This window comes from Lissotriton helveticus, chromosome 5_1 (genome assembly GCF_964261635.1).
Source record: "Lissotriton helveticus chromosome 5_1, aLisHel1.1, whole genome shotgun sequence".
Lineage (NCBI taxonomy): Eukaryota > Metazoa > Chordata > Amphibia > Caudata > Salamandridae > Lissotriton > Lissotriton helveticus.
In genome coordinates, this window is record NC_136065.1 from 1665174863 (window position 1) to 1665319041 (window position 144179).

The window sequence follows — 144179 nt, forward strand, 5'->3', positions numbered from 1 at the left end:
AAAGAGAAAAGGATCCTGGGGCAGGAGCGAGTAACACCGAGTTCGAAAATGAAGACAACCCCATAGCAGGAGAACATCAGGAAGAGGTTGGAGAGACTCCGAGGAGAGAGAGTCCTCGTGTGGGTGAAGACAAGAAGGTTGAACCTGGCAGAGGGCAGCCCCAGGAATGCCTCCACCACTCCGGTAAGACGCACACGGACAGGCAGAGCTGTGGAGAAGCCTGCCAGATTCCTAGACTTTGAACTGGGAGATGGGAGATAGTGTGAGCTGTTAAGAGACTCTATATTTTATGTTGAAATGTAAAAGGAGGGAGATATGTAGCATCGCGCTATAGTTGCCGCGCTCTGCGTGATGACGCGGCGCGTCGTGGCCATCTTGCGGGCAGTAGCGAGAAAGACTCGGAGAGCACCGGACGCCTGGCGCTCTCCTGCTGGTTGCAATAAACACAGTTTAGATAAACCCCTCACCTGCCTGTGCGTATTCTTTGGAGGGGAAAACAGGAACATTACACTATAAACTGAGTAAAGCTGACACTCTACCTTGTGCACAGCCCGCACATGTTAAGTCCCTGTATATTTTTAATTTGTGCAGTGTGTCTCCTACTGATATGCAGTGCTTGCATACAGCACTCCAGACTGCAAGACTCTTGACCCAGAACCACCATACACTGAGTGGAACTGCTGCATACCACCTTGTACACAATCCGCACATCTGCAGACCGCCGACGTGTACATCCATTCACACCTACATTCATGCAGCACATGTAATAATCTCCTTGCTGCACTCTAAGCGCCAGCCTCTGCTGAACGAAATCAAGAACATTTTGATACAGTAGTCACGGCACTGCAGCGCCATACACCCTTGGAAGATCAGGATAACGCTCTGAGGTTTGACAACATGAATACACATACAGGTGTACTTCCACACATCCAAGGTCTGCAGGTCAAGAGCACGTTCAAATATTGCATAAATCATACAGCTTGTTACACGCTGCTTTCTACCTACCACAACCCCGTAGGAGCCCTGGCTGCATGGATGCTTCAAGTGCTTTGGCTTGGAGGGTGGTACGGGAGGGTTTGCTTCTGGGCTGGTGTATAAGCCTTGCATATTACATGGTATACATGGTGCTTATTTTGTGGGGTGGCAAGGCTGTCGGTGGATGAAAATAAAAGCCTTGGCTTTGAGTGTTGTGAAAAGCACTGTGGGTGGTATAAGAGGAGTGTAGTGCTCCTTCAACTCCGCTACCTTCCCAGAAGACTGGAAACACGCTGAACTCACCGCCCTTCTGAAAAAACCAACAGCAGACCCCACCGAACTCAAAAACTACCGCCCCATCTCGCTTCTTCCATTCCCGGCCAAAGTCATCGAGAAAGCTGTCAACAACCAGCTCGCCGCCTTCCTCGAAGCCAACAAATCACTCGACCCCTCACAATCTGGTTTCCGCGCCAAACACAGCACTGAGACCGCCCTCATCGCAGCTACAGACGACATTCGAACTCTACTGGACAATGGAGACACAGTCGCCCTCATCCTCCTCGACCTCTCTGCAGCCTTCGACACAGTCTGCCACATCACCCTTCTACAACGCCTCAAAAACATCGGAATCCAAGGAAAAGCACTGGAATGGATCACCTCGTTCCTCACCGGAAGAACCCAGAGAGTCCGCCTCCCACCATTCAAGTCCGAGGCCTCTGAAATCATCTGCGGAGTACCTCAAGGATCCTCACTCAGTCCCACCCTCTTCAACGTATACATGAGCCCCCTCGCGGCCATCGCCCGCCAACACAATCTCAACATCATCTCCTACGCGGATGATACTCAACTGATCCTTTCTCTCACCAAGGACCCCAGCACCGCTAAAACTAACCTACACGAAGGAATGAAAGAAGTCGCCGAATGGATGAAACAAAGCCGTCTGAAACTGAACTCAGACAAAACAGAAGTCCTCATCCTAGGTACTTCCCCCTCAGCATGGGACGACTCCTGGTGGCCGGAAGCCCTCGGAAAAGCACCCATCCCGACGGACCATGCACGAAACCTTGGCGTCATCCTGGATTCCTCACTCTCAATGAACAGACAAGTCAGCGCCGTATCCTCTTCCTGCTTTAACATCCTTCGCATGCTCAGAAAAACATTTCGCTGGATCCCATCCGAAACAAGGAAAACAGTCACCCACGCTCTAGTCACGAGCCGACGGGACTACGGAAACACCCTCTACGCAGGTACCACCGCTAAACTCCAGAAGAAACTACAACGAATCCAAAACGCCTCAGCCAGGCTCATATTAGACATCCCACGCAACGAACACATCTCTGGCCACCTTAAAGACCTCCACTGGCTACCCGTCAATAAGAGGATCACTTTCCGACTGCTTACCCACGCACACAAATCACTCTACAACATCGGACCAGATTGCCTCAACTCTCGACTGTCCTTCTACACCCCCTCCCGCCAACTTCGCTCTTCCAGCCAAGCCTTCGCCACTGTACCTCGCATCAACAAGACCACCATGGGAGGCAGATCCTTTTCATACCTGGCTGCCAAAACATGGAACTCACTCCCCGCTCACCTTCGCCTCACCCAGAATCACCTAGCGTTCAGAAAGCAGCTTAAAACGTGGATATTTGACAAATAATCCTCCTCCCCTTCCTAAGCGCCTTGAAACCCTCTGGGTATGTAGTGCGCTATACAAATTTTATGACTTGACTTGACTTGACTAGTGTCTCCGGGATGGTGTAGGTGGCGTGAGAGGGCCGGCTCTCGGAATGGTGTGAGTGCAAGTTCTTGGGGTGTCCCAAAGGCATGGGCGAGAAAAACCCGTCCATGCAGATTAAATGGTAGAACATACTTGCTCCGAGTCACTGCACCTCCCAACCCCTGAAGATCGAATATGAATGTTAAAATAGTGCATAAAGATCACCAGGGCAGCCACACACTACTATTTGAGGACACTACGCGCCTTGACCTGCTCGCTGTCATTGCCCCTGTTCTTGAAGTGACCACGTCATCTTTATACTCTCGCAGCAAAGAGTACACCTGCAACCAGAAGTTGCAGTCTGACTCGCCCCCATTATCTCAATCTCCCACCACCAAAACTCTTAGAGTAAGACTTTTTTTCTTGTTACCTTTTGCTTATATAAAAACTTCTTCTGATGTTGTTTATGAATTACTAGCTGCCACAGAACTAGGCTATCAACCAGTTTTAGAACCAGTCGAACCAGAGGGAGGGTGAAAAATAATGTTGAGTAGCGCTACAATGCTCGAAGGTTTTGGCATGTGACATACAGCCTGATTCATGTACATGCCGTTTTGCGTGTCCCTAATAGCGAATCATAGCGAATCGCTATTGAGGACACGCAAAACGGCATTCATGTAGGAATTGCTACTTAAATAGCGATTCCTACATGTTCTTTATTTGCGAGTAGCAATTTGCTACTCGCAAATACTCCCCATTCATTCCTATGGGCCAAGAGGCCCATAGGAATGAATGGGGATTTGCGAGTAGCAATTTGCTACTCGCAACTAAGATAGCGATTTTAAGGGTGCCAGGGGTGTCCAAAGGACGCCCTGTAGCACCCCTAAAATGCACTTTTGGACAGGTGTTGCGCACACACATGTCCAAAGGACATGTGTGTGTGCTACATGCAACTTTGAAAAATGCTTTTAAAAGCATTGTTCTGAGTTTTTGCTATTTACCGACAGGTCTGACCTGTCGGTAAATAGCGGCCCCAAAAGTCCAAAATCGCTATTTTGTTTTGTGTCATGAATAGCATTTGAGGAATCTCTATTAGAGATTCCTTAAATGCCATTCCACGCAAATATGCGAATTCTTACATAGCGATTTTTGCATTTGGTATCATGAATACCAAATGCAAAAATCGCACTCGCAAAGGGCCAGATTCTCAGAATCTGGCCCTTTGCGAGTGCAATTTACCTACATGAATCAGGCTGTTAGAGTCTGCCGTCTTCACAAGAGTGACTTACTGTCCAGCCGCGAAGCGCTACCTGCTAGTTTAGGGCCCCTCATGCTCTATCTTGATTTATTCCCCCTGCACAGTATAGTGCTTTGAGCCGACACGTGGGAACGTAATTGAACATTTATACATTGCTCTAGCTTACTACTAGTGACCAAGGCTACATTGTGGTTTAGATTGGCAGATCCGACAATCCCCTCAAGCAACAGTACCTGCTTCTTCTCCTTTGTGAGAAACTGTCACTGCCAATGGTATATTTTTGCTCACCGTACACTGGTATGTCTGATATTCCGTGGTATATGGTGAATTTATCACGCAATAGTTTGTAACCAGCTCGTGTGCAGCTTTCCTATTGTTCTGTTTGCTATTTTTTATATATAACAATATAGAGTTGACTTTATGCAGCAATACTCGACCTAAGTTTCGTGGCATTTCTGTAGTGAAGTACACATAAACAAACTAGTAGTGTTTTCTAAAACACCTATACGCTGCCTTTTTCTAGATTCCTAAGTGGCATGGCTACAGGGTACTTTCCTTGACCACTTAAGGGCTTCATTAAACGGCTATACATTGCTTTGCTGCATCCATGGGGCCAACTTTATCGGCTGGTGTCGTATTTAAAACTGCTACAATACGTTCTGTTTCTCCATGTTAAACTTTTTTGGGTTCTTTATATAATAATATATATATATATATTATATATTATAATATTATACATTTTGAGACCCATGTTATGAGTATTTGTATTTTTTTAATGGCGCTGTATAACCCTTTTCACCAGGATATTATATCACTAGATTGTTATTTCCAGCACAAAGGTAATAAAATACTAAGCAATAATACACATTTGTAGTTTTAATTCTCTCTTGAATGCTAATATTATAGCTTAATTCATTAAACGCCCAATGTAGAGGTGCCTATAATTTTAAGTTGCATGTTAGGATCTCAACAGTGCACCTCCAAGTTGGCTAATAACACCAGTTAATCAGACACCAAGAGATAGTTGTTTGTGTTGTGCTCTGTGTGGTCTGTTTTTATTATATTTCCAATTCTTATACATGTTGGAGTAAAAAATACATGTGCAGCATTTATTTTATTTTTTTAAATACTGGCACTTGATATTTCATGGCGTATTAACTTTTACTCTGTATACTGTATGTATGTATAGGCATTTATGTAGCGCACTACTTACCCGTAGGGTCCCAAGGCGCTTCGACCGCTGCGAAACCCTTCCTGGCTTCCCTGAGAGATGGTCCCTTAATGGGTATCTCCAGGGTGAGACCAGGCATCCCCGGCGGTCTGGTGGGGCCGTTAGTGAAGATGAGGCAAGCTAATGCCCAGAGTTGCCGAGTGTGAACGCTGATCAGAGTGGGCACCGAGGCGAGAGAATTATCGAGTCCGCTGACCCTGGTCCAGAAACCTGCCGCGCCGGGAATCGAACCCTGGTCCCGGGCCGTCCTCTGCTCTCAGGTCTGCCGCCTCTAACCAGTGAGCCACACTACTTCACTATACTCTACTATACTCTATATATGTGTGCTATGTTCATCACGCATAATGAGCCAAGGCTGAAATCAGAGAAGGATAATACAGCCATTAATGAGCCACTGGATACTAGCTCCCATGAGGGAGATGTCCTCCCCCACTGAGAAGAGCAGCCTTGCAATACGGCCCACGATCCCACCCCGGAGATGTTAAATATTTCCAAACTAACGCACACGCACTAGTGCCATGTGTGTTCATCAGATTGACCCACGCTGTCTTTTGAGGATGTGCATGATATGTCCCCCAGGGTAGCGCAATACTGTGCTGCATACATGCATGGAGTCAGCTGAAAAACAGATAGGGCTTCTGTAGGGATATGATAGCCTGGATTAGCATGAGAACCTTCATCTACTGACACTACAATTGCTGTTTATCCACACTTCGAGCATCATTGCCCCTCACTTCACCACACTAGCACCAACAGGGCAATTAGCATCTGTGGTTGTTGACAGTTTTAGACAGTTTTTTTTCATTCTGAAGACTGCTTAGATTTTAAGTTGACCCAAGCCTGTCGATGAGCTTCTTCCAGTTCTGTTATTTGTAACCAACAAGAATAGGTCTTATCTGTTCACTTTTCTTCTTAAAAGATTGGCCCTACTGGTCCCAGTGTGCTATGAGTTGTTGGACATGTGAGTGGGATACTGTGCTGCATGGATAAACACTTATAAGTCCCAAAGGCGAGACCTAATGGCTATGCCAATGCTTGATTTTTAATGCTGTTCGACCACTGCAGAAATCTCCCTTTTGAGGTAGTGGCAATCTCCTCCGGTAAAATTCTACAAAGTATTTTTAGCTGCAATTCATGTATAAACACCCAAACCCAAAATGGAGGAAAAATACATAAAGGGTATTGTGCACATATGGTGGACATCATCATGAGTAATAGTCACTTTTTTGTTTTACAATGAACAACTAATAAGCCAACCACTAGATGGCAGAATAATACATGGTATGGGGATCTAGAACAGGTTACCTCTACAAATTCTTTTTTTAAACATAAGCAAAACGGACAAAGCCCAATGTTTTGGTTTTCAATTGGTAAAATGTTTTCTCAATCTTCATTAAGACATCAACTGGTACCAGAGGGGTAGAAGAAGTCGAGATTCAGACACACAGGAGCAAAACACCATATTAAGGATGTCAGCAGGGCAACATTCTCTCCCTCTCACAAACACTACACTTACGTCACTGTCAGGAGCTAGTGCAAAAAGTCATAAGCACAGAACGGGAACAGCATGGGCATAAGTAGTGCAATATTGCCTCACAGACAGAACGTATAAAACACAGGTAGCAGCAGTGCCACGTTCCAGGGTGCTTCACGAAATTTGAATCACACGTAATCCAGCAGACATGTCTGACGAGACCACACAGACAACACGCCTTACAGGCCTGCACCATCTTCAAACCGAGATGCACCATTTAAAAAGGCACCACGACCAGACCCCCTGCTTACCCTGCAGACTTAGGGGCAGATTTACAATAACTGGCGCATCCCCAGGGATGCGCCAGTTATTGTGCGCCGCAGCTCCGCCACCCATGGTGCGCCACATTTACAATGCGGCGCACCATGGGGCTAAAACAGCACAGATGCGTGACGCATCTGTGCCGTAAAGGCGGCGCATTGCTGGAGTTGCGTCGCAAGCGCGACGCAGCTCCAGCAATGCCCTGGGGGGCCCTATCTGTCCAATGCTGCGTCAAGCCTTACGCCTGCTTCAAGCAGACGCAGGGTTTTGACGCAGCATTGGCCCAAAAGTGCCTGCGTGTAATCTTGTAGATTTCACGCAGGCACTTCTGCGAGGCGCACCTGCCCCGGAACGCCCACCCTGCGCCGGAACGCCCACATGTGGCGCAGGGCTTTACAACGTGACGCATCTGCCTAGATGCGTCACGTTGTAAATGAGTCGCAGGGATGCGCCACGTTTACGCCGCCGTTGCGTGACGCAACGGTGGCGTAAACGTGGCGCAAGTCCGACATAAATCTGCCCCAAACTCACCATCACGGGTGGTTCTTGCAACAGAACGCTATCACATCAAGAAGTGTAATCAAGACAAAACCAAGACAGGGAGCCGTTTCCATCTATGCACCCAGGATCTGGAACAGTATCCCCGTACCCATCAGGAGGGCCCCAGCTCTGCTAGGAACAAGTCAAAGACACACCTCTTTTAAGAAAACTACATCACAATGCACGTACACTTCTATTCCCAGAATCCAGCTACCTCTCCTTCGACTTTTTGACTCTGCGGCAGCCCACCATACAAATATCATGTACATATATTACGGAAAAGCATGAAGAGATCATGGTGCAAAGATACAAATGCTACAAAATGTATTGCCACTGTATAGTATACTTACTGGTAGTCTTACTTTTTGGAGAAAGAACTTATGTGTTGTCCCCAGTTCCAGAGCCTTCAGTGGAACTACTGTGTATAGTTTTAGAGGGCTCTGTTACCCTGCTGTGTCCTGTTCTGAAATTCACCTTTGGCCTCCACGTATTTTCTAGTTCTGAAGGCCACATATTAAGCATTATTTTTGATTCTGGATGCTTAATTACTATGTTTAGTTCTGTAGTCTTCATCCAATGTATTGCTACTAATGCTAATGTCAATTTCTGAATGGCCTATTTAGAGTGCTGTGTACACTTATGGCGGCCACATTGTATCTAGTCATGGTGACCTCAGTCAAATATTGTCCCCAGATCTGGAGGCCACATTTGAAGTATGGTACCAGGTTCTTGGGCCACTTCTGTTATACTGGGGCCACTTCTGTAGTGTACCATATTGTTGGTATGCGAATTAGGACCCTTGTGGTTCTGGGCGCACTCTGAACAGGAAATATGCAACATGCAGGGAGGTTTTAGGGTGTGGTTAATGGCAAGTATGATGTTATACGCAGTTTGTGAGTGTATAAAGACTAAAGGCATGCTTAACCGCATCTCCCCTTCACGTAATTAATCTGCATGCTCCAGGGCTCGGGAAGACGCTGAACATAGATCATAGGAGCAGGGCAGAGGGCAAGTGTTGATTTATTGATTAAGTGCACGTGATTGACTGGATGGGGAAGTCAGTGCATAACTGGTTGAGTCGCTGGAAATAGGACTATTGATGTCTGAGTGGTTGAAAAAAGCATTGGCTGGGTGCAAGTGGCTGGATGAGCAGGGATGGGTAACAAGATGGATGAATTAGTGGGCAGCTAAGTAAGCATGCCCATGCACGAATTGATCAATTTCGGTACCATCCATTCACATCCAAACACTAACTCATCCATTCACTCATTGACTAAATCCATCTTTGTATCCACCTACTAATTTATCCTTACCGGTACCAGTTCATAGTATGAATGGCTTTGTCAATATGTTTTATTATTTTTGAGTTTCAGAGTGGGGAGGAATTAATATCTGCTGAAAGATACATTTGTTTTTACTCAATGCTCTTTGTAAGAGTTCACATTTATAAGGTCCAAATGTCATCAGCTAAGCCAGTGATGAACTGGTGAAATGGACCACATAGGCTACATCCTCATACACGAACTATCCCAGATTATTATTCTATGCTGTGTTGTCCATGTATAGCAGCTCATTCATCATTCAACTGCATCTTTATCCACCTCGAAACACAGATCTTTGCTCTGTAGATAATACAATGGTGCTGTGCAAGTTGTTTCTGTTCAGAATGCTCATGTCTCTCTAGACCAAAGAAGAAGCAAGGTAGCCATGATGGCTTGGCTAGTTTTAGTAATCCTCAATGGAAGGAGACATCTTGCATTGGTAAATATAATCTTACCACAGTCACAAAACCCATTCAGAGTTAAAACACCGGCATGGCAGCAAACAGAAGTATGCATCCAGAAGCCCAAAGAAATGAAGAGAGGATTAGGTAAATTGTAATGAAAAGAGAATGCGCACTGCGCTTTTGTGGGCCATTTAAGTATTGACCTTTAGATTGGGGTGTTGTACATGTGCCTGACACCAGGAGCATCTGCTTTACTGCCCGAGAACAAAAGCTAGTGTCCTTCGACCCATACACCGGGCCGACACAAGTAGGAAAGCGGCCAGGCAATTCTGCCACATAAGGGAACAGAGGGGCATATTATCAAGGAACGGCGTTAAAATTATCGCCGCTTTAGCGGCAGGAAACTGCAGCTAAAACTGCAGTCGAGAATTCCAATAGAAGCCCATGTTAACACCAGAACATGGGCTTCTATGGGAATTCTCAAGGGCATATTATCAAGCCCATTATCGCTGCTTTAGCGGCAGTTTCCTGCCGCTAAAGCGGCTATAATTTTAACGCTGTTCCTTGATAATATGCCCCATTGAGCGCACACTACCTACAACAGACTCCACCTTAGATTATGTATTTTCCTGCTTTGGAACATGTGTCTCTGTACGTGTGCATGTGCATGTTCTGTGTTCAATGGAAGTAATTCTTCTACTATTTTCCTGTGCCTGTGGAGCCCTGAGGGCCACATGTGAATTTACAAAACTACACCCTGCCACCTCACTGCTACAGGAATGTAACATTTTTCGTTTGTGGTATGTGCTGTTATAGATCACATGCTGGTTATATATTTTAAATCAATACCCTTCTCTAATGCGGAGCTGGTGGAAGGTAATAGATGATGTAGTAAATACATTTGTTAAAACTGTATGGATAAACAAGTTACTTAATTTCGGTAACACCTTTTCTGGTGAATACTCTAACCGTAGATTCCTCACCTCGTGAATCAGGGACTCTATGGGCCAATGCCATGGTGACAGCCTTGAACCTGGTGCAATGAGCCTTCAAGCCCCTTGCAGGCTGTTTCTTAGCCAGTGCATAGCAAATCTTTATGCAGAGAACTATCCATTAGAGATGGTTCTTTTCTGCACTGCTTTACCCTTTGTTGCTCCTGCCAGCCCCACTAACAGCTGGTCATCCAGCTGGTGGTCTTTAGTGTGAGTAACATAAAAACTTAAGGCTCTTTTGGGATTCAAGCAATATAGTCTCTATTCCTTCTGGGATGGATGAGGTGGAGCAACGAACACCGGAAAGATGATGGGCTGTCTATTGTTAAACAGCATCTCAACTTTTGATACAGAAGTCCCGAGCTCCACACCATGTGGAAGGTATCTCCGAGGAAGAAGCGCTTTGGAAACTTCAACACGGAAGAGCTTCGACACTGCGTCTTCTAAGCTGTGGCAAAAAGATCCATTGCAGGAAGACACTTTGTGCCGGCTCTGAATGTAAATGCCATTCGAGCTCTGCTCGGCAATGTCCACTGAGTTCTTCTACCCTGGCACTTTAAGATTATTGTTGGTGGTGTACGGCCAGGGGAATGCCCTGATGTCTCAGCTGGTTCCAGAGGCACGGCCCAACCCTGTTGTGCTCCTTCGGAACCACATGGCGTAGTGTTGTCCATGAGGACATGCCCCATTGCCCCCATAATAGACAGAAGAAAGACTTTTAGTACCAATCAAGCCCATCTGATCCACACCTCTCCCGGGTGGCCTCCCCAACTTTGCACCGATGGATCAGTCACAACTGTCACCTCTGGGTGGGGTAGGGAGAGGGTTCTAACACTGGTCCAATTGTGGTCTAGCAACAAACACTGCAGCTCTTTTGCAGTCTTCTTTGACACGTGGGCGAAATCCAGCAGGTTCTTCTGGAGCTCAGCCGACTGAGACTTCACATCCCGCTGCAGAGCCTACATGGTCCACTAGGATGAGGGGAACAAAAGGCCAAGAAACTTCAGAGCCATTCTCAAAAAGACCCAGGGCAACGTTTGAAACACTGGAATCATAGCCGAATGCAGTGGACTCATTGAGGTGGAGGGAAGAATCGAAACTGCACTGTATCCAGAATGGCTCCAATAATTGGGAGACTATGTGAAGGAGTGAGGTGTGACTGCTGCACATTGTTCAAGAATGCCAAAGCTGTCAGGAGGTTTTCTGTTGCCTGGAGTTGGTCCACGAATGACTGATGCGAGCCCCCCTTTAACAGCCAATCTGGCACTGGTAAAGCCGAAGGAGGGCACTGAGAACTGAAACTGCTTGTGTCCCACTCAGAACAACAGGTAACGACTGTCGAACTGCATGATGGGGATATGAAAACACACATCCTGCGAATCCAACATCACCAGTCACCTGGAACAAGGGCAGACAGAATTTGGATCAGCAGAGCATCTTGAACATGTCCTTTTTGAGGAAAACCTTCAGAGGGCAGAGTAGCTTCCAGTCCCTATTTCTGGAGCAGACACCCTCTCTTGATGGCCAGCTTGTCCAAGAGAGTCTGGACCTTCTTCTGTAGAATAGATAAGTGGTACACTGGAAGTCGCTGTGGTGTAGTTGGCATCTGAGATGGATAGGAAAGGTAGGGTGCATCCATCCTGGGCAATTTGAAGCACCCATCTGTCTAATTTAATGCTTTGCCACCTGTGTAAGTAATAACTCATCCTGCCTTCGACCAGGCAACGATGTGCAGCTGAGGGCAAATTAAAGGGTTTCAAAGCAGTAGCGGAGGGGCGGGCCTGGGCAGTGTGTTACTCCAGAGGGCTTGAACGTTGTCGGCTGGATCCTTGACCTCTACTCTGAAAGGACTGCAAGGTCTGCTGTTGTGAAGGCGGGTGTTGGCCCTGCCTTGTCTGGATGCCCCTTCCAAATCATTGAAGTGGACAATACATTTGGGGATACTGCTGCATATGTGCTGAAAGGTCAATGGAGTGTGCTGTGGCTCTACTTTCTTTGAAATGATCCAGGGCCAAATCAGCTTTGTCCCTGATGAGATGGGTGCCATCAAATGGCAGGTCCATCAGTGACGTTTGGACATCACTCAAAAAGTCTGTTGATCTTATCTATGCATGGCGCGGAATCACCACACTGGAACCGACTGCCGTACACAGGCAATCTGTAGTGTCCAGCTCTGATCGTTCTGACCTTTCTGTATGATTTGTGTCAAACTGGCAAAACACTTACCCGGGAAAGCAGGCAAGATCTTGTTCATCATGTCCCATAATGTGTGAGTATGGTCCCAAGATGCAATTAAATTTGACTGACCCGAGGCCAGGCAGGCAGATAATTTATTTTCTCAAAAGTCTACATCTGTTTAGATTTTCCATCAGGAGGGTCAGGAAGAATTAGGGTTCGGCCTGCTATTGGAAGCTTACACCACAAGACTCCCCAAAATAGGGTGCTGTAAGAGAAAAGTTGCTTCACCCAGAGCTGGCCAGTGCACCTAGCAATTTGCCTGATCACAGGCAGGCAAGATCCATGTTTTGACCAAGTGCCCATTTAGGGATCTGTTAGGGCGTCATTGAATGGGACAAGCGGCTCTAAACAGGTTTGCCAGACTGGAGGACCTCTGTAAGGATATTTATTTTCATCTTCACAGATGACATTTGGAGGTTGAGGACTTCGGCAGCCCTCCCAATGACCATAGCAAAGGAAACTGATTCCTCTGTGGAAGAGCCAGGTTGCAAGCTTATGCCAATGTCGGGGACATGTCTAGCCACTGACATGATGTAGATCTAGAAAACAATTTTCAGCTTCATGGAGCTTTGAAACACTACCATGTCGCCGGGTCTCTGGATCAGAGTAATGTGATGGTAGTGGTAGTGTAGCATCAAGTCCAAATGAGGCCATGTTAGTTACACCTAAAGTTGAAATGGGCAAAAGTTAGATTAAGATCATAGTGGATTCTCTTCCAAAAGAACAACTGGGTTTTTCTCTGGCATCAGTACAGTCAACACCAGGTCAACACAGGAGGAACAGCGAGATCTCGGACCCATGTGAGAAGTCAGGACAGGGGCAATTGGGGTGGACCTCAGAAGAATGCCAAGAAACACAGTCAGTGTGCCAGAGGGAGCCGTTAGGGTGCAGAATATTTGCAAAATGGCCGCTTGGAAGGCTATGACATGTTGCAGTGTTGAGGGATGAGGACGAGGTTGCATTAGAATGAGCTGGGGCATTGGCTCCGTTATGGGAGACCAGACTGAGATTGGGAGACACCCAAAGACTACTCCTGGCAGGAAGCAGGAGAGTCGAGTTTCAACTTCTTTTCCTTTTTCTTAGACACTGACTTACCTGATGACTTGGAGTGAAAGAGGATCTCTCTCACTCGCTCGAGAGAGAGCATCCTTGACTTTGAGCAAGACTGGCACATGCTTTACGGTGAAGTTCAGTAATGTTGCAAACCTTTTGCCCTTCTTTTTTCCCCTCCACTATTCTTCTCAATCCAAATAACTGCCTAACATATCACCACCCAAATTACTTTCATATTTTCACTATACTAATTCCCCACTAATCCTTTATGGATTCCGAAGTAGCGTGCTACTCGATGACAAAGCGCCTCAAAACCTCATCAAGGGTAGCAAGCGATATATAAATGCAAACCTTTTCCCCTCTACCATCCCTCCACTATCCTTCTCAATCCAAATAACTGGCTAACATATCCACAGCTCAAATTACTTTCATATTTTCACTATAATAATTCACCATCACAGGGGTAGTAGGCACTATATAAATGCAATTACAATACAATTGAATATGGAGCTTGGCCTCTTGGTCCTGGATGGCCTTCAGGTTCATCCTGGTGTAGTCTCTGCAGGACTTTCAGTCATGTGTGGGCCTAGATACCCAAGACATACTTGGTGTGAGTCCATCATCAACATCCACTTATGGCTGTCTTTAGACGGTTTGAATCCTGCACACTGTGAAAGTTAAAAGTTTGGTAAAAATAGGTTCTGGCAAATAACAGAAAATGAGGGAGCACCCTCTGGATCCATATCGGAAACCATGCAAAGAATGGAACTGATGAGTTCACGGCTATTTGTAGCTCCGGCATCATTTCTGGAGCGGGATGGAGCCTACGCAGAGGAGCACAACACTACTTACCAGTGCACCAGGAAAATGCTGAGATCCTCTCTGGCACCTGGGGGTATCATATGCGAAGGTTTCCTATGGAGTGGGACTGATGCAAGGGATGAAGGATGCTTAAGATGCTCTAAGGATACTATGGATCCAACATGGTCGGCGCGGGTCTTCCTGCAGGGGTTCTTTGGTCCACAAAGATGGTTAGGGGGTCCTGGTTGAATTATCAACGTCCTACGAAGTCCTCTCCAGTCTGGCTGAAGTCCTTTTGTCACTGAATTACCCATCGCCCGATGGCGCGGTCCCAAACCAATCCTTCCTGAGTTGATAACTCGCCTTTTTAGGGTCTCAGCAACTCTCCGACAGCTCACCGAGCTCAGCAAACTTGGGTACAACTCTCTGCATCGGGTCTTGGTGCTGCAGGACTACGGGGGTGGCAGTGGCTTTAAGACTTTGGGATACCAACTTGCCCCAGCAGACTTCTTTAGCTGTTGTGTCCCTGTGATGCGAACTGGAGGCCAGCCAGCTGGCCCTTAGAGTTCTCGTGGCTTGTCTGGGTTCTGGAGCATGACATGGCAGGCACAGTCCATCTCTTCACTAGCCACCAGGTGCAGTCTTCGATGGTGCAGCCTCTCTTTGCTGTTCTCTGGTGCAGCAGGGCAGTCTTTCTTTGGACCTTCTTCCAAGTCGATTAAGATCTGAGGTCTGGGTCCCAATCATTCGCAGAAGATGCCCTCAGCGCAAGATGCGGTTAGTAGCCAATGGGCTACCAGGTTTCTTCCCACTGGGTGACCGCTTCCTGTGGAGTGTGGCAACTGGCTATCCCAGGATGCACCATTCTACCTACTCCAAGATGGCGAGACCCCTCTACAGGTGTTCAGACCTCTGTAGCCAACCCTGCAGGTGTGGCTATCTCAGGGCTCCCACCTAAGTGGCTTCCTGCAGGAGGGAGGTAACATTGTTCTTCTTCGTGGAACTCATTGGCAGAGCAGAACACTGTCTCGAGGAACAGGCTCCATGTGTGGCCAGGAAGGCACAGCAGTTTTAAAGGCAGTGAGTTTTTAACTTTGCCAAAGCTGCATACTGCAACAAGTTACATTAATTTCGACTTGAGATACAAGTCGAGCTTATTGTAACGAGTTTTATGATACCTTGGAGTGTAAACTTTCATCGCACTTTTCATGAGTTAGCACAGCTGTGGGTCAGCATGTAATCCCGTGCTTGCCGATTGGGCAATCAAGTCTTTTTACAGTAAAAATTGTAGTTTTGTGTGTTTACTCCCAGGACATGTCCTGTCTATGTCACATGTTGCACCCTGCCTTAGGACTTGGTAGGCCTGCCAGAGGGGTGACTTACACAGATTTACTGGGGAAGTGTTGTCTTTGCCATTGTTTCCAATGGCATAGTCGGGTTAACAGTGCACGGCTGCTCTACAAGTCTGCAGTGGCGGACTTGGGGACTAATTTCACTTGGGGAACCTTCAGGGTGGCACAACCAGTGCTGTAAGCCCTGGGATACCCCTCAAACTTACATGGCCTGGGTACCAAGCTACGATAAACTAGGGACTTACAGGTAAGTTAGCAATTTCCAATTGGGGTACAGCCAATTCGATATGCACTTTACATCAGGGCACTGGAAATTAGGTCTGATTAGCAGGCCTCACTGCACTCTCAGTCGAAAAACCAGCAGCATCCATCGAAAAACTTGGGGGTGACCGTACAAAAAGAGGCATTTGCTTACACTACTGCTCTGTAGAGCAAAGTAGTACTGTTGTGTGAAATTGTAGATAGATGACCGTGTAGCTGCCTTACATACGTGAGCTAACGTAATGTTCCTGAAGAATACCATTGTGGTACATTTCTTACAACTAGAACTTTCAATCGGCACTCCGTGAAGTGTTAATTTGCTCTTGTATATCCTATTTTTCTTAAAGGGCTTTACCCTGAGTTGGCTATGCAGATCCAGCAAATAGCTGTTAAGACTCTTTGATAGGTTTAGGTCAGTATAGTACACAGAACTCTCCTTTCATGACGTGCAGGCAAGGACCTTTCTATCACTCCTAGTTCATTTCTGAAAAAAGCTGGTAGGCCGATGGACTGATAGATATGAAACTTGATAGAAAACATGGGTATGTACGTAGAACTAGCCTGTCTTGCTGAACTTGAAAATAATATAGTTCTTCCACTAACAAAGCTTGTAAAGCAATAATTTTGCCACTAAGAATACCACTGTCCATGCCAAGTGGTATGTTGTACATGAATGTAGTGATTCAAAAGGTGCTACCACTAGATGATTAGGTATTAAAGTTATATCTAAAAAAATTAATGGAAGTGGTCTTTGAGGAATAACTCTTTTTAGAAGTCCCCCATCAATGCCTTTATGACTGCTATTTTAAACATAGACACATGTTGTTTGTTTTGTAAGATAACTGCAATTGTGGCCAAATGCACACATATGGATGTACACAGGTCGCTTTTGCTAATGCCAGTAGATGCTGAATGAAATCTTGGGCTGATGTTTGCAGCTTGTTTATATAGAATAGCAGTACTCTTTTGTAAAGCATTTCCAGTTAGCAGCATAACCTTCTCTGCTCATTTGATGTCTAGCTTTCTCAACTTCTGCAGGAAGTTGGAAATGAACAAATTCTAATATCCCAGGTGCCACATGTTAAGACTAGATGACTGTGGGTCAAATGTAAGATTTGTCTCCCTTCTCGTCTTATCAGGCCTGCCTAATGTGATAACTTTTATAAGGGTGTATTGGCATCTCCCCAAAAAAACTAGAACCATGGTGATCATTCTATTTCACAAAGCATTCCATACTAGCTGCAGATACCTCTCGTGTAAATGTTTTTTCACAACATATTTTATTGTTGACATCCAAAACAGCATCGGAGTCTCGAAGGGCACTCCGTATATACAGCAGTGATAACAAACATATGGAGCAACATTTTGAACAATAGTGGCAGATTGATTTAAAAAAGAATATATCGCATAAAAGGCAATTTCCCTTTTGGCTAGAGTAAGGCCCAAGAATAAGAGGTGACGCTTGTACCTATTCCCACCTATATCTTCCGTAATATGTAATAGAGCAAGTCTCGGTGAGGGGGCTATGGTCCAACCTAAGACCTCTAACATGCATGTACTCACTCCCCTCCAGAACTTAGATACTACAGGGCATGACCACACAGTATGAAGGAAGGTACCTTCTAGGGATTTGCAGCGCAGGTAAAGTGGGAATGCGATAAGTCCAGCACGCCATAGTCTATGTCTGGTATTGTAGGCTCTATGCAGGTATTTGAACTGAATGAGGCGCAAGCGAGCCGCAATGGCTGTGCTGCGGGGGGACCCCAGAGCCTCCACCCAATCATCTTCCTCTAGGGGACCCAGATCTGCCTGCCATGTCTCTCTAGGTTTAGACAGCGTGGCGGGGGTGTTTTATTAATAAGTGTGAAATATATTTTAGTAATCTTGTGATATCCTAGGTCACCCATAAAAACCTTTGCCTCAATGGGATTAAATTTGTGAACTGTATGGGGTAAAGGCATGTCTACATTGGAGATAACGATAAAATGGCGTATGGGGCATGTCGTAGTCCGTTTGTACATCAGAAAAGGATTAAGGGTGCATCCACGCACAACTGTCCCCACTGTGTCAATCCCAATATCTATCCTTCCCCGGAACCCGGACAAGTGTGTTAGCTGCAATAGTTGGCCATTATTACACAGTTCCACAGTGGAGTCTCCCTATTAAGTTTCCCCCACCAGCCCATCTGAAGGAACGCCGCCTTCCAAATCTTTAAAATCGTGGATGTGGCAGGTGGAAGTTCACGAAGTACTGTCGCTGAATAGAGAACCATGTGGAGGGGTTTGTCCCCCAACAGCCACCGCTCAACAGCATATGCCGGGTCTCGTTGGTCACGGTGCCACCAATCATTGAGAACGAGCAAATGGGAGGCCATATAATATGCCTGGACATCAGGGGTGGCCACGCCACCTGAAAACAGGTCCTTAGAGCATTCAGTTGGCGGAACCATGTAGATTTTATAGGATAGGGATGATTTTGTAGCTGGTATAGGAGACGAAGGAGAGAAATCATTTTAAAAATGGCGGACCTACCAAACAAGGACAGAGTTACCTCTTGTGTAATTTGATCTTTTTGTTGTGTCCTGCACCATAGAAATTACTTGTGGAGAACACTGGTGTTGATCTCCCACTCATGGATTTCCTGTGGATTTGTGCTCAAAAGGTGTGCAGCATTGTTGTCCACCACTGGTAGTTGTTCAGTCCGAAGGTATCTCTGATGACAGTGAGCTCTATGCCAAAATTGTTGCATCATCTTGGACAAGATGGTCCTTGCCTCCTTTCTTCTGAATATAGTATATGTAGGCCAGCCCGCTTGACATCATTAACTGGCCAAACATTCTTGTAGAAGAAATATTTGTAAAAGTGCACTTGGAACCAACTTCATGCATGATAAAATTGTCAACTCCACTGTCTGAGGATGGATGTCCGGTAACAACTCCATTCCCTTTATAAATCAAATCAATCTTTATTCGTGTGACAGAGATGCTCATAAGAGAACAAATAAAAGTTAGACATTTTTAATTAAACAAAAAGTAAATGCATCAGTGTAATGTAGTTGAGAGTCTAGTAGTTGGGGGGCGGAGCTAGCTGGGATGAGGGGAAGAGGAGGAGCGTAGACAGGATGGGGGCAGATAGTGTAGGGACAGGGACGTGATCAGAAGTAGATAATAAAGGCTCGTGAATAAGTAATCTAGTGTCTGTCGTTATTGGTCCCAAGAAACTACAACTGGCGAAGAGGATGGGATGGGCATAAACACAGCCCACCGAACCTCACGAGAGTGCCCTGTCCCGCGCAGCGCCGAAAAAAAAAGGAGAAAACGCTGCCGTGTGGAGCTGCCGCCTGAGGAGAGAGGCCAGCAGCAGGCGACCCTGTATCCCCAGTGAAGCCAAGGGAGTGAAGAGGGAGCCGCAGCAACGAGCGCTGAAACGCTCGAGGCGAGAAAGCTGTTCGCGCCAAAACGTGACTCAAGCTGGAAGCGTGCAAGTCTGGTGAGCGCCGAGAGAACAGAGGTCGGGAGCCCACTCCGACTCTGCCCAGCACCCCAGAACGAAGGAAAGGTGCCCCGGCGTGGAGGACGCTGTCCCACGAAGGTCCATTGGCGAGCGCTGCCAAGCGCGCTGAAATCGGAGCTCAAGTGGCCTCCGATGTCGGAAACCTCACGCCTGATGCGGGAGTTGTGGCATGCGGTCACCGGAGAAACGCGGGACCCAGCAAAGTAAGGCGGGAGCCCACCCCAACCTCACCTGACTGTGGAGGACGCTGAGGAGAGCTGAACCTGAGGTGTCCTGCCCCTGAGATCGCCTGCCGAGGAGTCCCGAGTGAGGGAACTGGGGTCGAGTGAACAGAGAGGAAGTAGTGCATGCAAATAACTACGGCGGCCATCTTTGAGTCAGGCAACTGGGAAAGACATCCCTGTATAATTTTGAAGCGGCCATTTTGAAGTCAGGCACACAGTAATATTAAGAAGCATTGCCACAGTCAAATAAACAAGCATTGGCGAGGAAGAATAAACAAGCATTGATAAACTCAAATCTACAAGCCGTGATAAATATAAGTGGACTGCAAGAACAGCCATTGACAAACGCAAGAATTAAGACAAGAAAACAAGCACAAGCCAGTGCAAGAGACTAATCGAGCAAACAAGCACCTGCAAAGGAAAAGGTGAGAAGCACGCAACGGCACAATGGTGACCCCCGACAACTCACCACAGCGTAATGAAGCCAAGCCCACCATCGCGGGAGGATCACATCTGCGAGCTCCCGAACCCCTGACCACTGGAGGGAGCATGGGCCCCAAGTGGCAAGAATGGCTAGAAGACTTCGAAGACTACATTGAGGGATCCAAAGTAACAGTAGACAAAGAAAAGTTGATAGCTCTACGCAACCTAGCCGGTCGAGAAATAAGCAAAATAATCAAAGACCTTCCACCTGCAGATACTGGAACTTATGACAAAGTACGTGAGGCATTAAACAAGAAATTCCTCCATAAAAGGAATGTGGACTATGAACGTCATGCATTCCACCAGGCGCGTCAAGGAAAAGATGAGGCAATGAGCGCGTTCATCACCCGACTACGGCGGCTGTCGAGACACTGCGAATTTGAAACCTTCTCGCCTGATGCCGCCATCAAGTCACAAATCATAACCGGCTGTCACTCAGAAGCTCTCAGGAGGCGGCTGCTGAGGAAACCCCATGGATTAGACGAAATCGTAGAAATGACTCGCGTCTATGACCAGGCTGAAGAGCATGCCGCCACCATTGAAACTGGACACAATGTTAGTCATGAACAAGCGCACCACGTCCAGGCAAAAAGCAGCGGACGAAAGTACTCGCAGGAGAAACAATGGAGACCGAGACCGTCATCTCGCCAACGTCGCCCGGACTACAGGAAGACAGAACCTAGACGAAGAGACCGACAGCCGGAAAGGACGAAAATTTTTTACCGGTCTGGATATGACTATCCTCATGTAGACACATGTCCTGCCATGGGTCAGCGATGCAGGAAATGTGGGCGCTCGAACCACTTTGAAGCAATGTGCGGAGACTATCACAAAGAAAGACGAGGTGAGACAGCGAGGGCGTCTCGCTCCGACACAAGAAAGCATCACATACGAGTTGTCCAAGGAAAGTCCACGCTGTCCTCAGGCTCATCACATTCCAGCCGAGAATCACGCAGATCTCGATGGGAGCGCAGATCTCCGTCCCGGGGCTCGAGATCATCATCATCCAGAGATTCGAATTACACAGTAGAATACCTGAACATGATCGCAGATCCTGATCAACTCAAAAGGTATCCACGCTTAGACAATAAAGTAGGAGACCATGATACCAAATTTGTAATGGACAGCGGGGCCTCGCTGAACTACATTCCAGTCACAGAATATGAGAAAATGACTCCAAAGCCCCCACTAACGTTTGCACCAGTCCGTGTTTTCACGTGGATGTCCAAAAAGCCACTCCCGTGTTTGGGCAAATTCCCCACAACGCTCACTCACGACAACATCACTATACCAGCAGTCATACACGTCATCAAAGGACCCGAAGCCGACTGCTTGCTCAGCCTCCCCACTGCGGAGCGTCTTCGTCTAGTTGAAATTTTATTTAAAGTCAACGACAACCAGGACTGCGTCAGCAAGTTTCCCAAACTGTTTCAAGGTCTGGGGAAGCTGAAAGGGTGTCAGATACATCTGCACATAAATGAACAGATCAAGCCTATAGCACAGCATCCTCGACGTGTTCCATTTCATCTTCAGAGTGCTGTCGAGGACGAACTTCAAGAACTCCTGTCTGCAGACATCATAGAGCGCACGGATGGTTCGACCCCATGGGTGTCGACAGTGGTCATCGTACCTAAGAAAGGGACTCCAAAACAAAGTGAGACTGTGCGTTGACATGCGCCTACCCAACACTGCGATTGAGAGGGAGCGCCACCCTGGACCACATCTGAGCGACATGATCGCTGCATTGAACGGAGCTAAGATATTCTCGAAGCTGGACTTAAACAAAGGCTACCACCAGCTAGAATTGGACGCCAAATCCCGCTCCATTCCAACGTTTGCAACTCACCTAGGACTCTTTAGGTTCAAAAGGCTGAGCTTTGGTGTCTCATCTGCCGCAGAGATTTTTCAGGAAGCAATCCGACAAATCATCCAACACATCCCCAACACGTTGAACTACAGAGATGACATCCTTGTGTATGGGTCTGATACTCGTGAGCACGACATCGCCCTTGATCGCGTCTGTCATGCCCTGCTAGATGCGAACCTGACATTAAACAGGGAAAAGTGTGAGTTCCACCAGGCCACTTTAAAATTCTTTGGCCACATCTTCTCAGACGCGGGTATGAAGCCTGATCCGGAGAAGATTGCGGCCCTGAACAACACCGAGAGCCCGCAGGATGTCAGTGACTTGAGATCAGTCTTGGGGATGGCCAGCTACTGTGCCCGCTACATCCGTGACTATGCGACTATCAGCCATCCTCTTCGGATCCTCACAAAACTTGGCCAACCGTTCGACTGGACCCCCCAGTGTGAACAGGCGTTCAGAGACATCAAGCGGGCAGTGGAATCAGCCGACAGCCTCTCATACTTCAACCCTCAACGGAAGACTGAGATCACCGTAGACGCCAGCCCCGTTGGGCTGGGGGCCATCTTAGCACAATATGAAAATGACTCTGACCAGAGACGTGTCATTGCCTATGCCAGTCGCAGTCTGTCTGACCCTGAGAAGAAGTATTCGCAGCCAGAAAAGGAAAGTCTTGCGGTGGTTTGGGCATGTGAACACTTTCATGTCTTTGTGTACGGCAAGCACTTTACTTTGATCACCGATCATCAGGCGCTGGTCACCATATATGGCAACCCAAGATCTAAAATGCCCCCACGGATTGAGAGATGGGGTCTCAGACTTCAGGAATACACTTTCACGATTGTTCACAAACCGGGGAAGGCGGAGAACCTGGCTGACTACATGTCCCGCCACCCTCAGCCATCATCAGAATCCAAACCATCGATTGCTGAGGAGTACATCCACTTTGTGGCTGATCAAGCACTGCCACCCGCCATTCCCATGAAAGTCATTCGGGAGGCCACCGCCCAAGATGCTGTCTTGCAGATAGTACTCCGCCGGATTCAGACTAATCGGTGGAGACATGACCCGCAAGAAGAAGACACAGACCCCACAGTCCGGCAAGAGATACAAGCATTCCGGCACGTCTGCGATGAATTGTCGGTTACCACCGATGGAGTCATTCTACGAGGTCAACGACTTGTGATCCCTAGTCAACTACGGCAGGGAGTTGTCAATTTGGCCCATGAAGGTCATAGGGGAGTAGTATCAACAAAGCGAGCTCTCCGGGAACGCGTCTGGTTTCCTTTTCTTGACCAGATGGTAGAGTCTACTCTGAAGGATTGCCATCTATGCCAGTTGACCAACAAAAGTAATCCACCGGCACCACTACAAATGACCACCCTGCCCAGCGGAGTGTGGCAAGAAATTGCCATGGACTTCTACGGACCGTTGCAGTCTGGAAAATATGTGGTAGCCATAATTGACGAATATTCAAGATTTCCCATCGCACAAATAATACCATCCACAAGTGCCTCTTGCACTCTCAAGGTGCTAGATGAAGTGTTTGCAACATGGGGTGTCCCCAAAGAGGTTAAAACGGACAATGGGCCCCCATTCAATGGACACGAATTCAGTGCATTTGCAAAACACATGGACTTCAAGCACAGGAAAATTACACCCCTCTGGCCACAAGCAAATGGCACCATTGAAAGATTTATGGCTACGATCAAAAAGACATTTCAGCAAGCCACGGCTGAGAAAAAGGAGCTGCAAGCCACCCTGAATGAAGTCCTCAGAGCTCATAGGACAACTCCACACTCAACCACCCGACAATGCCCAGCGACCCTCATGCTAGGGCGCCCAATGAGAAATCGCATCCCAACATGGGAAGGGGCCTTGCAGGCTGTGTCGCCAACCCACAGTCACCAAGAGATGGCTGTGACTGACAAACATAACAAGGACAGAATGAAATCATATGCCGATGCCAAAAGGAGAGCGAGATCTCCATCCTTGCATGAAGGAGACTACGTCCTTGTCAAACAGGATCAACAGAGAAAGACTGATTGCCGATTCCGAGATGAGCCACTGCTGGTTACCCAACAGAAGGGCACCATGGTAACTGCGGAATCTGACCAACGTCGAATCACCAGGAACATGTCTCATTTCAAGAAGTGTCCTCGAAACATGAAAGGACCTTTGATGAGTATGACTGACACTCTCGCACTTGAAGAACCTGACCATGGTGATACCGAAGGCAGAGGTCAGCCGAATGGACTCTTGCCTGGTGAGTTTACCGGGACCATGTCTTTGCGGCCATGTCGTGATATCCAGCCGCCAAAGAGACTCATTGAAGAGATGGATTGAAACACTGTTTGTTTTGTTTATTAAGAAAAGGGGAGATGTAATGTAGTTGACAGTCTAGTAGTTGGGGGGCGGAGCTAGCTGGGATGAGGGGAAGGGGAGGAGCGTAGACAGGATGGGGGCAGATAGTGTAGGGACAGGGACGTGATCAGAAGTAGATAATAAAGGCTCGTGAATAAGTAATCTAGTGTCTGTCGTTATTGGTCCCAAGACACTACAATCAGTATATAATAATACATTATAAACAGATCAGATATTAGCAATTACCTAAGGAATGTCTTTCTTGAGTGAACAACTGATTTTAAGAAAGCTCCTACCCTGAAACACACTTCCTCATCATTTAATAAGAAAACAAGTTACTTACCTGTAACTTTGGTTCCCCAGTATTGGTAACTTTCATAGATTCCCATGCTTTGTATCATTCCCCGTCGTCGGACTGGGAGTCTCGGTAATAAAAAATATCATAGTAGTAGGTACAAAAGAGAAAGGAAAGGCCTAGGCCTCATTCCCTTTTGTAACATATCAGCCTCTTTTTGTAAAAGAGACCAAACTCTAGGCGTCAGCCAATCAGAAGAGCCTCACCCTTAGAACCTTCCTGAAGGAACCTCAGAGCCTCAGATTTTCGTAGCCGTAGTGCGCTAGACACCATACTTGCTGAAGGCTGAGCTTTCCCCGGGGAGGTGGGCGGGCGCATGGGAATCTATGAAAGTTACCAATACTGGGGAACCAAAGTTACAGGTAAGTAACTTGTTTTCTTGCCCCAGTATTGGAACTTTCATAGATTCCCATGCTTTGTATCAGAATAGCAAGCAGTAAACACCATAAACACATTTTGTAAAGCAGTATATCATAACATTAGCCAGAAAATTACAAAATGTGTCACCCATGGAAGGTGGGATAGAAAGGAAAGCTCACCCATCACTTGAAGAGGTTTCTCAGGACAGCCTGGCCCACAGCCGCGTCATCCTGCTGCAATGACTCTAAGCAATAATGCTTAGTGAACGTGTGCACGCTGCTCCAGGTAGCAGCTCTGCAGATGTCCTTGATATGTACCCCCGCAAAGAGGGCCGTAGAAGAAGCCACTGATCTCGTCGAGTGAGCACGGATCTTGCCCACTAGAGGTTTTCCTGCTAACTTGTGGCAATGCAGAATGGCACTTGAAATCCATCTCGAGATCCCCTGTTTAGACAGAGGGAGACCTTTGTTTGGACCGCCGAAAGCAATGAACAATTGTGAAGATTTTCTAAAGTCTTTGGTGCGGTCCATGTAGAACTTCAGACAGTGTTGCAAATCCAGAGTGTGCAATGTCTTTTCTGCTGGAGTGACTGGGTTCGGAAAAAATGTCTTTAGTATGACCGGCTCATTTAGGTGAAAGTCAGTGGGGACCTTGGGAATGAACCTTGGGTTCGTCCTTAAGATGGTAGTGTTCTTTTTGAACTGCAAAAACGGTTCTTGGATAGTTAAGGCTTGCATCTCCCCCCACTCGCCTCGCTGATGTGAGGGCCAAGAGTAAAGCTAACTTCCATGATAAGAATTTTAGGTCTGAGCGGTGAATCGGCTCAAAAGGTCCATTCATTAGTTGAGCCAGGACTAAGTTTAGAAGCCATGCTGGAGGAGGAGATCGCACTGGCGGATAGACCCTGAACAGGCCTTTGAGGAATTGTTTGACAATTCTTGCAGACCACAACGAAGGACCAGAATCAGGTCTTCTGAATCTTGAAATCGCCGCTAAATGAACCTTGATAGTAGAATGGGACAGATTAGACTTAGCTAGCGAGAGTAGGTAAGGTAGGAGCTGATGAGGTTTTGACGTGAAAGGATCAATCTTTTCTTTCTTGCACCAGATACAGAACCTTTTCCACTTCAGTCTGTATGTTTTGTTTGTGGACGGAGCCCTTGCCTGAGAGAGGATGTCTTTGACCTCATTGGAAAGAAGAACATTCATGTATTCTCGCTGGTCAGGAGCCATGCAGTCAGGTGCAACGATCTCGGGTCTGGATGCCAAACTTGTCCTTCGGACATTGCCAGGAGATCCGGAACCTCTTCCAGCTTTATCGGAGGTACTAGCGATAGCAGATGGAGCTCGGTGTACCAGAATTGTCTTGGCCATGCCGGGGCTATAAGGATGAGCTTGCATGGTTCCGTCCTCATTTTCCTGAGGAGACGAGGAAGCAGGGGAATCGGTGGAAATGCATAGAGAAACCTCCCCGTCCAGGCTATCGACAGGGCATTGCCCAATGAGCCTTGGTGATGGAACCGGCTGGCGTAGGCTAGGCACTTTTTGTTGGTCGGCGTGGCAAAAAGGTCCACCTCTGGTGTGCCCCATTTTTGAAAGAGTAGATCTATCACTTGTTGTTTCAGCTCCCACTCGTGACTGACTGAGGCGAGCCTGCTCAGCCTGTCTGCGCCCTCGTTGAGCACTCCTGGTAAGTGCTCCGCCTTTAGAGAAATTCCGTGAAGAATTGTCCATTCCAGAATCTGTTAAGCCTCTCGCGACAAGGGGAGTGACCTCGTCCCTCCTTCCTTGTTCACATAATGCATAGCCGTGGTGTTGTCCGTCCTGACTAGCACCTGTGAACCCTGGAGACGCGGAAGAAAGGCTTGAAGGGCTAGCCTGATCGCTCTCAGCTCCAACAGGTTGATGTGTAGCTTTCGGTCGCTTGGAGACCAAAGGCCGCTGACCTGCAGGTCCTGCATCACTGCTCCCCATCCCTCCAATGACGCATCCGTCGTCAGTATGTGAGGTGATGGAACGCTTGCGAAGGATAGACCTTGGCATAAGTTCTGTGGATTCGACCACCAAAGCACTGCCTCCTTCATCTCTCGAGTGACCATTACTTTGTCGTCGAACGATCCGTGCACTTGCTGCCACTGGAGGTCCAGTTGCTCCTGCAGGGGGCGCATCCGTAGCCTGCAGTGCGGGATCAGGGGTATACAAGATGACATCACCCCCAACAGCGACTTGTAGCTGCGTACAGAAAGACACTTTTTTCTTTGAAGGCTTCCTGCTAATCTTTGCAGTTTCTGTACCCTTTCTCGAGTAGGAAATGCCTTTGAGAGCCGCGAATCCAACATCGCTCCCAGGAACCGCGCTGTCCGTGACGGCAGCAGCGTGGATTTCTCCATGTTCAAGGTGAGACCCAGATTTTGGAACAGAGTGGTGCAAGCCTGCACCGCGTCCTGCGCTAATGCTCTGGTCGGGGCCTTTAGTAACCAATCGTCCAGGTAAGGGAAGACCTGGAAGTGGTTTTTGCGCAGAAATGCTGCTACAGGTGCCAGCACCTTCGTAAAAATCCTTGGAGCAGAGCGAAGGCCGAACGGCAAGACTCTGAACTGAAAATGGCTCTTGGCTACTGTGAAGCGTAGGAACCTTCTGTGCGCTGGGTGAATCGGGATATGGAAGTACGCATCCTCCAGATCGAGTGTGGCCATATAATCCCCCGGGTTGACCATTTTCAAAACGTCCTGTAGGGATACCATCCTGAAGGATAAGGAGATGAGATAGGCATTTAGCTCCCTGAGGTCCAGGATGGGACGCCACTTCTCCTGCGTTTTCCTCACCAGGAAGAACCTGGAATAGAAACCGTGGCCCTGTTGATTGGAGGGGACCGGCTCTATCGCTCCTTTGCGGAGCATTTGTTGTACCTCTAGCCGCAGGAGATGCAGATGTCTTGAAGGGATGGCTGATGGGGGTCTGGGTGGAGGGACTTCCGTAAACTCCAAAGTATGTCCCCGTCTGATGATGTTGAGCACCCAACGGTCCGATGTAATTTGGGACCAGTTCAGAAGGAATTTTGACACCCTGCCTCCAACTGATGATCTCTCGGAGGAAGGAGCAGTAGGCAGAGCCAGCAGGCCGCTATTGGCGTTTGGACGAGTCTCGTCCACGGGCAGTTTGCTTGCCTTTGTTGTAAGGCCGTGAATAACCAGAGGACTGGCCCTGTCTTTGTTGGTATGACTGGCGATTCGGCTGGTACCCAGAGCTGTTGGAAGAATAGCGCTGTTGTTGGTATGCGCCTCTATAGGTGCCACCTCTGCCTCTTGTGCCCCTAAAAGGAGTTTTGCGGTACTGGAGTGTTCCCAGCGATCTAGCTGTCTCCGTGTCCTTCTTGATGTCTTGCAGCGTTTCGTCGATCAATTTGCCGAAGAGTGCCTCGCCATCAAAAGGTAGATCAAGGACCTTGTTTTGGATTTCTGGCCGAAACCAAGTCGCTTTTAGCCACCCTTGGCGTCTTAGTACTGCTGCTCCTGCCAAAGCCCTAAAGGACGTTGTGGCAATGTCCATGGCACAATCTATTATCTCCATGGAGACCGCTTCACCTTCTTGCAAGGTTTTCTTGGCTTCCAGCCCGCTTTCCGGTGTAAGCTGATCCAAGTAGGGAGCTATATCGCTTTAGGACAACAACGAGATCCCTGGCTTTATGTGATCACTGTCACCAATAACCGAGAGTTTTCCTAGTGGACCAGATGTATTTTCAGGCAAACAATAATATATATTTTTCAAATATTGGACTGTTTCTTTCTCTTCAGGCAAAATGTAAACAGTTAGACCCATAAAATTATTTCTACACAGACGAAAATATCAATCAAACAATTTTTTAGATAATGTAAAAAAGTTTTCAAATTTTATTATTCCACTCCCAAATTGGGTTACAATCTAACATATAAAAAACCATCATGTAATTTATGCATCAAAATTAGAATTAAAACAGTAGTCAAAGTTAAAACAGTAGTCGACGCAGCGTTTCGGTGCTTTTTTTCTTTTTGTCACCTTCTTCAGGACGTTTTAAAAAAACAATTGACTCCAATAGCTCTATAAATAAAATAAAAATATTTCAATTTCATTTCTGTGCAAAAAGAATTTCACCTATTTGCCTAGTCTCAAATGCCAATTGATTCTATAAGTATAATCTATTCGGCCACACTTATCAAACTTAAAACTCTCACTTTATCTTTAGGAGCACCCATTTACACATTTCTTGTGGATGCCCTATGTTCAGTAGTACTTATATGAAGATTCAATAACACACTCTTCTATTGTGCTTTATAGTACATATTTAAGGCCTAACTATATGGCCTGTTCACTCTACCTGTTTTTGTGTGAGCGATTGGTTGCAAAAGAATTACTTTCTGCGAAGTTTCAGCACATATTGTTAGTGGCTCAGGCACCTCAGGTTTCCTTGAGCTCGCACCATAACTGGCGATCATATCGCCCCAATATTGCCAAAGCATTGGCGGCGCGAACCAGAAGGCTAGCAATGGATGAAAATCTCTTGCCTGTGTTATCCATCCGTCGTCCATCCTTGTCAGGAGGGGCTGTCAAGGGAGCAGAAGGGTTCCGTGACTTCCTTTGCGCCGCTTGTGAGATTACAGAGTCCGGTTTGGGATGACCTGTCAGGGCAGCCGGTGCATCCTCCGGCGCTTTATACTTTTTATCAAGGCGCGGTAGCACAGGGACCACCGTGCTGGGTTTTTCATGGTCTTCAAACCCTCCTTCCATAGATGTTCCACAATCGGAATGGACCTCGTAGTCTTGCGGTGAGTGTCTTTAAAATCGTACAAGAAACAGTCTGTGGTTTCCGCAGGCAATACCAACTTAAATCGGCCGGCTGCACGTTCCATCAGTTGGTGAAAACTGCCAATGTCAGCAGGAGGAGAGTCACCTAGGTCCTGGTGGGGCGAAGCTGGATCCGGGATGATGTAGTCATTGTATTCATCCCCTTCCTGATCCGAGTCCTGATTATCACCGGATGACGCATCCGTATCATTATCATGATCCTCATCCGGATCATCCGCTGTTCCAGACGCAGTCTGGGGCACTGGCCGCTGTGGTTGAGGAGGAGTCTGCACTGGGTGTACCGGAGGGACACTTGAAGAGTGGTCCTTCACTGGTGTTGACGGAGTAGACCTCCTCGGCGCTGGTCGCTCGGCTTTGGACTTGTAGTCTTGCAAAATCTTGTGCAGGTCATGCAGGAAGGACGTCGGTACTGAAACCATGCCTTGTGATTCACAGTCCATTAAGTGGTCTGTTTGTGGGTAGTCACCTCCACCTTGTTCATATGCCTCCTCTGAGTCCGTCTCTTGACTTTTAATGAGAAGCTGAGATGGGCTATTTGCATACTCAAAGCTATCCTGACCGTCTCCCTCAGAGTAGTCCTGGTCTAGCAACGTCGTTGGGGGTAATGAGGTCACCCTCCTTGGGGATGTCATTTCAGGCGTGATCCTTGTGAGAGATATTGTTACCCTTCTCTCTGCAGCCAGTATCGTTGGTTGGGCCGTTGACGCTGGTGAAATCCTCTTCGACGAGATAGGAATAGTAGATGTCGTCGTCGACGCCACCGACGACGAGCCCGCCGTCGATGTAGAAATTGTTGTCGTCGTCGAAGCACTCGTCGACGACATGACCGTCGTCGACACCGTCGACGACGTCGTCGTCGGTACTGCCGTCGTCGACACCATCGTCGCCGACGATGGTTTCTTCGTCGACGATGTCTTCGCCGTCGTCGACGGCATACTCTCCGTCGACGCCGCCGTCGAAGTCTTCTTAACCGACGACGAAGCCTTCGTCGTCGACGTTCCCGTCGACGAGCCCGTCGACGGGACCAATTGGATCTTGGGCTTCATTTTCGTCGTCGACGGAGCCACCGTCGACGAAGTCTTCGTCGTAGAGGACTTGGAACTCCTCTCTGAAGAGTGTGTCTTCGTCGTAGAGGACTTGGAACTCCTCTCTGAAGAGTGTGAAGAGGGTCTCTTGAAGGCTGGGTCTGTCTTCTCACCCTTAGGAGGCGAAACCAGTTCTGCCTTGCCCGACCCACTGCGGTGGGGGGAACCTCCTGAACCCCGGCCATCAGACTCCCTGGGGGTCTTCTTTGAAGCCTTAGAGGGGCGCCCAATAGAGGAAGATGGGGAACCTCTACCCCTTTTCACTGACCTTTTAGAGGAAGCACAAGACGCCGATTCTTCCTCATAACTGGAAACTCCATGTTTCCTTTCCTTCTGCCTCTGCAACCATGTAAGAAGCCTTCCAGCACGATCTCTCAAGGTCTTGGTGGAGAGAGTGCGACAAATCTTACATTCCTCTGCCCTGTGATCTGGATACAGGCAGTAGATGCAATCCTTGTGTTTGTCTTCCACAAACAGCCTTTTCTTCCCACAGGTGGAACAGGGCTTGAAAAGGGCTTTTTTCTTCTCAACCTCAGACATTTTGAAGAAGAAGAGTGTCCTGAAGAAAACTGAAGAAAATCCTGAAGAAATATCTGTAGAAATGTGTTTAAAAGAGTAGAAATAGAGCAGAGCTCAATGGAGACTCCCTAGCACAACGTGCGGTAGAAAATCTGAGGCTCTGAGGTTCCTTCAGGAAGGTTCTAAGGGTGAGGCTCTTCTGATTGGCTGACGCCTAGAGTTTGGTCTCTTTTACAAAAAGAGGCTGATATGTTACAAAAGGGAATGAGGCCTAGGCCTTTCCTTTCTCTTTTGTACCTACTACTATGATATTTTTTATTACCGAGACTCCCAGTCCGACGACGGGGAATGATACAAAGCATGGGAATCTATGAAAGTTCCAATACTGGGGCAACTGTAGGAATCTAAGCGCTACTCCCCATTGTACAAAAAGATGTCTTTCAAAGTGGGATTAAAAGCACTTTTGTATATATAGCATAACATCTGCAGGAAACAATAACATCCAATAACGACAGCATGGACTCCTCATCACACAGACCTGTATGAGCAGATAATTCATTGTGATGGCCCAGGGGAAAACAAAGCAAATATCTGATGGTACCTGCCCTAAATGGAAACAGCAGTGGCCTTTCCCATTTGCCATGTGTCAAATGTAAATACTATTCATTGACAATGCAAGTTTTTAGATGGGCAAAGGCCTTTACAGTCAACCACCTAAATTCTGATTTCCTTGGAAGCGCACCGGTTCTCCACAAAAAGTAGCTCAATACTTTTTTTTGTCTTTCATACAGATTAAAGATGAATTATCAAACAAAGAGGACTGCCCTAACCTTGCTAATGTTTTATGAACATATGCAAGCCAGGGAACACTGAGATCTTTATTACAAGAAAGACAATCTTTGATTATAGAAGGATTCATTCTCGCTTCGGGATTAAGCCATACAGATAGCCACTGAAACACTGGACCCAACTTTATTCAATCTTTTAGATAAGGAATCCATAGTTCTTCATGGCATATATAATAAGACGTTGAAGGCTGTACTAAAAGGAGCCGTCTGCAAAGATGATTCTCCTCAGGCTGAATTGCAGAGCGCTTGTCATAGCGGCAAACCGTGGCTCAATATACAGCAATTGGGGCGCGGTAGGTTTTGTATATGCTAAGAAGATATATCATTGAGTTGTTGCCAGATGGCCTTGGTAGATTAAATAAAACACCCACGGTTGACAAAGCTTTAGACGCCAATTCAAAATATTAGTTCTGCAGGTGCCAAAAGAGTCAATGGAAACCCCCAAGATGGGAAAAATGATTAATCCTTACTATGTAGCTATCATCAAACGCACGAGTTGGCACGCTGAACGGTTTGAGACCAAAGGCCATAATATGTGATTTTGTATAATTGGTGACTAAATCAAAGTCTACAATAAACTGGGCAAAGGGACTAACCTTCGCAAAGTCCAAGCATACATGCCATCCAAACCGTATCATCAGCATACAATGCTGGAACGGAAATATTCTTAACAATTGGGACATCCACAGTGCATCTTTCTAAAAAGAGGCTCAAATGATTCATTCACAAGATAAAAAGGAGGAGAGCAAGACCTCACCCCTGCAGGACACCCCGTGAAAGACCAAAAGAGTCCGACAGTTTTCCACTGGCACCAACTCTGATCCTAGCAGACAGAATTTCAAGTACAACATGTAGAAAGTGCACCTAAGTCCTAACTTGAGAAGGATCACCCATAACTTGTTTTAATTTACACAGTCAAATGCTGATAGCAGATACAAAAAGGCTAGGTACACCAGGCAGAGTTTGGATATAGTATATTTGCCTATGAAGATATTAAGATTTACACACTGCTCCACCATACCTAACCACTCTGTAAAGCTGTATTAGCAAGAGTCGAGAATGTTATTAGCCCAATCCTGCATTACATTATAAAATCAGTCTACCAATAATTTTAACGGATGCATCAGTAAGCGAGATGGAACAATAATATCTCATCTCAGAGCGATTGCCTTCTTAAAAATTGGCACAATAATCGAAGTAGGCCATGAGCTTGTAGTTGCTTCATATCAAGATTTAAAAAAATATTGGTCAATAAAGGTGTCTACAAAACTAAGTTGCACTTCTCTAGATCAACTGGTATTCCATCAAGCCCTGGCCCCTTACTTGTGGGCTTTGGTAAATTGATACCCGTATCTAGTGAAAAGACTAGTTTGCTTCTTTGATTAAAATAAAACACCTAATCGTTCTGCAAAGTGCTGCTATAAAAGGAGCCATTAACAACTGAAAAATGATTAACCCATTGATTGCCATTAATGCTGCTACTCATTATTTTATTATTTATCGCTTGACCTAAGCAAATTTATGATGGACTAAATATCCTTAAAATTCATTTGCTTTGGGGCTGTTACTGGTTGCTCCCAATTATCTTTATTCGCCGTGTTTTTCCTTCTTTTGAATGCAGCTTTATATATAAAGTGAGACAAATTCACCTCATTAGGATCTGTGGGTGTAGTCCTCAAAGCTTGACCTAACTGTTTATTTGTGGAGGAGCAGTAAGCATGTAGAACATGGTTGTCAAGTTTTCTTGGCATACCATCACTACTTTGTTGTAAAGTACTTATTGTAACACTGAGTGGTAGTGCTACAGCTGCCAATTCCAACATATCGGTGTGCTGGAAGAATTCTGTGGCTGTCCATTTATCCTATGTGGTCATCCCTGGCAACTGGACAACACCCTGTAAGTGGGGCATTCATGGAAATGGTAAACTGAGGCTAATGGCATGGAAATGGTCTGTTCATCAATAAATTGATCTAGTTCCATTAAAGAATTCCGTGGAATACAATGGGCAACAACACCACTGTATCCTCTAATGACGTGACCACTTGAGACAAGTGACTTGTCAAACCTTCTTGTAGACGAAACATTTGTAAACGTTCTCTTGGAACCAACTGCATGCATGATCCCATTATGTTTTCCGCTGTCTCAGGATGAATGTCTGGTAACAACAACCTCATTACAGATATAATATTTCATACATATTTTTACAAATCCAACTCCCTCTTGGATTTTAATTTACACATTTAAATGCTGACTGAGTGATCTCACTGAGGCTTAAAAATGCACACTTTCTCTTACGGAAAACGTTTTTTATTTTAATAATGTTGCTCTAGCATATTATATAAGCAAAGTCCATTTCCAATCTTAGATGCCTCGTCATGAATAATGTTAATAACATCTGGAGTCATTTTAGGAAAATGTCCATCATTGGGACATACATTTGAAAACCCAACAACTCCAGCCAAAACACTTCTACCAAAATGAATGGTATACTCGATGGCACTCAGAAACTGTCTGTGTAACATGATCCCTTCATCTCACATTCTACAATATGTTAACCTCTATCGCTTTCTCTCCTCTCCCTGTAAGGAAGACTCAAGTTCTAAGTCTCAATGCAACCTTTTAATGCCACTTCTGTCCCTCAGCCTCACCTAACCCTGCCTCTTGACTCTGCATGACATTCAGAGACAAAGTCAGACCCCAGCTCTACCATCATAGATAATGAAGCAAAAAAGCAAATTAACTGTACTTCTTGTCCATAAATACTTTTTTGAACAGAGTAGTGAAAAGACGACCCCAACACCGCAGCCCGAACCCTTCACAGATGGATCTCTGACAGCGCCAACACCATAGCCTCCCTCAAGAAAAACAACAACACCCATGGCAAGAAAGCTAGATGGTTTACCACCAAACTTCGAGAGTCAAGACCCACTTGCCGCCCCCACGAAAAGGCCTGGAGGAACACCAAATCCACAGAAGTCCACAACAACTTCAGAGCCGCCACCATTGCCCACCACCAACTCATCAGAAAAACGAGGAAAAAGCGATTGAAGACAGAATCTCCAATCATGCACACAATGGCAAAGAACTCTTCAACATCACCAAGAAGTTTGCCCAACCCACCAGCGAGTCCACCGACATCTCTCCCTCCCAAGACCTCTGCGACAAACTCATCACCCATTTCCACCACAAAATAAAGAGCATCTACGACAACTTCGACGAAGACAACCAACACACTGAAACCTCACCAACCACCCCCGACACCCTGAAGCCAGCGATCTACAACTGAGCAGCCCTCACCACCGAACACACACTTATAACTATTAAGTCAATCCACTCCGGGACCCCCACGGACCCCTGCACCCACCACATTTTCAACAGAGCCGCTGACACCCTCACACTCATGCTCTGTCACACCATCAACCGCTCCCTGGCATCCGCCTCGTTCCCCGACGACTGGAAACACGCCAAAATCAACCCCCTTCTGAAGTAAACCTCGGCGGACCCCACCAACCTCAAAAACTACAGACCCATCTCCCTGCTACCGTTCCGAGTGAAAGTCATCGAGAAAGCCATCAACAGCCAACTCACCACTTTCATCGAAGAGCACAACATCCTAGACTCCTCTCGATCCGGCTTCAGAAAAAAACACAATACGGAAACCGCCCTCCAAGCCGCAACAGATGACATCCGCACCCTACTAGACAAAGGAGAAATAGCAGCCCTCATCCTCCTCGACCTCTCAGCGGCATTCTACACTGTCTCTCATCGCACCCTAATAAGCAGACTCCACAACGCAGGGATCCAAGACAAGGCCGCTCCTTCCTCTCCGGCAGAACGCAGCAGGTCAGACTCCCCCCTTTCCTCTTGGATCCCACACTTACCACCTGCGGAGTCCCCCAGGGGTCCTCCCTCAGCCCTACGCTCTTCAACGTCTACATGGCTCCGCTCGCCCCCATCATTAGAACCTACGGACTCCACATTGTGTCATACTCAGATGACACCCAACTCATCCTCTCCCTATCCAACAAACCCAACTCTGCCAGGCACAACTTTTGAGAAGGCATGGAAGCCGTCGCCAACTGGATGAAAAACAGCTGCCTACAACTAAACACCAACAAAACGGAAGTACTCATCATGGGCCCAAACCCCGACGCTTGGAACGATACCTGGTGGCCACCCACCCTCGGAAGCCCGACCTCGGAAGCCCGCCCACCCTCACGACCATGCACTCAACCTGGGAATCATCCTGGACTCAGAGCTCAAAATGGACCGCCAGATCAACTCAGTCTCGTCCTCCTACTTCCACACCCTCCGCCTCCTACGTACGTAGGACCTTCAAATGGATCGCCCTCGAACACAGAAAGACCATCACTCACGCCCTGGTCACCAGCAGACTCATTGATGGCAACGCACTATATGCCGGAATAAAAAAAAAAACCTCACCCGCAAGCTATAGAACATCCAAAACGCCACGCAAGACTGGTCCTCAACCAAGTAAAGACACTGCCACATCTACCAGCACCTGCGCACACTCCACTGGCTCCCCATTAAAGCTAGAGAGACCTTAAAGATGCTCACCCACGCTCACAAGAGCCTCCACGACACCGGACCAGCATAGCTGAACAGCCGACTCAAATTCCTCGCACCCCAAAGGACCCTACGATCAGCCCAGCTCTCCTATGCAGCAGTCCCCCGCACCAGAAAGACCAGATCGGGGGCCGCTCCTTCTCCTTCCTTGTGGCCAGAGCCTGGAACAACCTTCCACTCCACCTCAGACAGACATCGCTCCCCATCTTCACAAAAGACCTCAAAACCTGGCTCTTCGACAGATCCCCTCCTTGATGGACTGGAACCTGCAACAACCCCGAACCCCCAGTGCTTTGAGACCCTTAAGGGTGAGTAGTTGCGCTTAACAAACATCTTCATTGATTGATCAGTAAGCCTTGAGAGTGTCGCATCACAGATGCGGATCTGCTGGTGGTCAGTGATTACCTAGGTAAAAACACGAGACAGTCTCCTAGAGCATTTTAAAACATTTTAATAGCCAAGAGAAAAATACAAAAGAAACATTTTCTTTAAAAAACAACATTTTAAAAGTGCATTTTGTAATCCTCTCCTCACTATTTTTCAAGTGAAGGCAGTAATAGTTCGATCTAAATGGTTTGGAGGTTGGAAGGTAGTGGGTGCTGGGAAAAGGGTGAGGAGGTAAGATTCCATCTACACTGCCTCATAGGCCTCGTGTCACAAGAAAAGCCACTGAGTCTACAAGAGTAGTGTCTAGCGATCTCTTGGTGAGGACCAGTGAGGTTTCCTTTCGTGTGAAAGTTCTTGGGGATCAGCAAGGCTTTCTTTCTTTACTTGGTCCGGAGATAGCGATGGTCAGATGTCGGGCGCAGAGTGCCGCATGGACTCTAGTCATTGGAAGTGCTCTGTGCTTACCAGCCAGGGAGAAGGCAGCAAGGCTGGATATTAACACGTGAAAACACAGCTCAGATTGCTGGCAGCAGCAAGAGGGCAGACAAGCAGGTACTAAGGCCCGCAGTAGAACAGAGTTTCGGGCACCATTATAACAGAATTACTCTCCGTTTTCAAAACAGAGATCAGTCTTTGGGTCACGATGGACCGTCAGCCCAGCTTTACTGCAAATGTGGACTCGCTCTGTGGTCTCAGTAGGAAGGAGCTAAGCTTGAAACAAGAACTGAGCTCAGCGTGGCATCAGCAGGCTAGACCTGACCTGTGTCAATGATACGTTGCTTTGCCTGTTGCCCTCGAGAGAATCGAGCTGAGCCTGGAATCAGCAGGATAGGACCGAGCTTGGTGTCAGTAGAAAGAGCTCAGTTTGTCGCAAGAATGGAGCTGAACTTGGTATCAGCAAGATGCAGCTCTGCAAGTTGTCTTCAGTACAATGTAGCAGGACTAAGCAGGATAAGGCTGAGATTGGTGTCAGTAGCATGGAGCTCTGCAGGCGGCTCCCAGAAAAATAATGAGCTGAGCTTGGGATCAGAAGGATGCAGCCCAGCTTAATATCAGAAGCAGAAAATTATATTTTGTTACATGATACAACTGAACTCAGCTTCGTATCAGCAGGAATGAACTGAGTTTAGTCAGTGGGATAGAGCTCAGCTTGATTTCAATAGGATGGAGTAGAGATTTGGGTTAGGAAGATGGAGATCCATACGTCGTCCTTTGTGGAATTCAGCTCAGTGCCTTCTCAATAAGGTGGAACTCAGCTTGCTATCAGTAGGATGGAGCTCAGCTTAGGATCAGTAGGATGGAGCTCAGCTTAGCATCAGTAGGATGGAGCTCAGCTTAGGAACAGTAGTATGGAGCTCAGCTAGGGATCAGTAGAATGAAGCTCCACGTCACAATACCAGCATGAGCGAAAGCTCCTCTTGTGAAGGGAGAACACTCATCTGGTGCTCACTATTCAGCTTTGTGGCAGCTATAGTCAAAACCCGCATTTTGTGGTGTCACTGCAGTTCAGTCGACACGCAGCAGTAAGTGTCTACTGGAAAAAGTTATCTGCAGGCGAGGTGATGCAGTGTGCCAGGACAATAACCTTCCTCGCTCTGGTCTCTCAACCTCTCGCTTGATAGAGACGGTCCTTTCAGCACAATAGATTGGTGTGCTCTCTGCATGAGCAGCGGTGAGAGACACAGAGACACGAAGCCTGGTCAAACTCCACAGCTTCCTCAGGATTTCAGAAGAATACACCTCGTGGACTAACTCAGCACGCTTCTGGAAAACCATCTCAACGGTATGTCAATGGGGTCTTCAGAGTGCTTCCCAAGCGCTTGATGTGGCAAGAGTTGCAGAGAAGGTGACCATTCAGGGGGAAGCAGCTGCATCCCTCCTTGTCGCTCAGCTGTAGGCCGCAATCCTATCAAGAAAAAGAGAAACAAGGTGCGTTAATATAGGAGTACACAAGCACAAGGGCTCCTAATTGAGCAGGCCCATTTGGATCTCGATTGGGCTCCCAAAATAGGGGACCGACCCCTCTTGCTTCTGTTCCAACCTTTGCTAGGAAATGGTGAGGGACTTACATGTAACACAGCCCTGTGATTCACAGCACTAGCTCCTATAAAACTATACCATAAGAAACAAGATCTCAAGTCTACAGTGCACGCCCCTGGGACTCCTCTAATATTCACTATTCCACCTCATTTAGGAACCAGGACGTAGATCTGTATTCAGTAAAGGCTTAGGAATTACTTCACAGGTTCCAGCATCTCAAACCACCCACCAGCCCTTGTGTGGGCTCAAGGGTTCCCACAAGGCACTGACACGTACCTCGCATTGGTAGCACTCAAAGTGGTAATCTTGGTCCATGGAAATCACCCGGACAATCTCATCAGATCCCTGGAAAGCACAGCACGGTAGAGATTACATGAAAGGCCTGTCATGCAGTCCCTCCCATCCCCTTCTCACCATTCTCCCTCCTTTTTAGTTCTCCTTGATCCCCAGTGTGCCATTTTTGTTCTCCTGAACAATACTGTGATTATAGTTCCCAACATCGCTTTTTTCCCATGTCTCCTAAGGCCCAGCTATTCCATCCACTGCTAATATGAAGCTCAGCTACGCCCTGCGCTGAGGACACCAAGCAGAGCCCTACCTCCTCTCCTGATAGAAAACCAGTTACTTACGTTCAACAATGGTTTTACAGCTTTAGACTCTTCTAGATTCCCATACGATGCAATAGTCCACCAGATTCCCATACTGTACATTATTACACCATTTAGTGATTGGGTCCAGAAATGTTTAAAACTGTCCAAGCTCTTAGAGTGGGCGTTGATTAAGGCAGAGCCATATGACTCGGTCTAATATTGACTGTACACCCACAAAGCCTTAACAAATTGTCCTACATTTTAGTTTCTCTATGAAGGTGGGAGGGTTGCATATTAATCTAGATGAGACTCTCAGGGTTATAAAGAGCACTTCACCCACTTCCCCAACTTTGACAGCTACTTCTATCCACGGCATCTGTGAGAAAAGGCATTACTGATGGTCTACTAAAGAGTGGCTCTTTGCCACTGTTTTCATTCACTAAAAACACTGTTTTAAGCACAATGGTTGTCTCTAATCCCTCAGGGTATAATAAATTCCTCAGGGGTATAATAAACGCTCCTCTTGGCCACAGCATTCTCTCTCCCCTCCTTCCCCGAGATTCATTTAAGCACCCAGGGGGATCCATACTCCACTTTGAAGACCTCTCGTGTACATAATAGTGTTTAGTAAACATGTGTACTGAAGTCTGAGTGGCTGCTCTGCAAATTTCTTGTAGGGGGACATTACATATGGAAACATCTAAAGCCACTTTCTTGTGAAATGGGCCCTGGCCTCCATAAAAATGTTTCCCTTCCAACAAACATTTCATTATTGTTTTAGTTTGATGTGTGTAGTATATAATCACTCTTCTAAAATCTAGCAAGTGTAGAGCTCTCACAGCTTTGGTCTACAGTTGCTGGTACAAAGCGGGTAGGTGAATGGACTGACTAACACGGTTGGCTTTCTTTGTCCCCTTTAGGAATCTTCTATTAGTCGCAACCGTTATTTTGAACAGGTTTGTGTCCTTTTCTACTTGGTGAGGCATAAGAAAGTGTTGACTTTAATAAGGTCATCAGTTATTTGACAATGCCTACACCATTTGTATTTTATCTGTAAATTCTCTCTATTGCATAACATTATAAACGTTCCCACTTCACTGCACATGTTGTGCATGTTTCATTATCTCCTTGATAACCTCCATGTGTTCTGTTGGCAAAATCAATTGTAAAAACGTGACACTCATGACCTATGCTGCTAGTTTGTACCTGGAAGGATCTTGGTGGGATGTAGGGGGGGTGCCACACTCTTACCTGTTGCAATGTTAGTAAATCTGTATTATCTGGTTGTGCACTAGTGCTAGAATGTAGAAGTACTATGTTTGTCGTGTCCACAGAGGCACTGTAGGCAACATTGTCATATTTGTCTGGCTATATGTTGATCACACGTGGAATGAGTAGCATTGGAGGAAAAGCTAGAGCAAATGTCCTGTATCATTTAATCGATAAAGCATTGTCCTTGTACTGCTGGTGTGGATACCTGAATGCTAAGTTTTGGCATTTCCCTTGTTGCAAATAGATCTATGGTGTGACCCATGGTTTTTAAAATCATGTTTAAAATGTCTAAGTTTGTGAGTCACTCTTCCTTGTTAGCGTAGCGGGACTGCCTGTGTGGTTTGCTCTCCTGGTAGAAGGACTGGAACTAGGGTTATTCTTTTGTTTATTGTGCTAGTTTTGAAAGAAGGCATGATTCTGTTGCTAAATGTTTGTTGATGTATAACTTTGTCCTAGTATTGTCTGTTTGCATTTGAACAGTATTGACCTCTATTTGTGAGAGAAAGTCTTTCATGGCTAGGGTACATTCTTTAGTTCTAGGAGGTCTATATGTTTCACTGTCCCTTGTTGTGTTAACTGACCCCCGCTTTTCAGGATCCCCAAGAGAGCACCTAAACCTGTGTGTGATGCATCTGTAGTCACAGTCAAAGCGGGGATGGTTCCATAAAGTATTTGCCCATTGTCATGTTGTCTTGTGGCCACCATTTTAACTCCTGCTGCATGTGCCACATTATAACCATAGGATTTACTCAATCTTAATATCTCACTATCAGAGACTGTGATTACTGGTAAAGGAAAATATTCTGCTGTAGGGCTACAACCCTCTTTTGTTTGGGAAAAGCAGCTGCTTTCCGAGTATCCAATTCTGCCCACAGAAATGTCTTCTCTTGAGAGGGATGAATTGAAGAAGTTGTGAAATTGATTATTAATTCCTGTGTATGTGTATGTAAGGTATGAATGGCCTTCCGTATACTTATATGACACCACTGGAACAAGTTCTCCTTTATAAGCCAGTTTTCCAAATACAAATGCATGTCACTCATGAGGCACCTGAGATGTTCTTACAACACAGTGTAGATTTTATCCCAAAAGGCAGTTGAATTGATAATGTTCATCTTCCATACTGACAACATTTCCCACTTAACTTATATACATTTAGCAATGAACTTCAATCCCATGTGGAAAAACCCAGAGAAAACCTTTATGTGTTAATTTCATTTAGCATGATTTATTTTATATCAGTTTAATTTATTACAACAAAACCTTTATTTTAATTTCATCAATATATAAATCTCTCTTTTAGATTTGATGGTGTTATGTGTTTTCGGCTGCCCATCTATTCTTTGTCTCTCCCATGGAGCACTGCCTGTTTACCATCTCTCTGATTAGCTCATTTTATCCTTCCATGAGTGTTTGCTTTTTTGGAAACAATTTTTTTCTTTTTCTGAAAGTACTCCATGGGAGTGCATGTGTTTACCCCATTCTTTGTGCGTTCCTACTTCTTCTAGCACATTTCTTTTCATAACATTATAAAAGGTCTACTTTCTACCTTCAAGCCGCTCACGGTGCATTTACAGTTTCATAGAGATTAGTGAGTCATTCCATTTGCTCTCCCATTCATTATCAGTTTTAAATCATGCAATCTACAGCCTTTTCTATACTTCTAAGTTCACATTAATTTCTTAGCATTAACATTATCATAATTATAAAAACTTAAAACAGGTCTTTCTTAAGTATTCAATGAGTGGGCATGCATTTTTTCTGTTTGCCCGATTTTCTCAGCACATTTCTTTTCATCACATAAAAATGTAACTTTCCACAACTTTGTTCTCCAAGCTGCTCTGACGGACACTTGCATTTTTACACTGCTTAGCCTTTTCAACCGCTCTTCAGTGTGCTTTGCCTCCATATTGCACACTCTTGTTTATATGCTTACACCCTCCTATGCTGCCCTGTCTCCGTTTGCTCCATCCACCCTGACCTCTGTGTGGCTTCCCTTGCCCCTGTGTCTGCCTGCTCTTGTGTTGCTTTCCGTGATCTTCTGTTGCTTCCCTCCCTCCATTGTATTGCTTCCCCAACTGCTAGTGCAGTGGCAACCGGTAATTTTAGGAGGGGGGGGCAAATGGGACACACACACACACACACACACACACACACACGCACACGCACACGCACACGCACACAGACACACACACACACACACACACACACTTACAACACTCATTACCAAATATTCAAACATATCCGCTTGCACACACCAAACATTAATTTTTAAAAATCACTTACCTGCAGCTCGGCCTCGGAAGTCCCAGGAGAGTTGGGACTGCTGCCTTCCCTCATTGGTTGACCATAGTGCAGCCAATTAGGGAAGGCGACAGTCCCGAGCTTGTCAGTGAGACTGCTGAGCCCACTCCACTCTGTTACGAGGTGTCAATGATTGACACTCAGCCCTGGGCACTTCAGGGCTTAAAACCGAAGCGCCCAGGTCCGAGGCAATGAATGACGCTTCCCTAGTGACGAGGGGAAGGGCCGCGAGGACCTTTGCTGAGCTGAGGCAGTCCCGATCACAGGAGCTGTGACATCCTCAGCCCAGCAAAGTTCAGCTCAGGCAGCCAGGAGCCTGTACATTTTGAACATGTCTACCTCCTGGCTGCCTGACCTGAAAATGAACAGTGTCTGTCAGGCTGACCTCTGTTCAGCCTGACAGACACATTTCTTGAGGGGCAAAAGGTGAGGGGGCGTGGCCTCGCAACCCCAATGGACGGGCCGCAGCTGTGTTTGGGTTACTTCTATTTTTTTTTAAATAAATCCAAATTATATCAGTTAAAAAAAAAAACACTTACTACATGTGCCTATAAAAAGACGCTGCCGACTGTGTAGACTTTTTTTCTCTCCTATTTATTGGCCATACTGCATAGCATCAGGAATGCTGTGTGTCATGGCTAAACTGACTGGCAAAGCCAACAGGTCCAAAAGGCGAGATCTATTGGTTTTACCAAAGCTTGTTAATACATATGACTCTGCAATGCTTTCTCCCCCCACCACGCTGTGCAATGCAGAATAGCAGCTCTGGTTACAGCACTGTGTTGCGCAAAAAAATAATACATCTGTATTTTAGGTTGCATGCTTGGCCAGCCAAGCCTTACCCTGCACGCTCTTAGACAGTTTGTAGCACCTGAATTTAAAAATAATCTTTTGCGTCAGTTATCTCACTTTACTTTACCTCACCTCTTCTACCTTAACTGTTTAATCTCTCCTTTTTTATGTACAGTCTCTCTCCCAACTCGCTCTATCTCGGCTTATTCTAGCTCACCTCTCCCAATATAGCCAAGGTACCTTACTCAAAATCATCTGCCTACCTCATTGCCTTGCCATACTCTCCATCACTGTCTGTGCCTACATCTATAACTATCACTTTCGATCCCCTATCACTACCTCAGCTCCCTCTCTGTACCTCACTGCTGTTTTGTCCATCAGACCTCCCTGTATGGTTCCTCCATCTACTTCACGTCTGACACATCTTCATCCCTAGCTTGTCTCTCTTTGCATGTCACTACTCCCTTAAGTCTCTTTACCTCACTTGCAGCCCTTTCACTACCCCCTACTGCTCTGTCTCTTTTCTCTTTCTACCTCACAACTCTCATTACCTCACCTCATTGTACCCCACAGCTCTCTCTCACTCTCCTAACCTTTATTTACCACACCAGTAGCACACTACCTCGTCTCTATACCTTCCCTCTCTCGTTCTACCTCCTCTTCCCTTTCTTTCCCTTCTTTAAATATCTTACTCCTTTTCGGACTACCTCTATGTATCTACATCTAACCCCCTTTGTCTGTCATCAACTCCTCTCTCACAGAAACACATCTCTCTCTCTCTGGACCTTGTTCTCCATTTCAACTCACACCATCCACCTCAACCTCTTTCTTTATAGATCCCTCTACCTCACCATGTCTTCCTCTCATACATTTTTACCTCTATATAAACCTCGCTTTTCTTTCTCTGTTTCACGTATGTCGTCCAACTTCCTCTCTTCGCTCTACACATTTCTCTTTGTGCCCTCACCCCTCGCTCTAGTTTTCTCTCTTCGCCACCACTCTTTACATGTTTTGCTTTTCTATTACCTTTCTCGTTTTTCTCTCTCACTACCTTGCACATCTTTCTTTTTCAAATCTGTCTAGGTTTGCCTCATGCTGCCTTTACTGCGTTCTAATTCATCTCTTTTCCTACAATATCTCTTGCTCTACTTTATCTACTCATGGAGTACTGTACTCCTCTGCATCTCTCTCTATTTCTTTCTCCCTATCTCTATCTCGCCCGACCTCTCTACCCCACTTTACAACCTTACCTATTCCTCTTCCACTCTTTCTCTACCTACATATTCCTCTATCTACCTTTCTTTTCCTTTCCAGTTGGCTATGTCATTGTTCTCTTTTTCCTTTACTTCTCTACGTAACTCACATATCTATCTTCATCATCTCTATCTCCCTCTACTTTACGTCTCTCGCTATGTCGTTTTCTTTATGTCTCTGTCCATCAGTCCAAGAGAGTATCAGTGCTAAATGGGTATTCGGTGGGGCTGGAGAGTGGAAGTAAGGTCCTTACATAAGATATTCCAGCCTGCCCGGCAAAGGGTCCAATGTGTGGATAAATAGCAAAGATGGGGGGGGGTGGGCAAAAGTGGTCTCCCTCCATCCCATTTCTCTTACTCAGCAGGGTCTCAGTTAATTTTCTAGATACAGACACACACACACACAGACACACACACACACGCAAAGGAAGGGGAAGGAAAATTAGGAGAAATTTAATAGATGTTAACCAAATGAACGGTGAAAATCATTAGAACGCTACTAACACCAAGCTGAGCAATTTCCACCTTTTCGAACATCAAGTTGGGCTGGTCGGATACTGCCAACACTAAAGTACAGCTACTATTGTCACACCAAGCTAGGTTAGACTACTTTTTCCAGTTCTAACTCTAGATTAGACTATCCTACTTCACTGACACATAGATAAGTTCTTCTTCTTCAGTTGACACTAAACTATGCCCCCTTCCTCCCCAACATCATTCCCTTCTCCACTGCTGATGGTAATCTGGGCTATTCTGTTCTCAGTTGATCCTATAATGTAGTCTTCTCGTTGATACAGATTCTAAGCAGAGTCCCACTCCTCTTCATGGTGACACAAAGGTAAGATTCTGCTCTCCAGCCAACACTAAACTGTATAATTTTCCTTTTCTGAGACTCATCATCCTCTATTAATGCTAACATAGATGGCGTTTACGGAAATGACACTTGCTGAGATCTTCGCTCACAACTGGCTACGGTGGGCACTCACACTCCCCCCTCCACCCCCAAAGGACATGGGTGTATAAATGGACAATGATCCGACAGTCTAACAGGGTCATTCCTTCCTCCACAATTGACATCAGGAACCAATAAACCACCATTTTACATTGCTTGACCACAGAACCCAACTCACCGTGGAAGGAAGGATGGGCTGTCCACACACTGCACACTTAGGGGCAAAAATCCTGGAAGGAAACACAAATGAGGTTTGTACTGGATTTGATTAACATACTATGTAATATACTATAGGCAAATAACTTATTAGATGCTTTACTAGAAAAGAGTATGATAAAACTTTGTAATGAATATGCTACTTACCAGTATGCATCTGTTCTTGGCATGTAGGGCTGCTAACATTCATATCTTAGCATTAGATCGCCGCCTAGTGTTGGGTCCGGATGATCGCACATTGTTGTCCTGGAAGAGTCTTCGAAGTATCCTGAGATAGGTGGCTCCTCCCCTGGACTACAGTGGGCATGGGCATCGGCTCCATCCCCAGATTGTTTTTCGCCATTGTGGCAGAAGATGGAGTGAAAAGTGTAAAGGATGTCCATGCTAATGATTGAATACAATAGTATATCTGCAGCTGCGACAGGCACCGGGGAGGAGGGTGGGCGATATGAATGTTAGCAGCCCTACATGCCAAGAACAGATGCATACTGGTAAGTAGCATATTCAGTTCGAGGCATGTGGGCTGCTAAATTCATATCTTAGCATAGAATACATAGCAGTCCCTCCATCAGCGGCGGTTGCCTGTGCCAGCTGCAGAAACCTGAAAAAGTGTTTTGAGAACAGCCTGTCCTACAGCAGCTTGCTGCTTGGAATGCACATCAACACAGTAGTGTTTAGTAAAGGTATGTGGTGTAACCCACGTGGCTGCTCTGCAAATGTCCTCTAAAGGAATGTTCCCCAGGAAAGCCATGGATGCCCCCAATTTGCGCGTGGAGTGCGCCCTTGGGGGTATTGTTAAAGTGCGCTTGGCCTTTTGATAACAGATTTGGATGCACTTAACAATCCACCTGGCTATTCCTGCCTTGGAAATAGGGTTGCCTTTGTGTTGTGGTGCGAAGGCAACAAAAAGTTGTTTTGTCTTTCTAAAGGGTTGTGTCCTGTCTATGTAGTACATCAGCGCCCTCCGTACATCTAAGGTATGGAGCATTCGTTCCGCCACCGTTTGTGGGTTTTGAAAGAATGCAGGCAAGTCAATAGTTTGGTTGAGATGGAACTGTGACACCACCTTCGGAAGGAATTTGGGGTTAGTGCGTAGCACTACCCTATTTGGATGAATCTGAATGAATGGCTCTTGGATTGTGAGCGCTTGTAGCTCACTAACCCTCCTCAGCGACGTAATAGCTATTAGGAAAGCTACTTTCCACGTTAGGAACTGGAGTTCACACGAGTGCAGTGGCTCGAAAGGTGGTCCCATCAGTCTGGTGAGTACCACATTGAGGTTCCACACCGGAGCTGGCGGTGTTCTTGGGGGAATGACTCGTTTCAGACCTTCCAGGAAGGCCTTAATGGCAGGCACTCTGAAGACAGAGAGATGTTGCCTGTTCTGAAGATAAGCTGCTATGGCGGACAGATGTATCCGAATGGAAGTATAGGCTAGATTGCACTTGTACAGATGTAGCAGATAGCAAATGATGTTAGGGATAGACGCATCTAGCGGGTTGATGTCATTGGCTGTACAGTAAATGACAAAACGCTTCCATTTCGCAGCATAGCATGCTCTGGTGGTAGGTTTCCTCGCCTCTTTAATGATGTTCATGCATTCTGGAGGCAGGTTAAGGTATCCAAACTCTAGGACTTCAGGAGCCAGATCGCCAGGTTGAGCTGTTGCGGATCTGGATGCTGAATTTCTCCATGGTTCTGCGTCAAAAGTCTGGGCGTGAGGCGCAGTCTTTGATGCGGCACCACCGAGAGTTCGAGGAACGTGGTGTACCACGCTTGGCGCGCCCACGTTGGAGCAACCAGGATGAGAGTCATCGCGTGCTGCCTTAGCTTTCTTGCCACCAGCGGTATCAGAGGGGCTGGTGGAAAAGCGTACGCAAATTTGCCTGACCAGTTCATCCATATCGCATTCCCTTGCGACTGTGGGTGAGGGAACCTGGCGGCAAAGTGTTGGCATTTTGCGTTTTCGTTTGTGGCAAACAGGTCTATCTCCGGATGACCCCACTGCTGGAAGTACGGGTGGAGTACTGATGGATGTAGCTCCCACTCGTGCATTTGATGGCTGAATCTGCTGAGCAGATCCGCCATCTGATTGTCCTTGCCCGGGAGGTGTTCTGCCATGAGGAAAATGTTCCTCTGAATGGCCCACTTCCACATGCTCTGAGCCAGATGAGACAGCTGTGGCGAGTGGGTGCCTCCCTGCTTTTGAATGTAGTACATCGCGGTCATGTTGTCCGTCCGGACTAACACTACCTTGTTGCACAGATGTACAATGAAGGACTTGATTGCCATGAAGATTGCCATCAGTTCCAGATAGTTGATGTGCATCTTCTGTTGCTGCGTCGTCCATAGTCCCTGCACTGTGTAAGTGAGCAGATGAGCTCCCCAGCCCTGGAGAGATGCGTCCGTCGTCAGGATAATCTGTGGCACTGGCTATGAAGATGCAGGAGGCCATCATGCCTATCAACTGCATGAACACTCTCGCTGGAAGCGAGTGTCGTGGTCTGAACTTCTGGATTAGAGACTGCATGCTGTCTATCCTGACTTGGTTTGGTTGAGCCATGGCCGTCAGGGTATTGATCGTCGCACCTAGAAACTGCCGGACATGTGCCGGCTGAAGATGCGACTTTGGGTAGTTCAACGAGAATCCCAGATTGTGTAGGAGGTGAATGGTGGTCGACATGTCCGCAGCGCACTGTTGTTCCGACTTGGCTTGAACGAGCCAGTCGTCCAGGTAGGGGTAGACATGGATGTTCTGCCTCCTGAGGTGCGCTGCCACTGTCGCCAGACACTTGGTAAAACACCCTTGGGGCTGTGGTGACTCCGAAGGGCAGGACCTTGAATTGGTAATGCATTCCTTGGATAGTGAACCTGAGGTATTTCCTGTGGGACGGGTGTAGTGGAATGTGGAAATAAGCATCCTTGAGATCCAAGGTTGCTAAGAAGTCCCCTTGGTTTAACAAGGGGACTTCTTAGCAAGGGGAGAATCTGTTGCAGTGTAAGCATATGGAAATGTTCTGACAGTATGTACAGGTTGAGGGTACGTAGATCTAGAATGGGTCTGAGAGATCCGTCCTTCTTTGGAATAAGGAAGTACAGGGAGTATACCCCCGTGCCTTCCTCTCCCACTGGCACGAGCTCGATTGCGCCTTTTTGCAGCATTGCCACTACTTCCTGCTGCAATAAGTGCAAGTGCTCTGCGGACATAGGCCTTTGCCTTGGCGGGATGTTGGGTGGAGTGGATTTCAACTCTAGGCAATAACCATACTGGATTAGTTGTCGCACCCACCTGTCTGTGGTGATGTTTCTCCAGACGGGCAGGAACTGCTGCAGTCTCCCCCCGACAGGTGTTAAGTGGTCGGGGGGCAGTGACAGAGAGTCACTGTTTGCTAGGGGTAGAGGAGCGGGAGTTGTTGTTTCCTCTGCCGCGCCCTCTGTTGCTGTTATTTCTGTAACCTCCCTTGTTCTGTTTCGTGAACGAGGATTGTGCTCCACCCCTTGAGAATTGAGATTGTTGACCCATTTGTCCTCTGGTGACTCCACGTGCACCTGAGCGACGAAAATTATTGCCACGAAACTGTTGTGATTGCAGGGCCCCCATGGACTTAGCAGTTTCTGTGTCCTTCTTTATCTTTTCGAGGGTGGTGTCAACATCTGGACCAAACAGTCTATCAGGATTGACTGGCTGATTAAGTATTGTTGTCTGAATATCGGGTTTAAACCCAGATATGCGGAGCCAAGCTTGTCGTCTCAGCATGACGCTAGTGTTGATAGCCCTAGCTGCTGTGTCTGCGGCGTCAAGTGCACACTTGATGGCTGCGTTGGAGATCAGTTTACCTTCCTCTATAAGCAGTTTGGTGCCCTCTTGAAACTGTGGAGGCAGGTGTTGTACTATTTGCTCTAGGGTGTCGTAATGCGCCCTATCGTAACGTGCTAAGAGTGCTTGTGTATTTGAAATACGCCAAAAGTTGGCAGCCTGTGCCGCCACTCTCTTGCCCCCTGCCTCCAGCACTTTGGACTCCTTGTCAGGGGGAGGAGCTTCACCCGTTGTCTGGGAGTTGGCCCGTTTTCTGGCATTTGCGACCACAAGAGAGTCCAGAGGCAACTGTCCCCGAATGTATGCAGGGTCTGCAGGTGCTGGCCTGTACTTCTTTTCGATACGTGGATTGACCACTCTCGCCCTGGTAGGTTCTTTAAAGATGTCAGCTGCATGCTTGAGGACTCCCTTGAGCATAGGCAGCGTTTTCACAGTTCTTTCAGAGACTGAAAAAGTGTCAAAGAGAAAGTCCTCTTCCACTGGGTCAGCATGCATGTCTACATCATGATTAGCAGCTGCCCTCTCGATGAGTGCATGAAAACCTGCAGAATCCTCTGTTGGGGATGCACGTGCACTGAAAGGCTGTGGGTCTTGCCCCACACCTTGGGTGCCTTGGTCACCAATGTCATCATATGCATCTGTATGTGCATCTGGTTCATTTACGGGGAAGGTGTATTGGTCCTCCTCATCATAACCCTCACCATCAGAATGTTCTGGTGAGGGAGTAGGGCTTCTTCTTGGAGGAGGCTGGATAGGCTCTATGAGGTTAGAAGCGTTCTTTAGTGGGATAACATAGGAGTCTAGAGGCTCTGATGTGATCCTTCTTTTGTATATTGTCAATTTGCCTGTGTTGGCGTCGATGAAGTGCTCAGAATCGTCCTCTGATTCGAGTTCTCGACTTGAAGGTACCCCTGCCGTAGAAGAATCCGCCTTCTTTGGCGTCGATTTTGTAGAAAAAGCCTTTGGAGCCTCTTTCGGCGGCAGAAGGAAGAGAAGCTTGCTTTTAGGCTTGGCCGGAGCATCCTTCGGCGTCTGAGGCGACGGTAACGGAGCCGACGTAGCAGCGGCCTTTTCCCTGATTCTCTGCAGCGAAGCGGCGATGGGAGACGCTTCATCCACAGTGGCTTTTGGCGCTGACGAGGACGTCTTGACCTTCCCCTCGGATCCGACGTGATGGTGGCCCTCCTGAGGTTTGGACGCCAATGCCGTTGACGCCGACCCAGAGTCCTTGGATCGATGCGCAGACGTGCCAGCCGTCGATCCGTGCGCTTGAGTCGGTTCCGTATCCACTACGCTGCTGGCCTTGGCGTGCTTAGACGGTGTCGCAGCGGTTGATCCGTGCCGACCACCCTTTTTAGAGGATCCCTCCTCCTGCGCCGATTTCGTTCCAGCGGAATCGACCGACTTCTTCGCCTTCTGCGGACCGGAGCCCGACGGAGCCGATGCGGCAGCGGGTGCAGTAGGTTTCTGTGGGCCGGCCGCCATCTTAGGGACGCTCGAGTCCATAAGTTTCGGTTTCGTTTTCGGGTCAGCCATTTTAGGTGTAGTCGACACCGCAGGTTTCGGTTTCGGTTTCGATCCGGCCTGCCCAGCAAGTACGTCCGTGGCCGGGCCTGATGGCGGGGCCGTGGCTTGCGGCACGGGGTCTTGGGTAAGGCCACTTGGCGATCCCGTGACCCGATCTTGATCTTCGAAACCTTCGGGGTATAGCTCGTCCCCAGAGCTATCCGCCGCGGCCCCATAAATCTCTTCGACGTCCCCTACCTCGTCGACGTATTGAAGGTCTTGACCCGCGACTCCGTCGTCGTCCACCGGATCCGCCTCGACCTCCGTTTCGGGTGGGGAGATTTGGAGATGATGACCCTGTTCATCTTCTTCTTGGTCGCCGAAGATGTTTTCTGGATCCGGGGCCGCTTGTCTGGCCTCCAGGCGCACCGCGCGCCGGAGCTTGAGAGTCTTTTTGGACCGGAATTGAGCGCAAGCCTTGCACTTGCCGTCGTCATGGTCCGGTGAAAGTCATTTGTTACAGACCGGGTGGAGGTCTATATGTGGGTACTTGGACCCACAGAGCGGACAGTACTTAAACGGACTCCGCTCCATGCTGGAAAGTTGTAGTCGTGTCGCGATGAGAAGGCCTCGATGTCCGAAGAGTGTAGACTCCGTTGAATCCGACTTCAAGAGTTGGAAGAACCCGAGACCGTGCGCGAACAATACCGACGCTAGAAAATACAAGGCCTTTTGGCCTGAAAAAGTTAGTTTTTCTCGGTTCCGACAAAGAGAAGTCGGGACCGCATCCGAACCCAATGGCGGAAAAAAACAATCTGGGGATGGAGCCGATGCCCATGCGCACTGTAGTCCAGGGGAGGAGCCACCTATCTCAGGATACTTCGAAGACTCTTCCAGGACAACAATGTGCGATCATCCGGACCCAACACTAGGCGGCGATCTAATGCTAAGATATGAATTTAGCAGCCCACATGCCTCGAACACGTATTCACTTCGTGGGAGACCATGTTTAAATCTATTACAAGATGAAAAGCTAAAAAGAAATATCACTGTTAAGGGTAACCATTCATTTTGCAACATGAATTGGTTCAATGACAACTCGCTCTGCGTAGAGTAGAAAGTAGGGTTACCACCTTTCACCAAGAAAAAATGGTGATCTGGTTTCTTTTTTGAGATTATAGAAGATTCTGGAATTGAAAATGGAAGAGGATTTTAATACAATCCTATGGATTTATTTTTAAGAAGACACTTGGGCATCTTTTAATTTAATAACATTTAGCAATAGCTCAGATAGCTCTAAAATCTGTATCTTGAGTGACTTCTTATATTTGCAGAATTATGTTCACTCTTTAAAGGGGAGTAAAATACAAATGTTAGCTTACTCCCTCAAGGCTCTATTCACAAAGGTAAATATAAATGAGTATATTTACTATTACACCTTTGTATAACTCCACGTGTTTCTGCTATTCACTGGTTCAAAAAGTACATTTACAGGTGTTTACTGACATTTTTCCACCCCTTCAAATCGGGAGAGGATCAGCCTTCAACAAGTTTACAAGTAAAAAGTTACTACTATTAACGTGCCACAAATATTTGGAGCTCTCTACCATCCTATGAAAAAGTGTAGTGTGTGTGTATATATGTATATATACACACACACATATATATATTTATTCCCACTGAAAAATATAAAGGCTAAATCATGTTATAGTTAGGTGACAATGTCACATAAAACATACCATTTGAAACTAACAAAACCACTGAAACGCACTAGTTATAGTTATCACAAGTGACCATAACAAGGAACCTAAAGTAACCTAACAAGCAACCTCGCCATGCCCTGCTTTTACCCTTGCATATTACATCACTCATGACATATGCATTGACTACATGTATAACATTCCTAATCACATCTGAAATGCTATTAATGTTGATAACACTGTGCATGGCAGGCAGCGTCGCCCCCTGCCAGCAGAGACAAGTTTGCAAAGTAAAATGAAAATAAAACAATTTTATTATCAAGATCAAAGATCAAAAAGTACTTTATTCGGTTAAAAAAATAACCATAAAAGCAACAGAAGGACACAGTTCATTTACAAGTTTGAATAGTACAGCAATTTACAGAGGTAGATGTTAATATAATACATAGTATTTACACTATTACAATTCATCTAAGCAAATTGATTTCCGATATTTAAAAACCTGTTTAAAAACTCAGATAGTGAGGCAACAGTAAAAACATTGTCCATTTTTTGCAATTCTAAAAATGCTGGGCGACATCTATATACATTCATCTCCTTTAGAATAGGGACGATCAGTTTTCTTCGAGGCAATGTGTAAAATTTACAGAAAAATAAAACATGTATGTTAGATTGTACAGATCTTTCATCACAGGGGCATACAGGTAATTCATTGGACCACGAGTTCATTTCAGGGAAAGTAAATAATCTAAAAACGATATTAAATCTGAAACGTGTTAAAAGAAATGAACAATAGTTACTTACCTGTAAACAGGTGGTTCTCCAGTATTGGTGTCTTTCATAGATTCACATGCCTGAATCATTCCCCGTCGTCGGAGTGGGAGTCCCACGGTATATATAAAAGCAATAAATGCCATAAAACTTATAGCAAATATCAGAGATACCAAACCAGGAAGTAAAGTAGCACCAGCTACAGTAGACAAAACTTCCACATTAGTGACTATCCTAGTCGTTATGTATTAGTCCAAACTGCGGCCAATCAGGCGACAGCACCCACCAGAATGTCCTCCCCAGAGGCTCAGGCTCTCAGATTTTCTCGCACGGGAGTGAAACCCTAAAATGCCTGAGTGAGTCTCTGGGGGGAGGCGGGCGGGTTGCATGTGAATCTATGAAAGACACCAATACTGGAGAACCACCTGTTTACAGGTAAGTAACTATTTTCTTCCCCAGTATTAGGGGTGTCTTTCATAGATTCACATGCCTGAATCAGAATAGTAAGCAGTACTCCTAACATAAGGCTCGTAGACGTCAGAGTATCAAATGCATATATATATATACATATAGATATAACAGCATACCAGTTATACAATAAGCATCGAATCTGAAAGAACGTCTAAAGAGCATATAGGAGGAGGAGGAAACAGAGGCTCACCTTATTTGAAAAGATTACGCAGCACTGCTCTTCCAACCGAAGCATCTGCGTCGTCTGTTGAATCTAGACAGTAGTGTCTAGTAAAGGTGTGTCTGCTAGACCATGTAGCAGCTCTGCAGATCTGTCGAAGAGGCACACCAGCAAAAAGGGCAGTGGAAGAGCTAACCGCCCTTGTAGAATGTGCTCTTGGCAAGGCCTGTAAGGGTCTACCGGCCTGCTGATGACAAAGTCCAATCGTAGAGGAGACCCATCTAGCAATGGTCTGTTTTGAAACTGCACAGCCCCGGCGTTGCCGCCCATAAGCCACGAACAGTTGGTCTGTCTTGCGGATGCCAGAAGTTCTGGAGAGATAAAACTTAAGACATCTTCTAATGTCTAATGAATGTAGTGCTCTTTCAGCCGGAGACTGTGGGGCTGGAAAGAATGTCTTGAGGACAACCGGCTCATTCAGATTAAAGTCCAGATGCACTTTAGGCATGTACGTTGGATTAGTACGCAGTACCACTGAGTCCGTGGTGAATTGGATGAAAGGTGCTTTAGATGTAAATGCTTGAATATCGCTTACCCTTCTAGCAGATGTTAAGGCTAGTAACAACGACACTTTCCATGTCAGAAATTTCAGGTCCACCTTATGGATCGGCTCAAAAGGGTGACGCATGAGCTGAGTTAGTACGACATTCAGATGCCATGCCGGAGGAGGTTTCCGGACAGGCGGAAACATACGAAATAATCCCTTGAAAAATTGTTGTATGATCCTTACAGAGAACAAAGAGTTTGATCCATCTTGACGAAATCTAGAAATGGCAGCTAGGAAGACTTTAAGAGTAGAATGTGCCAAACCCAATCTGGCCAAATGCAAAAAGAAAGGAAGGATTTGCTCCGGTTTTGCATGAATGGGATGTAGATCATTAGATTGGCACCATGCACAGAAACGTTTCCACTTAAGTTTGTAGGTTTTGATCGTGGATGGAGCTCTGGCTTTCGCCAGCACCTCCTGGCAATCTTGTGGAATGTTCAGGTGTGCAAATTCCATGTGCTGAGGAGCCAAGCTGACAATTTCAGCGAGTTCGGGTCCGGATGGTATACCCTGCCCTGCTGGGTGGAGAGAAGATTCGGAATGCGTGGAAGTTGGATAGGGTTGCATTCCGAGAGAAGGAGTAGCTCGGTGAACCAGTATTGCCTGGGCCATCGTGGAGCGATCAGTATCAGCCGGCATGGCTGCTTCTTCATCTTCCTGATAACTTTCGGGATCAGAGGTAGCGGTGGAAAAGCGTAGGCGAATATTTGATTCCAATTCAGCGAAAGGGCATCCCCGCACGATTCCTTGTGGGGAACCCAGCTTGCAAAGTATGGGCATTTCCGGTTCTGGTATGTCGCAAACAAGTCCAAATCCGGATGCCCCCATATCTGAAAGATGCGATGTAGAGATGGTAGATGTAGTTCCCACTCGTGAGTGCAGACCCCGGACCTGCTGAGAGAGTCCGCCAACACATTTGCGATTCCCGGAACATGGACCGCTGACAGATGGATATTGTGAGTCAGGGCCCAACTCCAGATCTCTTGTGCTTGTTGCGACAACCGGGCTGATCTTGTGCCGCCCTGCCTGTTCAGATAATGCATGCAGGTGGTGTTGTCTGTCCGTATTAAAACTGTGGCACCTTGTAGAGTCGCTTGAAAGGACTTCAGGGCTAAAAATATGGCGTGCAACTCTAGCCTGTTTATGTGCCATCTCATTTGGATCTGGTTCCATGTCCCGCTGACCGTCATGCCTTGGAGGTGTGCACCCCAGCCTGTCATTGATGCATCGGTCGTTACTATGAACCTGGGCACTTCCGTGAGGAAGGAGCATCCCACTTGTATGTTGGATCGGTGGGTCCACCATTTTATCGCTTGTCGCATTCGCGGTGTAAGTTGGATGATATCCTCGAAGGATCCTGATACCTGGAGCCACTGGCGACTGAGCTCTTCTTGCAAGGGCCTCATCCGAAGACGACAGTTGGGGGTGAGAAGAATGCAGGAAGAAAGCATCCCGAAGAAGGACTTGAACATGCGCACTGAAACGCACTTTTTTAATAACAGTGCCGCAGCGAATCGGTGAATCTTGTCCTGTCTTTCCTTTGAGATGAATACTTGGGCGAGCTTGGTGTCCAGTGTCGCTCCCAAGAAAGTTTTTCTTGTTGCTGGCGTGAGGTGTGACTTTTCGAAGTTTACAGAGAAACCCAGGTTTTGCATCAGTGCCAGAGTTTTTTTAACGTGATCTTGTGCCATGTCGAAAGAACTGGCCTTGATAAGGCAATCGTCCAGATATGGATATATTTGTATCGATTGCAACCGAAGATGGGCAGCCACTGGGGCCAGTATCTTCGTAAACACTCTGGGAGCTGAACGCAGTCCAAATGGAAGGACTTTGAACTGGAAGTCCCTGCTAGCCACTCTGAACCTCAGAAACTTCCGATGCCGTTGAAAAATCGGTACGTGGAAGTATGCATCCTGAAGGTCGAGTGTTGCCATAAACTCTCCCGCCGAAAGAAATTGGAGGATCTCTTGAAGTGTTAGCATCCTGAATGTTAGCTTCTTCAGGAACTTGTTTAGGGCACGCAGGTCGAGGATGGGACGCCATTCTCCCGACTTCTTGCGAATAAGGAAAATCCTTGAGTAGAAGCCTTTTCCTTTCTGATGATGAGGTACTCTTTCGATTGCACCCTTCCGGATCATGGTGTTGATCTGGATGAACAGCTCCTTGAGGTGCGCTGGAGGGGGTCCTTTTGGGGGGCAATTTGGGGGAGTTTTTACGAATTCCAAAATGTGACCTCTGGCTACCACATCCAGGACCCATTTGTCTGTGGTAATTTTGGACCAATTTAAGTAATGTTGGGATATTTTTCCTCCAATTTGGTTCGGGTTGGCAAAAAGTGGTGGCAGGATGCGTACCTCATTTCTTATTGTCTCTCCCTCGATAATTAGATTTTCCTCGGGGTTGAGAGAAATTTCCTCTTCTCTGCCCATATGTTTGCTGCCGATATGGCTGGAATCTTTGGTTTCCCTGGGCGGAAGAATAGGAGCGCTGTTGGTTGTAACCTCCTCTATTAGAGAAATTCCCTCTTCCTTTTGCTCCACGAAAGGAAGACTTCCGGTATTGCAGAGTACCCAGCGAACGTGCTGTTTCAGTATCTTTTTTGATGGCCTCCAGAGAGTCATCAACATGTTTTCCAAATAAGAATTCTCCATCAAATGCCATGTCTATAATTCTGGATTGGACCTCCTGCCGGAAGGATGTTGCTTTCAACCATCCTTGCCTCCTGAGAACAGCTGCACCCGCTAGCTGTCGAAATCCAGTGGCAGCAACATCCACTGCAGCGTCAATCATTTCCGAGAAGACACACTCTCCTTCTTGAAGGATTTTCTTCGCTTCAGTTCGATCTGGCTCGGGCAGCTTGTCCATGTACGGCGAGATGTCCGACCACATCTGCCTATCGTATCTTCCTAGAATGGCTAGGGAGTTTGCGGCTCTGATGGTCGTAGCTGCAATAGTAGAAACTTTCTTCCCGATAGAATCTAGGCGCCTCCCATCCTTGTCTGGAGGAACAGAAACTTGAGACGTAGGATTAGAAGATCTCTTCTGGGCTGCCTGTGCTACCACAGAGTCTGCTTTAGCTTGTCCGATGAGGCATGCTGGAGAAGAATTTGGCGCCCTATACTTCTTATCTACTCTTGGGAGCACTGCTGGTAAAGAATTTGGCTTGGACATGATCTTTAGTCCTTCCTTCCAGATGAAATCTATAATTGGAATGGTCCAACTCTGTTTCTGTGGTGTAGTTTTGAAATCATACAAGAAGCAATCTTCTTGCTTTGACTCCATGGTTATCATAAACCTCCTCGTTGCTCTATCCATGATCTTGTGGAATGAGGCAATGTCCACAGGTGGTGACTCAGATGTAGTATGTTCTGCCGGAGAGGGCGTGTTTGCATTATAATCCTCATACTCCGACGATTCTGACACATTATCCAGTTCTCCTTCCTCTTGTTCTTCATGTTCTGAGAACTCTTCCTCCCTTGGCTGAGGAGCTGAAACTTCCGACGCAGCTAACGCTGGACGTCCTTCCTTCAACGGCACAGTAGTCACTGGTTGCGTCCGCTTAGAAAGCGGAGTCGCTGTCTTAGGTCTTGGTGTAGATACTATAGATTCACCAGACTCTGAAGGTGGGAAACGTCTGTAATAGTCACTGAGCATGTACTGCAGATTGCGAAACAAATCGTCAGGCAACTGCATATCAGGAGCAGGCCTGTCAGCATGTGAAGTAGGCTCAGTGTCCTCCATCTCCTCCTCTACATCCTCCTGAACCTTAATCCGGAGGTCAGATGGACTTCTAGCTGCCCCAAAATTTTCATCCTCATAGGATCCTTCCTCATCGGAATCCAAGAGTTTGTCTGGCACAACAAGCGTTGAAGAAATCGTCTCCGTAGTAGCTCTCTTCTGTAGCAGCGTAGCCGTAGTTGCAGGAGATGGCAATGGAATCCCTGCTGTGTGCGCTGACCAAACTTGCAAAGTAGTGCAGCTTGATAGAGGCGGCGTCGATGGTACATCCGTTTGCTGTTGAAACTGTTGTCTCGTCGACGGTATCGTCGTCGACGAGGTCGTCGACGGTAGCTTCGTCGACGTGGTTTTCGTCGTCGACGAGGATCTCTTCGTCGACGAGGTCGTCGACGGTAGCATCGTCGACAGGGACGCCGTCGACAGTGGCTTCGTCGACGTGGATTTCGTCATCGACGAGGATTTTATCGTCGACGGACAGGCCGTCGACGTCGAAGGCTTCGTCGACGGTACCAACTTCATCGTCGACGGGGATCCAACCGTCGACATCACAGACGTAGACGAGAGACTCGTCGACGGTACCTTGGCCGTCGTCGACGGGACAATTGTCGATGACGAGATAGGCCTGATCTGGACATGAACCAGTGTAGGCGATGAAGCTGAAGACATGACAAGAGTAGGCTTTGGTGAGGAGAAAGTCATAGTGCAGGTGGTAGACGTGGCCACATGAGAGGAAACACAGTCCTTTTTTGACGTTGAAATTGTCAATGGTGGCAACTGAGGAGGCGCAGATTTAGAAGATTTCTTGGGAACTGTATTTTTCCCAGACTTCTTAGAGGGCGTACTATCCCCTTTAGTAGGTGGGAGAGTTTTACTCGAAGTACTAGGCCCAGGAGCATCCTGAGAGGATTTAGCCTTCTTAGCCACCTTCGCCCTTAGAGATGAAACTTCTGTGTCAGCCTTCCTCTTAGTAGAAAGAGATGAAGAACCAGAGGCAAAGCTTCCTACCTCAGACAAAGGGTCATCCTTGTCCTTGAGTCTGTTGAGCCACAATAGCAGTCGTCCTTCTCTATCCCTGATGGTCTTAGGGGGGAAGGTCCGGCAGATCTTGCACTCTTTTGCCTTATGGTCTGGATAAAGGCAATATAAACATTTCTTGTGGGGATCTTCCTCGAAAAGTCTTGGCTTCCCACAAGAATCACAGGCCCTGAACAGGGATTTTGAAGAAGACATCTGTGAAACTTGAAGAAACTAATAATGTAGAAGAAAAAACTGAGCAGAGCTCAGGGAGACTCCCTTCACACGACGTGCGGTAGAAAATCTGAGAGCCTGAGCCTCTGGGGAGGACATTCTGGTGGGTGCTGTCGCCTGATTGGCCGCAGTTTGGACTAATACATAACGACTAGGATAGTCACTAATGTGGAAGTTTTGTCTACTGTAGCTGGTGCTACTTTACTTCCTGGTTTGGTATCTCTGATATTTGCTATAAGTTTTGTGGCATTTATTGCTTTTATATATACCGTGGGACTCCCACTCCGACGACGGGGAATGATTCAGGCATGTGAATCTATGAAAGACACCCCTAATACTGGAGAACTATCATAGTTAGGCATATGCAGGGTTAAGTATGGCTGTAGTTTATCTCTGGTTAAGATTAACTGATGTGAAGAGAGAATTTTTCTTAGTTTCTTCAAACAGTCTTTTTTCTCTAAGACAGTCCATACACAGTTTTTTCAGTACTTTTCTAGGGATGTGTACCATAGTAGATGGATCGTCGTAATATTCTGAACGGTCAATTTCTTTCAGGAATGTTCTGATATAGTTTAACCATTCGACTCCGTTTACATTACCAAGTTTTAAGACATCCTTTAGTATAGCACGATTTAGTACACATTCATTCACAGTCCAAACTCTGTGCCATAGAAGAATGGGTTGTACTCTAATTATATCCGAAATATACGACAACCCCAGCTCAGCATGGCATATGAAAGTCGCTGTACTTTCTGGTTATTGATAAAATATGCAGTAAGAATTTATTTTCAACTGTTTGGAGTGCTTTTATGTTTGAATAACCCCAGAGCCCAGCTCCATACGTTGCCACCGATACACACGTTGCATTATAAATAATTAAAATTTCCCTGATCGGTTTCTTCCCCAATTTTCTTATAAAACTCTTCAGTGCCATAATTGTCTTAGAAAACAAGAGTGTTCTTGCCTTCACTGCACTTGACCAAGAGCCGGTCTCGTGGAACAAGATTCCAAGATAAGGGAAGGTAGTTGTTCTTTCTAAAGGGGCGTTATTTATGTACATCGATTTCATTTGTTTTTTAATATGTGTGCCACAGTTCATAGAAAAGGTCTTACTACAATTTATTTTTAAGTCAAGGCTGAGCATAAACTGGTTAAAAGATGTTATCAGTTTTTGCAGGGCCATAGGGGTACGGGCCAATAGGACGGCGTCATCTGCGTACAAGAGTGCAGGGACAAATCTCTTTCCAATCTTAGGCATATCCCCACACTCTTGCAACAGATGACTCTCCAGGCCATTTATGTAAATAAGGAATAAAAAGGGTGCCAAAACGCACCCCTGGCGTACTCCACGTCCTATTCCAAAGGGCCTACTACATTCCCCCCCTTTCCCATAACGTACAACAGCAGTGGCTCCTGAATATAAATCTCTTAAAAATAGAATTATCGACTTTTCCACGCCCAGCCATGACATCAAATCCCATAATTTGGAGTGAGACACACAATCGAAAGCCGATGTAAGATCGACAAATATAAAATACAGGCGCTCCCTTTTTATCATGGTATATTTCTGCTGGATCATAAATAAATTTAGACCCTGCTCCGTTGTTCCTATACCCTTTTGGAATCCAAATTGTAAATCACTGATTGCCCCAAACTCCTCCGCCCAGTTTTGCAATTTAGCTAAAATGACTCTACCGAGGATCTTTATTGAGGAGTCAAGAAGGGATATTGGCCTATAACAGGCACAGTCTTGTCTGTTTCCCTTCTTGTAGATCGGTACAATAATTGATGTAAACCATGAAGGACTCAGTCCCCTCACTAGGGCTGCATTAAATAGTTGTACAAGTATCGGGCCCCAAAATTCACTATTCGCCTTGTACAAATCTGCCGGAATTCCGTCTGGGCCAGCCGCCTTACTGCCCTTTGTAGCTTCTAGACTTATTAGGATCTCGGGTAATGTTACCTTCAATTTATGTTCCTCCTCTTTTAAATCGCCTTCCAGGTTTAGTCCTGTATCTTGTACCTCATCTACAGACATATACAGAGTGGAAAAGTGTGCAACCCAATCCTCCTCACTAATCGTGATTTCCAATCGAGCTTTAGTGGTTTCATATGGGAGGGGGGCATTTACCACCCTCCAAAAGGCAGATATATCTTTTGTTTGCGAGGCTGTGCAGAGTTCTTCCCACACTCCCTTTTTGATAGCATTTTTTCTATCTTTTAGGGCCTGATTATAACTTTTCCTTAGGTTTCTTATCTGAATGATGTCTTGTGGCTCCTTATGTATTGCACGCTTAAGCTCTGTAAGGGCCTTAGTGCAAGTCCTATCAAACCATCTTGCGCCTTTCTTGAGTCCATTTTTTGGTCCTAATTTCAGATTCTCTTTGATAGTGGATGAAATGATGTTAAAATGCGCTATTATGCTTTCACTATCAGAATCTTCGTCTAAACAAATTTTAAAATTATCGGCGCAAGTATTTACCAGCTTTTTAAAAAAATCTTCCGGTACCACCTTACTCCACTTGAGAGTATACCCGTTCTGCCTCCCTAGCGTAACATCTGGTACAACCTGTACGGGTGTCAGATCATTACGTCGTGTCAAAAAAAGGTTCTCATCTCAAGTAGTTGCGGTAAGTGGTCACTCATTGGTGCATCCAAGATTTTAAAACTACCTATCTTATGACCATAGCCATTTGAGCAGAGGCTAAAGTCTATGGTAAGCAGATGCTAAAGTCTATGGTAGCATTTTCTTTTTCTTCAGGCAGCTGAGTTTTGGGGGGGCATACTTACCAGAGCATTGGAAGCAGGGAGGGGCATGTCAGTTCGCATGTCTGTTTGGCTGACTATCTGAGAACGGCCAAACCGACATGAGCACTGACATCTCTCAAACCTAAGCTGCATTGGCGTTGGAGAACTGCAGGCACAGGATCTTCTCCCAGCCCATGTCGGATCGGAAAGCCAGCTCGCTCAGGCCAATCCTAGTGCTTCTCTCATGCTGGGCACCAGCATAAAAGCAGCATCTGGATGGTGGTAGGGAAGTCTAGCAGCCTCAGCCTGTGCACAGCAGAAAGCAAAAGAGGGCCAGATAAGTTCTTTTTTTGTTTTTATTTTTTATTTTGTTATTTCCCATCCCATACTGCCCAATCACTTTCACCTGATATGAGCTGCTACTGATGGCAGGGGAGCCAGTTATAGTTACTTTAAGGGCACGAGTTATAGTTACTTGAGATAACTATAACTGGCACATTTCAGTGGTTTTGTTAGTTTCAAAGTATGTTTGATGTGACATTTTCACATAAAGCTCCCGGGGCCAATCACAACACTTTAATTTTCACTGATCCAACCGTCCAGATATACAATTATTTTTCAACCTTAATTTCTCATAAACTACTGAACGGATTTACACCTAACAACAAGCATTGGCAAAGCCAATAGGGCTCGGCAATCCGATAGCTATAGGCGATGGCAATGTAAGTGCATTTGAGTATGGCTGAGGGGCTGTTTTTATTGATATACACAAACGTATTAGCACTGCCAACGCCTATAGCTCTCAGATTGCTGAGACCTATTGGCTTTGCCAATGCTTGTTTTAGAGACAGCAAACATGTCTGTAGTTGTTCTCACTAAATGAAGGGCCCTTTTGGAGGGGGAAGGAATGGCTGTCTCAGCACGGAGTAGTGGGGAGAGGGCTCAAAGACACAGGTGTAAATGGCACCGTTGGCTGTAAGGTAGCTGCATCATTGTTGAAGCCCACACATGCACAGAGGAATTATCACAATCCGTCATCGGAGCAAAGCACTCTTGCCTACACAGAGGGATATTCACAATCCCTGAGAGGAGCAAAGACAAACAACCACTCAGGCACAGAGTACCAGGCTCGTTACAGATTGTTTAGGCAGGGGAGGTTATTGGCATATTAAGTTTTGTCACAAGAGGGAAATGGGAAGAGAGAGCCCAGACTAAGTGAGGAGAGAGCAGGAGCAGGTTAGAAACAGAGAAGTGGAGGACAGACCCTAACAAAAAGCAAGAGGATGCAGCACGGGCCTAGCGTGGGCTGGCTGGACAGGAATTTGGAAGGAATACAAGAATGAGGAAATAAACAGCAGGCAAAAAGATAGACATTTGTTGGTGTTAAAAGACAGATTTTAGAACCTCATGGGGGTGAGTGGTGTATCAGGGGAGAAGAGATGGGTTAGTTTGGATAAGTTAGGATGCAGTTCCGTCAGTGTAGAATGTGTGTCAAAACCGAAGGATGTTGTATTTGTGCACTCAACTTGCTTTTAAATCAAAGGCCTTTTTCACAACCAGCAAATGTGTCTGTAGTCGTTCTCTGCCAGTGTGAACCTCCGAGTGAGAACCCAGGTCTGCATGTGAACATCATGCTGTTCAGTGTCGGCATATTGCGCATTTGCAGGAACTCTTTGACCCTAATAGCTGGGGGGAAATTCATGAAAACAAACATCCCTCGAATTCCGCTTCTTTGTACGCCTGTGTCCCTCATGTCCCTCTTTGCTTTAGGCATTTGGATACTCCTTGAAGAACAAAAATAAGCATGGTCAGTTTCTGTGTTTTTATTTAACGCTGACCTCTATGGGGAACTAATATGCTGGATCTCCAGCAAGCTCCAGTTGTTCCCCCGACCTGGTACAGTTGTCATGCCGGGGTCGATGATGCGGACCTCCTCCCCCTTGGACTCATGCAAGAGGGCAGCAAGGATTTGCTTGTCCCCCACAGTTGATAACTCAGTGAACCAAGCGATTTTTGACAGCAGTGATGAATCTAGCATCTTTAAATTGCATTTTATTGTTGTAATTGCATTTATATAGTGCTTACTACTGAGGCGTTGAAGTGCTTGTTATCACACCTTCTTAAGTAGCCCTTCAGGGGTACCTAAAATATGCGCACATGTATTAATCTGTTCCTATGGTGCATAGTGTACATGAGACCTTTGTGTCTAGTTTCTGTTCTACCCTATAAAAGAGGTTTTAGTGTTTCATTAATGCCTTAGAAAATCTACTTTTCGGTGAAGTCTCAAGAACAGAAATGAATATGCTACTTACCAGTATGCATCTGTTCTTGGCATGTAGGGCTGCTAACATTCATATCTTAGCATTAGATCGCCGCCTAGTGTTGGGTCCGGATGATCGCACATTGTTGTCCTGGAAGAGTCTTCGAAGTATCCTGAGATAGGTGGCTCCTCCCCTGGACTACAGTGCGCATGGGCATCGGCTCCATCCCCAGATTGTTTTTCGCCATTGTGGCAGAAGATGGAGTGAAAAGTGTAAAGGATGTCCATGCTAATGACTGAATACAATAGTATATCTGCAGCTGCGACAGGCACCGGGGAGGAGGGTGGGCGATATGAATGTTAGCAGCCCTACATGCCAAGAACAGATGCATACTGGTAAGTAGCATATTCAGTTCGAGGCATGTGGGCTGCTAAATTCATATCTTAGCATAGAATACATAGCAGTCCCTCCATCAGCGGCGGTTGCCCGTGCCAGCTGCAGAAACCTGAAAGAGTGTTTTGAGAACAGCCTGTCCTACAGCAGCTTGCTGCTTGGAATGTACATCAACACAGTAGTGTTTGGTAAAGGTATGTGGTGTAACCCACGTGGCTGCTCTGCAAATGTCCTCTAAAGGAATGTTCCCTAGGAAAGCCATGGATGCCCCCAATTTGCGTGTGGAGTGCGCCCTTGGGGGTATGGTTAGAGTGCGCTTGGCCTTTTGATAACATATTTGGATGCACTTAACAATCCACCTGGCTATCCCTGCTTTGGAAATAGGGTTGCCTTTGTGTTGTGGTGCGAAGGCAACAAAAAGTTGTTTTGTCTTTCTAAAGGGTTGTGTTCTGTCTATGTAGTACATCAACGCCCTCCGTACATCTAAGGTATGGAGCATTCTTTCTGCCACCGTTTGCGGGTTTTGAAAGAATGCTGGCAAGTCAATAGTTTGGTTGAGATGAAACTGTGACACCACCTTCGGAAGGAATTTGGGGTTAGTGCGTAGCACTACCCTATTTGGATGAATTTGAATGAATGGCTCTTGGATTGTGAGCGCTTGCAGCTCACTGACACGCCTCAGAGACGTAATAGCTACTAGGAAAGCTACTTTCCACGTAAGGAACTGGAGTTCACACGAGTGCAGTGGCTCAAATGGTGGTCCCATCAGTCTGGTGAGAACGACATTGAGGTTCCACACCGGAGCTGGCGGTGTTCTTGGGGGAATGACTCGTTTCAGACCTTCAAGGAAGGCTTTAATGGCGGGCACTCTGAAGACAGAGAGATGCTGCCTGTTTTGAAGATAAGCCGCTATGGCGGATAGATGTATCCGAATGGAAGTGTACGCTAGATTGCACTTGTAAAGATGCAACAGATAGCAAATGATGTTGGGGATAGATGCATCTAGCGGGTTGATGTCATTGGCTGTACAGTAAATGACAAAACGCTTCCATTTTGCAGCATAGCATGCTCTGGTAGTTGGCTTCCTTGCCTCCTTGATGATGTTCATGCATTCCGGAGGTAGGTTAAGGTATCCAAACTCTAGGACTTCAGGAGCCAGATTGCCAGGTTGAGCTGTTGCGGATCTGGATGCTGAATTTCTCCATGGTTCTGCGTCAAAAGACTGGGCGTGAGGCGCAGTCTTTGATGCGGCACCACTGAGAGTTCGAGGAACGTGGTGTACCAAGCCTGGCGCGCCCACGTTGGAGCAACTAGGATGAGAGTCATCGCGTGCTGCCTTAGCTTTCTTGCGACCAGCGGTATTAGAGGGGCTGGCGGAAAAGCGTACGCAAATTTGCCTGACCAGTTCATCCATATCGCATTCCCCTGCGACTGTGGGTGAGGGAACCTGGCGGCAAAGTGTTGGCATTTTGCGTTTTCTTTTGTGGCAAACAGGTCTATCTCCGGATGACCCCACTGCTGGAAGTACGGGCGGAGTACTGATGGATGTAACTCCCACTCGTGCATTTGATGGCTGTACCTGCTGAGCAGATCCGCCATCTGGTTGTCCTTCCCTGGGAGGTGTTCTGCCATGAGGAAAATGTTCCTCTGAATGGCCCACTTCCACATGCTCTGAGCCAGATGAGACAGCTGTGGCGAGTGGGTGCCTCCCTGCTTTTGAATGTAGTACATCGCAGTCATGTTGTCCGTCCGGACTAACACTACCTTGTTGCACAGATGTACAATGAAGGACTTGATCGCCATGAAGATTGCCATCAGTTCCAGATAGTTGATGTGCATCTTCTGCTGCTGCGTCATCCATAGTCCCTGCACTGTGTAAGTGAGCAGATGAGCTCCCCATCCCTGGAGAGATGCGTCCGTTGTCAGGATAATCTGCGGCACAGGCTCTTGGAACAGTCGGCCCTTGCAAAGGTTGTGTGGAGTCCACCAATGCAGAGAGTCGTATGCCCGACTGGTAACCAACACTAGGTCTGTCAATTGCCCCTGAGCCTGTGTCCACTGATTCGCTAAGCACTCCTGGAGCGGGCGCATATGTAACCGTGCGTGAGGGACTATGAAGATGCAGGAGGCCATCATGCCTATCAACTGCATGAACACTCTCGCTGGAAGCGAGTGTTGTGGTCTGAACTTTTGGATCAGAGACTGCATGCTGTCTATCCTGACTTGGTTTGGCTGAGCCATGGCCGTCAGGGTGTTGATCGTCGCACCTAGGAACTGCCGGACATGTGCTGGTTGTAGATGCGACTTTGGGTAGTTCAGCGAGAAACCCAGATCGTGAAGAAGGTGAATCGTAGTCGACATGTCCGCGGCGCACTGTTGTTCCGACTTGGCTTGCACGAGCCAGTCGTCGAGGTAGGGGTAGACATGGATGTTCTGCCTCCTGAGGTGCGCTGCTACTGTCGCCAGACACTTGGTAAACACCCTTGGGGCTGTGGTGACTCCGAAGGGTAAGACCTTGAACTGGTAATGCTTGCCTTGAATAGTGAACCTGAGGTATTTCCTGTGGGACGGGTGTAGTGGAATGTGGAAATAAGCATCCTTGAGATCTAAGGTTGCTAAGAAGTCCCCTTGGTTTAGCAAGGGAAGAATCTGCTGCAGTGTAAGCATGTGGAAATGTTCTGACAGTATGTACAGGTTGAGGGGGCGTAGATCTAGAATGGGTCTGAGAGATCCGTCCTTCTTTGGAATAAGGAAGTACAGGGAATACACCCCTGTGCCTTCCTCTCCCACCGGCACGAGCTCGATTGCTCCTTTTTGCAGCATCACCACTACTTCCTGCTGCAATAAGAGCAAGTGCTCTGCGGACATAGGCCTTTGCCTTGGCGGGATGTTGGGTGGAGTGGATTTCAACTCTAGGCAATAACCATACTGGACTAGTTGTCGCACCCACCTGTCTGTGGTGATGTTTCTCCAGACGGGCAGGAACTGCTGCAGTCTCCCCCCGACAGGTGTTAAGTGGTCGGGGGCAGTGAGTCACTGTTTGCTTGGGGTAGAGGAGCGGGAGCTGTTGTTTCCTCTGCCGCGACCTCTGTTGCTGTTATTTCTGTAACCTCCCTTGTTCTGTTTTTGGAACGAGGATTGTGCTCCACCTTTTGAGAACTGAGATTGTTGACCCATTTGTCCTCTGGTGACTCCACGTGCACCTGAGCGACGAAAATTGTTGCCACGAAACTGTTGCGACTGTAGGGCCCCCATGGACTTAGCAGTTTCTGTGTCTTTTTTTATTTTTTCTAGGGTGGTGTCAACATCTGGACCAAACAGACTATCAGGATTGACTGGCTGATTAAGAATGGTTGTCTGAATATCTGGTTTAAACCCCGAGATGCGGAGCCACGCCTGTCGTCTCAGCATAACGCTAGTGTTGATAGCTCTAGCAGCTGTGTCTGCGGCGTCAAGTGCACACTTGATGGCTGCGTTTGAGATTAGCTTCCCCTCCTCAATAAGCAGTTTGGTGCCTTCTTGGAACTTTGGAGGCAGGTGTTGTATAACCTGTTCTAGGGTGTCGTAATGCGCCCTATCGTAACGTGCTAAGAGTGCCTGTGTATTGGCAATGCGCCAAAAGTTTGCGGCCTGCGCAGCTACTCTTTTGCCCCCTGCCTCTAGCACTTTGGACTCCTTATCCGGGGGAGGAGCTTCACCCGTTGTCTGGGAGTTGGCACGTTTCCTGGCATTGGCGACCACAAGAGAGTCCAGTGGCAACTGTCCCCGAATGTATGCGGGGTCCGCAGGTGCAGGTCTGTACTTCTTTTCAATGCGTGGATTGACCACTCGTGCTCTGGTAGGCTCCTTAAAGATATCCCCAGCATGCTTGAGGACTCCTTTAAGCATAGGCAGCGTCTTTACTGTCCTTTCAGAGACTGAAAATGTGTCGAAAAGGAAGTCTTCTTCTATCGGGTCAGCATGCATGTCCACATCATGATTGGCCGCTGCCCTCTCAAGTAGCGCATGAAAACCTGCTGAATCCTCAGTTGGGGATGCACGTGCATTAAAAAGCTGCGGGTCCTGCCCCACATTTTGGGTGCCCTGGTCACCAGTGTCATCATATGAATCCGGTTGTGCATCTGGTTCATTGATAGGGAAATTGTATTGCTCATCCTCATCATACCCCTCACCCGCAGAGTGTTCTGGTGAGGGAGTAGGGCTCCGTCTCGGAGGAGGCTGGATTGGTTCCATGAGGCCTGAAGCATCAAGGGGCACCCTTTTCTTTTTCAGTGGGATGACATATGAGTCCACTGACTCTGAAGATATTTTTCTCTTATAGAGGGTCAATTTGCCGGTGTCAGCGTCGATGAAATGCTCTGAATCATCCTCTGATTCGAGTACCCGACGTTGAAGTGGGCCAGCCGTTGAAGAAACCGTCTTCTTCGGTGCCGATTTGGTGGAAAAGGCTTTCGGCGCCTCCTTTGGCGGCAAAACAAAGAGAAGTTTGCCAGAAGGCTTTGCTGGAATGTCCGTTTGCGCCTGCGGCGATGAAATCGGAGCCGACGGAGCAGAGGCCTTCTCCCTGATTCGCTGTAGTGATGCGGCGATGAGGGACGTCTCACTCTCAGTTGGTTTTGGAGCCGACGAGGATGTTTTGACCTTTCCCTCGGATCCGACGTCTTTGTGGGCCTTGTGGGCTTTCGACGCGGATCCCGCTGTCACCGAGCCCGAGTCCTGGGACCGGTGCGCAGACGTGCCAGTCTTCGATCCGTGCGCCTGCGTAGACTCCGTGGAGCCGGCCTTGGCGTGCTTGGACGGCGGCGCCGATGTTGACCCGTGCCGACCATCTTTCTTAGAGGACCCCTCCTCTGGCGTCGATTTTGAATGTGCAGCAGCGGAATCGACGGACTTCTTCGACTTCTGCGGACCGGAGGTCGACGGAGTCGATGGAGTAGCGGGTACTGTCGTTTTCGCTGGCACGGCAGCCATCTTAGGGACACCCGAGTCCTTAAGTTTCGGTTTCGTTTTCGGGTCGGCCATTTTAGATGGAGTCGATCCCGATGCTTTCGGTTTCGGTTTCGATACAGTCTGCTCAGCAAGTAAGTCCGTGGCCGGGCCAGAAGGCGGGGCTGTGGCTTGCGGCATTGGGTCTTGGGTAAGGCCTACAGGCGATCCCGTGACCCGGTCGGTATCCTCGAAACCTTCGGGGCAGAGCTCGTCCCCTGAGCTATCTGCCGCGGCCCCATAAATCTCTTTGTCGTCTCCTACCTCGTCGACGTATTCAAGGCCTTGACCCACGACTCCGTCGTCGTCTACCGGATCCGCCTCGACCTCCGTCTCGGGTGGGGAGATCTGAAGATGATGACCCTGGTCCTCCTCATCTTGGTCGCCGAAGATGTTTTCCGGATCCGGGGCCGCTTGTCTAGCTTCCATGCGCACCGCGCGCCGAAGCTTGAGAGTCTTCTTAGAGCGGAACTGTGCACAGGCCTTGCACTTGCCGTCGTCGTGGTCAGGCGAAAGGCATTTGTTACAGACGGGGTGTAGATCGATGTGTGGGTACTTGGACCCACAAAGCGGGCAGTACTTAAACGGGCTCCGCTCCATGTCCGAAAAGATTTGCAGTTGTGTCGCGATGAGAAGGCCTCAAAGTTCGAAAAGCGAAACAAGACTCCGCTTATTCCGGCTCCAAGAGACGGAAGACTCGAGACCGTGCGCAGACAATACCGACGCAAAAAAGCGAGGCCTTTTGGCCGCTAAAAGTTAGTTTTTCTCGGTTTCGACAGAGAGACGTCGAGACCACATCCGAACCCAATGGCGGAAAAAAACAATCTGGGGATGGAGCCGATGCCCATGCGCACTGTAGTCCAGGGGAGGAGCCACCTATCTCAGGATACTTCGAAGACTCTTCCAGGACAACAATGTGCGATCATCCGGACCCAACACTAGGCGGCGATCTAATGCTAAGATATGAATTTAGCAGCCCACATGCCTCGAACCTGTGGGGCATATTATCAAGGGGGTTTATCTCCGCTTTTTGGGCTTTAAAAGCCAAGAAAGCGGAGATAAAATTATCTCCCTATTACCTAGCTGTCGCTAACACCAGTTAGCGACAGCTAGTAGGAGATAGCGACCATCTTGGGCCCCACTTTGAATGTCAGAGAAATTTCTCACTAATGACATGCAAAGTGGGCGTGCCAAGATGTTAGCGACTGGAAACAGTCGCTAACATCGCTATCTCCTATTACCAACTTTTGGAGATATTCGCGCTAAGCGCAAATATCTCCAGAAGCTAACACCTGCCCTGAGCAGTTCTTAGTCATGTTATCCAATGAGAGGTGGATAACATGGCTAAGAGCATTAGCTCGGTAATGCATGAATATCGCTGACTTTTCAGCGATATTCATGCATTGCGGCCGATTTTTATCGCATTTGCGATAAACCTTGGTAATACCAAGGTTTATCTGCGATAAAAATCGCCGCAGGTCGGCGAAGTTTTGTCTCTAACCAAGCAATAGCGATAATTATCGCTATTGCTTGTTAATATGCCCCTGTGTTTTGTATATTTGAACACATTGACAGATGTGCATTTCTCAGCGCCCGAGACATGAAGGTTGCCAGTGTCATCGACCTCTTCAGTATTGATAATTCACGTTAGAGCACAGCCCAGAATCCCAAGGAAGAATGCCTGGGGATCACGAGAGAGTGTTGTATTCTGTGCATGCACGTTGCTGCTCATGCAGTAAGCGGTTGCGCTATGAGCCCCAGCCCGTCTGCCTCTTCCGGTTTGCAATCCTCTCAGGGGATAGCTTGGTGGCATAACAGGCTGCACTCTGAGGAGCACGGCAATTGCAGAGGACCAAACCGCTAATAGGAGTTAAAAGTCAGGGTTGCCCTGGTAGAAAAAGAAGTCCAACAACATAATGAAATGAAACCGAAGAGCAATACTACAAATAACAGGGCCAGTTGCCAGGAAAGGGAACTAACCACCGAAAGGCGGGACAAATAATACAATTAGCCACTGAAAGGAAGGGAATTTTTAAAACACTACAAAGGAACAAATGGGAAACTGAAGGTGTGATCAATGCCAATAGATGAGATACTGCATGTCTCGCAGAGCAGCGCATGCGTGCGAACGCTGGTGGGACATAAAAAGCACAATCTGACAACCAAGATCTAGCTTCCTGCCAAATGTGGTGTAGTTCCGTTCAGCAGGTTTTTTTGTAGCCCTGCCTAAAGAAGTCTATGGAAAATGCATGAGGGGCCTTTTTTCTGAGCTACTACTTGACGAAACACACCAAATCTCTCCATGCAAAAAGTAGTCCCCAAAAAATTGTACCTTTTTGGAAAGTTTAGTTAAACTGGGCCAAAGTTATTAGCAACACAAGAACACTTTTCCTATATAACAGCTGACCTAACTATAACTACCCTGTGGCGACCGTCACTGGGTAATATGTATATGTATATATGTGTGTAGTAAAACTTTACATTAATTTAAAAAAATTATTATTAACCTAGAAATAAACTGTTACAACACAATAACAAATTAAACATGTATTACATAATTCATTTAAATATGCTAATTATATTTATCAAATAGTTTTAAATAATTTTTAAAATATTGCACTCCAAGTAGCATTTTTAATATGTAGTAAATGTTTCCATACAAATTAGTTAATATTTCTATTAATTGTGTTATTAAAATTTTAAATACTAACATTTGTTAATAATTATATATTTTAACTCTAATACATAGGTATTTATATTGTATTTATAGTAATTGTAGATCATCATTGTTTAAAAAAAAAAGCTTCAAACCAAATAAAAGGTTAAAAAAGTAAATAATAAGATGTCAAATTGATCAGTGGCAAAGCCCTGAGCCCACTCTCCACTGCACGCAACAATGCTGAGTAGCTGCAAACATATGCAGTTTTTTTTGTGTCACATTTTATTTGAGACTTGTCAGTATACTTTGGAGCCTTCAATTTAGATGATGGTGAGGTTTCACACATGGATCCATGTGGGATACCAACGCTAGAGGAAAGGTAACTCATTTTCATCAGGGGCATCAAGGCCAAATACTATAGGAGCAGTCTCAGAGAAATACACATTTCTTTACCTAGACAGGATGCATCGAATTGGTGGTGGAGACACACTTACTTCTAGAGCTTTAAGGTTGCTAGAATGTAGTGGAAAGGTGTCGCTGTGAGAAAGTTTTAATTCTACGACTTTCTCCCTAGCTAATATGTACTCTTATCTGCGGTGCCCCTAGCAATATGTGATCGTTTTGGCAATTTTCTTTAGCCGAAAGGCAACCTGGGCACTATTTTTTCAGAACATTGATACTGCTGTTTGACACACTCTGCACTCGCATAAGAAAGAGCTAATGGGTAATGGCTATCTCCAAAAGTGTACAAGGCCACAGCAATAAACAGCCCATCACCAAGTGAACAGGCATGGAATACCTGAAGAGATCTACCACATGCCACTGGCCAACTGAAGAATTTAATTTAGTCCACCACTGCAGGTTGCGATAAGCTCCCTACTATGACCGCTTCTTGAAATCTCACAATGACAATCAGAAAACAAAAGGCTATCCAAGCAAATCTCTCTACCATTTCTCCCTCCAACCTATCCCTGGTCAGAACTATAAACTTTAAACAAAATATCTCCGAATCGACAACTCACTAAAGTAACCAGCTAAATGGACTATAATCATAAACAAGCATTTGCAATGCAATAGGTCTCATTTTAACGCAAATTTAAGCTATAGGCCTTGTAAATGACAAAGCCTTTTATTTATGTTCCAAAAACCAGAACGCAAAAATAAAGGGCATTATCATTTACAATGCTGATAGTTCAGACTCGCGTTATTGCGAGACCTATTGCATTTCCAATGCTTGTTCTTTTGAGCTTCTTTATTCCTCTGATAAATAACAGTTCAAAGCATCCTATCTATATTCATCAGATATTTTTCAGGGTCCGTTTAGTGTTAAAAAATAAAAAAAAGCCAACACGCAATGTTCAATAGTCGCTTTTTCAAGGCTTTATCATTTCTTAATAAACTTCTTCATGAAAAGTGTGCTAAGATTGATGCACACTCAGAGTAGGAATTGTTTGGCTGTTGTCAAACCTGCACTGGTAGTTAGATACCAAAATGTTGAATATTTATAGATGGGGAGGTATTTGCTTTAGTGGAGTGGCCATGTTGGGCTCAGATAATGAGTGTGTACGTGAGGCCGGCTTTGCTCGGCCTGTAGGCATCTGTAGCCCTGGCGGCGGGAGTGGGTGAGGTGAGTGGAGGTGGCAGAGGGGTGTGTGGACTCTGTGGAGTGAGAACCAGGTGTACCTGGAGGGCAGGACGGAATTGGGAAGGAGAGGCTAAGAGCACAAGGGGTGGGGGGGTGAAGGGGGGGGGCAGAGATAGAGATGCAAAGGCAGGGAAGTGCGGAGTTCGGAGCGACACAGTGTGAGGCCAGATAAAGGGAGGAGCGTTGAAGGGCGGGAAGAGGTGAGGAGACAGATGCTGGAGTCCCGAAGAGGGAGACCCACCAACAGGGGCAAGCGTGGAGTTGTTATTCAGAGAGGGAGACAGAGACTTGGGATTTGGGAACACTGTGATCCTGAAGATCCCGAACAGTAGACCACGGAAGAAAGAGTTCAAGCGAGAGGGGGAGGTTAAGAAAGATGCGACGGCGCTGGAGAAGCCAGAGTCGAGAGAGGGTGAACGGAGGAGACATGGACACGAAAGAGCAGTGACAGGAGGCTAGACATTGACAGCTGTTGAAAGGGAGAATAGATTTGATTTATTTTTTTATTTACTTTATGCGTTTTTATATAGCGCGGACTTTACCCGAAGGTGTCAAAGCGCTTCACAATGGGAACAGTAGCGTTACATGAGGAGAAAATTACAAGTGGACGTGTTACAAAAGCAAACGTTACATTGCATGAGGCAAAGATGACAATTGTGCATGTGCCAAAAGCAAACAAAATACAAGAGGTAGCAAGCGATACGTTACAAGAGGAAAAAGTGACATGTGTGCAATTACAAGTAGAGGTAAAAAAAAAGGCAGATAACAAGACCAGGGAGACATGGACGAGAAGGAAGACACTGGAGAAGAGACGGAGCAAGAAAAGTCAAGGCAGGAGCTGTACGAGGTTGTTCTAAAAAAACAAATCTTCTGGTCGTGACGTGCGATCATTGGAGGGGGTGCAAGGGATGAGGGAACACGGCCTGGGGGAAGCTGGCTGGGGAGGGGGGGGAGAAATGCAAGGAAGTTAGGGGAGGAGAAGCCGAGAAGCCGCAGAGCGCACGCTGGGCGAAGCCCTTTGATGTGCTGTGCGGCAAATGGAGGGAGGCTGATGCGCGTTCAAGTTTGAACACGTGGTTCACATGAACTGCATGAAAACGCCAGCAAAAAGCTGGTGGTTTCATGAGCATTTTGAGCACTTGAATTCTCGTTCCTCAATGCGCTTGCGCGCATTTAAGGTCACGAGACCTAAAAATACAATAATGGGATCTCCAAAACTTCCCAAAATTACAGCTTACTGAAAACCATAAACTGTGTGCCTCTCCCATCCTTCTTCATCCATCACACTGCTAAGCGATGCGTCCCACAATGTGATAACGCCACCTCCGTGGTAATTTATATATGACATGGAAACACTTCCCACATAGGATCTAAACACAAGCATTGGAAATGCAATAGGTCTCGCAGCATTAGAGTTAGTGCATTTAGAATTGTTTATGGGTTTTTTGTTGTAAATCTTTTGCATTTTTTTTTTTTTTTGCCAATGCTAAAGAATTACAAATCAAAAAAGCAATAAACAATTGTAAAAGCTGTAACTAAAAATCCTACGAGACCTATTGCACTGTGTGAGGGTGAGGTGTTGAGGGTGAGTGAGGGTGGGGGTGAGTGAGGAGTTGAGTGTGAGTGAGGTGTTGAGGGTGAGTGAGGTGTTGAGGGTGAGTGAGAGTGAGAGTGAGTGAGGGTGAGGGTGAGGGAGGGTTATTGCGAGTTAGGATGAGGGGTTGAGGGTGGGTGATGGTGAGGTGAGACATTCCTTTTAGCCAAACATGGTGTCGATTTCTCTGTTGATTCGACCCCTTCTATTCCTGACTCTGCTTGCCGGTCCATGCAAATGAAAAATCCCTTGTTTTACGCCCCTACCAGGTGTTTCTAAATGTTAATGTGCGTGTATATGTTTTATAAGACACAGCCAGTGAGATAACAGGAGGTTATCGCCCCGCCCCCACAAACACATGCTGGCCGGAGACAAAAGGCAGCTGGAGTATGTGTGACCCCGGATCCCTGAGTCCTGTTTGTTAAAGCATGTAGACTTTGTTTATGTTGGGCGCATGTTATCATGTTTTGTTTTAGAGAGCTCAAAGAGAACCCTGACACGCGCCTTACCAATAGCAGAGAGGTCTGGGTGGGCGAGATATGCATTTTACGATAACTAGGGTTAAGGGGCTTTCCTTTACGTACTGAAAGATCTGCGGCAGGAAGTTGTCAACGTAAATAAACACCTGGATACAAACCAAATTGTCCTATGCCTACTTTGTACAAACGTGCAGGTAAGAGCAGAAAAAGAAACACCTGGATGCATTAGCGACTTCGCAGAATTCTGTAAGAAGTGCTGCGACTGCTAGAGGTGGAAGGTGAATATGCCACAAACCGACCCGCACTTCCGACACAGTTCTGGGCAGTGAAGCGGAGGGCGGTCTGAAGTTGAATTGGGAAAAGCTTGTGCTGAGTGTTTGGTTACAGTTCTGGGCGGAGGCAGGAGAAGCTTGTGCTGGAGTTCCTAGGATGGGCGGTGCTGGCAGACTACCATTTACGTAGTAACAACAAGAAAGGGTGGAGGGGGCAGGGGAGGAGGGGGCAGGGGAGGAGGGGTCCGGGGAGGAGGGAAGGGCCAGAGGGACTTGATGGGAGTGGTGGGGGGGAGGGGGAGGGTATAGAGAGGGAGAGGAGGAGAGACAGGACAGGGGGAAGCAGCAGAGACACGGCGGGTAAAATAAACAAACAAGCCTTTCACCGTAACACGGCTGGCAGGGGAGGGGGCGGAGAGGGGAGAGGTGCGACACGGCAGTAGGAGGAGGAGGGGGGAGGAGAGTAGGGGAGGCACGGCCTAGCGGCAGGCAGGCAGGGGAGGAGAGGAGGAGGGGGGAGGAGAGTAGGGGAGGCACGGCCTAGCGGCCGTGCAATCAAGTAGTGAGGGGGCGGAGCTGGGGGAGGCTGTGAGAGAGAGTAGGCAAGGCAGGCGGCTGGGGGCATGTGCACGCGCTTTTAAGCTCAATGCACATGCGCATTGAGCTTAAAAGTCACGGGCACTGCAAGGAATCGCCACGATTCCTTGCAAGTTAGATAAAGTCTGGATGAGCCCCTATAGTCTCGCTTGCTCGATGCGCATGCGCATCGACAGGCGAGACCTAAAAAACAGCACAATCACCCTACACAGTGTAGAGTGCTGCCTATGTAGGCAAGCGCTTCAGGGCCACATGCTGGTCGTAAGCCGTATATAAATGTTCTAATGCAATCATATTAAATTAACATTAGTTCTAATAGGGGTGGTGGGATATTTCATTTCACTCTCTCCATTTTTTTACAGTACCTGTGAGGAGTCATGTGTGAGCTTGGTGCACTTCAAGGTTGGGCTGGAGTATATTTGAACGTGTTTTGACACCTATGGACTGCAGTATTTTATGAGTGTGTGATATTATAAGCATCTCCTTTCCAAAGCACCTTAAATTTCCATTTACCCCTCCCATTTAGTATTACGTTTTCCCCATTTTGTAGCCACTTCCCCTTGTATCTCCCACGTCTACTGCAAACACCCATACCTATATATGCAGATATCGCTGTAAACTAGGTTAAGAAAAGATAGGAGAGGCAGAGGCCTCTAACTGTAGGTTTGGGAACAGAATTGTACATGAGTAGTACTAGTTTGCATATTACAAAATCTAGTCTATGAATACATATCAATATATTTTTACCAGCTTTGACATGAAAATAACGACCAAGTTGGTAAAATACTGGCAGCTAGAAACCCTAATAGCAAGCAGAATACATGTTTCAGGGAGTGGTTAAGTTGGACACACATGTGTAAAGGGGCACTATTTACCCTGGTGTGACTATTTTGTTGTTCCAGGATCTGGAACGAGATCCTTGTTTGTATTAGGACCGCCCCAGCCCTGCTCGAATTTAGCAATTTGTTTAAAGAGCACTATATCATGAAACTGCAGACCCCTGCTCCCACAAACCAAAGGCCTCTGCAGCTAATCTCTGAATGTATCCTTGCCTTCGACCCTACAGTGCTTTGCTGCCTTTTGGCTATGTTCGTGCAATAATAACAAAAACGCATACTTGAATAAGTTTCGGGGCGACCAAGAAGGCTTGAAGAAAAGGACCACCGTCTAATGGTATAAAGTGAAGTATACTCTAACCCAGTTTTCGGCTGGATTTCCAATGTGGAAATGCTTCCGAGAGTCTTCCTTTCCCTGTTCAGGTCTGTCCTGAAAGCTAGCATTGCCAAATGTAACAACTAGAATGCCTGCAAAATACCCCCTCATTCCACTCCGATATTGGTGCCTGATGACGCTTACCATAACCCTAACGTAAATATGTTACTATTAAATGCTTCTCTGTGCGATGTACTGTCTTTTGCTTTGTTGAATTCCTCATCAATCATGTCTATATGTTGCCAACCTACCACCAACATACTTATGCTCTGCATTCTCGGCACAGAGTCTACGTCACTCTTGCTCCACATAAATACAGTGACACAAATGCTGAAGCAAAATGTAGGAATAATTAACATACTGGGAGAGTTATTGGTGGTGAGAAATGGGCTGTGTGCGGATAAAAGTGGGAGGCCTGTGGGAACACAACGGAGTGCGGCGTAAGTTGTGTGGTGACCCAGGAGGGCACTGTGTGGTTCCTGTGATTATACACATAATATACTGTGACCTGAATGGAGACGGGTAGCCTTCACACCATACACCTTGCATGCACGCCTGTACTTAAAGATGAGAGATACGAGGGCAGGGTGCTCACTTGTGGAAGTCGGTCACGCAGTAGACCTTGTTGTTGAAGTCCACCATGAACGGGATGCCATCCAGCCTCTTGTTACAGACCACACAGCGGAAGCAGCCGGGGTGGAAGGTCTTCCCCAGAGCAGGCAGGATCTAGAGGGAGCACAAAGAGCATGAGACTGAATATGACTGACTGCAGCATAACCAGGCACTTCAGCCTACTACCTGCAGCACTCAAGCCTGACATACCAGTGCGCGTTTGAGATTGAACCCTTCGACACTCTGGCCGGTCCTAAGGTGTTGTGGCTTTTTGAGACTGCAAACAGATGCTGACCTACGATATCCATGCTTACTTCAACAGAATGCTTAAAGCAGGTTAGTGACTGACTGTGCTTGGAGACTATTCTCACTGCTGCAGAATCAGCAAAGTGGTGGTCAAGCAAAGTAACATGTACTTATCACTGCATGCCAAGAAGCAAGGCAAACAACACAAATGTGCAAAGAAGCCCTGTATTCACCAGACTGCAGCTCTGTCTGTGTGCTTAGGTGTGTCTGGTGTTGTGTCTTGACAGGTGTTTCAGAGTAGGGAAACAATTACAAATCTATGTAACACCCCATAAGGTTTATCAACAGTGGTACTTGCTACAGCACTGGTACATCCTACAGCGGCCAGGTATGACATACTGGAGTGCCCCAGGTCTGAAAAACCAAACTTCCAACCACACAAGCATGACTAAATGCAGTAGACTAGCCCGACCTAGTAAAACACCCCTACTAGCTAAATCACCCCAATTTGTCTTACTATTGTACCAACCACACAAGCCTGGCCTACCAAAATTCCTATGTCTGGCGAACTACAGCCCCACACAAGGCTGGCATACTTCAGCAGCCCAGCCAGCAACACTATAGGACTTCACAAGCACAACTTCTTATCTACCACAGCTTTTCAGTATGACTTGCAGCACCCAATCCTCACCTACCAGAGTGCATACAGCAAACAAGGAGATGATGGACGGAGCTCTGAAACTTTTTAGACACTCACACCAAGTCACAGATCTGGGTTGAATCCATCATCGTTCTTTAGGTCACTTGTCCACCCCAGTTCAGACCCAGCCAACTGCAAATCAGTCTTGACCCTGTTTCTCATGGGAACAGTCCAGTCGGAACTGCCAAGCCAGGTCTTCCCTGGACCAGAAACATGCATCCTGGAACCGGTGTCGGGGTAACACCCCTCATCAGCCAGGTTAGCTTGAATCCAGTGGCATAGTGAGCAAGGGACCCATGTCTGGGCATAGCCTGACAACTTAGGTGCGAACAAAGCAAACACAAGGAAATCATGGACAGAGCGCTAATACTTTTCAGAAACTCACCCCCAGTCACAGATCTGGGTCGAATCCATCGTCGTTCTAGCTTGGCAGTTCGAGCTGGGCTGTTCCCATGAGGATCAGGGACAAGAATGATTTGCATATGGCTGGGTCTGAACTACAGTGGCGAAGTGAGCTGAAGAACAATGATGGACTAAACCCAGATCTGTGACTGGAGTTGAGTGTCGGAAAAGTTTCAGTGTTCCGTCCAACATCTCCATGTGTTTGCTTTGTTCGCCCCAAGTTGGCAGGGAATGCCCAGACTTGGGTCCCTTGCTCACTTTGCCACTGGATTCAAGCTAACCTGGCTGATGAGGGGTGTTACGCCGAAACCGGTCTCAGTATGCTTGTTTCCGGTCCAGGCAAGACCTGGCTTGGCAGTTCGAGCTGGACTGTTCCCATGAGGAACAGGGCCAAGACTGATTTGCATATGGCTGGCTCTGAACTGGGGTGGCGAAGTGAGCTAAAAAAATTATGATGGATCCAACTCAGATCTGTGACTGGGTGAGTGTCTGAAAAGTTAGTTTCAGCGCTCCGTCCATCATCTCCTTGTGTTTGCTACCAGAGTGCATACCTGCAGCTCCACAAGCGCAACTCCACTTACCTGACTACAAGCCCCCAATACCAATCTACTTTAGCACCCTAGGTGGGGTCTGTAACACCTCAAACCTTAACTTCTACAACAGCAGAAGTCAAACCTACAGCATCACCTGTTATTACATTACTGAGACACACACACAGCTCTAGCCATGCACCTCAATACTATCCTTTAACACCTCTTGCTATTCCTGCACATACCACAATCAAAGCTCTGCAGGGTCACTTCAGCTGTGTATGACATGCAACCCCTACTCAAGCAGTACTGGGACCAGGTACAGTGCTGCAAGAATAGCCCAATAGTGACATGTAACAGGAACTGATATTCCAATGGTGGAACCGCAATCAAAGCTCTGCTAATGTACCTCACTCCTAATCAACAATGACCGCTTGGCGCCCACATTTGCTCTGATAATTCACATCACTCCCTGCTTAGCTTTATTAATGCACTTTAATCCTGATCTGTATCAACAGTAGCACAACATGCTCTGGCAGTACTGACACACACAAACACACAGCTCCTTTATGGCACCTCAATCTTCTACTTGCAGAAACACACATACACAGCTCAGGTTCACAATCTGCAGGGCACCGTAAGGGGAAGAATCCTGCCAGGGTAATAGGGGCATCCCAGGTACCTCATTAACAGCAAGCCCATCACGCGGGAACTCAAGAAGTTCGGACATGTACCTCAAGTCTGATCTACAAATCCTTTGTCTGTAACTGCCCACAACATGCAGCAAATACTCACCTTTTCCAAAATTAGGTGGCCGCACATGCAACATTTTTCTGCAGCTTCCTGAAAGCCTGAAAACTAGAGAAAATGGGAAAATGCACCAAGTTTATGATACAACAAAAGGGAGAAGAAATGTTTAACAGTCCTCACATATTACTTACCAGTCAACCCTCGCCTATCACTAGCAAGGTAGCAGTCATCATGAGGTTCATACACATTGCTCACAAGTTGGTTTCTCACATCATCCACCAGGCAGTCCACAATCCTCGCTTACCAGGCAGTTCTGACATTCCTCGCCAAGCAGTCCTCGCACTTCAATCACAAGGAACCCCTTGTCCATCACTCACCAAGTATTCCCAAACATCACCGCGCATGTATTTCTAGCGCAATTCTCTCGCGGTAGCTGTTGTAATATAAATGAATCCAGCATCCAAGACTACAAGGGCAGTTTCCGGCTCCAAAGCAGCTCTTGATCTTAACATCTTAATGAATCATCCTACCTAATCTACACATGGACTACTGGACATCATTTAGATTACAAAAGTGGCCTTCACACATTTCTCACCAGAATTTCCCCACACATCCCTCACCAGTGATTCTTCACTTATCACTTTCCAGGCAGTGGACATATAGTACTCAACAGGCAGCCCTCGCACATTACTCACCTGATGTCCATGACAGTGTTACAAGGCAGCTCTTGCACCACACACTTGTGGCACAACGCTTGCCTGGCAGCCATCACACATCGTTCGGAAGGCAGCCATCAATCGTATCAATCACCCGCCAACCCAGGCACTTCATACGCCAAATATCCACGCACAATGTTCATCAGGCAGACCTCGCACATGGCTCACTAGTTCTGCACCATTGGATCTTTCATAGATTCATATGCTTGAATCATTCACAGCTGTCAGGCTGCAAATATATGGTACTTTTAAAATGGCAATGAACTGTGTTAAAATGGTGAGAGGCCCAACAACAGTGTTTGATTAGAGGCACACACACCTCATTGGCAACAACTCAAACTTCAGCCAATGAGGTGGTTGTGCTGGGCTCTCTACTTCCACTATCGGCCAACTTAGCTCAGATTTATACCACATGTGTTGTGGAGTCCCTAAAAAACCTCTGCTCTTTGCATTCGAACACAAATTGGCTGGATTTTCAATGTTTTCTTGATCTTCCCTGGACTACAGCCAGCCCTACCGTCAGCTACACTCAGCTGTGAGGTATTTTAGGGTACTTTTAGATTCTCCTAAATGTCATCGTGGTAGATATGAGAAACTTTAAGATCTGTTAACCCTGTGGAAAGAGATCCACGCAGATAACTCGCACTTAGAGTATTTATGTTATGTTAATCGGACTTCTATTGCGCGCAGCTGCCCCAGCAAAGGGGCTTCCAGGCGCAGTGATTTTGTGCCTATATCTATCTTCACAGTGCGACATCGGCATGCCCTCAAAGAATGATAGGCAAAGGAGGCTGGCCTATATAACCTCAAAGCGACAGCATTTCCGCCTCTACAGGGGATGCCTCCTTGTGGGGCGATGATTCCATACAAAGGGCCCCATAAACCACACTTTTTCAAAGGTTGTGTGAAAGAGAAAGCAACCTGAACTTCCATAACTGGAGTTCTCCAATGAAGTTCCCATTCCTAATTCCACAATGGACAAAATACAATTTCCTCAGAAAAGGTGTGAAAAGCAGTTTTGGAGCACCCTGCACATGAATGGCACAAAAAAAGTTCTGCTGAGGCCCACTTAATCTTACCGGCTACACTGTTGTAAATAGGAAGTCTACCATCATCAACAAGGAAGTTACCATTGTCAGGCACCATCCTTCAACGGCACAGACTACAACTGTCTTGTTGCTGACGGCCACACACTGCCGTTGTTAACACCACAGACGCCCACCCTGTAGCTGAGTAAGAAGACGCAGTCATGATCATCCAATGATGAAATCATCAATGATGACCCCATCACTACCAAAGACCCCATTGATAACTTCGGAGACACCACTACTATTTCCAGCACCAGCAGTGATACTATCAAGGAAAGCCTTTACACCATCACTGGATATTCTCATCTCTTACTTGCAATCACCGCTAAAAGTGTCAACTTATTTACCAGTCCATAACCTGGATTCAAAAGGTGAAGTCAATGTCAGCATCCAGGAACAAGCTTCGGATATGACACTGAGAAGCCCCACATTCCACTGAATAAAACTGGTTATTTTATTCACTATCATGTTAATAATTTTAAATGACAATCTTTTTAATTTAAACTATTCAATGTAATGAAATCCAAATATTTTACAGTTGTTAAAATGTAAAAATTGAGCAATTACTTATATAATGCATTTTTTTTAAATAAAACGGGATATAGCTTTTATTAGTGGAATGGGTGGCTAATGTTTTTGGATTAGGGTGAATAAATAAATATTGGGGATTATACATGAACCCTGACAGCAGAAAATGATTTTAGACTATATTGTCGTGAATGAAACAAAATTAAAGATTAATTTTTAAAATAATTTTTAAAAGAATTTGAATTTAAATGTTACATGTTATTTAAAATATATATATTGGATTATATAGAATAATATTGATCCCAGCAATATATGCACTTTCTCCAGTTTTTGTGGGATTGGAATTTGATTTGTAATCCATTCCCACTCAATATATGCACTTGAGCAATGTTTGTGGATTGGTGTTAGAATAGTAAATCCGACACCTGGAATCTGGGGACCACGGTTCGATCCCCGGCTCCGGTGGCAGGTTAGCCCAGCACCATGTGACTCTGGGCAATAGCTCGCTTAATCTTCCCGACGGCCCCCAGCGCCTAGAGACCCTTACGGGTGATTGTGCGCTTTACAAATGTTGACTTTACTTTACTTTACACCCCATAGCCCAACATATACCCTTTTCCCAATATCTGTTGGATTAGAGTTAGAATAGTAAACCTGGCCCCCACTATGTGCACTGTCCTCTGTGTTTGTTGGATTGGAGTCAGAATGGTACATCCCCCCAATCCCCCAATATTGACAGTTTCCACAATGAGAGTTGAATTGGAGTTAGACTAGTAAATTTGATCCCTCAGATTACATGCTCATTTCCCAGTGTTTGTGGGCTCGTTGTTACAATAGTAAATTATAATCCATAGCCCCAATATACACCTTTTGCCCCCTATCTGTGGAATTGGAATTAGAAAAGTATACCTGATACCATCCCCCAAACATATGCACACTGTTCCCACTGCCGAAGTGGCTGTTTTTAGAAAAGTACATTAAACCCTTTTGTTTATGCTCCTTTCCCAGTGTTTGTGATACTGGAGTTAGAAAAGCACTTTCCCCAATGTTTATGGAAGCAGTGTTAGATTAATAAATATTACCCTCCAAAATTAGGTTTTCTAAAATGTTCGTGGCACTGGAGTTAGAGTAGTGAATTTGAATCTGCAAAATGGAATAAATATATTACATTAACACCCTTTAATTTAATGTTATCTATATTTTTGCTCTATTTTAAACATTTTAAATTATTTTATAAATATTTATTACCTATGTGGAATATCTTTCAAACGTATGTATATTAGACAAATAATATTTATGATCAGATTTAATTTTTTCATGAACAATGCATACATTTTGGGTTTATACATTTTAATTTCAAATGTTCATTATAAAAAATATTTTCCATCATTATTCATTTTTATTTTGAATATATAAAAATATATTTATAAATGTAGATCAGATTTTCGCGCCAAGACAGAAGCACAATGTACGTTGTGTTTATGTCTCAGCACACCTCATACAGTAAAAAACATGCATTCAAGGACATCTATAAAAGGTCATGCCAGAGAGAAACCTAGAAACTGTTAAGAACGCTCAATAAAGGAGATGGGATTTCAAAGACGCCCGAAAAAGATGCAACGTGAAAGAATTCTATATGGAGATCAGATTTTAGTTAATGGTAATAGTTACTGAAAAACGTACTGTAATTTATATTGTAATAAAAGGAGTTTTAAAAATTGCCGATTTTTATCATGTGTTCATTTTTATTAAATAATTTAAAACATAATATTTATATTTTACATTTTAGAGATTGTATATTTAAAAAATTATATTTGGTCTGCTTGGGAAAATATTCGAAAATATTATAATAAAAAAATACATAATTACATGTGGACCATGTTATATGGATTTTTTCAAATACTTTATTCAATTTCTTTGTACACTAATATTGTAATCAATATTATGGTGAAAGCCGATGTTTTTCAGAAATACTATAGTTTTGTAGTCTAGATTTTGGTAGTTGATGTTTATAATCACTATATTTTGCGGTTATATTTGTACTTTATGTTTGTGTCGTTAAGTTAAAAGTACATAAACTCTTTATTTTTGCTTTTAATACTTTTGACACATTTTTTTTGTGTCGGGATATTTTTGTGTCCTAGGTTTGACATACAGTGATTTGTTACATATCAAGTCGCTCTTAAACACCACTCACCAAGGAATCCTCACATCTGCTGTCCTCTTAAAACACACACACCATGCAATCTTCATTAATCATTTAACATTGCGGCCTTACAAAGTACTCACCAAGTAGTCCTCTTCGCAGTACACCGAGCCCTTTACGTTATAGAAGGCCTTCTCCCTCAGAGTTCGTCCTACAGAAGAGTGAGAGCAAAGAGAAACTGAGCGCCATGGGCAGCCTCTCAATTTCTACTCTACGCACCTCTCTCCCAACCTTCCTCTCCGCATAATCACTCACTCTGCTCCTCTCCCTCCCATTTCTCTCTCTCTAACCCTTCTCGGAGAATGACTGAAAGATGTGCGTCCTCAGACGATGGGGACAGGTGGGGATAGATGCCACCTAGTTGTCGCACCCGATTGCAGCTCTAAGCCGGTTTAGGTTGGGATGTTCTGCTTTCTGGGCGTAAACAGGACCTTGGGAGCGCCTTCGGCCAGATGTGTTTCCTCAATAAACTTACCTTATTTCCCCGCTCACCGGTACAGTCTTTTGCGTCCTCTCTCTTCTCCCTGGGGGTGGGTTGGGAGCCCGTTAGGAGATGCCTTGGGCACCTCCATACTCCTAAATCCTTCTGCTTCACGCTTCACAGAATCCTCTAGTGAGGATTTCTGGGATAAACGTATTGCCAAATCCAAGGCGGCTGCCACACCATTGTCAATGAGAGATTTCCAACCTAACATGGTGGCACCACTGGCTTTCAGGCAATTGCCTGCTTAAAGGGTATAAAAGGAAGGGATTCCTTTACCCCTTGCATTGCATTGCTTCGTCAGTCCTGTCAATGTGTTTCCTCACTTCAGACCTTCTCTAGGGGATTCCTGGGATAGTCAGTCTCTACCGGTTCCTGTTCCTGGCTGCTCCAAGTTTTCCTCCAGCTTTCTACTGCATCTTGGAAGTATTTAATTTCTTCTTGATTGTCTCTATTCAACCACCTAGATAGAGCCTTGCCACCATTTAAGAGTTTTTTTCCCCTTGAGCCTTTTCCTCAGTTCGGGACTCTTTCTGAAAGGCACCATCTGCTTAGGCACTATCTAGTGTCGGCATCACGATGACGACTGGAAGGGGGTCGCCCATACATCTGACCAAGACCGTTAAAACCTGGGCTTCCCGACCTACCCACACACAGCCAGAGGCCCCTCGCTAGAGGCGTAAGTCCCCTGAAACCTAGCTATGTATCACTTGGGAGGCATGTGACTAGCACTGGGCTTTTCAGTAAGCAATCACTCTCTTCAGGTGCGTTAGTCCAATAAGTTAGTTTTTGTGTGTATGTTGTGCATGTATGTTATGCCTATGTCTCAGTGCTCCTCAGGGAGTTATAAACATGCATTTAAGACAGTCTATACAAGGTCATGCCAGAGAGAAACTGTTAATAACGCTCGGTAGAGTGGGTAGTATTTCAAAGAGGCCCTAAAAAGATGCAACATGAAAGAGGAGCTTATAGATACAGGAGTTTGGCAGTCTACGGACAAGAATAGCAAAAGGTTTGAAGCGAGTGTGCACACCTGAAGCGGTGCTGGGGGGACCAGCCTTACTGGGGGTGGCGGGGCAAAGAGTATTATTATTATTATTATTAGCGAGTTTTATATAGCGCCTGGTTACCCTTGGGCATCCCAGCGCTGATCCAGAAGAAGGCACTGCCACTGTAAACACAAGAACTAGACAGTAAATAAATGAGTTTTTAAAAGCTTACGGAAGCGAAGAAGACTCGTTTCCGCGCGTAAGTACAGAGGCAGAGAATTCCATAGCATGGCCACATTTACAGAGAAGGGAGCAAGAAGGGACAAAGAGTTGAACGAGAGGAGTAGGATGAGGGGTGGAGGAGTGGACATTGAACACAATTAAAGACCATTCATAAGAAGCAAAATTGGAAACGGGGAGATAGGAAGACAGAAGAAAGATTAGGTGAGGAGAGGGTTGACCTGTGGGGGCAAAGAGGGGGTAAAAAAACAGGTGTCAGAGTTAAGATGTTAGAGGAGCAAGCGAATAGGCAGAAAGAGCAATCAGCATGCTGGACCAACGGTGGTCAAGATGGGATGAAATTGGCACTGAAAATGTATTATTGGTGGCCGGAGCAGATACATTTTGAATAGAAGGTGATGCCGAGATGCTGATGGGGAGGGAGAAATGTGTCAAGGGGAAAAAAGTTGGAATGGGTAGAGAAACAGTGAGGGGAGGGTGCAGGGAAGAAAATAATGTCAGCTTTCACTGATCGAAGTGTAATGTGTGAGAAGACACAGGAGATTATGTTGAGAGATGCCTCGAGCTCTAAGAGGGGCGCCTTGAAGCTGACAGGGCACCTGGGGCAGTCGAAGGCACTGGAGTAGCGCCCACGTGTCAAAACAGCTCTTGGTACCCTGGTTGCTCTGTCACAGTAGAGCACCTTTGACTAACAGGATCCCCCACAGCCAGTAAATGCCGCCCAAACGGACAAAGACGGGCGACTGCGAACAAGAGGTGGTGATCACTGCGCTTGCCGGCAGAGTATACGGCAGTCTTGACGGGGCCATCGGGGGGGGAGGGGGTGACGTAAGGGGCTGGGAATGTGTGGAATGTTTGGTTTCCTCCCTCCTCATAATACATCCCTCTGCGCACCTCCCTCCAAGCTGCACCTTTCGTGCCCGACCAGTCTCGGTCTCTCCCCCTCGCCTTTCTAGCCAAGCAGAGCCGTCTCTCTCCAACGCTAAATCCCTACTCCAGGGGTACACAGTTTCTGACGCCCCCAAACACGGCGCTCCGTCCCCTCACTCACCGCAGGTGGCGCACACGAAGCACTGGGTGTGGTAGAGGCTGTCCTGAGCCTGGCAGGCATTATTCACTCCGTAGATGCCCTTATTGCATTTTATGCACGTGCCTGTAGGAGGGAAGGAGAGAGTGGGGTGTGTGAGCAGCCTGTCCATTTATTTTATTTATGTGTTCAAAGAGTTTGATGTAGCGCTGGCTAGACCCGAAGGTATCAGAGCGCTTTACATAAGGTTCAACAATGTAACAGAAAATGATCAACACATTACGTCAAAAAATAAGCAATACATTAAGAGAGGAGAGAAAGGAGAGGAAAAAATAGTGGAGGGGGAAGGGGAGGTGAGAAGAGGGAAGATACAGCAGAGAGACTAAAGGAAGTCTGTCTAAAGACCGACTGGGTAGGTGACGTGCAAGGAGGGAGTCCACGGCCCATCTCCCCTTTAGCTAAACAAGGTAACTCCATCGGGCATCAGACAAAATAGTTGGGTCTCAAATGGCGAGGGAAAAAGTTCACAGAAGAACAGGGTGGGGACTAAGGGCAAGGACAGGTGAGGGCAAAGGTCAGAAGCTTGAAAGAGTAAGGCGGAGAGGGGTGGGGGAAAGGAGAGGGGGGAGATAAGGTCAGGTCCATTGGAAACCAGTGTCCCACAGCTCACACCCGGGTAGGCAATGTGACCGTCTGCAACATCGGCATGTGTACGGGAACCAAGTGACTTCGTCTGCCCAAAGACATTACAACAACCACGCAGTTTCATCTAACACAAATTAACAACCTATTTTATTCTTGGGATCGTAATACGGGTTTACTCCAGTGGCTCCATGGAACTAACACACCTGAAAGCAAAGATTTGTTAAAAGTACAGCTCAGTACTAACGAACAATCTCCTTGGGGGCATGAGTCATTGATAAATTTATGGCTGAGTGTGAATCTGTAAAAATCTTATAACATACATCACTGTCAAATTAGAACATGAAAAGCTTGAGGGACTAATAAGTGATGTAAGTCACAACATCGGTGTTCGACAGTGGGTATACTTTGTGGAATGGTCCAGTTTCAAGCACAAAACAAGAAATGGTTTCTGACTTTTGTGTAGTGAAATTGTTTTTCAAGCTTCCTTGCACCACAGAGAACAAGCAGTGCATGGTATTCAGCAGTGCAAGCCTTGCTCTCAGGCACAGGTACAGCTCTGACAGCAGCAACGCAACCACAAATACACCCCGCGCTCCGCAGTAACAGTTCGAGCTTACAACACACACGCATAACAGAAGAGACTGAACCTACTGGCGTTGTTGGTGTGGTTTGCCCATGCTGTGTAGCATTGCCCACAGCTGCACTGTCTTTGTAATTTAAACAGACACACAAACGTGCACACTCTCCTACGTGCTTTTCGTGTGACACCACGCGATTGCATTCCTATCCAGGCAAACCTTTCCCTCTGATGTCCTATCTTTTCCATCCCACCTTCTCTGCCACTGCCATGGTCACACATCTCTCCTGTGACCTTATTGATCAATCCGTCACTTGTCATTCCCCCCAACCCCTGTCCACCAAGTACTCATTCCTCCTTATTCATCCAGACTCCATTGAATCGCTACTCAGCTTGAAGAGCCCCCTGCTATTCCGTGCTCACACTCTCTGCTGATACCCCACCCACAGCAATCCCATGAGCAGTCAGCAGAGCTCTGAACAACCAATACCTTTTGCCCTGGGACGTACTGAACCAGTCCTCTCATTCTCAGCCACCTCCCAGGCAAGAGCAATCATCGATTTCGCCTGTTCCACCCAGCCAGAGACACCAACCAGCGCAGTCAACTGACCCCCGTTAGCTAATGCATTAGATTCATGGCCCTGCTCAACCCCATCCTTTCATCCTCCGCTGCCACTCTGGCAAGAGTGATAGTCATTCTCATCTAGACCATCAGGAATCACCTGACCACCTGTTCTAACAAACGACTAGCTTGCAACCTAATCAAAGCCAGATCATTTAGCAAAAACAGAATCCACATCTACGACCCATTAACTAGCCTGGGAGAGGCACCGAACCTGCACAGTCTGCCATCTGTGGCTAAGTCAAGTAGACAATTGATTCTAATGGAGTCTACATTCTTGACTTGTTATCTGCCACAAAAGCAAAAGGATCAAATGATAGACGGAATGCTGAAACAATGCAAACATTCACCCTCAGTCACAAGGATCTGGGTTTAATCCATCATTCCTTTGCTCACCACCCCATCCCAGTTTGGACCCAGCCATATGCAAATCAGTCTTGACCCTGTTCCACATGGGAACAGTCCAGGCAGTCCAGCCCAAGCTGCCAAGCCAGGTCCTCCTGGCTCACTGTGGCACTGGATTCAAGCTAGCCTGGCTGATGAGGGGTGATGCTCCGAAAACGGTCCTAGGATGCTTGTTTCCGGTCCAGCAAGGACCTGGCTCAGCAGTTCTCATGAGGAACAGCGTCAAGACTAATTTGCATATGGCTAGATCCAAAATGGGGTGGCATGGTGGGTAAAAGAACAATGGATTAAACCCAGATCTTTGTGACTAGGGGGTGAATGTTTTCATTGTTCAGCATTTCATCCATCATTTGTTTCCTTTTGCATTTGTCACCTTAAGTGGTAAGGGTATTCCCAGATCGGAGTCCCGTGCTCACTGCGCCACTTAATTAAAGCTAGTCTGGCTGATGAGGGGTGATGTCCCAAAACCGGCCCCGGGATACTTGTTTCCTGTCCAGGGAGGACCTGGCTTGGCAGTTAGGGTTGGACCGTTTCCATGAGGAACAGGGTCAAGACAGATTTACATATGGCTGGGTCCAAACTGGGGTGGTGGGCAAAAGAATGATGGATTAAACCCAGATCTTTGTGACTGAGGGTGAATGTTTGGATTGTTCAGCATTCCGCCCATCATTTGTTTGCTTTTGCACTGTTAACCTCTTCCATGCTCATGACGAGCTCAGCTCGTCATGACGCACGGTTGAGCTGCACTCATGACGAGCTGAGCTTGTCACAGCCGTTGGAACATTCTCACGCGGGGATAATTACCCCGCTGTGCTGAACGTTCGTAAAACGGGTGTGGTTGTGACGAGCTCTGCTCGTCATGAGTGCAGCTACACTGTGCCTCATGACGAGCGGAGCGCGTCACAAGCACAGCGGTGCCGCGCGCGGCCCCCCTCACCCCCGCACAGGAGGGGGAAAACACCCCGCAGCGAAGGAGTTAACCAAAAGCAAAGACTTTCTACACTTCAATGAGCATTGATCAGCCCTTAAATGGATCTAGTCCAGCTACAAAGAAAGAGCCCAAAACTTCTATCCTTCCTCCTATATGCTCTGCACTTTCATCCTCTTGGGTTGCTGTCCCTGATCAGCCTGTTCTCCTGCAGGGCCAGGCAGCCTCCTTCCCTCTCTCCGCAGGCCTGCTTCTAGGCACTATTCAGACCTGTAGTTCCTCCAGCAAACAGTGCAGACTTCAGGTAATGCTCCCTCGCTTCTGGGAGACGAGACTGTCAGTGAGGTGTGGTCGCACAGCAATCCGAGTACTGGAGCAGCTTGCCTCTACTCTTCAGTGCATACCTGTTCCTAATCCCAGCGATACCCATTATTTTAAGGTCACCTACTGTATCCGTGTTGACAAAACCCAAATCTCTTTAAGACTGGAAAAAAATTCCGCCATCAGCCAATGCCTTCGGGTAGAAGACATGTAAGTGCTACAGTAATATCTAAACCTCATTTCCTTTAAAACTGAGATTCTCACATTTTGTTCAAGACAAAAAAGACTCAACTATGTTATGGCAACAGAAGACTGGACTACCTCGAGGAATGTAAAAAACCTCAGTGTGATCACAGACACCAAAGACAGGTGAATCAAGTGACCAATAGCGCTTTTTACACCATGAAAATACTATACCTTATCTTTCCTCACTGTGGATTCTCCCACAGGGTCCAGGCCTTGAATAACTTTAGTGCTGTCACAACGTGAATATGCCAGTAGGTTCTACAATGGACTCCCTATGGATTTAATCAGCAGACCACAAACAAAACAAATCATATTGCCGCTGCCAGACAAGTTGGAGATGCGAGCAGAGGTGACCATATTACAGCTTCTACTTATGCCCTGAAATTGCTACAGATGCAAGACAAATCTCTTACAAAGCTCTATGCATTGCTCCCTCCGTGATCCCTGAGACAGTAAAAAATTCTTCCTACTATCCAAATTCATAATCTATAGCCACACGATGACCAGCAGATCCAGAATGGACTCTGCTCCAGAGCATGCCCCTTATGAAAAATTATGCTTTGGAGGGAAGATAGTTCTCTGCACAGACACACAAACTCTGGAACACACTAACAGGGAAAATAAGGAGCCTCACAAGGTGATTGGACCACGTTTCCTAAGTCCATACACATCTCTAACACACTATTGATTCACAGGATACACCTAAAGCTACACTTTTCCAACCATGCAAATCAAACTGAGTAGCTACTTACTTGACCATCCAGAAAGTGCTTTTGATACAACACAGTAACCATTACTAGTATGCGACAGCAATCTAGTATTAGTACACAGACAGCATATGCACTCCAGTGAGTGAGCAAACTGCACCCACAGTATGTAGTAGGAACTGCTACCTATTCGGGTGTAGTAGCAGCCGCCTCCCCTCTGTGTGACAGAAGCCCTGTTTTCAATGTAACAGCAATGCTGTGTGCGGTGACACCAAACTCACACATCACAGTTTGAAAGCACCACACCCTGTGACAGTGAGCATGTGACAATAAACTTCCCATACTCTGTGACTGCAACTCATGTGACTGTGATGTACTCCTTCTCCAGTGAGTAAAAGCATACCTCCAAATCCCAGTGGTTGACAAGATCCTTCATATACTAAGTGCGACAGCAACCATCCACCCAACTCTGTGCCACAACCGCCCCCATTGTAGTCTCCAGAAGTTGCGACACTCAACTGGCCTATTGCAGACAAGTCCTACAGGTGCAACTCCTGGTGGGCAGATTGGAGTGTCATGGCTTCTAATGCCATCAGTGGAGGCAGCAACAAACAGTGGCCCACACAGACTGCCAGGGGGACTCGGAATTTGATCAGCCTCAAGGGTGTAGTTCTCAATAGGCACCACAGTGAGAGACCAGGAGGCCCAGTCACAGCATGGGTCATGCCTGGCATTGCTCTCTCGGGCGGTCCACTTTTTATGGGTGTTGTTCACACCAGGAACGTGCTGAGGTTCTCCACCTGGTCAGCCTCTCCTCCTGCAGAGCCAAGCAGACTCCTTCCCTCTCTCAGCAGGCAGGCTTCTAGACACTAGCCATGCCCTCAGCTCCCCCAGCAAACAGTGCAGAGTTTAGGTGATGCCCTCTTCACCTCTGGGAGACTGGTTGTCAGGCTTGCTCACACAACAGTCCTTAGAGTACTCTGCTGAGCACTCCTTCCTTGCCCATGAAGAACATAAAACTAAAACAAAGTGAGATGGTTTGGATTCCACTTTCATACATATTTCCCAGACAGGGGTGTGTATCCACTGTTCAACCTTCAGAAAAGGATTTGGTTAGCTCTCCTTTCAAGTGTTCTTCTCAGGCTGCTCTTCAGGCACAGCCTTTTGTGTAAAGTCTCACAGCAGGTAGCACCAAGGCTGCCGCAGCCGACCACAACACAGGCACAATGTAGTGTTTTTTTTTTTTTTGCATCTGGCTGTCATCAGCCTTTCTGAAGCAGTACCTTGAGAGAGACAGAAAGGCAGGCGTGGCTTAGAAACATCCTCATCTTGAACAACAGAAACGGCAGTCCAACCTCGTACCCTACCATCAAACAAATGACAGTGCTCAGAAAGAACTGATCTGCATATCCTTTCTAACAAAGTTGTAACGGAATTTCTAAAGGAAGTCCTGTCTTCATCCTCCTCACGCCAATGTATAGACTGCCATCATCCCGCAACAGGAATGGCGGCAACACTGTTCCGCTGTGTGGGAAGCTATCCTTACTCTCCATCCTGTGCCTTGCCAAACTCCCCCCCACGCTGCATGACACTACCTACCATGATTGTGTAACAAAGGCACAAGACGCATCCCAGCCATAACGAATATCCACCTGAATGTGTGACCACAACCAACCAGTGTCTCACAACCCCTCGTCCAAGAATGAGACAGCAAGAGCCCTGCAACAGTGTTGCCCCCAAAACCTAGTGGCAGAAACTCCAACTCCACTGTCCCCACGGCCTCGCCATTCGTAAACCGCTACCTCGCCTTTCCCGAGCACAATGCGTACAACATTTCTTGATGTAGCAAACCTCTTTTTCTGAACATAATTAAAATCCTGGACATCAATTTCCATTTCATATATCCCCTATTTCCACCTCATGACGTCTCTACATATCGCTAATACCAGCCACATTATGTGACAGCAAGCTCTTCGATACACCAATAGCATCTACACATCAGTGTGAACGCAAACTCTGCCCACAAAAGTAGGTGGGTTGAACCATTACACACAACTGTGTGAGGGAAACAGCCTGCCCTCCTTGTATGACTGAAAACACAAATGCTTCCAAAGTCACAACACCCCCCTTCCAACAGTGACTCACAACCCTTTTCCTGTGTGGCAGCACTCTCCCCTAATGATACAACAGCCTCCACACACCACAGTGTGACAGCACCCCGCCATGTGGCAGCAATCCTAGCGTGTATCACACACACCAGTTTCGATGTGACATAACCACCCAATGTGTAACAAGTATCAGACCCTGCTCCCCCATCCGGGCTATGCTGCAACCGCACGGCTTTATTATGAGCGCCCCAGAGGGGTGGCCACTATGTAAAATCCAACACTCCAATGTTCTGTGTTTATCGACTGAGATGAATTGCAGCCGATCTGAGTTTTTCCTCAGTAATGGCTAGTTTGCTTGAGTTTGAGCAGTTGGTTGGAACGTTCAGGGGGCCTTGTGATCAGGCCCTGGGTGTAACAACAGCCCCACTGAAGAGCACAACAGTAAACCTCACACCTCTCAGTGAACCGTGCGACCACAAATCCCTGGCAGCTGCGCCTCTGTCTCTGATCAGGGGCCCAGACAGTCCTTCCACAGCAGCTCGGCCTGTTGTTGAGTTGTAGTCCTGCCACGCCTCAGGTGAATCACTTGGGCTCCATTTCTTGCTTAGGATGGGGAGTGTAGACCGACGGGGCTTCGAAAGCTCTCCAGTGGTTTGCGGGATGGGGTGCTGCCATCGACGTGCCCCATACCAGGGAGCACGCTGGGCTCCTCTCAGTGCCTTGCAGGTATCACTGACGCCAGCAGGCCCCTACGCCCCCGTGACTCCGGGTGGGCGGGCGCTGGCACGCCGCCGCCGAGGCATGCCGGGCATTCCTGCGGGCAGAGGCCGCCGCCGGGCGTGTGGGGGCACGGGCGCCCGCCGCACTCGAGGACTTGCTTCGACAGGCCGCGGCCCGGGCGGCTGCAGCCCGCCTCGGATTCCTGCGGCGTCCGGGGTGAGTGGCGGTGCAGGGAGGGCGGGCGCACCCTCGCACCGCCCATCAGACGCCTCTCCGAGGGCGCCTGGGGCTCTTCACCCGGGCCCGCACTCTGGCTTCACCCCGCGGAGCACGTGCGCTGGGACGGCCCCAGAGCCGGAGGTTCATGGCCGCGGGCCCCTCCTGCGCTCCCATCCCGCCAGGATCTCTAGTAACACCCTCGGAGCCAGATCTCCTGCATCAGTGATCGACTCACACCATCCCGCAGAGGCACGGGTGCTCTTGCACCATCCCACGGGGCCATTACTCCTGCAGCATCCTCCGATTTAGCGATTCTACGTCACCAGTCATACGCCATCACTCCTGCACCGTCCTGAGAACCTAACGCCAACCTAAGAGTATTTGTTTTCCTCCGGATTTTTATATAGCGCGAACTTGACCTGAAGGCATCAGGTATAGGAGCGCTTTGCAGGAGCACTAGTTGTTACATAAGGACAGGCACGGGGAGATTACGTGCTTTGCCCAGAATCCAGGATGTTGAGCGTCCTCGCCGAGACTCGAACTGGTTCCCCGGATTTGAGGTCGACAGCCCTAGCCCTTAGGCCACATCCTCTCCCCATCCTCAGCACCCCACGTTTTGCAACCATGGGTCTTTCAGGCCCAGGCCCAGGCCTCTGGCACACCCCAAGAACTTGCACTCACACCATTCCGAGGGCCACCCCTCTCACACCACACTCGGAGTCAGCCACCTACTTCATCCCGGAGACACTACACTCCTCTTATACCACCCACAGTGCTTTTCACAACACTCAAAGCCAAGGCTTTTATTTCATATCCACCGACAGCCTTGCCACCTCACAAAATAATCACCATTTAATATCCAAGGCCAGAGCTTATACACCAGCCCAGAAGCAAACCCTCCCGTACCACCCTCCAAGCCAAAGCTCTTAAAGTATCCATGATGCAGCCAGTGCTCCTACACCATCACAAGACCCAGCAATCACAGACTGACCCAAAGACAGTGCTTCTACACCATCCAAAGAGGCAGCAATCCCAGACTCTCCCAAAGCCTACGCTCACACCATCACAAGAGCCAGCCTCCCAGACCATCCCAAAGCCTGCGCTCACACCATCACAAGAGCCAGCATCCCAGACCATCCCAAAGCCTGCGCTCTCACACCATCCCAAAACCTGCACTCTCACACCATCACAAGAGCCAGCAATTGTTCCAAAGCCTGCACTCTCACACCATCACAAGAGCCAGAAATCCCAGACTGTCCCACAGACTGCGCTCTCACATCATCACAAGAGCCAGCATCCCAGATCATCCCAAAAACTGCGCTCTCAAACAATCACAAGAGGCAGCAATCCCAGACTGTCCCAAAGCCTGCGCTCTCACACCATCCCAAAAACTGCGCTCTCAAACAATCACAAGAGGCAGCAATCCCAGACTGTCCCAAAGCCTACGCTCTCACACCATCCCAAAAACTGCGCTCTCACACCATCACAAGAGGCAGTAATCACAGACCGTCCCAGAGCCTGCGCTTTCAGAACACCCCAAAACCTGCGCTCTCAAACCATCACAAAAGTCAGCAATCCCAGACGGTTTTAGTGCTGGATTCCCTCATTGGCACCAGGACAAAGTGCCCTCATCTCTCCATAGCCCCTCTCACACATAGATTTAATTTATTGTAAATGACTGGTTAAGGTTGCATTTACTAATAAGAATGTATACCTACCCCAACGAACCCTTTTAAGCAACATTAGGAATAGATAATGAAAGACGGGAGAAAAAGACATAATGTCCTAACCTATTTTACGCAGTTTGCATGAAGCTCTTTAAAGACAGTTCCTAACAGTCACTGTTCTATATTGCGGTTGAGTCCTATGAACTGCAATACCAAAAGGTTCGCTGTGAAAAAAAAAACATCAATCCACTCAGCTAGCCACATAAATTACAGATCTGTGATCTGCATGGTATGAGTTACTTGCAGCACGCATATTAACCCTCTGTGCTACCTTATGGCGAGCCAAAACACTCTGATTTCTCTCTCTAGAAAAAACATTAATCACAAGAGTTAGCTGGACATTTTTTATTGCTGCCTGAAAGCTGGACACAGAAGGTGCTTTTAAATGGTAAGTTATTGCTAAACAAAGCGCCCCTGCTTCCACCTGGCCCCCGATCCGAATTCCTGTCCAGCTTTATGTCACTGATGGAACCCTGGCAATTGAGGATTCTTTTATGGTCCTGGGAGACTTAAATTTCCATCTTGAAAAATCAGATGATATTGAAACCCTAACCTTAACGGCCGACTTGGAAACTCTGGGGCTGGCTCAGCTGGTAAAAGCACCCACACATGAGGCCGGTCACACGTTAGATGGCATCTTCTACTCCCCCTCATCTGGTCTGACCATCATGCCATTGTTTGTACTATTCTCACTGGTCAGGCTTCCATACCCAAACAGGTTCCCTTAAGCCAAGAGTCTTTTAGAGTTTGGAAGGACATCGGTAATGCGGCTCTTAGAGCATTGCTGATCAGTTCTCGTCCTACTATTTCCGCAGATTCTAAAATAGCTGCGAAACAATTTTCCGTCTGGTTAGGCAGTGCGATGGACGCACTAGTGCCGCTTAAGTCTATATCTATAAATAGGAAGGTGCCTTCCGCACCATGGTTCACAGAAAATTTAAGAAAGCAAAAACAAGTCTGTAGGAACCATGAAAGAAACTGGTGAAGGTCCTACGATAGGGAAAGTAAACTGTTATATAAAGAGACACTGGTCATCTACAAAAAGATGATTAAGGAGGCTAAAAAGAAGTTTTTTGGGGAACAAATTGAAAACGCCAAAAATTCTAGTAGACAACTGCACGAGGTGGTGAAACAACTGGCTGGGAAATCTCCAGATCTGGTTCCACCTCCCTCCCAGGCTTTCTGTGACGCTTTGGCAAATTTATTTTTCTCGAAAGTAAATGATATTTACTCCGAATTCTCAGCCATCGACAAACCCACTAACCCTGTACCTATCTCCCATAGTAAACATCGTGACTGCTCAATAGTTCAATTTAAAGAAACACAGGAGGATCAAATAGTTGACATCATTAAACTTATAAGAACTGGTTCAGCCCCAGACCCCTGTCCTCCTAAAATTTTTCCCCAGTAATGGATCTGATAAGTGAAATTATTACGCAAGTCTGTAACGGGATGTTTAAGTCAGGGATCTTTCCGGACGGGTTAAAGAACACTCTACTAAAACCTCTTCTCAAAAAGCCCTGTCTAGATAAGGACATGCTGAAGAATTATAGACCCATCGCCAGCCTGCCGTTTCTAGCCAAGGTGGCTGAGAGAGTAATGAACGATCAATTGTCAGAGTATATCGAACAAAATAAACTGCTTGATGACTCACAGTTTGGGTTTCGTAAACTGCATGGCACAGATAGCGCGCTCAGTAAAGCCACCGATGATATTAGAGTCATCAGAGACCAAGGGGGTATGGCGGTACTTGTACTACTGGATCTGTCCGCGGCATTCGACACGGTCAATCATTCCATCTTGATTGGCCGTGTCGGAAATTTGGGCATTCAATCCAGAGCAAAGGACCTGCTTGCCTCCTTTCTGTCTGGAAGAACACAGGCCGTAACATTGGGACCATTCAAATCGGCCGATTTGGCTTTAACCTGCGGGGTTCCCCAAGGCTCATCCCTAAGTCCGACACTTTTTAATATCTATGTGTCGGACTTAGCCAGAGTCATTAAAACCTACCGGATGAGCCTTACCACATATGCCGACGATACCCAGCTGGTGCTAGCCATCAATAATGATGGAGAAAAGGTGGCGTTACGATTCCAAGAAGGCATGCTGGCAATCAAAGACTGGATGGCCTGCAATTGTTTAAGGCTCAATTCCGAGAAGACGGAGGTGATCATCTTCGGGAAACTCTCACCTATGTGGTCATCAGTCTGGTGGCCTCCATCACTCGGAGTTTTACCAACCCCCGTTCAGAAGGTCAGGAACCTGGGGGTAATCTTTGATGAAAAGCTGAATTTTGTCAGCCATGCAAATCAGACAGCGTCCTCGGCATTTCATAAGCTCAGGCTTATAAGAAAAATAATTCCATTTCTCCCAGAAAGTGCCGGAAAAACTGTGGTGACTTCACTGGTACTGTCATCACTAGATTACTGTAACGGTTTATTTGCTAATGCTCAATCTCGGGTGGTCGCCAAATTACAACTGATCCAGAATGCGGCGGCAAGACTGCTCTCTGGGACCCCCAAATTTAAACCAATTAAGCAAGTAATCAGGAACTACCACTGGCTGACGATTAAAAATCGGATCAGATTCAAAACTTTATGTCTTACTTTTAAAGCTCTTCATAATCTCGGGCCGGAGTTTCTCAAAGAGAAGTTTATTGTCTATCGCCCCACCAGACAATTAAGATCTATAAACTCGCATCAACTAGTGGTACCGCGGACCAGGACTGTTACATGGGGAGACAGATGCTTTACCAACACTGCGGCCAGACTCTGGAACTCCCTTCCGCTGGTGATTAGATCAACACCTTCATTGTTTCAGTTTAGGAAACTGTTGTAGACCTGGTTGTTCGACCAGTAATCTCCCTTTCATCATCATCACTTTTAGAATTTGTTACTGTTCCCATTGAGACACTAATCTGAGTCATAGCGCCAAGACGCCAACGGGCATTCGCTGCGCTTTATAAATTGTAAAAATAAATAAATAAATAAATAAATGTCAGTGCCCCCCTCCAGGCCAGCGCCCAAAGCGGCCGCACCAGCCACACCGCCCTGCAGCCTGCGCTCTCAAACCATCACAACAGCCAGCATCCCCAACCATCCTAAAGCCAGTGCTCTCAAACCATCACAACAGCCAGCATCCCCCGACCATCCCAAAGCCAGTGCTCTCAAACCATCACAACAGCCAGCATCCACAGACCACCCCAAAGCCAGTGCTCTCAAACCATCACAACAGCCAGTATCCACAGACCATCCCAGAGCCTGTGCTCTCAAACCATCACAACAGCCAGCATCCCCAGACCATCCCAAAGCCAGTGCTCTCAAACCATCACAACAGCCAGCATCCCCAGACCATCCCAAAGCCAGTGCTCTCAATCATCACAACAGCCAGCATCCCCAGACCATCCCAAAGCCAGTGCTCTCAAACCATCACAACAGCCAGCATCCCCCGACCATCCCAAAGCCAGTGCTCTCAAACCATCACAACAGCCAGCATCCACAGACCATCCCAGAGCCTGTGCTCTCAAACCATCACAACAGCCAGCATCCCCAGACCATCCCAAAGCCAGTGCTCTCAAACCATCACAAGAGCCAGCATCCCCAGACCATCCCAAAGCCAGTGCTCTCAAACCATCACAACAGCCAGCAATCCCAGACTGCCCCATAGCCTGCACTCTCACACCATCACAGGAGACAGCCTTCCCACACCCTGCCACAGCTCTCACAACAATAGGCAGTGCCAATGCTAGCATGTCGACGTCGTGGCCAAAACTCTTACACTACTGCTAAATGCCCCCTCACACTCTTCCACTCATCTTCGAAGCCACAGCCCCTAAACCTTCCTCGTAGACAGCACTCCTTCACCGTCCACAGAACCAGCAGCGTCCCTCCACTGGCCTCACGCGCGAGCACTGTCCGCCATTCCCAAGGCCAGCCTCTTACGTCATCTTCCTCGGCTACCATCTAATGGCACCCTCCAGGGAGTGCTAAGACAAGTGCTCCTGTGCGCTAAATACAATGGCTTTTTAACGCCATGCTCACAGCGGGCGCTCTAATGCCATGCCATTTCCACAGCTGGCCCTCCTGCCTCAGCGCCAACCATCACCCACCACCCCCAGAGCTAGCGCCTGCGCATCTCTGTCCGAGGAAGCAAGCCTACATTCCCCTGGCTAACTCCCATCCACCCGCAGGGCTGCTCTCCCACAAGGCCCCAGCAATGGCTGCTACACTATTTCAAAGTGCAAAGCGCCACTAAAACGTCTCCCCTGCAGCCAGCACTCCCACGACGATCTTACAAAACCAGAGCAAACCCCTCGTGTTCTCTCCATATTCCCTACGCTAGCCCACACAGCTTCAAAGCCCGCTCCCACTGGCTGGGTGGATGAAGGAAGCTTGCACTGGCCTAGCCCATTCTAAGGGACATTTGTCCCTGTACATATCAAGAAGGTTTTGATTATCTGAGGTCATTATCAATCATTACCATTTGTAGCTCTGCGTTCAGCTTTATCAGAATTCTTCTTTTAATTAGGAAACGTTATGAATCATGAACACATTTTACTGATTTTATGTAACTCAATATCAATTTTTGTGTACTGTTTGCTAAAACTTTTTTGTATTTTAAAGTGAATGTATGAATTTTCTTGTAAACTTTTATGATTCTTTTGAATCGAATAAAGTTATTTAAACGGAAACTGAACTGGTGCTTCCGTGTGCCAGAGTAGGAAGCTTGCACTGGTGCTTCTGTGTGTCAGAGAAGGAAGCTTGCACTGGTGCTTCCGTGTGCCAGAGTAGGAAGCTTGCACTGGTGGTTCGGTGTGTCAGAGAAGGAAGCTTACACTGGTGCTTCTGTGTGCCAGAGTAGGAAGCCTGCTCTGGTGCTTCCGTGTGTCAGAGAAGGCAGCTTGCACTGGTGCTTCCGTGTGTCAGAGAAGGAAGCTTGCACTGGTGCTTCCCTGTGTCAGAGAAGGATGCTTGCACTGGTGCTTCCGTGTGTCAGAGAAGGAAGCTTGCACTGGTGCTTCCGTGTGTCAGAGTAGGAAGCTTGCACTGGTGCTTCCGTGTGTCAGAGAAGGAAGCTTGCACTGGTGCTTCCGTGTGTCAGAGAAGGAAGCTTGCATTGGTGCTTCCCTGTGCCAGAGTGGGAAGCTTGCACTGGTGCTTCCCTGTGTCAGAGAGGGGAGCTTGCACTGGTGCTTCCCTGTGTCAGAGAGGGAAGCTTGCACTGGTGCTTCCGTGTGTCAGAGAAGGAAGCTTGCACTGGTACTTCCGTGTGTCAGAGAAGGAAGCTTGCATTGGTGCTTCCGTGTGCCAGAGTAGGAAGCTTGCACTGGTGCTTCCCTGTGTCAGAGAGGGAAGCTTGCACTGGTGCTTCCCTGTGTCAGAGAGGGAAGCTTGCACTGGTGCTTCCCTGTGTCAGAGAGGGAAGCTTGCACTGGTGCTTCCGTGTGTCAGAGAAGGAAGCTTGCACTGGTGCGTCCGTGTGCCAGAGTAGGAAGCTTGCACTGGTGCTTCCGTGTGTCAGAGAAGGAAGCTTGCACTGGTGCTTCCGTGTGTCAGAGAAGGAAACTTCCACTGGTGCTTCCGTGTGCCAGAGTAGGAAGCTTGCACTGGTGGTTCCGTGTGTCAGAGAAGGAAGCTTACACTGGTGCTTCCGTGTGCCAGAGTAGGAAGCCTGCTCTGGTGCTTCCGTGTGTCAGAGAAGGAAGCTTGCACTGGTGCTTCCGTGTGTCAGAGAAGGAAGCTTGCACTGGTGCTTCCGTGTGTCAGAGAAGGAAGCTTGCACTGATGCTTCCCTGTGTCAGAGAAGGATGCTTGCACTGGTGCTTCCGTGTGTCAGAGAAGGAAGCTTGCACTGGTGCTTCCGTGTGTCAGAGAAGGAAGCTTGCACTGGTGCTTCCGTGTGTCAGAGTAGGAAGCTTGCACTGGTGCTTCCGTGTGTCAGAGAAGGAAGCTTGCACTGGTACTTCCGTGTGTCAAAGAAGGAAGCTTGCATTGGTACTTCCGTGTGCCAGAGTAGGAAGCTTGCACTGGTGATTCCCTGTGTCAGAGAGGGAAGCTTGCACTGGTGCTTCCCTGTGTCAGAGAAGGATGCTTGCACTGGTGCTTCCCTGTGTCAGAGAGGGAAGCTTGCACTGGTGCTTCCGTGTGTCAGAGAAGGAAGCTTGCACTGGTACTTCCGTGTGTCAGAGAAGGAAGCTTGCATTGGTGCTCCGTGTGCCAGAGTAGGAAGCTTGCACTGGTGCTTCCCTGTGTCAGAGAGGGAAGCTTGAACTGGTGCTTCCCTGTGTCAGAGAGGGAAGCTTGCACTGGTGCTTCCCTGTGTCAGAGAGGGAAGCTTGCACTGGTGCTTCCGTGTGTCAGAGAAGGAAGCTTGCACTGGTGCGTTCGTGTGCCAGAGTAGGAAGCTTGCACTGGTGCTTCCGTGTGTCAGAGAAGGAAGCTTGCACTAGTCCGTCTGGTGCTATACATGTCCTCTGTGTCAGCGGTACTTGGTTTGCTGCTGCCTGTGCCCTCATAATTCCGTGTGGCTTGAACCCCGCTCTGCAGTTGGGCAGTACCTGTGCGTGTATGAAGGAAGCTATGCCTCGTGCAGCCCTTGAAATGCCTGCTAGGCGTATGAGAATGGGGTTGAATATAGGGCACCTCCCATATATGTGAGGAAAGTGTGTCCTGCTGCTTCCCTCGCACACCTGTTGTGAGTGCGAGTGAAGCTTCCACTCTTGCGGCCCTTGATACACCTGTTCTGTGCGCTATCGGGGAGGGTGTACTACTGCTGTCCACTTTATAGCTGCACAGTCAGTGAAGGAAGCTTGCACCGCTGCTGCCTCTGCTCTATGGAGTGCATGTGTGAATGAATACAATGCTGCTGTGTTTTAGCTGCGCAGTTAGTGAAGGAAGCTTGCGCTTCTGTTTCCACTACTTTATGGTATGCATGTGTGAATGAATACAATGCTACAGCGTTCAAGCTGCACAGTCAGTGAAGGAAGCTTGCACCGCTGCTGTCTCTGATCTACGATATGCATGTGTGAATAAATACAACACTACTGTGTTCTTGCTGCACGCTTAGTGAAGGAAGCTTGCGCTGCTGCTTCCTCTCTTCTTCTATGGTATGCATGTGTGAATGAATACAATGCTGCTGTGTTCTAGCTGCACACGTAGTGAAGGTAGTTCACACTGACGCTCCTGCTCTATGGAGTGCATGTGTGAAGGAATACAACGCTACTGTGTTCTACCTGCAGTTAGTGAAGGAAGCTTGCACCGCTGCTGCCTCTGCTCTATGGTATGCATGTGTGAATGAATACAACGCTACTGTGTTCTACCTGCAGTTAGTGAAGGAAGCCTGCACTGTTGCCACCTCTGTTCTATGACATGCATGTGTGAATGAATACAACACTGCCGTATTCTAGCTGCACAGTCAGTGAAGGAAGCTTGCACCGCTGCTGCCTCTGCTCTATGGAGTGCATGTGTGAAGGAATACAACGCTGCCGTATTCTAGCTGCAGTTAGTGAAGGAAGCTTGCACCGCTGCTGCCTCTGCTCTATGGTATGCATGTGTGAATGAATGCAACGCTACTGTGTTCTACCTGCAGTTAGTGAAGGAAGCCTGTACTGTTACCACCTCTGTTCTATGGCATGCATGTGTGAATGAATACAACACTGCCGTATTCTAGCTGCACAGTCAGTGAAGGAAGCTTGTGCTGCTCCCACTGCTCTACAGTATGCATGTGCAAATGAACACAATGCTGCTATGTTCTAGGGGTACAGTTAGTGAAGGAAGCTTGCATTGCTCTATGGTATGCATGTGTGAATGAATACAATGCTACAGTGTTCTAGCTGCAGTTAATGAAGGAAGCTTGCGCTGCTGCTGCCTCTTCTCTATGGCATGCATGTGTGAATGAATACAACACTGCTATGTTCTAGCTGCCGTCAGTGAAGGAAGCTTGCGCCACTGCCGCCTCTGCTCTATGGTGTGCATGTGTGAATGAATACAATGCTACAGTGTTCTAGCTGCAGTTAATGAAGGAAGCTTGCGCTGCTGCTGCCTCTGCTCTATGGCATGCATGTGTGAATGAATACAACACTGCTATGTTCTAGCTGCCGTCAGTGAAGGAAGCTTGCGCCACTGCCGCCTCTGCTCTATGGTGTGCATGTGTGAATGAATACAACGCTGCCGTATTCTAGCTGAACAGTTTGTGAAGGAAGCTTGTGCCACTGCCACCTCTGCCTTATGGTATGCATGTGTGAATGAATACAAAGCTGCCGTGTTCTAGCTGCACAGTCAGTGGAGGAAACTTGTGCTGCTGCCTCTGCTCTATGGTATGCATGTGTGAATGAATACAATGCTACAGTGTTCTAGCTGCGCAGTTAGAGAAGGAAGCTTGCACTGCTGCCACCTCTTCTCTATGGTAATCCTATTTGAATGAATACAATGCTGCTGTGTTCTAGGGGTACAGTTAGTGACAAGCTTGCACAGCTGACGCCTCTGGTCTGTGGTATACATGTGTGAATGAATACAAAGCTGCTGTGGTCTAGCTGCACAGTCAGTGAAGGAAGCCTGCACTGCTGCTGCCTCTGATCTACGATATGCATGTGTGAATGAATACAATGCTGCAGTTTTCTAGCTGCACAGTTAGCGAAGGAAGCTTGCACCACTGCTGCAGCCTTTGCTCTATGGTATGCATGTGTGAATGACTACAACACTACTGTGTTGTTGCTGCACAATTAGTGAAGGAAGCTTACGCTGCTGCTTCCTCTGTTCTATGGTTTGCAAGTGTGAATGAATACAATGCTGCTGTGTTCTAGCTGCACACGTAGTGAAGGTAGTTCACACTGACGCTCCTGCTCTATGGTATGCATGTGTGAATGAATACAATGCTGCTGTGTTCTAGCTGCACAGTCAGTGAAGGAAGCTTGCACTGCTGCTGTCTCTGCTCTATCGTATGCATGTGTCAATGAATACAAACTGCCGTGTTCTAGCTGCAAAGTCAGTGAAGGAAACTTGTGCTGCTGCCTCTGCTCTATGGCATGCATGTGTGAATGAATACAATGCTGCTGTGTTTTAGCTGCGCAGTTAGTAAAGGAAGCTTGCACTGCTGCCGCCTCTGCTCTATGGAGTGCATGTGTGAATGAATACAATGCTGCTGTGTTTTAGCTGCGCAGTTAGTGAAGGAAGCTTGCGCTTCTGTTTCCACTACTCTATGGTATGCATGTGTGAATGAATACAATGCTACAGCGTTCAAGCTGCACAGTCAGTGAAGGAAGCTTGCACCGCTGCTGTCTCTGATCTACGATATGCATGTGTGAATAAATACAACACTACTGTGTTCTTGCTGCACGCTTAGTGAAGGAAGCTTGCGCTGCTGCTTCCTCTCTTCTTCTATGGTATGCATGTGTGAATGAATACAATGCTGCTGTGTTCTAGCTGCACACGTAGTGAAGGTAGTTCACACTGACGCTCCTGCTCTATGTTATGCATGTGTGAATGAATACAATGCTGCAGTGTTCTAGCTGCACAGTTAGCGAAGGAAGCTTGCACCACTGCTGCAGCCTTTGCTCTATGGTATGCATGTGTGAATGACTACAACACTGCTGTGTTCTAGAAGTGCAGTAAGTGAAGGAAGCTTGCGCTGCTGCCGCCTCTGTTCTATGGTATGCATGTGTGAATGAATACAACGCTACATGTTCTACCTGCACAGTTAGTGAAGGAAGCCTGCACTGCTGCTGCCTCTGTTCTATGGTATTCATGAGTGAATCAGTACAACGCTGCTGTGTTCTGGCTGTGCAGTTAGTGAAGGAAGCTTGCGCTGCCGCCACCTTTGCCTTATGGAATACATGTGTGAATTAACACAGCACTGCTGTGTTCTAGGGGTACAGTTAGTGAAGGAAGCTTGCATTGCATCCTCCTCGGCTCTATGGTAGGCCTGTGTGAATTAATACAACACTTCTATATGTTCCTTACCCATTTTGTGTGTGAGGGTAGCTTGTGCTGCATGGCATTAGTTGTAGCTGTTTGGCTTGTAAGGGGAAACTGCTCACAGCTCTTGCTCATGCAGTTATTGTTCTTTGTGAGAGATGAAGTGTCACTGCTACCTGTACCGAACATGTGTGTTAAGGGAATGGTACGCATTTTGTACCTGCTCTTCTTGTATGATGAATGCTGCAGTGCTGCTGTCCGAACTGTACTTGTATGACGAATGCTGCCAATATACTGTACCTGTTGTGTGTGAGAGGGAGGCTTGCACTGCTGCTCCCAGTGTTGTACCTGATGTGTGTGCAATGAAGGCTGGTACTGCTGCCATCTGGGCTATACCTGCTTTGCGTTAAGGAACGGTGGTACTGGCTCTTTTACTATACAATTGTTGTGAGTGGAGGGGATTGCTTATGCACGTGCTTGAAGAGCTCTGCCTGAGATAGGAGTGCTTTCACTGCTGCTGAGTGTACCTCCTCTCTGGATGAGGGGATCTTGCACTGATCCAGACTGTACTGTACCCATCTGTATTAAGAAAGCCTGCATTACTCCTGGCCATATTGTATCTGTTCATCGTGTGTGTGTGTGTGTGTGTGTGTGTGTGTGTGTGTGTGTGTGTGTTTGTAAAGCTTGCACTGATGTTTGTGTTGTACCAGTTCTAAATTTCAAGGAAGCATGCCGCACTGCTGCATGTACTATGCCCGACAGGGAGTGTGCGAGGAAAGCTTGCAGTCTTGTTACTTCTGTAACTATTGTGTATATGACAAGCTTCCACTGTCCACCCTCTGCTTCTTCTCTGCACTGCTCCTGTCTGCTGTACCTGTTAGTTTGTGAGGGTAGCTTGTATTGCTGCTAAGTGCTGAAAGATTGCTGTGTGCAAGGGAAACTATCACTGTCTTCACCTGTGATTGTGAGGGAAGCCTGTAACATTACTAGCTGTGTTCTACCCATTGTGTGCATACATCTTAGGATATCTGTGACTGGGGGGGGAGTAGTTGAAAAGTTTCAGCACTCCATTCATCATCTTGCTGTGTTTGCTTTGTTCACCCTAAGTGGCCACGGTTATGCGCAGACATGGGTCCCTTGCTCGCTGTGCCAGTGGATTCAAGCTAGACTGGCTGATGAGGGGTAATACACTGAAACTGGTCCCAGGATGCTTGTTTCCGATCCAGGGAGAACCTGGCCTTTCAGTTTGGGCTGGACTGTTCCCATGAGGCACAGGGTCAAGACTGATTTGAATATGGCTGGGTCCAAACTGTAGTGGCGTGGTGAGCAAAAGAACAATGGATTAAACCCAGATCCGTGACTGAGGGTGAGTGGTTGAAAAGTTCCAGCACTCCGTCCATAATCTTGTTGTGTTTATAATTTAGGATATGCGTTTGAAGCCTTTTTCTAGTGAACTTATATCTTGCACTGCCACAGCACATGGCGCAGCTGGTGTATGCATGCAAGAGAGGGGCCTTTCATATGCATGTAGGCTACAGAGGATGCCTGTTGTTTGTGTGCTGTACGCCTTCACTGCCTGTGTGAAGTTCTGTGTAAGGGACTCGCGCTGCTGCACGTTTGCTGTGTGTGAGGAAAGCCTATGCTGTTGCTCAGCACGCTGCACCTGTTCTGTTTTTGTGGGCGATAATTCCACACTGTTACCTACGTGTTCCCTATATTTCTACTACTTCTGTGTGCATGAAGGAATCCGACAATGTCATATCTGTGACATACCTAGTCTGTAAATGAATCTTGCATGGTGTGCTCTCCAAAGCACAAGACTGTGTATATCGCGTGGTCTGTGCATCCGGGAGGCCTGTGGGTCTATTTTGGAAGCTGGCGCTGTGTGTGCATGATTGGCTGTTCACTTGTGTGAATGGGCTTCCGATCTGTGCATTCACTATCACACTCAGCAACTCTGGGCATTAGCTTGCCTCATCTTCACTAACGGCCCCACCAGACCGCCGGGGATGCCTGGTCTCACCCTGGAGATACCCATTAAGGGACCATCTCTCAGGGAAGCCAGGAAGGGTTTCGCAGCGGTCGAAGCGCCTTGGGACCCTACGGGTAAGTAGTGCGCTATATAAATGCCTATACATACTATACAAAAGCCGAACCTGTTGTCCTTACCGCATGTTTCTTTGGACACCTGAATAGATGTAACTAAATGATTCGCACTGCTTCTGTGCGCGCGCTCTATCGCATAGGGGTCTGCTGTAGTAGATCAGATGATCTTTGCTGCATGTGACGCTTCGCACTCGTTACCATGTTTAACCGGCACACACTCCACTCACCGAAGTAGTCCTCCTTCGCCTCCGGCTCGTGCGCTCCTGGCACCTCCTGGGCACCCGCAGCCACCAGCGCCGAGGCCACCTGCTGGAAGGAGCCCGGCCTCGGGGGGCCCTCCGCCGGGCCCGCGCGCGCCTCGGACCCCCGCCTCGCCCCTCCGCCGCGCAGCATGACGGCCAGCTCCTCCTGGTACTGCGCGCCGGTGGAGAAGCGCAGGCCGCGGCTGCACTCCGGGTACCCGGCCAGCGAGCGCCGCACGGGCTGCGCGGGCTCCGGGTGGCCGGCCATGCCCAGCGCCGGCGGGTAGGAGTGGCGGCTGTCCTGCGCCAGCGCCCCGGGCCGCAGGTGGCAGAGGCGGTGCAGCGCCTCGTCCAGCTCCGGGTAGGGCACCAGGCCGCCGCCCTCGCCCGGGCCCAGCGAGTAGGAGCCGCCGGGCTGCGGGCTGCCGTGGCGCTGGTCGTAGCCCAGGCTGATGCCGCTGGTGCGGTTGCTGCAGGGCCGGCTGGGGCAGTCCAGGTTCAGGCTGGTCCGGGGGCTGGAGTGCTTGCTGGTGTCGCTGGCGAAGCTGGAGCGGGGGCTGCTCACTCCCTCGGGGGGCCCGGGGGCGTAGGCCGGCGGGTAGTGGTGGTGGCTGTTCCCCGTCGGCGGGCACTCGTCCACCGCGCCCACCTCGAAGAGCTGGAAGGCCCGCGGGGCGCAGAGCTCGCTGCCCGTGCTGTAGCGGTGCTCCCGGCTGTGGCGGTGGCTGCCCAGGTCGCTGCCCGTGCTGTGGCGGGCCGCGTCCTGCGAGAACCGCCGCCCCCACTCCGCCCCGAAGTCCCCGGCGCTGTAGCGGTGCGCCTCCAGCGAGGCTCGCTTGCGGCCCTCGGTGCGCCGCGCCACCACCACCACCCCGCCGCCGCCGACCCCCTCCTGGAAGCCGCCGTCGGCGCCGCTGCTGAAGCGGTAGCAGCCCCCCTCGGGCGGCTCGTCGCCGGAGCCGCTGCGGCCCCACTGCCGCTCCCCCGGCCGCAGGGCGGTGCTCATCCGCAGCAGGGGCGGCCGGGACGCCTTCTCGGGGTCCGGGTAGGGCTGGGCCGGCTGCCTCGGGGCATCGGTGTCTGGCTGGGGGGTGGCGGTGGTGGTGGTGGCTTTGGCGGGCGGTTCTTGCTTCCGACGGCCGAACTTGGCACTCCCGGAGTCGGTGATCCGGAGCCGCTCCAGCAGCTTGCTGGCCTTCTCCCCGAGCCGGTCCATGTTCATTCAGAGAAAGGAGGGGAGTAACTCAGTCCTGGGACCTCTCCTTCCCGGGACACAGAGGCAAGGATATCCACAAGTCCTTTTCAGCATAAACTCGGGAGGTGGTGGTCCACGCTGCCTTTGTGCAGAGGCAGGGCTCGGGGCCAGGGCAGTAAAATGAACGGTTCATCAAAGCAGAGCGCTGGGCTGGGCTGGCCTCCAGGGCCCGGCTCGGGGCCAATACAGTAGAGGAGTTCAGTCGGGGGATCAAACCAGTGACTCCAAAACAGTGAAACCAAGGAGGAATCAACCCAGGCCCCTCTGCCTGCTCGCCCCCTCAGTACAGTAACATCGCACGGAGCTCATCAAAGGCGCAGAGGGAAGCCCAGCACAGAGTTTTCTCAGTAATCCATTTCTGCAGCTCACTCCTTTCCGGATCGACTCAGACTCCGAGCGAGACAAGACCGTCTGAAAATATAGACCACTTACAGGTAGGAAGGGTGACGCCAACTCCATGCAGCTCCCGCACTGCCTGCATGCGGGCAGATACGGTCCCCACTTGCCTATGGCAGCTTCACCACTTCCTGCAGGAGTGCGGATTGTGTCTTCACTCCCATCTAGTATCTCTCGCACTCCCTGCAGGAGGTCGGTGGTGTCTACTCCGCTCTGGCAGCTCCAGCACTCCCTGCAGGAGGTCGGTGGTGTCTACTCCGCTCTGGCAGCTCCAGCACTCCCTGCAGGAGGGCGGATGGTGTTTTCACTCCTCTCTTGCAGACCACACACTCCTTGATGGAGGACGTCTGAAGTCTTGGCAGCAACTTTGCAGCTCCATATCTCCCTGCAAGAGGACAGTGGGTGGCTTCGTACTATTCCTGCAGCTACAGCAGTCCGTACAGGAGGGCAGGGGATGAGTACGCTCTCTTCTAGCAGCTCCAGTGCTCCATGCAGGTGGGAAAGGGATGGATTTACGCCCCTCTGGTAGGAAAAGATACCCATACAGGGAATCAGGGGATGGTTTCGGTACCTGTTTCTTCAGGACTCCCTGTAGCACGACAAGGAACTCCAGTAAACGGTTGTATTCACCCAACTTCTTGCAGTTGGAAACTCCCTGCAGCTCAGAGCAGTGCTTTAGTTTTTCCTGCATCCCCGGACTCCATGCAAGAGGGCAGAAGGCGACTTTAAAGTCTCTTCGCCGTTCAGGAGCCCAGGAGGTGTCTTTGATGCCTGCAGCTCCTGGGGTTCCTGCAGCTCAAGCGGTCTCTGCAGGATGGCAGAGGGTGGCTCCCGTCCCTTCCCGCAGCTCCGGACAGAAGCGCAGAGCAGAGGGTAGCTAGCTTCAGGCTGTTGCAGTTAAAAAGTGCTTTATTCTTCTATCGTCCGTTTGGTTTCAGACCCCCTTGCTTCTTCCGGCGACAGGGCACGCGAGGGCCCCAGTAGTTCCCCCCGGCAGCAATGCGTGCAGATAGTTGCTGTCCTCATGCCCGAGGCCAAACTTTGTGTACGTTCAAAGAGTTTGTCTGCGGTCCTGGCAGTGCCTCTGTCTGCCGCTGCCTCTGTTCCGCGGATCTCGTTATCCTGCCTCTGGATGGCGGAGGAATTCCTTTGAGGATTTTCATCGCTCACTTTTTTTGTTGGGGGGAGGGAGGGTGGTGCCAGCCCCGTACAGAAGTTTTCTACCGGGGGCTGGGGCGTCCGTGGCGTTGAAGGGTCTACACAAGTGTCAGCTCCCGAGGGCACGGTTGTGGCAGAGGGAAGGGGTCCATTTTTTGTCAGGTTTGGGAGAGGGATTATTTCTGCTCCAAGTCTGGAATGCGGCGGAGGGTTAAGCGGGAAAAGGGTGGTGAAAGAGCCTGTGAGAATGAGGCACTGAAGAATGTCTGAGAGGCCGTGGGGTGGTGGGGGCTGGGAGGGGTAGGTGGGAGGCTTTGGGGATAGCGGGCGGGGGGTGAGGGGCTGGGAGCTCCTGCTAAATCTTGCAGACATTCCGCACAAGATAGGATGTGTGCCCAGGAAACAGACTCCGGTAGTGCAAACAGTAGGCGTTTTCAAGCTTCACCCTGGCGTTCTCTGTACCACTCACTGTTCCCTTCTGTTTGTTCCAGACCGAGCATGTCTGCTCTATACACAATGAACTTTTCCCTGCTTCCTCTTCACGACTGTATCCTCGATCAAGGCTCCTTTCAAACTAATGTCCTGCTGCGAAGATGCAGAAGGTGTTTCCTACTCTTTCCAAGACAACATGCTCTCGTTATGCTCTAACGTCATCTGATGCCACATTTCAGTCTCACTCCCTTCTCGTAAGTTTTTCACTTTCTTTCTGTTTCTGTATCCCCCCTCTCCTCTCACATTTCTTCCTTTGCCTTTCTTCCTTCACTATTTCACCCTTCATCTTTCCTTTTCTTGATTTCTGGCTCACCGCATCTCTCTCTCCAGATACCTGTTTCTAACAATTTTTTCACATCAGCCCCACATTTCGTCAGATCTTTCTTTGATCCAATGTTCACCCTCCCACCCATTCCGCCTTTTCTTCTGTTCCCTTTTCCACCCACATTTCCATCCCTCCGTGGGCCCATGGTCCTTCCTTCACCCTCCCCCGTCCACATGTGCCTCAGCGAGCCCACACCCTTCCACAGTACCTAACGAGGTAGAAATAACTCCGGATTTAAACAAACAACCGCCCCCAAACAGCCGAACCGCAGAGGATGACAAATCCATGCCCCGGGGGCCCAACAGACACGGTCGGGCAGGTAGAGGCGCCGGCATGTGAGGCTCGTTGTGCCAAACCCGTGGCGAGGAACGCGAGGCCTGCCGCAACACGACCCGTGGCAGAGCGCGTGCATTCCTCCGCGCGCCATCTCCACCCCCCGTTCCTGCTGTTATCACCTTCAATGCAAACACGTTGACCCAGGCAGGGCCGTAGACAAAAGATCTAGCGTTCCAAAGCCCACTGGGCTGGAGCAGAGTCACTCGCGCGTCAGATCAGAGCCTCGCTTTCGATTGTCCCCAGCCCAGACATACCCTCGAGGGCAGAGCAGACCCGAGCCTGCAAGTTCAGAGATCGAACAAGAACTAGCTGAGAGGGGATTTATGGGAGGAGGTAAAAGAGTTCTACAAGACCATATCTTCCGATCAGCGAATCAATCATAAGCAGTGGAGTTAAAGGGACTCATTACAAGTTGGTTGTTGTATTTTGACCCGTGGTACATCCCTGTTTACACAGAAGTTCGAATTACCAGTTGACGATAATTCGTCAAACTGGTCGAACCTTAAAGGGGGACAAGCACACAGTATTCACCCTATCCTGTAGAATTGTGTGTGTAAAACACTAAATCCACGTTATTCCCTACAAACTCGTAATAGGTGTTATTTATCACACCCAAAACGTACCCTGGGTATTGTTATTTATACGGTATTATATTATATTTAGGGTCAAAGTCTCTTATTTATTAAACACGTCTTTGAATCTCTTAAGATCCTTATTCGACTTGGTGCAGACCCTTCTAATGGTATTTGAAAAGGAAGCTCACAAACGGTACCTGTGGCATTTTTAATCGTGGAGTCCATCATCCAAGATCATGTGAGGGGGGGCTATTGATATTTTGTCTGAGTGACTTGATATAAGAAAATATTAAAATGACCCAGTAGCACATATTCTTGGGTTCTCCTGGTAAGATTAATCCGCATTAGCAAAGTCAATAGGTTTCACCTATTATGACCTCTATGCTCTGACAATGGTTTTAACCACACTATGCAGCATGGCTAAAGTTAAAAAACAAAAGCCTTTGACTAGGCTGGCAACATCATTATGTAATTATCAAAAATGTGGTCCCTGTGGGTGAAGTGTAGCCTTGAACTTCCATGGCAATTGTGTCCTAAATAAACTTCTCTACAAGTTATTTGGTTATGAAATAAGTGCATTTATTTTGCCAATTGCGTTCATGTAATACAAAAACGGTTCATACTAATATGACACATTTACATTTCTCGAAAAGACAAGGTGCTCCTAACAAGTGACGGCACAGTGAGAGTGAATAGAGAGAAAATAGTGTGCTTGTGCTATGTACAAAAATATATGCATGTGATTGATTGGGACAATATGTTATGGAAAGTCACTCATGATATGAGTGTTGAAAACCACAATCAAGTATTAAAATCAGGCCACAGATGTTAAGTCGACGTTTTGACCCATTGACACAATTACTCAGTATGGCTTCATGTGAAAGCCTTTGCGACCTGCATTAAAGTAGCAAGGGACAATGCCGCTGTTTCTCACTGGCACGGCTGACGCAGACAATCTATTAACACTCGCGTCCAGATAAAAGGCAAAATACATTGACAGTGCAATCGGTGGCATGGCCCCCAACCATCAAGGGAAATATCACCTGCATGCAGTAAGTGGTACTTATTTACAGCTGCGCGCTCTGTGCCAAAGTGCAGGGGAGAGAATTACACTAGGGAGACAGCTCAAAAACACACACAGTCTGATGGAGTGCCTCACACAAAAGAAATATACAGTGCTTGAAGAACAAGCAGCAATAACAGCCATTCAGAGTTTGTAAAAAGGAAGGCCTTCATGGGAAGGAAACACACAAGATTAGCAAGGTTTGACACGACCAAGAAGCAGGTAAGTGATAGTGACAAGGAAGCAAGCCGATGGTAAGGCATGGGCAGGCTCCAAGCCCCACCTGTGTTCTTGGTAAGCCCAGCAACAGATAGAGCATGCACTTCCTAGTAGGCCCGATATGAGAACAGATTGACGCTTCGAGGTGGTTATTATTAAAGCGTCAAGAGGTCAAGTCTACATGTTATAGCTGTAACTTGTCATAATGGTTACTGGGCCTTTGTCAGGACCAACAAGATTCCTTGTAATTCATGATGCTAACTCAACTGTACTTTATTCGAAGAAAGTAAAATAATCAGAAACACACTAGCATGCATAAACTCATGTATATGTACGTTCCACTTTGGTTGAGCCAGGTGTTTTTACTGTAAAAATAGAAATAAAATAATAAGTCTATGTGATACTGTTGTCAGCTAAATTGGGAGCAGTCTCCTAAGCATTCCATGCAAGTGAAACATTCTTTAGTTGAAAAACACATTCATTGGTGGTCACAGCACATCACACTCAGTGTTGTGCAATAGGTGCCACACAAGGCAGCACATTTATGACAACATGAATATATGGCTGCTAGGTCTGGTTATTTTAAAGACACACACCGGATGGGCTTATTTTATGTCCCACAGGGCACGGGGACATGCTGTCTGTGTAGTCACACTGTAAGAGAAAACATCCGGTACTTAGTGTGTTTTCCAGGGAATAGAAAGAAGGAAGATATTGAGAAGGTGCCCAAAGAGCCTCTCCAAATAACTTACTTCGTCAAATGAAGTGACTAGATGATTCACCCACCCCTGTCTTTGCGGCTGAGTTCTGGCAAGCAAGAAAATCAGTTTTGTTTATAAAATCCCCCATTGTTTGAAATCTATGAGGTTGCACACTTCCGCGTATGCGGTGTGTTGCGTGAATGTGTCATGCGCTTCACATGTTATCATTAGTTAAGAAAGTCACATGATTGAGTTAGGCGAGCACAGTGCGGTCACTGCTAAGTTAAATCATACTCTAGTCAAGTTGTCTGTCACCATTGTTATGTGTATTGTGAGAAAGTGCCATCTTTCTTGCCTTGGTATGCCCCCACTTTTTTCTGAACTGCTGATGTGCTATGACTGAGTGTGCCCTGGGTTCCTGCCAACCAGGTACCCAGGGCCTGTGTTCCTTCCCTAAAACTGTGTTGAAACTAAAACCCAATTGGAATCTCTGGCCACCTATCACCCCTTAGTAAATGGTACCCTAGGTATCCAGGGCACGGTGACCAGAGAAGACCCCTGAGGATTGCAGCACTTATTGTGCCACCCTCAGGGGCCCTGTACCCTGACACTCAGACACTGCCTTTGCAGGCTGAGTGCCGAAGTACAGAACTAAACAAAGAGGCGACATGGCACAAATCCCTGTGTGCCATGCCCACAGAACCCACTGCCCTGGCATACTTAAGTCACCCCTCTAGCTGTGTGCCCTATGCCAGAGGTGCGGGCACAGGTGCATGAGCCCTGTGCCCCTACAGTACCCAGGGCCATTCCTGGGCACTGTAAGTGCAGTGATGCCATTGAGAGTATATGGTGCTGGGAGGTTGTCTTTATGAACTCCACAGCACCATAATGGTTACACTGAAGACTGGCAAGTTTGGTACCTAACTTCTCAGCACATTAAACCCGCACTGATGCCAGTGTGGGATTTAATGTAAAATGCACCAGAGGGCATCTTAGAGATGCCCCCTGAATATCTAAACTACAATCCACGTCTGGGCTGAAAGGCTGCAGAGGCTGCCATACATCAGACATGTTGCTGGACCCCTGGGTGGAGAACCCCCCGCTCTCCTGGGCCTGCAACAATGTACATCCTGGGCGAGGTGCTAGGTCTCCTCCCCCAGGGGGAAGCTTCAAAGGCATGCCGCCTCTGTGAGCTTCTCCAAACTATTTGCTGTACCCAGCAAGTGGCCCCCACCAGTTCTGATCCCCACTCTGGCGGGAAAAACTACGTCAGGAAGGGGGGGGTGCCAGCATATGCCAACCCCACCCCTCAGGTGGGGGAGACGAGGTGAAGCACGACCCGGGCTCCGGCAATCTTGAAGATGGGGAGCCCTGCCCAATCACAGCTAGGCTCCTGCCGCCCTCCCACAGGAGAGGAGGAGGCTAGGTGGTGTACCCACCCCAGGACAGGGACCTATTGGTCCCTGCCCTTGCCCTACCTGTAACTCCCCTAAATTCGGTATTTAGGGGCTCCCTGAACCTTCCTTCCTGAGATCCAGATTACGAAACAAGAAAGAAGATCAAGGAATACAAAGATCTGCTGGGCAGCTGCTAAAAAGAGGAAGACACCAACTGATTGGCCCCAGCCCTACCGGCCTGTAGACCCTCCAACCTGCTCCATTAAAACCCCGGCATCTCCAGTGGTCAGCAACCTCAAAAACCCCGCAGGACCTGACGGCCTTGTGACTCTGACTACCTGGGTCTCCCACGAGCAGTGGTACTGCTCAAAGCAAGTAACAAGCCCTGGCATCTGCCCGGAACCACGAACCCTGCACCCTCTGCACCCGCCAAGCCTGGCCTATGATGGAGTGAATCAAGACCCGAGGACGTCCCCCCGGCGATTCGGACCTGGAATCCAGTGTCCAAGGACCCTCCTTGACGACCCAGACGATGCCTGCAGCCTCAGGACAAAGGACCCCTCCGACCGCGACCAGCAGGGGGTAAAATTTCCCAACCTCAAAAGGCACCCCTGCACCTGGCGCCCCAGGCCCCCTGTGCCCAACTCCTGGGTGCCTACCTATCCTCCAAGATCCCAACTTACCCCTCGAAGTGTTGGTCGCTCCAGAAGATCCACCATCCCCGAGCCTGCAGCCTTTGTTCCCTTTTCAAGATCCTTATTGAATAACATTGAGCGCCCGACGGCTCAAAAGCACTCTGCACCCAGCCGCCCGAGTGCCCCTGGGAGTGCAACCTTTGTCCTATGCTACTTCCCCCATTTGCCCTGAGTAAGTGACCAGGAGCCCAGCTCCCACAGCCGTGTGGCCTGCTAGCCAGCAGCCACCAACCGAAGGCCCCCTGCCTCTCATTGGATAACATTGGGCCTAACTACCTCTGCACCCGGCCGCCCCTGTGCCGCTGAGGGTGTACCAACTGTACTTACCTGACCCTGGGGGACCCCTGAGTCTATGCCCCGAACCACAACTTCACCAGTCGAGTACTCGCCAGGAAACCGGTAACTCACTTACCTGCCATTGAATAACATTGACTGGTTTGACTAGAAAAATATTTTAAGTGTCTACTTTAGAAAACGTAAAATATTCATATAAAATCATCTGAATTCCAAATTCCGAAATACTCACCTGTGATCAGGAGGGGGGCCAGTACTGTACCCTGTAGCCCAGTACTGAACCGCAAAAGTAATCCCTAGCTGGTTTACTAGTAACTTGTATTTTCTCCATAGGAATCCATTGTCTGCTTTTCTATAACATTTCTTCAGTGTCTACTTTTGAAAACTAGAAATATTCTTTAAAAATCATACGAAATACTGAAACGTAATTACTTACCTGTTTTAAGTTGAGACCCCAATGCTGGCCCCAGGAGCCCAGTACTGGATTACAAAAGTAACAAGATCGTACTTTACCTGCAACCTGAATTTTCTCCCATTGGATAACATTGCCAGGTTTCTGTTGAAAAGTGTGAACTTTTAAAATAGCTTTTTATTCCTGAAAAATCACTACAATACCTAAAACGTTTTTGCTAAACTGTTTTCAGCTTAGACCCCAGGACTGAACCTAGGAGCCAGTCCTGGAATTACCAAAGTAATCTACAAAGTAATCAACTGTGGTTATATAAGGAAATCCATTGAGCTCAATGCTAAATTGTGTGTAGAATTGTTGCCTACTGTATCCACTGCACCTATTGTATTTACAAAGTTAATTGCCTTTCTGCAAAGTACTCATCTTAGACCTCTCATACGGAGAACAGTACATTTTGATACCTTTTGGTTCTAGAAATAAAACAACTATATCTCTTGATATAAAAACAATTGGCCTGGAGTTCAGTCTTTGAGTGTGTGAAACCTTTTGCTGACTGAGTGTGTGCAACAAATGCTTTACACTGTCCTCTGGTACTGCCTTACTGCTCGACCAAGCTACCACTTTACAGAGTAAGGTCACACCTGGCTTTAACCTCTGTTATACCTCTGGGGTTTGTGGACTCTTTACACACTGTACCTTATTCTGGTCCAGTGTATATAGAGCCACTTTCTCACATTGGTGGCAGCGGTGGGATACAAACTTGCATTTGTTGGACTACTTAGTTACCATCTGATCACACGACGGAAATCATAAATTGCCTTTAGAATTCTGAAATTGGGCCTTCCAAAATACTAAAAGTCTTGTCAGGGCCTTGCTTAAGTCCCTTTACAATTTTAGAAAAATAAAAGTCACTATAGTCAGGGTAGAGGGTTAGAACTATCAGGTTAGAATGTCTCAACAACCCCCAACTATTAGTGAGGATAATATTGCACAGGACCTGGTGGAGGAGCTCGACCTCACACCTTACTTACACTTAAATTTCAGAGAAGTAAGGTCCTTATGCAAACTGAAAAATTTACCAGTGGGCCGGCATCCAACTCCAGGATCTCCTGGCTGAGTATGCTAAAGGCCACCCCTTTGAACAGGGTGATGACCAGTCAGAGGAAGAAGAGGTGCTAGAGGAGGAGGATACTTTTCCACCCCCATTCATCTCGAGAGAAAGGGGGGGCCCTGTACCCTTAACCCCAAGAATCACCCTCTGGGACCATAGGACCTACACAGGTGGGCCTGGGCCCAGAGAAAACATTGGGACTAGTCCCAGTGAAGAGGACAGCTTGTTGGCCAAGAGATTAGATCTAGAGTCCAGGCTCCTGGCTCCAGAAAAAGAAAGGAAAGAGATGGGCTTAGCCCCTATCTCTGGTGACAGCAATACCAATAACAAGGATAAAGAGGAATCGTATGATCCTAAAATCCCCAAAAGAAATTGTCCCTAAATTTGAGGAAGGTGATATCACCAAGTTGTTCACAGCCTTTGAGAGGGCTTGTGATATGAGAAGAGTGAATAAACCAATATGGGGGCACTCCTGTGGGAACTGTTCTCTGGTAGCTGCAGAGACAGGCTTCTGACCCTCTCTGGGCCAGATGCAGGGTCTTATGACCTCATGCAGAAAACTCTGATTGAGGGATTTGGACTCATTACTGAGGAGTACAGAATTAGGTTCAGGGGAGCTCACAAAACCCAGACCCAATCCTGGATGGATTTTGTAGACTACTCAGTAAAGACACTGGATGCTTGGTTAACTGGACACAATGTGCATGATTTTACTGGACTTTATAATTTGTTTATGAAGGCACACATTTCGAGTAATTGCACAAATGAAAAGTTACATCAGCATTTAGTAGACTTGGGTCCAATTTCTCCCCAAGAATTGGTAAAGAAGGCAGACCATTGGGTCAAGACTAGGATGACAAGGTCAGCCACTGGGGGTGACCAAAAGAAGGTGGTTACAAAACCTCCCCAGGGGAAAGGTGGTGAGAATCCCCAAGATAAAAAGTCTGAGTCTTCCAAAGGGCCCCAAAAACCTGTCCAGGTGGGTGGGTACCAAACTACTCCCCATGTGCCTCAGCCCTATAGGGGGAAGAACTTTGATCCTAACAAGGCCTATTGTAACAACTGTAAAAAGTTGGGACATTTAACTGTATACAACAACTGCCCCTACAATAAAGCCTCTAAGGCACCCAATACAGCTACTCCAGGGACAGTAAATCTACAGATGGGATCAGAGGAGTGCCCAGAGCAAATCTGGGAATACACTCAAGCTAGTCTAGTCTCCTTGGGGAAAATGGAGGTTGCCAATGTAGCTGGTTGGCCACCCAACTGTAACAAGTATCTGCAATACCCCTCCATTAGTGGAACTAGAGTAGAAGCCCTGAGGGATACAGGTGCCAGCATCACTATGGTAAAGGAAAGGCTGGTTTCCCCAGACCAAATCTTATTTGGGAAAACGTACCCAGTCACCAATGCTGACAGCATTCCCACCCAACACCCTCTGGCTATGGTGACATTAGGTTGGGGGGAGGTTACTGGCCTGAAACTAGTAGGGGTCTCTCCACAATTGCCAGCTGACTGTCTGCTTGGAAATGACCTGGCAACCTCAGCCTGGGCTGAGGTTGAGCAAGTAACCCATGCAGCCATGCTGGGTATCCCTAGACTGGCGTGTGTGCAAACCAGAGCACAGAGCAAAAAGAAGGGTGAACAAGTAGGTTTGGAGCCTGAAAGTATGGCCCAACCAACCAAGAGAAAAAGCAAGAAGACTTGGGAACCAGCTTCTGCACAGCAAACCTCTAAGGACCCCTCTCCTCGGGGAGAGGACTTGGAACCTCTAGAGGGAACTGAGCCCATGGAGCTTGAACCTTACCAGGTTGGACTTCTGGTCCCAGGGGGACCCCCTAGGGAAGAGCTGTGCCAGGGTCAGCGTGACTGCCCCACTCTTGAAAGCCTGAGGCAGCAAGCTGTTTCAGAAGCACAGGGAGATGTCAGTGGTACCCACAGAGCGTATTGGGAAGAGGGATTACTGTATGCTGAGGCAAGAGACCCCAAGCCTGGAGCCACCAGGAGGGTGGTTGTGCTACAGAAGTACAGGGAGTTCCCCCTAACTTTAGCTCATGATATCCCCTCAGCTGGACATCTGGGGAAGACCAAAACCTGGGAAAGGCTAGTTAGCCACTTCTATTGGCCCCAGATGAACCAAAAAGAGAAGGAGTTTGTGAGCTTCTGTGTTACCTGTCAGGCCAGTGGCAAGACAGGTGGCAAACCAAAGCACAAATTAATTCTAGTAGTAGTGGACCATGCTACTAGGTACCCTGAAGCAAACCCCCTTAGGGTTACTACAGCTCCTGCAGTAGCCAAGGCCCTCCTGGGTGACTTCACCAGGGTAGGGTTTCCTAAGGAGGTGGTTTCAGACAGAGGTACCAACGTGCTTACCTGAAACACTTGTGGAAGGAGTGTGGTGTGCAGTACACATTTACTACCAAATACCACCCTCAAACCAATGGTCTTGTGGAAAGGTTCAACAAGACATTGAAAGGTATGATCATGGGACTACCTGAAAAACTCAAAAGGAGATGGGATGTCCTGTTGCCATGCCTGCTTTTCGCTTATAGGGAAGTGCCACAGAAGGGAGTGGGGTTTTCGCCCTTTGAACTTCTGTTTGGTCATCCTGTAAGGGGACCACCTTGTCTGGTGAAAGAGGGTTGGGAGAGGCCTCTCCAAGAACCCAAGCAAGACATTGTGGACTATGTGCTTGGCCAAAGGTCCAGAATGGCTGAATACATGGACAAGGCATCCAAGAATCTTGAGGCCAGCCAGGAGCTGCAGAAGCACTGGTTTGACCAAAAAGCTGCCATGGTTGAATTTCAACCTGGACAACAGGTGTGGGTTTTGGAGCCAGTGGCACCAAGGGCCCTCCAAGACAGATGGAGTGGCCCTTACCCTATCCTGGAGAAAAAGAGTGAGGTCACTTACTTAGTGGACCTAGGCACCAGCAGGACACCCAAAAGGGTTATCCATGTGAACCGCCATAAACTCTACAATGACAGGGCTGACCTCACCATGCTGATGGTGACTGATGAGTAAAAGGAAGCAGAGAGTGAACCTCTCCTTGACCTCCTCTCTTCCAGCCGAAAAGATGGATCAGTGGGTGGAGTGGTCTTTTCAAACACCCTCTCTCCCCAACAGCAGACTGACTGCAAGCAAGTCTTGCAACAGTTTGCTAGCATCTTTTTCTTGACCCCTGGTCTGACCAGTTGGTGTATCCATGATGTGGACACTGGCCACAGTAACCCTGTCAAAAACAAAATCTATTGACAATCAGATCAAGTCAAGGAAAGCATCAAAGCTGAAGTCAGCAAGATGCTGGAGCTAGGGGTGATTGAACCCTCTGAGAGCCCCTGGGCTAGCCCAGTAGTTCTGGTCCTCAAACCTCATCAACAAGGTGGAAAGAGAGAGATGAGGTTCTGTGTGGACTATAGAGGGCTCAACTCTGTCACCAAGACAGATGCTTACCCCATTCCAAGAGCAGATGAGTTGCTAGACAACCTAGGGGCAGCCAAAGTCCTCAGTACCTTTGACTTAACTGCAGGGTACTGGTAGATTGGCATGGCCCCAGGAGCCAAAGAAAAGACAGCATTCTCCACCCCTGATGGGCACTATCAGTTCACTGTAATGCCTTTTGGGTTAATAAATGTCCCTGCCACCTTCCAGAGGTTGGTGAACCAAGTCCTGACTGGGTTGGAGTTCTTTAGTGCAGCTTATCTTGATGATATTGCTGTCTTTAGCTCCACCTGGCAGGATCACCTGATCCACCTTGGGAAGGTTCTACGAACACTACAATCTGCAGGACTGACTATCAAGGCATCCAAATGCCAGAGAGGGCAGGGCACTGTGGTGTACATGGGCCACCTTGATGGTGGAGGCCAGGTCCAACCCTTACAGGCCAAGATCCAGAGCATCCTGGACTGGGCAGCTCCAACCACCCAGACCCAAGTCAGGGCATTCCTTGGCTTGACTGGATACTACAGAAAGTTTCTGAAAGGATATGGGTCCATTGTGACTCCCCTCACAGAACTCACATCCAATAAAGTGCCCAAGAAAGTAAACTGGACGGTTACCTGCCAAAAGGCTTTTGACACCCTGAAAGAAGCAATGTGCTCAGCACCCATTCTAAAAGCACCAGACGACTCCAAGCAGTTCATGGTGCAGACTGATGCCTCCGAGCTGGGGATAGGAGCAGTCCTCTCCCAGATCAATGAGGAAGGCCAAGACCAACCTGTTGCTTTTATAAGCAGGAGGCTACTCCCCAGAGAGCAGCGTTGGAGTGCCATTGAGAGGGAGGCCTTTGCTGTGGTTTGGTCCCTGAAGAAGCTGAGGCCCTACTTGTTTGGAGCTCACTTCCTGGTTCAAACTGACCACAGACCTCTCAGATGGCCAATGCAGATGAAAGGGGACAATCCAAAATTATTGAGATGGTCCATCTCCCTACAGGGTATGGACTTTGAAGTGGAACACCGACCAGGGACTACCCATGGCAATGCAGATGGACTTTCCAGGTTTTTCCACTTAGACAATGAAGACTCCCTAGGGCCAGGTTAGTCTCATCCCCTTTTGTTTGGGGGGAGGGAGGGGAGAAAGTGCCATCTTTCTTGCCTTGGTATGCCCCCACTTTTTTCTGAACTTCTGATGTGCTTTGACTGAGTGTGCCCTGGGTTCCTGCCAACCAGGTACCCAGGGCCTGTGTTCCTTCCCTAAAACTGTGTTAAAACTAAAACCCAATTGGAATCTCTGGCCACCTATCACCCCCTAGTAAATGGTATCCTAGGTATCCAGGACATGGTGACAAGAGAAGACCCCTGAGGATTGCGGCACTTATTGTGCCACCCTCAGGGGCCCTGTACCCTGACACCCACACACTGCCTTTGCAGGCTGAGTGTCGAAGTACAGAACTAAATAAAGAGGCGACATGGCACACATCCCTGTGTGCCATGCCCACAGAACCCACTGCCCTGGCATACTTAAGTCACCCCTCTAGCTGGGTGCCCTAAGCCAGAGGTTTGGGCACAGGCGCCTGAGCCCTGCGCCCCTACATTACCCAGCGCCATTCCTGGGAACTGTAAGTGCATTGATGCCATTGAGAGCATATGGTGCTGGGAGGTTGTCATTACGAACTCACAGCACCATAATGGCTACACTGAAGACTGACAAGTTTGGTACCAAACTTCTCAGCCCATTAAACCCGCACTGATGCCAGTGTGGGATTTAATGTAAAATGCACCAGATGGCATCTTAGAGATGCCCCCTGAAAACCTAACCTACAATCCACGTCTGGGCTGAGAGGCTGCAGAGGCTGCCACCCAGCAGACATGTTGCTGGACCCCTGGGTGGAGAACCCCCCGCTCTCCTGGGCCTACAACAATGTACATCCTGGGCGAGGTGCTAGGTCTCCTCCCCCAGGATGGGCAGGGGGAAGCTTCAAAGGTATGCTGCCTCTGTGAGCTTCTCCAGACCATTTGCTTTACCCAGCAACTGGCCCCCACCAGTTCTGATCCCCACTCTGGCGGGAAGACTGGTGGGAAAAACTACGTCAGGAAGGGGGGGGTGCCAGCCTATGCCAACCCCACCCCTCAGGTGGGGGAGAAGAGGTGAAGCACAACCCCGGGCTCCGGCCATCTTGAAGATGAGGAGCCCTGCTCAATCACAGCTAGGTTCCTGCCCCCCTCCCACAGGAGAGGGGCAGGCTAGGTGGTGTACCCACCCCTGGACAGGGACCTATTGGTCCCTGCCCTTCTTGTAATGCCCCTCAATTCAGTATTTAGGGGCTCCCTTAACCTTCCTTCCTCAGATCCAGATTACGAAACAACAAAGAAGATCAAGGAACACGTAGACCTGCCGTGCAGCTGCTAAAAAGAGGAAGACACCAACTGATTTGTCCCCAGCCCTACCGGCCTGTCGACCTTCGAACCTGCTCCTGTTAAACCCCGGCATCTCCAGTGGTCAGCAACCTCAAAAACCCCGGAGGACCTGACTGCCTTGTGACTCTGACTACCTGGGTCTCCCATGAACAGTGGTACTGCTCAAAGCAAGTAACAAGCCCTGGCCTCAGCCCGGAACCGCGAACCCTGCACCCTCTGCACCCGCCAAGCCTGGCCTGTGCCGGAGTGAATCAAGACCCCGAGGACGTCCCCCCGGCGATTCGGACCTGGAATCCAGTGTCCAAGGACCCTCCTTGACGACCCAGACGATGCCTGCAGCCTCAGGACAAAGGACCCCTCCGACCGCGACCAGCAGGGGGTAAGATTTCCCAACCTCAAAAGGCACCCCTGCACCTGGCGCCCCAGGCCCCCTGTGCCCAACTCCTGGGTGCCTACCTATCCTCCAAGATGCCAACTTACCCCTCGAAGTGTTGGTCACTCCAGAAGATCCACCGTCCCCGAGCCTGCAGCCTTTGTTTCCTTTTCAAGATCCTCATTGAATAACATTGAGCGCCCGACGGCTCAAAAGCACTCTGCACCCCGCCACCCGGGTGCCCCTGGTAGTGCAACATTTGTCCTATCCTACTTCCTCATTTGCCCAGAGCAAGTGACCAGGAGCCCAGCTCCCACAGCCGCGTGGCGTGCTAGCCAGCAGCCACCAACCAAAGGCCCCCTGCCTCTCATTGGATAACATTGGGCCTAACTACCTCTGCACCCGGCCGCCCCTGGGCCGCTGAGGGTGTACCAACTGTACTTACCTGACCCTGGGGGACCCCTGAGTCTATGCCCAGAACCACAACTTCACCAGTCGAGTACTCACCAGGAAACTGGTAACTCACTTACCTGCCATTGAATAACATTGACTGGTTTTGACTCGAAAAATCTTCTGTCTCCTTTTGAAAACGTAAAATATTCCTATAAAATCATCCGAATTCCGAAATACTCAACTGTGATCAGGAGATGGGCCAGTACTGTACCCTGTAGCCCAGTACTGAACCGCAAAAGTAATCCCTAGCGGGTTTACTAGTAACTTGTATTTTCTCCATAGGAATCCATTGTCTGCTTTTCTATAACATTTCTTCAAAGTGTTTACTTTTGAAAACTAGAAATATTCTTTAAAATCATACGAAATACTGAAACGTAATTACTTACCTGTTTTAAATTGAGACCCCAGTGCTGGCCCCAGGAGCCCAGTACTGGGTTACAAAAGTAACAAGATCGTACTTTACCTGCAACCTGAATTTTCTCCCATTGGATAACATTGCCAGGTTTCTGTTGAAAAGTTTCTAAGTGGTAACTTTTAAAATAGCTTTTTATTCCTGAAAAATCACTACAATACCTAAAACGTTTTTGCTAAACTGTTTTCAGCTTGAATTGTGTTGCCTACTGCAACCCCTGTACCTATTGTATTTACAAAGTAAATTGCCTTTCTGCAAAGTACTCATCCGAGACCTCTCATATGGAGAACAGTACATTTTGATACCTGTTGGTTCTAGAAATAAAACAACTATATCCCTTGATATAAAAACAATTGGCCTGGAGTTCAGTCTTTGAGTGTGTGAAACCTTTTGCTGGCTGAGTGTGTGCAACAAATGCTTTACACTGTCCTCTTGTACTGCCTTACTGCTCGACCAAGCTACCACTTTAGAGAGAAAGGTCACACCTGGCTTTAACCTCTGTTATACCTCTGGGGTTTGTGGACTCTATACACACTGTATCTTATTCTGGTCCAGTGTATATAAAGCCACTTTCTCACAAGTATAAAGACGCACAGTATGCTCAGTTGCTAAAGGCACCTGGATTCTAGTAATTACAACATATAGAAGAAACCTAGCTGTGGTGTCTGGATGTATTAGCACAATCCTGGTTAAATGATATAAAAAGGAGAATAGTTATCATTTATAAATTATATTGAAAGAATAGTAATTATTTAGGTAGTCATTGTCTTGCACTCTATTCAAACCAGTTCCAGATATTAGTTCGTAACATGGTAATATTATTGGGGATGTGGAGGAGAAATAAGTGTAAGTAGAAGGATATGGTAGAACAAAAAAGGCTTGTCTTAAAAAATGCCCCAGAACATCATGTGCGCAAGCTGGGTGCACTCTACGTTTATAATAATTACATTATCGTACATGGTGGACATGATAACAGTAGACCGGTGGAATATATCATTAGATATGGCGATTCCTATATGTTCCTCGGGTGTTTCCATTGGATACCATCATTGAGGCCTAATTGATAGGTTTTAAGTTTATAAATCCACCTCTAGTTCTTCTCAAGTAGTATTTTTAGACATTATAGCAGGGGATCCACAGGCCTCCATTTTCTCAATTACCACCCAGGTCATGTCTCTTTTTCCATGTTCTACCTCAAAATACAGATTGGTCACAAGTGCATTTTCTTCTTCTTACACCTTATGTTGTTTTGGTGTGCACACACTCAGAGTCTTATTTTATGACACAACATCCCTATATATCATAAATTGTAAGGGTATGTTATCATTTATCAAATGTGAGGAGTTACAGTTCTTATGTTTTAGAAATGGGGTCTCTAGTTGCAGTGATTTGCAAGAAGGCACCCTCACTCTAGCCAGGGTAAGTAAATTACACCCTGAGAATAACTTGTGACTCCCATGGTAGCTTGGCAAGAGCAGTCCTCACAGGAAGTATTTGTACACACAAAGTAACACAGTGAAAACACCACGAAAGTACTCCACACCAGTTTAGAAACGAGCCAATATTTATCAGATTAAAACAGGACCAAAATGACAACAATCCAACATACACAAGTCAAGATATGAAATTTCAAGGTTAAATAAAGTTATAGCTCTTAGAAATCAATGGTTGCGCTTGACCAGGACAAAGTACCTAAGATGTGTCAAAAATCAAAGGCGATGCGTGGCACAATAGAGGGGAAGCGCCGTTAAAGCTGGTGATGCGTTGGTTCCTTACTGCTATGCAGGTCGTTGGCACATTGGCACATTGGCGCTCAGTGACGATGTGTTACACAAAGGAGGTGATGAGTAGCTTGCAGTAAGTGATGCGTTGGTTTCTGGAGGCGATGCAGGGTCATTGAGCCGCTAATGCCATGTGACTATGTGAGACACAGGGGAGGTGATGCGTCAATTGAGAGTGTGATACCTCGGTTCCTGAAGACCACGCTGTGCTGATGATGCATCGATGTCCACAGCGCGATGTGTCGATTCCATGCCGCCCATGTCGAACCACAAGTGCTGCGTTGGAGTCGGAGCAGTGCGTGATAAGGTGCTCGAGACTCAAATAGCAGCGGTTCCACGGGGTCCTGCGGCAAAGTCGGAGCTTGGGTTGTAAACTGTGGTTGGTGCATTGTGCACTCAGCAAGCTCGGACCACAGCTTTGGTGCAGGCAGCGGCGATGTGGCGATTCTTGCAGGGGTGCACTGATTCCGAAGTGTCGCTTAGGGTTGATGCATGGTTTTCTTCTTTTAGCACCAGAACTCACTTCCAAGGGCCCTGAACTGGATTTGGCACCACTTGGCAGAGCAGGATTCTCAGCAGAGGACCCCATGTGCTGGCAGATGAAGTCTTTGATGGCCCGAGACTTCCAAAAGGAGGAAAGCTCAACTCAAGCCCTTGTAGAAGCTTGGAAGTTTTTTGTAGTGCACAAGAACCCGTCCTTCCTGGCCCTAGCTCCAGACACACTACGAGGTTGGAGACTTTTTTGTGTGGGGATAGGCACAGGTCTATTCAGGCCACCACTCTAGCTCAGGAAGGCCCATCAGCCTGGTGGTGGGCTGTCAGGATATGCAGGGCACACCTCTGCTCCCTTTGTGTGACTGTCTAGAGCGAATGCACAAGAGCTCAACAGTCAAGCTGACTCCGGCGTATATTGAGAGACAGGCAAAGGCACCGAATGATTAAAGTAAGAAATTTCTCACTTTCTGAAAGTGGCATTTTCAGACCAGCAATTTAAAAACCACCTTAACTAAGTGATGCATTCTTAAGTTGTGAGTCCAGAGACACCAAACTCCAATTTTCTATCTGCTCCCCTTAGGAAATTACAATTAAAATATGTTTCAAGGCCATACCCATTTTACCTATGGGAGACATAGGACTTGCTGTAGTGAAAAACATATGTTAGTAGTTTTTCACTACCAGGACATGTAAAACACAATTGTATATGTTCTACCTTTTAAATACACCATACCCTGCCCATGGAGCTGCCTTGGGCCTATCTTAGGGGTGACATATAAAATAAAAGGGAATGTTTGGGCCTGGCAAGTGAGTGTACTTGCAGGTCGACATGGTTGGTAAAAACTGCACACAGGCTTTGCTGTGGCAGTCCTTAGACATGTTTGTAGGGCTACTTATGTGGGTGGCAAATCAGTGCTGCAGGGCCAGTAGTAGCATTTGATGTACAGACCGTGGACACATAAGGTGCACTTTACTAGGGACTTGCTGGTAAATCAAAGAGGGCAATCAATGAGAAACCAAATACCATGACATTTTAGACAGATAGCACTTGCACTTAAGCACAGGCCAGAAGTGGTAAAGTGCCCAGAGTCGTAATTCCAGCAAAAACAAAATTCAGCGCACAGTCAAAAACAGGAGGCCAGAAGCAAAAAGACTGGGGAAACCACGCCAAAAGATGCCAGTATGTTTTTAAGGACCCACTCATGGCGAAGACCCAAGTGTGCAATTACCACAAGCATCTGGCATCATTCCCCTCACTGTGTTGGTAATGTATTCTGGAAAGGGCCTAGTTGCTCTGGTGTGTACAAGAAGGTCCTGTATGGTCTGACTTCCTCCAATGGAAAAAGTGTTTTTCAAAATTCAAATTCCCTGTATTCAGAATGCACCAGTTCTTGTTTTATAATTTTCTTAATTGATTAGAAATTATATTGTACGTATGTGGGCTGGTGGGGGAAGCAAACCGGAATGACAAGCGTGGAGGCCGAATGTAGTGGGCTATTTCGTAGCCGGTTTTTATTAATGTACAAGGGTGCAATGGTATGGCACAGGACAATAGAGAGTTCCAAAGGATTGAGGGTTCCGGCACCAAGGTAAGGAGCCCTCCGGGGTTGGTCTTCCAGGGACAGCTGTCGGTCTTGACTGTAGGCGGGCCGGTCCTTGGGGTCAACAGGCTCGTCTCCCGGACGGTGGATCCTCGGAGGGGGGGAAAAGGAGAGAGAAAACAGGGCCGTTAGCTCTGTCGGCGGAACACAAGATAAGGTCCTTGTCCTTCACCCGTGTGTTGGGGTTTAGAACGACTGTGAGGAAAGGGAGGGGAAGGGAAGAGAGGTATAGATATAGCGTGGACAGGGAATAGGGTGACGTTGGTGTCAGGACGTGAGGGGGTATTTATCTACATTCGTGATAGTGCCGCTCTCACACGTATCTACAGTGTACTCACAGTGCACGGTGATTCGTGAGGAGGGGACTATATCTTACACGGAGGTATTTACAAGTTACTTATGTACAGACACACGGAACGCCTAAATTCTACACGCACACGGAACTGGTACTCACTTGGCCCGCCGCAACTCCGTCCATGAGTTGCGGCCGCTCTCCAGCGTCCTCCTCTGGACTCCACCAGTCCTCCGTCCAGACCTCGTCTCCTGGTTCCGGATCGTCTCTCTTCTCCGGGGGTTCTTCGCACGCCGTCTCCTGCCACGAGTCTTCCTGCTTGAACGCTGTGTTGTGGGTTCTTCCGGCTTTTCTTTGGTCCGCCTCCGGAAAGGGGGAGGGACATCCGGGGTCGCGGGGTTGTACTTCCGCTGCGTCCCGCGTTGGTACTGGTTCCTGTAGGGAAAGAGAAAGGGGTGGAGTCCGGGTTGTTTTGGTAGTCCGGGCGACAGGGGATTGTGGTGGTGATCGGGAGGGGAGACGGGATATCCGTGTTGACGGGGCCGTGCTCCTATCACAACGTAGTTGCACATTAGGTTTTTCAATGGTGGCCAGAAGTGACTTGCTGCTGCTATTATGCCCCCTTTTCCTAAATCTTTTGATAAGGGGGTGGGGGGGGGGGGGAGGTTTATCACTCAGTGCCTCAGCCTGATTGTTCAAGTCCGAAATGTGGCTGCAGTTCTGATTTAGCCCGAAGAATATGGTAGGTTCTCACGCAGTTGGCATGGATGGAAACCGTCAAACCCCAGTTTATTCCCGTCTTTGAGTTTGTGATATGTGTCAGTTCCAAGTCAGACAATGATAGCTGCTCCTGACACTGGGAGAAGTCCCATTGTTCATATTTGTTCTTCAATGCCTGGTGGGTGCAGGCTGTATTGTGTTTAGAACCACCCTTACTCTTTTCACGTAATTCTCAAAGCTATTTTATTATTTCAGCACTTGAATTCGGATGTATGACATTACAACGCATGCTTTTACATCGCATGCCTTTACAACGCTGTTTTTACAACGCATGCCTTTACAACGCATAGTGCTTTGGGGCGCTGGGTAGTGAATAGTTTAATTTACTATTCCAACTCCAGTCCCCGTGGATAGTAGGGAAGGTGTGGGACAGTAAATTAAACCTATTCCCTATCCTAGAGTGCCCCCCAACGCAATGCGTTGTAATGGTTTGCGTTGTAAAAGTTGCGTCGTAAAGGCACTGTGTGGTAAAAGTTGCGTTGTAAAGGATGGTCCCCCTTGAATTCATCCATCTGATTTGTGCAGAAACAGAACCTAATTTCAGTTCATCAAGGTGCAGAAAAGCGACATCCGCATCACAAAATCAACATGTAATGCTCATTTCTAGAGAGAAATTTCTCTTCAAATTATACGGTAAGATCCATTATTTGCCACAGTGCATGTCAGACCATGTGGTCCTTCTTCAGGGGTCCACTGTAACAAAAATACACCTATTTATATAGGACATTTTTGGAAGGCTCAACAAAGGTGTAGTGTGACTGAATTGTGTAAACTTCTCACAATGACCCGCTTATCCAGTGTATGCACCGGATGGTGTGGAAATCCTTCCCTACGATGCCAGTGTATCAGAATTAAAAATTTGCAAACATTCGTGACAAGAATTTTCAATTCTATTAAGGACACGGAGGCGAGGATTATGCTTTCTCGATTTCTTTACTACAAACAGCAGCCAATAGGAACATAGTACAGAAAAACAGGAACTACAACTCCCATGAGCCCTTAGGCAACCATAGAGACTATAAGCTATATAAGGCACCATAGAGGACAACACTTCCTCTTTCTTTGTCCAGGAAATTCAAACAGTCAAAAGTCATTGAAGGAAAATACCGCCGACCATCCGGAAGGAAAAGTCTGAAGGTAAACCGCACAAGAGGCCAACAGGAACAGGCAACCATCCACAGCGAAGAAGATGCAGCTGGAGAAATAACAAATCCAGTGTCCAAGGAACGGAAACATCGCAGAAGACCAAGATGAAGGATTACTTCTGGTCCGAACCTGAAAGAAAAACAGAGCCGTAACACATATCCCCAAACCTGAAAAGGTAACAGCACATAGGGAGGGGAAGAAAGCAATGCAAGAAACAATGCAGATCATATGAGAGCAGAGAAGCAATATAACAATGCAGTAAAAGACAAATGGGTGGGATAATCCTCGCCTCCGTGTCCTTAATAGAATTGAAAATTCTTGTCACGAATGTTTGCAAATTTTTAATTCTATGGCAGGACAGGAGGCTCAGATTATGCTTGTTCAAAGCTGGTCCACCACAACAGAGGCAAGAGTCATTACAGGTTTGAAATAAAATGTTTTAAACACAGTTTCAGAAGACCAATCAGCCGTCTTCACAATGTCCTGCAAACTCACACCAACATGAAAAGCCTTAGAGGCCATGGCACCTCTCGCGGAATGAGCTCCAAAAATGGAGACATCAATTCCAGCCTCAGACATAAGCCAGCGCACCCAACGAGCCAAAGTAGCTGGCGCAACAGGCTTGAAAGGCTTTTGCAAAGCAATTAACAACTGTCCAGATAAATCCTGACGAAAAGGAGCAGTACTCACCTCATAAGCCTTTATGCAGCGGACCACACACAATTGCGGATTGTGAGGAAATGCCGGGTAAGTGACAGTGGACAGATTAGTACAAAGGAAGGAACCGGTGTGGACAGTTTTTTACGGGGTCCGGAGTATGTGTCCAGATAACTTGTAACCAAAGAAGGATACTGAGTTCCCCGGGGATCAAAAGGAGGTATGGGAGAATGGAGACAGAACTAAACTATAGTCAGGGAACTGGGAGTTCCCTTGTTGGAACTAAGGGACCTCACACACCCAGTAATCTAGGTGTCATGCTTCATCATTGGTCCCCTGCTCCTCGTCAGACTGGCGCTGCAATGTCTGACGGGCGCCGTAGGCGCGCTTTGTTGGAGATCTTTTGTTCCAGCCAATAGTTTGTATGCGTGTGAGGGGTCTGGTGGTGGTGTAGTCGTGAAGGGAAAGTGAGGTTTAAAAGAAGGTGAGACAGTCCACAACGGATTTTATTCGGGTGGCTGACTCCCTTATTAAAAGGGTGAGAGGGGAGAAAGAAACTGTTTGATTGACAGCGGACTGACTCAACCCTCTAGAAGGTCGACATGTTTCATGCCTGTATGGCAATTCTTCAGGACCTCAAAACAAATGTACTACACAGTGAAAAATAATAAGGAAAAATTAAAAAGATACAACCTCACTGGGTCAATCTGGGAGCAAGCCAACAGGTCCTACTCTATGGGGGAACCTGGAAGAAATATATACAGGGATACCACTTTAACATTAGGTGGATACAATCCATATTAAACCTAGGATCCAAAAAAGTGCTCCATAGCCCATACACCAATGATCTATGAGGTCTAAATCCCAATAACACAGTGATAGGCATGATTAAATTAGCATGTCCATTCAATGAATTTGTGGCAGTGTGATGAAGGATTAAACCGATCATAATTGAACGAAAATTTATTAAAAACAGAAGAAGAGGTATTCACAACACTCAGTAATGTTTGACTGGTTTTAATGAGCTTACCCTACAATATAACCCTGGAGGGCCCCACAGTCTGTTCCCGTGGGGCTGTTCGAGGAGGTTAATACCTGTGACAGGAAGAACAAATACAGGAACCCAAGGGGTTTATTTATAGGAGGGAAATGACGTGGTTAAGTGCAGCCAGGCCAGGTTGGTAACCGGACACTGGGCCTGACTGCCAGGACTGTGATTGAGTGAAGGGGAGGGCCCGGGAGAACCATCTCAAACCCCCCACCCTCACTCTAGACTTGTCGGCCTGCCCTGCCAGTGGGTGGCCAAACATGAAACGCAGCCACAGGCCATGGAGAACGGCCATCCCCGCCTCCGCATACGGGGCCGGTGTGGGACCGGACCGGTGGTCCCCGCCCGCACCCCATCACAGAGGCCCGGGAGGGCCATGCCCCCGTAGGTCCCAATGCCTGCCGTCCCTGCCGGGCAACCGACCGCCAAGTAAATATCCATTGGTCATAGAGCGGTGGGGAGACCCGAGATTACGCTCTCAGAGGTAAGACCAATCACGCAAGCACCATGTCCCAAACATGACGCTCCACAAGTTTACACACATACACACACGCTCTTACCTTGGCGTCGAACAGCAGAGGTGGAAAGACCTACCCCCCACGCACGGCGCTCCGACCGGTAGCGCGAAACAGCTGGTACCGTCCCGGCGGGATCGGCAGGGCTATATGCTGTTGAACCGCGACTTTGCCGCGTTGCGCTCTGATGGTGGGCGTGGCCAAGACATCCTCGGCTGCGCATGCGCAGTGGCTTGAGCGCGCGTCAGGCAACCGTAGAGGGACATGACTTCCCTATTGTGGCGGCCATCTTATAGGGGTTAGTGAATGGACAGGGAAGGTCTGTCTCAGGCAATCTAGCAGTCGGGAATGATACAAAAGCTCGAGGCAGGAGGCTGTGATTACACCGACCAGTTTGCTTGATGAAGAGATCACTAGCCACTCCTTAATGTAACATGACATCATTAATCTAATACAAATTTACATTGCAGGAAGGTCGGAGGGTGGAAATATACCCCTCTCTACATAGTGATCTCATGGTCTGAAAATCAATGCGTGGAAGTATTTAAAGTTGTAGACCAGTGACCTATGATGCCCTGTAATCAGTAAGGACTGAGACCTATACGGATGAGGACACTTGTGTCTCGAAGGAGGATAGGTTGGAATGGGGCAATGGGGTTTCAACCTACAGATGTATGTTGGATGTAGACGGGGAGAGTTGCTGATTAGCCAAAGGCCGCATTACTCAATGGGGCTAAGTTGTGGATGTGGAGGCCTTATATACAAACATTCCACAACAGGCCACCCTTGACGCAGTTGAGCAAACTCTCCGGCTGGAGGAGTGGAGCTCACCAACACCCATTTCCTTCATAATGGCATGTGCCAGCATTGCATTAACAGAGAACTTTTTCCAATATGGGGACCTCGATGGGTTCGACCTTTGCTCCCAGCCTAGCCTGTATCTACATGGCCACCTTTGAGAGTAATCATATTTACTCAGCTAACAACCCCTACATCCAAAACATCACGATGTGGCGTAGGTACATTGACGATATCCTGGTCCTTTGGCATGGTGACCGAGAGAGCTGTGAAGCTTTCTGTTTATGGATCAACCGTCAAAATCAATTCCTCAAATTCACAGCCACAATCTCAGACAATAAGATACCTTTCCTTGATCTCACTATCAGTCTAACTCAGGTGGGACTGAGCACCTCCCTGTACAGGAAAGAGACGGATAGAAATAGCTTGTTGCTCTTTGGGAGTAATCACCCAAGATCCTTACGAGAAAACCTCCCTTTCGGACAGTTTCTGAGAATCAGAAGGAACTGTACCTCAGTCTCTGATTACAAGAAAGAGTCTAGGATGCTTCAACACAAATTGCAAGATAGAGGCTATCCGTCTAGACTGGTTAACAATTCACGTAAAAGAGCCTTAAACAATCCTAGAGAGGCCTTGTTGGAGACACGCCCCAAAGAGCACGAAGATGTCATCACGTGTGTAACATGCTTTACAAAGAATTCAAATGCCTTGAAGAAAACAATCAACCAACATTGGGGGTTGCTGAACACGGGGGATCTGGCTATACCACGCCCTCGTTTTGCATTTAAACGCACAGCTAATTTAAAAGATTCCCTGATCCACACACGCCCCAAAAAACAGACTACCACCACCAGCCAGACTACCTTGTGGAAACTTCCACCGGTGGTTGGTCATTATCCCTGTGGCGGCTGTGTTGTATGCCCACAAACAACACAATGCAAAGAGATCAAACTTTCTGAGACGTTCACCTGGCACTTGAACAAGCACACGAATTGTAACAGCTCACGATGCATCTATCTCCTGACTTGCCCATGCGGCAGTCAGTACATAGGCATGACGATGAGACAAATAAAACTGAGAATTATGGAACATAAGAGCAACATCCGGTGCTCTAAAACCCATACCAGATTGTATGAACATTACGTGCAACATGGCCACCAAGCTGATAGTATTAAGTGGGTGGTCCTTGAGTCCCATACTTCTATCACTAACCAGGCTCTTTTCAGAATTGAACAACGTTGGATACATCGTCTACAGTTAGATACCCGGGGGCTTAATGATTCTGTACCCTGGGCATCACTGGCGAGATGAGTCTTCCCATGACTAGATATGTTCCCCCTCCAACCTAGTCATTCTCTGTCTTGAAAATGATTTACCGCCACCTTGGTTGGCTAGCTATTCTACACAGATAGTCATTACAGATGTCAGCCTGAATGACGATTGAGGGGAGTTGACCATAGCCCTTCATCATAACATCCAGACATATGAGAACATGACAGGGTAACGTCACAATGTACGGTAAATATAGAACACCAGTGTGAACTAGGTCACAACTTAGCCCCATTGAGTAATGCGGCCTTTGGCTAATCAGCAACTCTCCCCGTCTACATCCAACATACATCTGTAGGTTGAAACCCCATTGCCCCATTCCAACCTATCCTCCTTCGAGACACAAGTGTCCTCATCCGTATAGGTCTCAGTCCTTACTGATTACAGGGCATCATAGGTCACTGGTCTACAACTTTAAATACTTCCACGCATTGATTTTCAGACCATGAGATCACTATGTAGAGAGGGGTATATTTCCACACTCCGACCTTCCTGCAATGTAAATTTGTATTAGATTAATGATGTCATGTTACATTAAGGAGTGGCTAGTGATCTCTTCATCAAGCAAACTGGTCGGTGTAATCACAGCCTCCTGCCTCGAGCTTTGGTATCATTCCCGACTGCTAGATTGCCTGAGACAGACCTTCCCTGTCCATTCACTAACCCCTATAAGATGGCCGCCACAATAGGGAAGTCATGTCCCTCTACGGTTGCCTGACGCGCGCTCAAGCCACTGCGCATGCGCAGCCGAGGATGTCTTGGCCACGCCCACCATCAGAGCGCGACGCGGCAAAGTCGCGGTTCAACAGCATATAGCCCTGCCGATCCCGCCGGGACGGTACCAGCTGTTTCGCGCTACCGGTCGGAGCGCCGTGCGTGGGGGGTAGGTCTTTCCACCTCTGCTGTTCGACGCCAAGGTAAGAGCGTGTGTGTATGTGTGTAAACTTGTGGAGCGTCATGTTTGGGACATGGTGCTTGCGTGATTGGTCTTACCTCTGAGAGCGTAATCTCGGGTCTCCCCACCGCTCTATGACCAATGGATATTTACTTGGCGGTCGGTTGCCCGGCAGGGACGGCAGGCATTGGGACCTACGGGGGCATGGCCCTCCCGGGCCTCTGTGATGGGGTGCGGGCGGGGACCACCGGTCCGGTCCCACACCGGCCCCGTATGCGGAGGCGGGGATGGCCGTTCTCCATGGCCTGTGGCTGCGTTTCATGTTTGGCCACCCACTGGCAGGGCAGGCCGACAAGTCTAGAGTGAGGGTGGGGGGTTTGAGATGGTTCTCCCGGGCCCTCCCCTTCACTCAATCACAGTCCTGGCAGTCAGGCCCAGTGTCCGGTTACCAACCTGGCCTGGCTGCACTTAACCACGTCATTTCCCTCCTATAAATAAACCCCTTGGGTTCCTGTATTTGTTCTTCCTGTCACAGGTATTAACCTCCTCGAACAGCCCCACGGGAACAGACTGCGGGGCCCTCCAGGGTTATATTGTAGGGTAAGCTCATTAAAACCAGTCAAACATTACTGAGTGTTGTGAATACCTCTTCTTCTGTTTTTAATAAATTTTCGTTCAATTATGATCGGTTTAATCCTTCATCACACTGCCACAAATTCATTGAATGGACATGCTAATTTAATCATGCCTATCACTGTGTTATTGGGATTTAGACCTCATAGATCATTGGTGTATGGGCTATGGAGCACTTTTTTGGATCCTAGGTTTAATATGGATTGTATCCACCTAATGTTAAAGTGGTATCCCTGTATATATTTCTTCCAGGTTCCCCCATAGAGTAGGACCTGTTGGCTTGCTCCCAGATTGACCCAGTGAGGTTGTATCTTTTTAATTTTTCCTTATTATTTTTCACTGTGTAGTACATTTGTTTTGAGGTCCTGAAGAATTGCCATACAGGCATGAAACATGTCGACCTTCTAGAGGGTTGAGTCAGTCCGCTGTCAATCAAACAGTTTCTTTCTCCCCTCTCACCCTTTTAATAAGGGAGTCAGCCACCCGAATAAAATCCGTTGTGGACTGTCTCACCTTCTTTTAAACCTCACTTTCCCTTCACGACTACACCACCACCAGACCCCTCACACGCATACAAACTATTGGCTGGAACAAAAGATCTCCAACAAAGCGCGCCTACGGCGCCCGTCAGACATTGCAGCGCCAGTCTGACGAGGAGCAGGGGACCAATGATGAAGCATGACACCTAGATTACTGGGTGTGTGAGGTCCCTTAGTTCCAACAAGGGAACTCCCAGTTCCCTGACTATAGTTTAGTTCTGTCTCCATTCTCCCATACCTCCTTTTGATCCCCGGGGAACAGTGGACAGATTAGTCTTGGTACGTCTGGAAACCGTAAAGGTAACTCCTTCGGGGGAAAAAGAACGACCCGCGAGATCCAAAGCGCGGACATCCGAAACACGCTTACAAGAGACTAAGCATAACAGCATGGTCAATTTCGCAGACAATTGCTTACGAGACAGAGAAGCGTTGGGAGGCCAAGCTTCCAGAAAACGTAACACTACTGAGACGTCCCATAAAGCGACATATTTCGGACATGGCGGTTTAGCCAACCGAACCCCACGCAGTAATGTAGAGATGAGAGGATGTTCTCCAATAGGCTTACCATCGACTAAAGTATGGCCCGCAGAGAGAGCGGAGCGAAAAGAATTAACGGTCCTGTAAGCAGAACCAGAAGAAGCGATGGAAGCAAGAAAATTAACAACTAGAGAGACATCTGCTGAAGCGGGATCCAGATGTCGTTCAGAACACCAATCACACCACCGACGCCAAGCTGACGCATAACGCTTGCGCGTGTTGGGGGCCCAAGCTTCACTGAGAAACTTCTCAGCGTCTCCAGATAAGCCCGGGACTTTCCAGCGTTCCCCGAAAGACGCCACGCCACTAGACGGAGCTGGCCCGACAGAATGAGAGGATGCGGATGGAGCAGAGGATCCAACAGCAAGTTCCATTTCGCAGGAAGCAGGAATGGAGTCGAGCAACTCATTTCCAGAAGATCCGGAAACCACGCTTGAGCTCTCCAAAGAGGAGTGATCAGAATGATCTCCGATAGAAACTGTTTCGTTCTGGCCAAGACTCGCGGAATCATCGCGAACGGCGGAAAAGCATAGCAAAGCTGAGGAGGCCAAGTCTGGAGAAAGGCATCCGTGGCCAGAGCCTCCGGATCCGGACGCCAGCTGTAAAACTTGGGCAGTTGAGCATTGAGGCGAGAGGCGAAGAGATCGAGCCACGGGCGACCCCAAAGGCGAGACAGGGTGCGAAAGACCCGAGGGTGAAGGCGCCAGTCGCTGAAGTCCAGCAGATGGCGAGAGTTCCAGTCGGCCACTTGATTCTGGCGACCTGGGAGATACTCTGCAATAAGCGTGATCTTCCTCTGAAGGCAGAAATGCCAGAAGTCCTTCGCAATCTCTGCTAGCAATTTCGACCGTGTCCCCCCCAGTTTGTTCACATACCTCACCGCTGAAATGTTGTCCATACGGAGCAAAATGCAACAGCTGGTGGCCTGAGGGGCCAGGCTGCGGATCGCAAAGGACCCCGCCAGGAGCTCGAGGCAATTGATGTGCAGTGTCAACTCGTCGGGAGACCAACGGCCGCCCGTCGTCAAGTCCCCGCAACGGGCTCCCCAGCCCCATAGACTCGCATCCGACTCCAAAATCAAGTCCGGAGTTGAGCCGAACAGGGCTTTCCCGTTCCAGGCCTCCATGTGATGGAGCCACCACATCATTTCCGACTTCGCATCCTGGGACAGAGGGACAAGGTCGGAATAACGAAGACCTTTCTGCAAGTGCCTGATCTTGAGACGCTGCAGGGCCCGATAATGTAGGGGACCCGGAAATATCGCCTGAATGGAAGAGGCTAAAAGTCCGACAACTCGAGCGATCGACCGCAACGACACGTTCTGTGCGGACAACAGTGACTTCAACTCCCGCTTGATAGCCCTGACCTTCTGGGCAGGCAAAAGAAGTTGGCAAGAAACCGAATCTATCAGGAAACCCAGAAACTCTATCGACTGAGTGGGTTGCAAATGAGACTTCTGAGGATTCACTAGAAACCCGAGAGACTGAAGCAGATCGATCGTCCAAGATAAATGGGAACGGAGTTGCAGCGGGCACTGAGCCATCAAAAGAATGTCGTCCAGATACACGATCAGCCGCACCCCTCGCGCGCGCAGCGATTCCATAACCGGCCGCAGGAGCTTCGTGAAGCACCACGGGGCGGACGAGAGACCGAACGGGAGAACCGTGTACTCGAACCATTCCTCCGACCATTGGAACTGCAAAAAGCGGCGATGAGGCGGAAAGATGGGGACGGACAGGTAAGCGTCCTTCAAATCGAGGCGAACCATCCAGTCGCCCTTGCGAAGAAGATCTCGTAGCAGATGGATGCCCTCCATCTTGAAGTGGCGATAAACCACTCCGTTGTTGAACTCCTTGAGATTGAGCACAAGGCGAGACCCTCCCCCTTTCTTCTCCACCAGAAACACATTGCTGACGAACCCCTGTGGATGCAGGGTCGTGCGCACAATGGCCCCTTTGA

At 47.7% G+C, this 144179-nt stretch overlaps 1 protein-coding gene across 2 annotated transcripts; it reads right to left on the reverse strand.

The window, feature by feature from the left end:
* Positions 1-37417: 37417 nt before the first annotated feature.
* Positions 37418-114675, reverse strand: AJUBA (ajuba LIM protein). 2 transcript variants are annotated; one of them, XM_078644888.1, is made up of 8 exons: positions 111641-114671; positions 90196-90297; positions 87518-87585; positions 82942-83004; positions 80252-80382; positions 46755-46806; positions 39690-39758; positions 37418-39279 (listed from the first exon to the last, which is right to left on the reverse strand). In XM_078644888.1, the coding sequence occupies exons 1-8, from the start codon at positions 112875-112877 to the stop codon at positions 39151-39153; spliced, it is 1851 nt and encodes a 616-aa protein (XP_078501014.1). In that variant the 5' UTR covers positions 112878-114671; the 3' UTR covers positions 37418-39150. The 2 variants fall into 2 exon arrangements, with proteins under 2 accessions (XP_078501014.1, XP_078501015.1); XM_078644889.1 differs by lacking the exon at positions 39690-39758 and having other exon boundaries at positions 111641-114675.
* Positions 114676-144179: the final 29504 nt, after the last annotated feature.

Excerpts from the sequence above, each read along its gene's own strand:
- AJUBA (XM_078644888.1), bottom strand. The coding sequence starts at position 112,877 with ATGAACATGGACCGGCTCGGGGAGAAGGCCAGCAAGCTGCTGGAGCGG. Across the intron at positions 83,005-87,517 it reads ACTGCGAAGAGGACTACTTG|TTTTCAGGCTTTCAGGAAGC; the intron begins GTGAGTACTTTG and ends CATTTTCTCTAG. Across the intron at positions 39,280-39,689 it reads TTGAGTGCTACCAATGCGAG|GATTGCGGCCTACAGCTGAG; the intron begins GTACGTGTCAGT and ends TTTTCTTGATAG.